The sequence below is a fragment of the Zingiber officinale genome, chromosome 3B (assembly GCF_018446385.1).
Source record: "Zingiber officinale cultivar Zhangliang chromosome 3B, Zo_v1.1, whole genome shotgun sequence".
Classification (NCBI taxonomy): domain Eukaryota; kingdom Viridiplantae; phylum Streptophyta; class Magnoliopsida; order Zingiberales; family Zingiberaceae; genus Zingiber; species Zingiber officinale.
The window spans coordinates 95,664,352-95,808,530 of record NC_055991.1 but is presented as its reverse complement, the minus strand read 5'-3'; the positions used below and the strand labels follow the sequence as shown (position 1 = coordinate 95,808,530).

General features: G+C 38.6%; 1 protein-coding gene, 1 long non-coding RNA gene and 1 other non-coding gene across 6 annotated transcripts; 1 reads left to right on the top strand and 2 right to left on the bottom strand.

The window, feature by feature from the left end:
* Nucleotides 1-14,080: 14,080 nt before the first annotated feature.
* LOC121968899 lies at nucleotides 14,081-14,186 on the bottom strand. The gene has a single exon (XR_006108417.1). It is a non-coding gene; the product is annotated as a small nucleolar RNA R71 (small nucleolar RNA).
* Nucleotides 14,187-38,713: 24,527 nt separating this feature from the next.
* LOC121967135 lies at nucleotides 38,714-117,249 on the top strand. 4 transcript variants are annotated; one of them, XR_006107652.1, is made up of 8 exons: nucleotides 38,715-39,220; nucleotides 46,106-46,197; nucleotides 46,341-47,044; nucleotides 70,067-70,137; nucleotides 90,869-90,958; nucleotides 91,030-91,216; nucleotides 93,010-93,110; nucleotides 116,727-117,249. XR_006107652.1 is itself a non-coding variant. In XM_042517178.1 (7 exons), the coding sequence occupies exons 1-6, from the start codon at nucleotides 38,846-38,848 to the stop codon at nucleotides 91,183-91,185; spliced, it is 1,488 nt and encodes a 495-aa protein (XP_042373112.1). In that variant the 5' UTR covers nucleotides 38,715-38,845; the 3' UTR covers nucleotides 91,186-91,216; nucleotides 116,727-117,249. The 4 variants fall into 4 exon arrangements, 1 of the variants encoding a protein (XP_042373112.1); XR_006107651.1 differs by having other exon boundaries at nucleotides 92,955-93,110; XM_042517178.1 differs by lacking the exon at nucleotides 93,010-93,110.
* A 17,950-nt stretch (nucleotides 117,250-135,199) lies between these two features.
* Nucleotides 135,200-135,682, bottom strand: LOC121968457. Its single transcript, XR_006108152.1, has 3 exons — nucleotides 135,642-135,682; nucleotides 135,456-135,566; nucleotides 135,200-135,253 (listed from the first exon to the last, which is right to left on the bottom strand). It is a non-coding gene; the product is annotated as an uncharacterized LOC121968457 (long non-coding RNA).
* Between the last annotated feature and the right edge of the window lie 8,497 nt (nucleotides 135,683-144,179).

Below are 144,179 nucleotides of genomic sequence, written 5' to 3'. Positions count from 1 at the left end.
TCCACCGACGGATTGACTGGACTCGTCCACCTTACGGACACGCCGAGGAGTAGGAGCCCTAATCTCCGAACCTCGTTACATCAGTTTGTTTGAGGTTTGTCTTCTTTTTCTTCGTTTCTACGTGTTATTTTCCGTTGCGCTAACCTAGTTTGTAGAAACGCGACGATTTGGGGTCGGCTATTCACACCCCCCTCTCTAGCCTCCGTACGAAGGATCCTAACAAGTGGTATCAGAGCGAGGCGCGCTCTTCGTCGGATTAACACCCGTGGGAGCACAAGCTAGAGAATGGATTGACTCGGAGAAGACATCACGTTTCCACCCTTCTACGAGTGCTGCGACTTCGCGTATTGGAAGGTAAGAATGAGGTATTTTCTTATGACTAACCTTGAAAATTGGAGTTGTGTTCAATTAGGTTTCAAGCCTCCGATGGACAAGAAAGGAGAAACCCTAGAGAATAAGGAGTGGACCAAGGAGCAAATCCACCAATCAACCATCAATGATGAGGTAACAAAAATCATTGAATTTTATTTACCTAATGATATTTTGTGTAAGATAGGAGGATACAATAATGCCAAGGAGTTGTGGAACAACTTGGCCAAACTCCATGAGGAGAGCCCCACTTCAAGCCATGAAGAGGAGCCTAGTGAGCCAAGTAGCTCACATCGTGGATGTGAGGAATTAGAAGTTGAGGGCTACTCAACATCTAAAGAAGAAGAGGAGGTGAGTTCTTCTTCAAGATCGGAGCACGAAGAAGAAGCTTCTACCTCCGGGAGGGATGAAGAAGAGAGCATCCATCCATCCTCAACCCTAGGTAACTCAAACACTTTAAGTTCAAGTAAATTGCATATAATGTGTTTTGAGTGTAGGGAATTTGGACATTACAAGAGTAAATGTCCAAAGAAGACTAAGAAGACTCCACCGGCGCCAAAGATCAAGGAAGTCGGAGTCCCAAAACGCAAGGGCAAGGAGCACGTGGTGTGCTTCCAATGCAAGCAACGGGACACTATAGGAGTCAATGTCCAAGGGGAGGCAATCTCACAAGGACAAAAGACCAAGCACGTGTAAAGGGGGAGCGAAGGCAAACCCTAAGGTATCCTCTAAGGTTCATTCTTGCACTTCTAATAAGATACATGCTAGTAGTCTTATTGCAATTGTCAAGAATGATAAGCATGATAATCATAGAAATCAACATGTGTGCTTAGGTGCTAAACATCTTAGCCTAGATAAGAACAATACTAGGAAGGCCAACCCTAGGATTAACTCATCTAAGGCTAAGGAGAAACTAGGTAGAAACCCCAAGACAACTAGACATATGCCTAGGAACACCTCAAGAAAGAATGATAAATTAAAACTTGAGGTTTTAGAGAAAGAAAATCAAGTCTTGAGGTCAAGACTTGACACTCTAGAAAAGGCCCTAAAGAATTTGGAGAAGTCAACTCTAGGGTCTAAGGGTCAAATTTCAAAGTCCAAGGACAAGAAAGGTTTGGGTCACAAACCTAAGTCCCAAATGGTCAAGCCCACCTATCATAATGTTCCATTCGATTATGGAACAAAACCTAGGGCTAGGAAGACCAACACCAAGGTCACAAGGGGAGTCACCCCTAGAGTTGATCTTGATGAGTCCCAAATGGCCAAGGCTTTAAAGCCTAAGAGGGTCATTAGGAGGGTTGCTAGGGAAGTTATCCCTAGTGAATATTTAGTGAACCCAATGAGCTCTAATAGGTATTGGGTTCCTAGGAGCATCTTCTCTACCCCATAGATGGGTTAGAGAGTGTCAACTCCGATTAGAAGGGTAGTTAACCCAACTTTGAGGAAAGTGACACTCAAGGAATATTTTCAAGGTTTTGTGAATCTTTGAAAATGAAATGGAGTTATCATTTACTCCTTGAAGAGTAAATTATGCCATATTTAAAAAAAATTATATCGACTTTAATCTTTATTGGCACAAGTTAGGAAAACCTAGAGAAATACCAAGTTGGGGTCTTGGTACTCTCTTAGGAATTTAAGACAATCTAGGCCTTAATTAAAAAGGTGCTATTCTTGAGGAAATATGAAATATGCCAATATTTGAGGATATACTTAATGTTAAGTGGCATAAATTAATCAAGAAAAATAGGAATGCCAACTTAGGTTTGGGCATTTTCTTGAAGCACTTTGAGCAATCTAGGTTTAGATTTTAAGTTAGCTAAGGTGTTAAGGATACTTAGATAGGTAATCTAGGTATTTTATTTGTGCTAACTTACCATGGTTGTTTGCCATATGTCATGCCATGACATCATGTTTAACTTATTATCATTCGAAATGTCATGATCATGCTTAGGCTAATTATATGTCATGCTTATTTTAAGTTTTATACTTTATGCCATGACATCATGAAATTGGAACATGCTTCTATTTATGACATCATTTTATGCCATGTCATCATCTCTTGCATTAATAATCAATGAAATTGATTTAAGGATAAAAACATAATTTGATATTGAGATCAAATTAGTGTTTAGAAAATGCATGAGAACTTAGCCTAAGATTACCTAAACCCATATCTCACATCAAAATTGACTTGGATGTGTTTGATACACTTTAAATGTGTGTGAGATATTAGGATCATGAGTTAGGATCAAGGTACATAGTTCTTGTACCTAGATGAGCCTAATTCAAGAGATTTGAGGATCATAGGGAAAGCATTTGTACAAGTCATGTACATTTAGCCCTAAGATTATGGTCCTAAATTAAAAGGTTTAAAATCATTTTGAAATTGATTTGAAAAACCTTGATGAAGCCATTTTAGTGATAGCATTCATCATTGAACATTGTAATACAAAGTTGACTTAACTTTGAACAATTTCAAAGTTTTTGAACTTTGTATCAAGATTTGAAAATGGAAGTTATTTTCATCGAAAATTATTTTTCCATGATAGTGTATGTTATGAGGAATGTATCCTCAAAATTTTACGATTTTTTGAATTTTCTGTAATTTTCTGTGAATTTCTGAATTTCTCCCGGGGAGAAAAATCAGAAATCTCTTATTTCAGAGGCTGGATCGGTCACCGGACCGATCCAGAGAAGTCCTGATCGGTCTGGTGACCGATCAGTGACGATCCAGAAAGCGAGGATCGATTTGGGAATCGATCCAAGGGGTTCCTGATCGGTCTGGGGACCGATCAGTGTGTGCCGAATTTCTGATTTTCAGCAGGTGTCTGAAATTTCAGTTTTTGGGAGTTGAGTTTCGGGTTTCTAAAGGTTTGAAACTCTCCAAGACATTGTTGGTGCAATGGTCAAGGGGGAGTTGACCTTTAGGGGGAGTCTTACCTAATTGTCAAGGGGGAGTTGACTTTTAGGGGGAGTTTTTACTTCTTAAGACTTTTGAGGATTAGTGATAAGGAATTGTCACTAAGTTGAGTGTTGAGTTTAGTATCAAGGGGGAAATTAAGGGTTTCAATGAAAGGTATGGGACTTTCATTGGGAAGAAACTCTTGATCTTGGTTCCCTCTTTTTGATGTATGTCAAAAAGGGGGAGAGTAGAAAGGAGAATGGAGAATGTCTAGAGAATGTTCAGGGAAGAACATTGGAAAACCTAAGTTAGGTTATCGGGTTAACCTAACTTGATTATAGGTTTGATTATGGGTTTTGTCAAATATCAAAAAGGGGGAGATTGTTGGTGCAACCTTAGGTCAAGGTTGACCTGGTTGACCAGACTCGAGTTGACTTGACTCGAGTTGTGTTTTGATGTTTGACGAGTTGTGTTTGACAATGGTTGTATATTGACGTTTGACAAGGATACAAGCTTGGGAGATTGTGGGTGCAACCCGTGGTCAAGGTTGACCTGGTTGACCCGAGGTGAGTTGACCTGACTCGGAAAAGTCCAAGCAGGGAGCTTGGCACGGGAAAAGTCCAAGCAGGGAGCTTGGCATGGGAAAAGTCCAAGTATGGAGACTTGGCACGGAGAAGTCCAAGTATGGAAGCTTGGCACATGGGAAGTCGGAGAGGGCTCGGTAGCTCGTTCTCCGGACTGAGGTCAGAGAGGGCTCGGGAGCTCGTTCTCTGGACCGGATGTTGGAAATCCTGGTGAGTGAAGCCAGGTGAAAACCCTAGTGAGTGAAGCTAGGTGAAAGTCCTGGTGAGTTAAGCTGGGCAAGGGAAAATCCAGATGGATCAAGGGTGATCGGACGTCTGGTGTTGGGAAGTCCAAGTAGATCAAGGGAGTGATCGGATACTTGGCACGAAGAGGAAAGCCCAAGTGGGTCAAAGGGATTGACCGAACACTTGGTGGAGAATTCTAGCAGGTCAAGGGAGTGACCAGATGCTAGGAATGATGAACCAACAGGTCAAGGTTGACCAGATGTTGGTGTAGAAGCCTGAGGTTTAGGGATGGGGAGTTTGGATCGGTCTGGGGACCAATCCAGTGATACACTGGATAGCCTGATCGGTCACCAGACCGATCAGTAACCATCCAGTAGCCTACTGTAGGTTATCTGATCGGTCTGGAGACCGATCAGACAACGATCAGGAGGCGCAAAGAAGTTCGGGAGAGAAGCCTGATCGGTCTATGGACTGATCAGGAGGTTCCCTGATCGGTCTGTGGACCGATCAGAGATGGAACAGAAGCTGGGAATGGATCGGTCTGTGGACCGATCCACATGGAGCCTGATCGGTCCACAGACCGATCCAGGCACTAGCCGTTGCGACGCAACGGCTAGATTTCTTCTGTGTTTTTTCGTTTTCTTCGCAGGTTATAAAAGGAGGGTTGCTGCTGCGAGCCTCCTTCTTCTTCTTCTTCTTCTTCCTTGGATTGAAGCTTCTGCTTCTGTGCTCTGAGGTTCTGAGCTTTGTTGAGCTCGCTTCCGAAGCTTCGCGTGAGCTTCCAGTTGTCGATCAGCTGTTGCTTCTTCCAGTCGACGAGAAGGCAAGATTGTTTTTACACTTGTATTGTCTTCTGCTTTCTTGTATTTCTTGTACATTCATCTTGCTGTTGCAAGAGTATTGTGGCGAGGTTTCTCCACCCATAAGGAGTTATTTTTAGCCGGTTTTCCGGGGACTCATCCACCGACGGATTGACTGGACTCGTCCACCTTACGGACACGCCGAGGAGTAGGAGCCCTAATCTCCGAACCTCGTTACATCGGTTTGTTTGAGGTTTGTCTTCTTTTCCTTCGTTTCTATGTGTTATTTTCTGCTGCGCTAACCTAGTTTGTAGAAACGCGACGATTTGGGGTCGGCTATTCACACCCCCTCTCTAGCCTCCGTACGAAGGATCCTAACACTACTTGTATGGAGTCCAGTGCAGAATCTTCACAGACCATCAGAGTTTAAAGTATTTCTTCACCCAGAAAGACTTAAACATGAGACAGCGCAGGTGGCTAGAGTTGGTCAAGGATCATGACTATGAAATCCTCTACCACCCAGGTAAAGCTAACAAAGTGGCAGATGCACTAAGCAGAAAGTCTAATGCACTCCTGATGTCTTTGTCATCATTAGCCCCACCACTGCAGAAGGAGTTGCCAGATTTCGGACTTGAAGTTATTTATGGGCAACTCTCTGCATTGACCTTAGAGTCAACCCTGCTTGAGGATATACAGAGAAAGCAAAGCGAAGATACAGATATCCAAAAGACCAAGCAAGGGGTACAAAAAGGGGAAAATTCGGAGTTTCGAGTATCAGACAGTGGAATTCTTTATCAGGGGAGCCGCCTTTGTGTCCCCAATGATGAAGAACTGGGAAAGAAAATTTTTGAAGAAGCTCATAGTACACCATACTCCATGCATCCTGGTTCCACCAAGATGTATCAAGACGTGAAACAGAGGTTCTGGTGGTCTGGACTCAAAAGAGATGTTGCTAAATATGTCAGTACCTGCCTGACATGCCAGAGGGTCAAAGCAGAGCACCAGAGACCAGGAGGAGTCCTGGAACCCCTTCCAATACCAGAGTGGAAGTGGGAAGACATATCCATGGACTTTATAACAGGTCTTCCAAGAACCACGAACGGATATGATGTAATATGGGTAATAGTGGACAGATTGACCAAGTCTGCCCATTTTCTAGCCATCAAGGTGTCCCATTCTATAGAGCAGTTGGCACAACTGTATGTTAAGGAAGTGATCAGACTTCATGGAGTTCCAAAATCTATTATGGCTGATAGAGATGGGCGCTTCACCTCTCACTTTTGGGAGTGTGTTCAGAATGCACTAGGCACCAAACTCAAGTTCAGCACAGCCTTCCATCCTCAGACTGATGGACAGATAGAGCGAGTAAATCAAATTTTAGAAGATATGCTCAGAGCTTGTGCACTAGATTTCAAGGGAAGTTGATGCAAGCATCTATGCTTAGCTGAGTTTGCCTACAATAATAGCTATCAGGCCACCATCAAGATGACACCTTATGAGGCGTTGTATTGCAGGAAGTGCAGATCACCCATTTGCTGGCAAGAAGCAGGTGAAAGAAAAAAATGGAAGTAGAGCTGAGCATTCAGACTGAGATAATAGATGAGACCACTTAGGCTATCCAGAAGATCAGACAGAGGATTGAGACTGCCCAGAGTAGACAGAAAAGTTATGCTGACACACGTCGTAGGTCACTTAAGTTCCAAGTAGGGGATTCAATTTTTCTCAAGGTCGCTCCTATGAAGGGAGTGATGAGATTTGGTAAGAAGGGCAAGTTAAGTCCTCGCTATGTAGGACCCTACCTGATTACAGAAAGGATTGGGAAAGTAGCATACAAGCTGGACTTACCACAAGATATGTCAGCAATACATAATGTGTTTCATGTCTCCATGCTAAAGAAGTGCCTCCACGACCCTAGCCAAGTAATTCAGCCTCAGTCAGTGCAGATCCAGGAGGATCTTAGCTATGAGAGCAGACCTACGCAGATAGTGGGCAGAGAAGTTAAGAGACTAAGGAACAAAGAAGTACCACTAGTGAAGGTCATCTGGAAGAACCAGAAGCACGAGGAAGTCACTTGGGAGCGTGAGGACAACATGAGACAGAAATGTCCAGAATTATTCTAAGTTCGAGGACGAACTTTTTATAAGGTATGGGGAATTGTAACAACCAAAATTTCCTCATTTCGAGTCCTAATAGTAATTAAAAATATTTAGAAATGCCTTAGAAATATTCTAGAGATTTTTATAAATTTTTAGAGTATTTTTATATAATTTTTGGAGTTCGTTTGATATTTTTACCAAAAGGAGGAAGTTTCAAAAAATAAATAGGTACGGCCGAGGTTCGAACCCATGACCTCTGGCCGAACCAAGCCTTAAGCAAATCTGGATTACCAAGTGCCCAAGCGAGCTGTGCTAATTAAGAAAGGAGTGAAATATATTTATATGGTAATAGTTAATAGAATACCTAGTTATAAAAAGAGAACTTAGGTATTATCCCAACACCGAATCCCTCGCCTCTCCCCTCTCTTGCTTGACGACGGCTTCTCTCGGTCGGAAAGCAAAGGGAAGCTAGGGTTTTCACCTCTGGCGGCCGGCGAGGGGCTAACTCCGGGAGTTCTTCATCGATACGAGGTCCTCTTGTCGAAGGGAAGCCGTGAGCACGAAAAGGAGCCGGAAAACTTGAGCTGACCGAAACCCTAGAGCCCTTCTTCTCGGTTTAAATCCAAGAATCAATGTAAGTTGCTACTCACCTGCGGTAAGAGTAGTTCCGAATTTGATTTGGTGTTTCCTTGTTTTTTTTTAGTATGCTGTGAAGATTTTGGTTTAGGGCTTGTTGCCGTGGGTTTCAATGGAAGAACACGAGAGGGATTAGTATGTTGAGCATGTAGGTTTCGACAATTTGGTTTCATTTGTTCCTTTCCGTGGTACTAAACCTGAAGAGGGATTGTTATTCTTGTGGGGTTCCAATAGCAAATTCTATATTACTTGCAATTGTATGCACTGCTATGTGTTTATTGGTTTCTCCAGGCTTTCGGATTTTCCTTCTATACAGCATTAGGATGGCTTGAAATTTAAGAGTAGCAAGTGTTCCTTGTTTTCTTGCTTTCAGATTTTCTTTCTGTACAACATTAGGATGGCTTGGAATTTAAGAGTAGCAAGTGTTCCTTGTTTTACTTGCTTTAGATTTTCAGTACAACATTATTTTAGTAGATGGCATTTCTTTTGCTAGAGCTAATTGACTTGTCTTTACTAAGAGGATTTAACTGTTCCTTTTAATTCTGTTGTAGCAAAAAAAAAGGAATAATTATGTGTTAAGTTTACAGTAGCAATTGTTTACAGCAGTAATTTCTGTTTGGTTTGTTGCCGTGGCACATAACAAGAAGAACAAACAAATATAGTTCTAGATTTCCAGTAGCAATGTTTCCTTACTGGATGCACTTTGGTCTTCCTTGCCATGGTACAAAGCATGCATAATAGTGGCATTTTGAGGTCCTTTTGCTGCCATTAAACTCAATTCAAATTGTTTAGTTTTGAATAGTTGAGTAGTATATTGGTTCTTTAGTTTTCATTTGCTATTTTAACAAGTATGAGCAGCCATGTATTTTAGTGGAATAATTATGTGTTCTATTAAACCTTTTTGAGGATTATGAGTAGCTATAAGTAAGAAAAGACCAAGGTCTTGATAGGATTCCTAAATTTTAAGAATTTGGAATCAGCAGCACACTAAGTGCTCAAAGAAATGCCAAGGCATTTTATTATAAGAATATTAAAAGATAACAAGTATTTTATTTTAAAAAAATGCTAGTACCCGACTTTCAAGGTTGTCGTTAAATAAATCCAAGTGACTAATTCCAAGGTCTTGGCCCTGGTAATATCAAGGTCTTTACCCTCGTAGGACTGGTGACTAGCTACCACAGTCTCTATTAGGAAGCGTGCATTGGTACTAAGCTCGGCCCAAGAGAAAAATTTATTATTATTTTGAAGTATTAAACTATATGTATTTGAACTAGCAAAGCAAGTGTCATAGAAGTTTAATTCAGCAAGTTAGCTTCTTTATTTCCAAGATCAGCAAGTTAGAATTGATGGTTTCTTTTAGCACTGCAAACCTTAGTTTGATTGCTACTTTCATGAAGCATTGCAGATATTAATTTGTAATTAGCAGATTTCTAGTTTTTCCTTGCTATTAAATATACATGAGCAGATTTTCTAGATTTCCTTGCTACTAGATATACATGAGCAGATTTTCTAGATTCCCTTGCTACTAGATATACATGAGCAGATTTTTCTAGATTCCTTGCTATTAGAATTACATGAGTAGATTTTCTAGTTTTCCATTTGCTATTAGATTAACATGAGCAGCTATATATGTTTTCTTTTAAAGCATTCAGTTTTAGATTTCCTCCAGTCACATGCATACTCGAGTTTTTGTGAGTTAGACAGCGCTTACTAAGCAATTTTGCTTATAGATTGCATTTCCTCTTACTACAGATAAAGGAAAGGAAAAACCATAGCATTGGAAGGCGACAAGGGGGTGTTCGATGATGTGTGATGCCAAGACTATGGGAGAGACTTGGGGCATTATTAAGTTTTCGTGTTTTAGTGGTTAAGAAACATTTGAGATTGTACCTTATATTCATGTCATTTGAGATTATTCTTCTTTTAGATCGCATGCTAAGATGAGTTTTGTTTAGTAAGTAGATACGTTATGTTTGCATTGAGATATAGTTTCATATGCTTCTGTTATTATGAGTTATATGTGCATGTTCTGAATTTAGAGTATTGTATTGTATTTTAGTCCTGCCGAACAGCATATACTCTGTCGAAATTTTAAGTTTTCTGGAAAAATTTAAGTACAGTTTGTTACACTAGTTAAGTAAGAGTTTATAGTAGTTATGTAACGGACACCTTTAGAGAGTAGTGAGAAGGGTGGTCGTTACACTTTCAGCCTTCTCCTCAAGTAAGCTTCCACTTCGGCTTCTCGTCTACCCGCGTACTCTTCGACAGTACCTCGTCCTTCAAACGCACCGAGCCCGTCGACTTTCTCCCGTGTCATCCTTCTCGCTAGATGCATCTTTTGCTCGACATCCTGTGTTCCTAAGTTCCTACACACTTAGACATATGATTAAACACAATAGGACCTAACTTAGCTTATTTGATCACATCAAAACTACCTTAGGGTACCAACAATCTTCCCTTTTTGATGTGAGCAACCCAAGTTAAGTTAGGATAAATTAACATAAAGTAAAAGCAATAAATTTATAACTAAGTTTAAAAATTAAAAATTATTTAATCTACCTCCCCATAGATTTAATATTTCCTTCTCTCCCTTTGATCACATAAAAAAATGGAGTACCAAAAAAAAATCTAAGGGTAATATTTTAAAAAAATAGGAAAGTTTTTAGTTAAAAGGAAATGATTTTCAGCATTTTGAAAAACTTATCATGTTTTTGAAAATTTTGAAAAATAATTTTGATAGCACTTTAAAAAAATTACAATAATTTTAGAAACAAATTTCTAAGTAAAAAAATATTTTTGATATCACTAAAAAAATATTAATAATTTCATAAGTTTACAAAAGCTAGTTTTGTAGAAATAATTTTGGTAAAGTAAAGCTGATACTTCCAAAAAAATCTTTAAGTTTTTAAAAAAATTTCTAAGTTAAAAAATCGAAAAAAAATTGAGTAAGTATTTATAGCATTATTTAATTACAATTAAATACTTTTTCAGTTAGTCAATTAAACATTTTATTTTATTAATTAGCTTCCAAACTGTGGTGAGACACTAGGTCTTCTTAGTTATTGGAGTAACAATCACTTTCTAGATAAAGCCTCTTAAGAAAATTAAAATATTTAATTTTATTGCTGAAAATGCTAAGTCTAATTATAGTTCAATTTAGATAAGACTTTGGAACCTAATATATGTTCCAGCCAACTGAGTTAATTAAAAATTTTGGGGGCACGTAACTTTTGGAAAATTTTCTAATTTGACCCTGTGAAATCTAAGATACTTGTTTAGTCTTTTAAAATTTTGAGTTTGAGTAGTTAAACATGTATAGTTTTTCAAGTTTTCTACTTGTGTCTTCAATTTATCATTTTCTAATTTTAATTTTTCAAAATCTTCTAATAAGTAGGATTTGGCTAGAATTAATTTTAATTCTTTATTTTCTTTTTCTAATTTGCAACCATCTTTAGATAATAACTTAACAAATTTAAATAACTTATCGGGAGGAAGAGATCGTACCTGACTTACCTTATCGATCTATTATCCGTAGCTCCCCTAAACTACTATTTTCTTCTGATGTCATTCCCCCTTCATCGATGCTCTCGATGCTCATTTCGGACGAGCTTGTTTTGTTTCGTCATCTTGATGACTTGGCATCAATGCAAGTCTAGCAACAGTTTCAACTTCTGATTCAGATGATGATTCGTCCCACGTCACCTTTAGCGTCTTATACTTGTTGGATTGGACAGACTTCTTGTTCTTCCCTTTGTCCTTATCATTGATCTTTAACTTAGGGCAGTTATCTTTCACATGTCCTTCTTCATTGCAGTGCTAGTATTTGATTGTTCTTTTCTTTTTACCCTACAGATGGTTAGTTTTTCTAGATTTAAATAATTTTTTAAATTATCTTACCATCATTACCGTTTTGTCGTCGTCCAGAGAGGATTCTGAATCTTGTTCATCCATCCTTGCCTTAAAGGCAACGTTGTGCTTCAGCTCCTTCTTCGGATCTACACATCTCATTTCATGGACTTTAAATGTTGAAAACATTTCTTTTAAGGTAACATAATCTAAATTTTAGAAATATAGTAAGCATCTACTATTGATGCCCACTCAGTAGTGATGTGCGTAGATTATATACTCTTTTATGCATGTTTTTACGCACATTTACATACTTTGAGCATGCTTGATCTATGCATTTTTATACTTCCAGCTTTCCTTTTAGCATATTTACTCTTTTGGTTCGGAGATCTGCTTTTTGTGCATTTTCTGTACACAGGAGTCGATTTGGTGAAGAATCTACATCTTTGGGCATGCATTGGAGGAAACGAAGGGAGAAAGCACCGGGCCGTGTACCTCACACGGCCATGCACTGGGATGGAGCTCGGGCCGTGTGGAGTTTAGCACCAACAGAAGAGGAAGATGACATGGCCGTGTGAACCTCGCATGGCCGTGTCAAGATTTGAAGCCAACCAGAGCAGAAGCCTTACATGGCCGTGTGGATCTACACGGCCGTGTGAGACTTCCAGAGACCAAGCAGGCTGTGGCCGTGTGCACCACACGGCCGTGTAGCATTTCCAGAGAGCAGAAGGGTTCTGGCCGTGTGGAGTCACACGGCCGTGCAGGTTTAGCAGAGAGGGAACTGGACATGGCCGCACGGGGCCGTGTGGCGCCCGATTCCCTCCTCTATTTAAACCCTTCTTCATGAATTGAAAGGGGATCTCTCCCCCTTTGGGAGAAAGCAAGATTTGGTGGTTTCCTCCCGTTCTTGGGAGGATTTCTGGGCAATTCTAAGGGAGATCTCGACGATTTCGACTCCGGAGCGTGGATTGGATCCGAAGACGAAGCTTCTTTGTAGATAAGTTTTCTCTTTCTCCCTTTTCTTGGTTTCTTGGATTGGGGGATTCAAGGAATGCTTGTAATCTCTATTTCTTCGGGTTTTCTTCCTCGATTCATGGAGTAGATCTTGTATTCTAGGATTAAGGGAGTATTTGTATGATGGATTGATGTAATCTCTTATGGATTTACCATTTTCTTGTTTCAATGACATTATCTTGCTTGTATCAATTAGATCTTGAATGATTGATGGTGGTTTGTGCTTAATTCTCATTCTTGATTGATTGTTTGGATTTCTTATGGACTTGGTAAAGATAAACTCTCACTCGATCATCCGAGGGATCCACGTGACAGGTGCAAGCCCGTGTAAGGACGTTTGAGAGATAATCTTGAAGAGGAAATAGGAATATTCAAGAGAGTAGGATGGATTCTATGATTAGCTTCTTGTATCTTTATAGATTAATAAGTTGTGGGCTTCTATGTTGATATCCGAGGAAGGCATAGTAATAGGTGCGCTTCTGTGTAAGGACAACGTAGGTTCATGTCTAATTAATCCTATTTAGATACATTTCTCAGTCCTTAGCCGGTTGTCTATTGCAAGAGGGAACCGGCAACTTTCTACATGTTTGGAAATTGAGGAATAAGAATTGGTGAACCATTTACATTCAAGAAATCTTACAAAGAAACCAAAACTCCTAGAATCTCCCTTTATCATAACCCAAAACACTAAACTCTTGTTTGTTGATCTCTAATATTAGATTTGTTTACCTTTACTTTGCTTTTGAAATGATTGGATAGTTGTTTAGCTAATTCGCATTGAGACATTTCTAGTGCTTATTCCAGTCCCTGTGGATACGATAATCTTTTATATTACTTGCGACATTTCCGTACACTTGCGGAGCGTAACAAGTTTTTGGCGCCGTTGCCAGGGACTGCGCTATAACATTAGGAATTATCAATTGAGTTAGACTAAACATAACATTTGTTTTCCTTTCATATTGCATAGTTGTAACTAATCATTAGATTTCTGTTTTTTTTTTACTTTCTTGTATAACTTTCTCTTCTTGTTAATTCTTTTTGTACAAACTCAATTCTGCATTTTTTTTTTCTTCTATTTTCCTTTTTGTGTCGAATTGCTATCTGCTATCTTGTTCTTGTGTATGCGAAGATCTAACTTTGCAGGGGAATTCTTTCCTTTTGACCCTGAGATTGATAGAACTTTCCATAAAAGAAGAATTCTGCAAAGGCAAATTGAAGAACAGGAACATTTGAATATGACAAATAGACCACTTAAGGATTATGCAGCACCCTATGCGAGAGGTTTTCGATCTAGTATTTCAAGACCTTCAGTGGAAGCTAATAACTTTGAGATCAAACCCGCAATCATATCTATGGTGCAGCAGAACCAATTTGGTGGAGGACCTCATGAGGACCCTAATCAACACTTAGAGGTCTTTTATGAAATATGTGGTACCATGAAAATGAATGGAGTTCCTTCAGATGCAGTTAGATTATTATTATTTGGGTTTTCTCTAAGAGATAGGGCAAAGCAATGACTGAATTCTTTGGCCCCTAATAGCATCACCACTTGGGAGCAGTGTGAGCAACAGTTTCTTGATAAGTTCTATCCACCAAGCAAAACAGCTCATATGAGGAATTTAATTGCAAGCTTCAAGCAAACTGACTCAGAATCTCTTTTTGAAGCATGGGATAGATATAATAGTATGCTCAGACAATGCCCACATCATGGGTTGGAAAGATGGTTAGTGTTGCACACTTTTTACAATGGTATCAATTATCATACCAAAGTGTCCCTTGATTCAATTGGAGGGGCACTTATGAACAAAAGCTTAGATGAAGCTGAAGAAATCATTGAAAGTGTAGCACAAAATCATCATCAATGGGCAAATGAAAGAAGTGGTGGCTATTCCTCTGTAAACCAAACAATTAAAGCATCAGGGAAGTTTGATGTAGATGCAGTCACTCTTTTGTCTGCAAAATTGGACGCTCTTACAAAGAAATTTGAGAATATGGGGACTAGTGCTAATATGGTCAATGCTATTAGTACATCTTGTGAAGTATGTGGGAGTTCAGAGCATTCAAATGACTCATGTCCATTGGGAGCTATCACTGCACAAATCCATCAACTTGAACAATGTGATGCAATCATGAGTTACAATCAAAGGCAGAGCAACCCATACTCAAATACTTATAACCCTGGATGGAAGAGTCATCCAAATTTTTCTTACAGAAATAATCAAGATCAAGGACCATCTATGGGGGCAAGACCAAATTTTCAAGCTGGGCAACAAAATTTTCAACATCTATCTTCTCAAGGCTTACCAAAGTCAAATGTTGAAAAGATGCTTGAAGAAATTATCTCAACTCAGAATGAAATGAAGCAAGATATAGCAAAGCTCATTCAGAGAATGGATAATTCTGAAAAGCATCAAAAGATTCAGGATAGTCAAATTGCCCAACTAGCTTCCTCATCATCCAGAGCACCAGGACAACTTCCAGGAAAACCTGATGTGAATCCTATGGAGCATTGCAATAGGATTGAGCTTAGGAGCGGACGGACCTTGGGAGACTCTCAAGTGACTGCTTCAAAAGGGATACAAAAAGAAGAAGAGCTCCCTCCTCCTATACCGAATCAGATTCAAGCTAATGAGGAGAGTACCATTGAGGTTGAAGAGACTCTTCCACTGAACCATCAGAGCAAAGCTGTCCCTTTTCCTCAGAGACTTACAATGCTCAAGAAGGATGAAGAATTTGGCAAGTTTCTAGAAAAGGTTAAGGAAATTTGTGTAGAGGTACCTCTTATTGATGCTATTCTACAAATGCCTAGATTTGCCAAATTTCTGAAGGATCTCATGTCAAATAAGAGAAGAAGAGGAGAGGTCGAGACCATTGCGCTTAGTGAGGAATGTAGTGCTATTTTTGAGAAGAACACTTCTCCAAAATTGAAGGACCCAGGGAGCTTTTATATTCCTTGCAACATAGGAAAAGAATTTTTTGAAAAAGCTTTTTGTGATTTGGGGGCGAGTGTTAGCCTCATTCCCTATTCAATTTGTAATAAATTAGGTCTCAAAAACATTAAACTTACTACTATGGCACTTCAACTTGCCGATCATTCCTGCAGGTACCCTTTGGGTATTATAGAAGATGTGCCAGTAGAGGTGGATGGGAATGTTATTCCCACAGATTTTGTCGTGTTGGACATGGAAGAGGACCCTAGGATTCCTATCATATTAGGAAGACCTTTCCTTGCTACAGCTGGAGCTATAATTGATGTCAAAAATCATAAGCTTTCTTTGGTAATTGGTAAGGAAAAGTTGGAATATGATTTATCTAATATCTCTAACCATGTCTCGTCTCTTTTAAATGCTTGTAGCAGGACAAGCATTTATAAACTTGAGGAATGGAATTTCCATCCTCATGGAAGGCCACCAAATGAAGGAGACAATGTGGTGGAAGATGTTGGGAGAAGATCTCCCAACAGAAACGAAAAATATATCTGTCCTCCAAGGGCGAGGAAAAGGAGCGAATGATTAAGTTTGGTCGAGCTAAAGACCTTAAACAAGCGCTTCTTGGGAGGCAACCCAAGGGTTTTTTTAGTTAGTTTTGATTTGTATTGTAATTTCTTTTAGTTTGATGCATTCTTTTGATTCTGTTTTCAGGTTAGGTGCAAAACAGAGTCAGGCCGTGTGCTATACACGGCCAGGCAAATGTTGCAGAGAAGGGAAGTGTTTGGGCCGTGTCATCCAGACACGGCCGTGCAAAGAATCCCGAGAGGAAAGATGGAGAGGCCGTGTCCCAGACACGGCCGTGCGAAGAATCCAGAGAAGGAAGAGGGGGAGGCCGTGTGGATCTACACGGCCCGTGCAAAGAATCCCGAGAGGAAAGATGGGGAGGCCGTGTAGATCTACACGGCCCGTGTAGGAGAACTACTAAAGTCTACCTCCTACCTCACACGGCCAGATCTTGGCCGTGTTCCGCACACCCCCAACTCTCCAAAACATATCTTTCTCTCCCAATTTCTTAAAAACTCCTCTCTAATCTCTCAAGATCTTTTAGATCTGATTCTCCTCCTCTCTAAGACTTGGACTTTTGTTCTCTTAACCTAAGATCTTTTGTTCTTTGAAGTTTCGTTCTTTGAGTTCCACAACTCTAGATAATTCTTCCCCTATCTAAACTCATCAAGATGTCCAATATTTTGAAGAGATTTCGCAAAGGAGGTGGTGGATCTAGTGGAGACAAAGAGAAGGAGTCATCAAGAGACAAAGGAAAACAACCAGTGAAGGGCAAAGGCAAAAGGACTTCACGCGACGAAGGTAATGACAATGAATTCAATATTGTGTTCAGAAATGATGATCAAGTAACTAGATTTGCAATTCTTGTCAATAGAAAGATAGTGTGTACTAGATATATGGACCCAACTGTTCTTGATATGCTTGGAATTAGGGAAGATGTAGATTTGATGATTGGGTTTTTGGATTGGAGTGATATTATGTACACACATTTGCCTACATATCCTCGTCTTGTTTTGGAATTTTTAAGTTCATTGGATGTCCATTTTACTAATGAAGATGATTATTATGGAAAAATCTCTTTTAGATTAATGAATCAAGAATTTCTATGGGCATTTAGTGACTTTAATTCTTGTTTTGGAATAACCACCGGTAGCCCTTGTAGGTTTGACCCAAGGTTTAATTGGAATCATTTTTGGAATGCAATAACTGGGTTAGATCAACCTTATGAGCCTTCAAGAGCTACGGCCTCCCATATGCAAAACCCCATCTTTAGGTATCTACATAGAGTCATGAGCAAAACTATTTTTGGTAGGGGAGAGAGTGATGGGGTGGTTAAGAAGATAGAGCTTTATGCTTTATGGGCTATGCTTTATAAGGTTGAATTTGACTCTGGTTTTCATTTTGTTCAAACTTTATTGAGATCAGCTAGGGCATCATCGGGATCAATTGTTTTTGGTGGTTTGATTACCCGAATAGCTTGTAATTTAAATCTTGATGTTGATGGGTTGGAAATAATTCATGGTAATGACATGATTGACATTGATACATGTCTTGCTATGAAAATGATTGTTCGGGATGAGAATGGTTTCGCGTTTCCTAGGAGGAGTGGTTCTCCTTTACCACTTCCTTTTCCTGAACGAACTACTATTCGTAACCAATTGGGTAATTTCTGAGTTAGATTTTGAGGATAACCCTTCTATACCTGGAGACACTGAGCCACATAATGAACCCTCGTCATCTGGACATACGCAGCCTTCTAGTTTTATGGAGCCTGCTAGGCATTCTTTTGCATATGGCACGGGATCTTCTAGGTTTGATTTTTCAGACTTTCGTACGTCTCTAGAATCACTTCAAGAGAAGCAAGATTCCCAACGAAAAATGTTGGAGGGGCGCTTCTCTTTATCTGATGATCAGTTTAGGGAGGTACAAAATCATTTTCAGTTTACGAGGAATTTTCAGGGTCAAGTGGCTGAGTTTGTGCAGGATTATGATACTGATCAGGCTAGGATGAGAGATTTTATGCAGAATATGACGCTTACTAGCCAACAAGTTGATGCTTTATATGAGTATCATAGATCTTTGGGTGAGATTCCAGGTTTTCCTAGTTTTCCTATTGGCCAACCACGTCGTAGACCTCCTTTCCCTCGTCCACCTCCACCTCCTCCACCATATTGATTTCATCGGGACGATGAAAAGTTTAAGTCTGGGGGGGTGTCATGTATTGTTTAGTTTGGTCTTCAGTTTTTAGTTTTTGATTAGTTTTTCATGCTGGTTCTTATTTTCATTGCTTGTTGCTTTATTTTGCTTGTTTTTGAAATAATCATGGCAAAAAAAATTTTGAGAACATCAAATCTTCACTTATATGCTTTCTTGGATTCAAGCGAAATGTTAGCACGATTATTGTCTCGATTCATGATGTTCGCATGATGCTACTAGTAAACTTTGTGTAGTTCTTTTTTCTATCTTGGGAAGCATTAATAAGCTAAGAATCTTATGGTGATGAGTTTTAGTTTTGGTACAACCTTAAGGATTTTATCTTCACTACACTTGTGCTTGATGCTTGAATAGTTGATGTCATTGAAATAATCATGATTCATCTTGTTTGCTTAGTACTTGGTTTCCATGGTGATTTCTCAACTTTCATTTTGGTTACTGGATGAGGCTCAAATCATTAAAGCTCATTTGGAAAAATCAAAATATCCCAACATGTGTGCTAAAAGTACATTTGTGAATAAGTTTTGCACAATGCAAACACTTATAAAAAAAAAAACATACAATAAGGGATATAAAAAACAGTTGTCATGAGTGGAATCTAGCAAGTCACCCCTTTGAGACCGAGTTAGGTTACTGGGGAAATGACTGTTTAGCTTCTCTTGAAATTGAGCACACCTTTGAGACCTTGGGTTAGTTGAGAAATATGAACCAAGTGAATGGTAAGTAAGTGTCTATCACTGGTTACTTGTCTTTCACTAGAAACATTAGGAATTCAAATTTGATGACGACTTGACTAGGACATGGATTGAAACTTGAAGGGTGTTGAGTTACTTTTACACTGCGCACAAGATTCTTATGCTTGAACCATACTTTACTTGTTTCCATGATCATGCTTGTTAATGAAACTTTTTGATAGAATTAGGAAAGTGCACTGGGTTTTATGAATGTGTTGTAGAACATATGAATTTAGACTGCCGCATTTTGCTTGAGGGCAAGCAAAGGTTTAAGTCTGGGGGTGTGATGTGCGTAGATTATATACTCTTTTATGCATGTTTTTACGCACATTTACATACTTTGAGCATGCTTGATCTATGCATTTTTATACTTCCAGTTTTCCTTTTAGCATATTTACTCTTTTGGTTCGGAGATCTGCTTTTTGTGCATTTTCTGTACACAGGAGTCGATTTGGTGAAGAATCTACATCTTTGGGCATGCATTGGAGAAAACGAAGGGAGAAAGCACCGGGCCGTGTACCTCACACGGCCATGCACTGGGATGGAGCTCGGGCCGTGTGGAGTTTGACACCAATAGAAGAGGAAGATGACATGGCCGTGTGAACCTCGCATGGCCGTGTCAAGATTTGAAGCCAACCAGAGCAGAAGCCTTACATGGCCGTGTGAGACTTCCAGAGACCAAGCAGGCTGTGGCCGTGTAGCATTTCCAGAGAGCAGAAGGGTTCTGGCCGTGTGGAGTCACACGGCCGTGCAGGTTTGGCAGAGAGGGAACAGGACATGGCCGTGTGAATCTCACACGGCCGTGTCACGGGGCCGTGTGGCGCCCGATTCCCTCCTCTATTTAAACCATTCTTCATGAATTGAAAGGGGATCTCTCCCCCTTTTGGAGAAAGCAAGATTTGGTGGTTTCCTCCCGTTCTTGGGAGGATTTCTGGGCAATTCTAAGGGAGATCTCGACGATTTCGACTCCGGAGCGTGGATTGGATCCGAAGACGAAGCTTCTTTGTAGATAAGTTTTCTCTTTCTCCCTTTTTGTTGGTTTCTTGGATTGGGGGATTCAAGGAATGCTTGTAATCTCTATTTCTTCGGGTTTTCTTCCTCGATTCATGGAGTAGATCTTGTATTCTAGGATTAAGGGAGTATTTGTATGATGGATTGATGTAATCTCTTATGGATTTACCATTTTCTTGTTTCAATGACATTATCTTGCTTGTATCAATTAGATCTTGAATGATTGATGGTGGTTTGCGCTTAATTCTCATTCTTGATTGATTGTTTGGATTTCTTATGGACTTGGTAAAGATAAACTCTCACTCGATCATCCGAGGGATCCACGTGACAGGTGCAAGCCCGTGTAAGGACGTTTGAGAGATAATCTTGAAGAGGAAATAGGAATATTCAAGAGAGTAGGATGGATTCTATGATTAGCTTCTTGTATCTTTATAGATTAATAAGTTGTGGGCTTCTATATTGATATCCGAGGAAGGCATAGTAATAGGTGCGCTTCTGTGTAAGGACAACGTAGGTTCATGTCTAATTAATCCTATTTAGATACATTTCTCAGTCCTTAGCCGGTTGTCTATTGCAAGAGGGAACCGGCAACTTTCTACATGTTTGGAAATTGAGGAATAAGAATTGGTGAACCATTTACATTCAAGAAATCTTACAAAGAAACCGAAACTCCTAGAATCTCCCTTTATCATAACCCAAAACACTAAACTCTTGTTTGTTGATCTCTAATATTAGATTTGTTTACCTTTACTTTGCTTTTGAAACGATTGGATAGTTGTTTAGCTAATTCGCATTGAGACATTTCTAGTGCTTATTCCAGTCCCTGTGGATACGATAATCTTTTATATTACTTGCGACATTTCCGTACACTTACGGAGCGTAACAAGTAGATCTAGGAAATGCATTGAGAGCGTACCTTAGCGAATCTCGGTTGCTTACCTTTTCTCTAAGATTCGTGAGTCCGGTGATTAGTTTCTTCATTCTCGAGTGAAGATGTGCAACGATTTCTTCTACTTCCAGTTTTATATTGCTTAATTTGTTCCTTAGCAGATCCCATCTTGCGAGCTTGGATTCAGATGTCCCTTTGTGTAGCTCAAGGAACTTCTCCCAAAGCTCCTTTGCTGAGTCGTAAGCGTCGATCTAGTTGACTTCTTGTGGCGGTAGGGCGCTCAGCAGATGGAACTTTGCTTTGTCGTTTGCAATGAAGTCGACCCGCTCCTTCTTTATCCACTGGTATTCTTCTTTTCATTCGGGTGCAACAAAATTGAATTTCATTATTAAAAGTAATTCAAAGTCGATTTTAAAGAATACCTCTATTTTCTTTTTCCAGCTCTCAAACTCCCCCTCGAACTTTGGTGGGTAGATGCTTGGTCCGGCCATCTCATGTGGTTCGTTCGACGGTTAGTCCTCCTGAAGCGTCCTTTCTCTGATACCACTTGTTATAACCCTTGGCGGTCGGCTAGAGGGGGGGTGAATAACCCCTGCACAAAACAAGCAAAAATACCTTCCTCAAACTTATAACTTAATAAAACACTTGCATAAACAAAATAAGAAATAAAATGAAAAGAAAGAGGCACAACGAATTACTTAGTTATAGCCAGGGAGGTTGTTAATCTAAGGCTAAAATGCATACTAACGAAATCTCCTCTGGGCGGAGAAACCTCTTATAACATTCAAAGCTCACAAAACAAAGCTAAACTCTATCAAACTTAAGCACAAGTGTTGTTTCAAATTATTCTACATTGTTCTGAGCTTTTGGGAGCAGGACTGTTTATATAACCCTGCTCGGGGTGCTTGGAAGCATTCCAGACGCTTGAAATGGGATAAGGTTGACTTATCCCCGACACAACGGTCAAAGGACACGTCGAAAGTGATAAAACTTGGGTTTTGGGCGCCCGGACTGCTCCGGGCACCCGGAATGGTTCCGGGTGCCCTGAAGGGGAAAGTCAACATTTTGTTGACTTTCTCTCCGGGCCTCTAGCTTCGGCTTCGCATGCTTCGGTTCGGGTCTTCTGCTCCGTCTCCGCTCGCTTGGGTGATTTCGACCATCCAGAATGGGGCTCACTCGAAGCCAACTTCCGGCCTTCTCCTCGAGCAAGCTTCCGCTCCGGCTTCTCGTCCCTCAGAAACGTCGCGCGCCTCCTTCTCGTCTACCCGCGTACTCTTCCGCAGCACCTCGTCCCTCAGACGCACCGAGCCCGTCGACTCTCTCTTGTGTCATCCTTCTTGTTAACTGTGTCTTTTGCTCGACATCCTATGCTCCTAAGTTCCTGCACACTTAGACACAGGATTAAACATAACATGACCTAACTTACCTTGTTTGATCACATCAAAGCTACCTTGGGGTACCAACACCATCCACAACCTCCATCTCATTCACCTCCCTTAACACACTGATAGAAGTTTTTCTCCCATGCCATCTTCACCCGACGCCATAGCCACCACCTTCCTCAAGCTCCGGAGTCCCTTTCCCTCTCATCACCATCTTTCCTCTTCAAGATTAAGAAGAGGAGAGCTCCATTCTTACCACCAAGTTCTCTTCATTCTCCTCTTTATCTTAGAAGAGGAGGAATCAAAGGTCATTCTCTCTCCACTTTGAGTTAGAATTGGAGAATCAATTTTCCTCCACCTTTGGTGGCCTTCATAGCACTCTTCCCTCTCCTTTTCGGGTCAGAAGAGGAGAGGGCAACACCTTCATCATTTTTGACCACCTCACATCCACAAACAACTCTCCTTTTAGGGTTAGAAGAGGAGGGTCCGATCTCCATCCGTTTGGCCATCCATCCGATGATCGAGGGAGAAGCTCCATTCATCCGTGAGCTATTGGGTTGATTTTTTTACTTTTGAATTGTTATGTGTTGATTGTGAATTGTGGAATGTTTGTATTGATTTGAACTCCCATGTTAAGATTGTACGCACGTAGTTCATTTTGATCTATGCTTGTTAGTTGTTTGATAAAATTTCCCAATCAATTACCTTACTTTAATTTTGTAATTTCTTTAGCTTAGATTCTTGCATTGCTTTGTTAATTGAATTCTTCATGTTTTTCTTATGTTCATGTTGTCATTTAAATGTAATTAGGTAGATTAGATTAAATTCCTTTAATGCTCTAGGTTTTGTTAATTATTTTACTTTACTTACACTGTAATGGTAGTTTAGGTTAGATTTAGTTGTTCGAGAAATTCCTTTAATATTCCTTGTAATCATAGTCCAAGTTAGATTATGTTTTCTTTAGTTACATTGTCTTTCATTTATTAGGATTAGATTTCATTACACGTATAACTCTTCATTCTTAATTTTATAACTCAAATCTAACCCCCCCCCTCCCCCTCCCCCATGTTACATCTAAAATCCAAAAGTAATAAATCAATCCTAAGAACTGTCATCCATCATTACATTCGTTGGAAGATGACTCGAGTCATCCCTATGCTACATTAGTATAAAGCGAGTTCGGTAACTTAATTATAATTTGATACACCCGTAGTATGACATACGAATGCTCCTATCATCCACCTAGCTTTGATACCAATTATATGATCAAAAAGTGTGCTAGAGTGGGTGAATAACGCTCGCACTTTTTCTTCTTTCATGTTCATTCTTGTCTACTAGATTAGAATGCAGTGGAAATATTAACTAAATATAAAATAACAAGATAAGGAGCACTACTAATTTTTACTTGGTTCACACCCCCTAGAGTGTCCAAGGTTTACATATGAAATGTTGTCTACTATTTTTTATCCTTTTCGGAAACCTTTCGACAGTGAAGATATCTCTTACACTTTTAATCAAGGACAAACACAATGTTGGTGCAAAGAGCACCAGATCATCGAAACTATGTTTTGAAAATGGAAAAAGAGTTCAAAGTTAAGCTGTCTTATTGTCTAACAAGTTGACTAAGTGTGCAGAAAAGTCCTAAATGATCTTAGACAAAGGAAAGTATTAGTTGCTATTAGGCAGGTGGAAAGTAGTAGCTGTGATTAGGAAATAAAGTCCTGGTCTAGGGGATTGGGAGAAGTCTTGGTGGGTCAATGACTTTGGGTGAAATCCTATAGTTGAGGACTCTAGGTGAAAATTCTTAGGGTCATGGACACCAGGTGGAGGATTGGACATGTCGTGGATCAGACGTTCAGCATAAAGTCCTGAAGTCTCGACGTTTAGCAAAAGTCCAGACGGTCTAGAGGACTATTCTGGCAAAATGTAATTTCTTCTGAAAGGAGTAGGTGAGGATGCGCCCCCCGAAGAGGGAGCAGTAGGTATCGGTTCGACCTAGAGTTTTAGTGAAACTCAAAGTCAGGACCGGACTGTTTGAAGGCTGTCAAATCTTATCGTTCTTTACATATTATTGGCCTAAACTAATTCTTTTTTTTTTACAAGAAAGAGAAGTGTGAAAAAGGGGCGTCTGGGTGCTTGGACCAGTGTCGCCCGAGCGGGTGCCACAGGCACCAGGGTGGTCCGAGCGCCCGGACCAGAAAAGTTATCTCGAAGCTGAGTTGGAGCACGACGATTGGCCGAGCCCACGTTAACAATCCAAGCGCCCGGAGGGGTTCTAGGTGCTCAGAATGAGCTATAAAAAGAGGCTTCGACCAGTGGCTCAAGCACATCATTGCAAAAAAGTTCTTCTCTTATGCGCTAGTTAGAAAAAGCTTCCACGACGCTCAAATGATGCTCCGACGACGACTACGTTGAAAATTTCATTCTCCAAAGTTGTCAGTATTTTTATTATTCAAATTACTTGTAATCATTCGAAACTATATTTGTATTCTTCCATTGATTAGTGATTGCCCGATGAAAGCACTCTCACATGTGGACCTTAGAGTAGGAGTCATCATAGGCTTCGAATCAAGTAAATCTTTGATTGGTTAGCATTGACTTTTTGTCTCTTTATTTATTCCATTGTGTTCTCTCCGAAGTTTTAATGACATGAAAATCACGAGCGCTATTTATCCCCCCTCTAGCAGGTATCGATCCTATAATTGGTATCAGAGTGAGACCGTTCTGAATTGGTGAAACCACCAATCGAGCAGGGGTTCCTTTTTAAAAAAGAAAATTGTATATCATTTTTACTTAAATAATATTCTTATATCATTCATTTTTTCTCTATTTTTTTTAAATTCACTTTTATTTTTTCACCATTTGTTAGAGTTGGTGAAATATTACATTTAATAAAATTTATCATAATATTATTTTATTATTTTTCCTATAAATTAGTGAAACATCCTTATTTTATTTTTTTAGCACTACTAATCCAAGACCAAATCTTGGGATATTTGCCATTTTATTTTATGCAAGATTTTTCTAAATAGCCCACCAAGAAGGCTATGACACTGCTCATCCACCTCATTTCTCTAGTGAAGACTTTGGATACTGAAAAAGTCGAATAGAGTACTATTTCAAGACCCAAGTAAAAATGTGGATCATAATATAAACTGAATTAACATTTCCCATAGAAGACAGAGTACACATCCCCTGCAACAAGTGGGACACACAAACAAAGAGGAAGATCGAGGCCGATGCAAAAGCGATATGTACCCTCTAATGTGGCATATCCAAAGAAGAGTTAAACCATGTTAGCCCCTTCAGCAACGCCAAGGAGTTATGGGAGAAATTGATCTAACAACACGAGGGCACCTCTGATACAAAAGTAAGTAAACATGACTTAATATTAAATAAGTTATATAACATTAAAATACAGGAAGGTGAGTAGCGAACTAGTTATATGTTGGTACAGGAAGTATCAATGATCGAACCTATGTTTTGATTATGTCAAAGGGATTCAAAGTTAAGTTTAATTGTTATCTAATGTTTTGAATGAGCTTGCAGGAAAGTCTTAAGTGTACTTAGACAAAAGTCTTAACTACGGTTAGGCAGGTGGAAAATCCTAGGGGGTGGTAACCCTAGGTCATAGGGGGTGGTAACCCTATGCGGAAAGTCTTGGTAGGTCGAGAGCTTCAGGCAAAAGTCCTAGGGGGTGGTAACCCTAGGTGGAAAGTCCTGAAGTCGCGAACCAGGTGGAAGACTGGACGGGCCGGGAAGCGGGAGTCCAGCAAAAAGTCCGGAAGCTTTGAACGCTGAGCAAAAGTCTAGTCGATCTAGAGAATCGCACTGGCAACAGGTAAATCTCCTGAGTGGAGTAGGTGAGGACGCATTCCCCGTAGAGGGAATAGTAGGCGTCGGGTCGACCTAGGGTTTCCGGTTGGAAATATGAAGTTAGACCCGGATAGTCCGATGACTGTCGACTATCATTTGTTATATCATTTCTATGCTAACTTTGTTTTGCAGGGTATGTGTTTGAGACTAACACATTTTGTAGGAACAAAGAAGCAACTTTGGCCTCGGATGAACAGTGTTCGAGGCGCCTCCATGGGGCTTGGAGGCGCCTCGGGTGCAAGCTGAAGCCAGCTGTCTAGAGGAGCTGGAGGCGCCTTGGACCCGGGCTTGAAGGCGCCTTGAGGAGGCTTGAAGGTGTCATAAACCTGATAAGGTGCGACCAGGTTTGCGTTGATCCACCTGTGCGACTCGGTGGCCTGGAGGCGCCTTGGACAGGCTTGGAGGCGCCTCCAGCACAATATAAAAAGGGGGTCGAGGCAGCAGCTCAAAACAACAACTTTCGAGTAATCCTAACGCTACACGCTACTAACGAGACAATCTCGAAGTGCTGCAACATCATCCTTACGACCCGAAGCTTCAGCTTTTATTTCTTTGTTGTCGATATTAAGTTAATTACTATTTTTCTCTATACTTAGCTTGTAATATGTTTTCGAGATTATAAGTGTTGCCCAACGTAAACGCTCAACGAGAGTGGGCCTTGGAGTAGGAGTCGCTCAAGGCTCCAAACCAAGTAAACTCCTCGTGTCTCTGTGTGTGATATTCTCTTTACTATTTTCCGTTGCGTTTATTATCTCGATTAGCTTTTACGATTCCAAAATGAACGAAATAGCCACGAGCGCTATTCACCCCCCTCTAGCGCTTCTCGATCCAACATTATATGCTCGGATCCAAGATCTTCTGAACGACCTCCACGTGATCAGACAAAAAGTGGAGAATCGCGATTTCATCAGGTACACGCTAAATGCTTTTATGAGGAATACCTTGTGGACATCAATGGTAGATACCTACAAGGTATCTAAGGACCTTTCTTTAATTAGACTAGATGAGCTATTTTTAGAATTTGAATTTGTAACAACCCGCCTTCTACTGACTAGGCTGTAAGGCCGGGGGTTACATTATGCTAAACTATTCTTGGGCTATCACTAAATATCAAGGTGCGAAAAATCAGAACTAATTAAAACGCTCTGCTATTTACTATAAAATCTGGAAATTATACTCAGAATATACTTCTGAAGTTGTACATATGCTAAGGAAGGAAACTTAACTTTCTATTTGATCGAAAGCTGAAATTAGATACTTCTAGCTGAAATCAGACATTCCAATCGATCGACTGATCGATTGGAGTTGTCTGATCGATCCACTGATCGATTCAACGTGCTATTGTGCACGGGGTCAATTCTGGATCGATAGGCTGATCGATCCAGTCTGGCCAATCGATCCGATAATCGATTCAGAGGCTCTCTGTTTGCGGAAATTAAATTCCCGATTGATCGGCTGATCGATCCATGGCCGATCGATCAGTTGATCGATTCATCAGCTTTCTGTACGCGACAGATCACTTCCCAATCGATCGGCTGATCGATTGGGAACTCTCCAATCGATCGGCTGATCGATTGGAGCTATAATTTTTGCTACAGTTCAGAAATTTCGTGTACAACATGGATGTATCAACTAATAAACACTAAACTCTTACTAAACAAATCATGATTCATAACTTACCGACCAACATCGAAGAAACTAGAAGTCTAGGCATAACCTAATGCATACCTTCACAATTCATAACATTTAGACACTCAAAAGGTGCAGAAAATAAACTATAAGGAGTTCTAATCCTTTAACTTGCTGGTCTCCAAGGTCTTTATTCCAAGTTCCTTCTCACACACATCTTTATCGCATTGCCCTCCAGCCTCTGCTAAGTCATCTTCCCTTTACCTTTATCTGCAGCATAAGGAAAATGAAACTATAAGCTTGGAAGCTTAGTAAGAAATCATCTATCTCACAAAACATGCATTCGAATAAATCATGCTTTCAAAGATGCTTTTTGAAATACATGCTAATGATCATGCTAGACATGCTAAAACATGGCATATGGGCATACAAGTCATGGAAATCAAAGACTGAACATAAAGCTATTTGCTATATCAATAAGAAAACTAAACTGAAACTAAGCTGTATTCACATATCTGATTTGTGAAGTTTGAAAACTATTTTCATAAATAGGTAAACATAATAATCATGCTGCTGATGGGCCCGGCAACTGTACTTGCTATGCGCGCATCTCTAACTAGGCCCGAGGTAGCAAGTCCCAAATCTAGTAGGGTTACTAGGTTATCTAAACCTAGGGACGACTATGGGAGCCCAACCCAAGGACATCTGAGAGTCCAGTACAGTGTCACTGATAAAAGTAAAATACTGTTTATAAACTGATTTATCTTATCTTGCTTTTTACTAGGTTATCTGAACCTAGAACTAGGTTATCTGAACCTAGAGACGACTATGGGAACCCACCCATTGGACCATAGTCCCATATAAACTGAGGCAAGATTTAGCATGCTATTTAAATGCATCTATGACATTTAACTAAGCTATTAGAATGCCTACTGTGGCATTTAACTGTACTAGTAATTCTATCAAATACTTGGTGTGCTCTAAATCTCCTTAACTGAATGATCATGCATAAAACTGAACTAAAAGCATAAAAATACACGATTAACTACTTATACTACAGGTGAGGGGTTACTTACATCCTGTGCTAAGTTTTCTTACAATCTGATCGCTAGGTTTCCGGAGAAGAAGATCTCCTCGACGATCTTCTTACGTCTACGCGTTCTTCTCCGGAGAGGAACGTCCTCGTGCTGGAGTTGTCACCGGAAAGTGTTCCTACGACCCTAGGGATGGAACCCTAGGTCTACGACCCTAGGGATGGAACCCTAGGTCTCTTGGGCTTGGCGCCGAGAGGTGAGGGAGAGAGAGGCGGCGGCGTCGGGTGAGGGTGAGGGGAAAGAGAGTTGCCGATCAAAATAATAACTCCCTACTTAAATTCCCTCTTTATATTAAGTGGTTAATGCGGCCCAACTCGCCCATAAATATAATTGTTCTCCTCTTCTTTCAGCACACCCCTGCTGGGCCCCCTGGTTACTAAGTCACCCTATATGTCATAGAGTCCATAGGTCGCGGGTTCAATTCCTGCTTAGACTGTTTTATGTTTTTATTTAAGTTTGCTACTTCCGCTACTCCAAAAATTCTATAAAAATATTTTAAAATTCCACAAAAATAATAGAATATTTCTAAAATTTATTTTGAGAATTTTCGTGCGTTAAAGAATTGCACGAACAGACTAATGCACTTTCGACCGAGAAAGGTATTGCATTAGTTGCAAGTACAAGTAAGACAAAGGAGTTTAGGAACAAGCGCCAAATTGAACCCGAGTCCGAAGATAAATCGGACTCAGAAGATGATAATGAAATCATAACGGAGCTCGTGAAACTAGTACAAAAACTATACAAGAAGAAGAAGGACTTCACCAAACGAGAGATCAAGAAGGTGACTCAATCGAACACAAAGGCTAAGTCCAAAGTTACCTGATACAACTGCAATAAGAAGGGACACTACAAGAATGAATGTCTAAACCAAAAGTAAGGAAAAAAGAAGGCATTGAAACCAACATGGTCCGAGTCATCGGAAGAGTTAGACGAAGAAGAACAAAAGCAAGCCTCCTTGCTCTACCCGTACAAGTCCATGTTGCCGAGATTGAATTTGAGTCTCAGATAGAATCAAAAGCTGAGTCCGAGTAAAGCCACAGATCCGTATCCAGTTCAAAATGGTCTAAATCCTCTGTAAATATCCCTTTGATTAGATCACATAATTTAATTTCATACTTATATAGAAAACTAGATAAATCTAATCTTCGGATCAAGTCACTCTAAGAGGAGATCAAAGCCCTTAAGGAAGTGACTAACCCAAGCTCCTTGATTGAATCTATTGAATCTAGAACTTCAACTCAAGTCAAACAACTTGAGGAAGAAAATTCTAACTTGAAAAGTCAAGTTAAGGAACTTAAGGGCATGTTGGAATGATTCACCTTAGGTTCTAAGAATCTTGATATGATTCTTGGAAAACAAAGAGTCGTATATAATCGAATCGGACTTGGGTACAAGGCCAGCAATCAATTCAAATCCTACTTGTCTTTAGTGAATCAATTAACTAAGAACCTAGTCTAAGCATGGGCCCCTGAGTCTAACCTGACTAATTAAGTTGGATTTGATCAATATTGGATCCCCAATGATCAAATCTACTACCTTGATAGACCTTATCAAGGTTATGATATAGGGGGAGCCAATAGAAAGACCATCTTTATAAATAAACCTGATTGATATTTGATTTATTACTTTTTCCTTATACATGCTTAGATTAGGAGAGATAAGGACTTATGCTTGATCAACACTTATTTTGTAAGATATTGAAAATTTTAACTAATAAGGTTATTTGAGAAATAGCCTTATGGGATTTTTTAGGGATTTTTAAAAATTTTCTGAGAATTTTTTGAAGCTCGTACGATAGGGTTGAGGGGATAAATCAGGGGTACGAGGAAAAGCCTGTTTAGGCTACCCTATTTAAATGAGGAAATGTTTATGTTCTTTATATTTCCTTTTTCCTTTTCTTCCCCCAACCCATTGCCGATCCCGAACCCTTCTTCCCTCTCTGCACCGAACTCTCCTCTTCCCCAACTCTCTCTCGGTTTTCTCTCGTGCTGTCGCCGATCACCACCACCTACACTGTGAGTCCGACCGTCGACCGAGACCCCTTCTCGATCCTTCGTCGATCTCATGCATCTCTGCTCCTAATCGATCATGTCGACGCCCCTCTTCTCATCACATTCTAGCCGTGCCCTACTTTCTATTCTGACACGGCTAGATCGAGCTAGTGCCACCCGATCGCCGGAGTAGGTGGGCATTTAGGACTCCGAGGTTAAGTTAACTTTGACTGATCTTTCCTCTGTTGGATTCTCTCCGACTCACGCTATCATCGATTCTTCTCTTCCTCTTATGACGTTGTGCCCTAGTAGGATCTTGAAGGTAAGTGTTCTACCTAGTTTGTGATTTGGGCTTAGATCTTCCTCTATGCTCACTGTCCCTCCTTTGTTCTGCACCCATGCCCTAGGTCTCTTCCTTTGGCTCTGATTAATCGTCGCCGCACAAAGCTGTGCCCTAGCGGTGATCTTTGAGGTAGGCGATTTTTTTAGCTGTGGATTTAAATACTTGATCTCTATTATTGTTCTGATTAGTGATCTTTCTTCTTGGTCCAAACAGTGAGGTGAAGTAGTGCTCTGTGGTGTTCTTTGTCCAACAGCTAACAACTTTAATCAACAGAAGGGAGGGCTGTGAATTAAGGTAAGGTGTAGGGCTTTTGATCTTGCTATAGATCATGGTTTGATTTAATTATTCTAGATGGTTGATCATGTGTAGATTTATTTAGGTTTAGAATTAATCTAATGGAATGATTAGGGGTAAAGCAACTAATCCTAGTTAACCATTGGATTGGATCTAGGTAGTGTTAATGTTATGTCGATTAAGGGTTTCCCTAAATTAGCTTGGAGATTTTATTTAGCTATTTAATTTCTATGAATTTAGCTATATAATATATATATATATATATATATATATATATATATATATATATATATATATATTGATGCAGGATTCTGATTCGAGACCAGCGTCTCAACGTTGGATTTAGCTTGATTAGATCTTCTATTTGAGGTGGGTACTTCTGACTTATCTCTTGATATAGTCATGTTAGATATGCATAATAGTTTATTTCTAGTGGTAATGATTATGTTTGCATCTGCTTTAATATGCCACTATCACATTCCTGTTGTCTGCCTATATTCCTATCTGTTATGCATTTCTACTTATATTTTCTTTGATTACCGCCATGTGTGTCCCTATTTATAGAAATAGTGACTTACATTGCCTACTGTGTAGTAGTCTTGTTGTTGTCATATCTGATTTGTGTACTTAGATTTTGATACCTAGACCATCGTATGATTTATTTCTTTCTGGTGCATTTTATATTGAGTGTATACTGTTAGTATCTACATGTTAGTGTCATGCACCATCTTGCATGATTGCATGTTGGCGATGGTCGACCCCATTATTGTTGAGCGCATTGCCAGTTACATGATCTACGCACACAACAACTCATGGGTTAGTGGTACATCAAGCAGGGTGTGTGCAGTTTGCTCTGTCAAGGCTCCGTTGGTCCGCTCCTAGGTAACGATGACTGCAACGTGTAGCGAGCAGGGATCCCTCCCCTTGACTATGGTACAGGGAGATGAGAGCATTGAGCTCCCTCACTCTGTTTGGGGGTAGGAGGATAGGTGTACTCCAATGGTATCCTGCCCACTCAGTCACTCAGGAGCAGTGATGGCAGAGTGCACAGTTGTCATAACCCTACCCACTCAGTCTCACCATCGCGTGTGAGATGGCTGACTGGCGTCAGGGGTGACACATGTCATTTTTGCACCATATGCATAAATTGCATTTATTGTTTGTGATTGCTACATTTTGGATGCTGCATTTGCTTGGGTTGCATATGTTTGACATGCATACAGGTGACATTTTGTATCTGGTTTGATGACCCTCATATTCAAATAGGAGGTCCTGGTGAGTACAGTTTTCTTCAGCCTTTCAGTTTGCATTTTCTACTTTTGTTCAGAAAACTATACCATATAATGATTATCGTTAGTTATATCTTATTATATGTCTATCTGGTATCTGCTGAGTTGTTGAACTCACACCGTTGAACTTTTTATATTTCATGTAGCAGGTAGATTTTGAAGTCGCTTGGAGTATCCTGTCTGTCGGTTCCCACGTCACATCCGAAGACCTATTTTTGGTTTTCATTTGTACTTTATTTGGTTTATGTTTTGGTTTACTTAGCAAATATGGAGTGTTGTGATGTGGTGTTTTGTATTGTTTATTGTGTTGTGTAAGTCTAGCCGGCTAGCAGTCATTCTTTTGGTTTGTAATGGTTTTCTGTTGTATTTCCGTCGTGTTCTTCTTTTTAGTATAACCGAGTGGGCTGTTAGATATATATATAACTGCATGGTTGTATTTTTGTTATTATAGCCAAGTGGGTTGAATATAAACTGTATGGTCGTGTATATATTTCAGCCGTATGTAGCTGATGTATATCTATGGATGTAGAAATGATTCAGATTGCCACGTGTACAGGGGAGATGCTGCCGGATTTTTCCTCTGGTTGGGGCTCCTCTGGGGTGTGACATATTTAGTTAGACTAAGGATTCTCAGAAAAAAAATTAAACATTTAATTTCTTTAAAAAACTTTATCTAGAAGTGGTTATTATTCCAATATTCAAGAAAGTCTAGTACCTCGCCACTGCCTAGAAGTCAATTATTAAAATGAATGTTTAATTTACTAACTGTTAAATCTTAGTTTAAAAGTTTATAAAAATATTTTTAAAACTAAGTACTTAACTAAGTCTCTTTTTAAAGCTAAAGTACTTAGCTTAATCTTTATCAAAATCTTTCTTTAGCTGTTTTTCAAAAAAATTATTTTCAAAAGCTAAGTATTTAGTTAAATTTTTTCTAAGCTAAACAAATTTTTTTAAAAAGAAAAGTTAAGTACTATTTTTAGGGGAGCTTAAAAGGAAAAAAAGATCAACTTTTTAAATTTAAAGTTTTTTCTCTCTACTTAGTAGCCGTTTTTGATATATGTTAAAGGGGAAGTAAGATGTTAAAAGTAAAGTAAAATGCTTTATTTAGGGGGAGTGAGTAACACTTTATTTTTACCTTGAAAAATGTTACTTGAAATTTTACTTGTTAATTATTCTTCATGTCTTACTATTTTGTGTATTTTTACTTAACTTTTGAACCAGGTTACCATAATTAAAAAGGGAGAGATTGTTGGTGCAGAGAGAATGAGACGATCGAACCTATGTTTTAATAATAGTAAAATAGTTAAAAATTAAGTTTTCTTGTTGTTTAACAAGTTGACTAAGTATGCAGGAAAGTCCTAGGTGATCTTAGGCAAAGAAAAGCCCTAGCTACGGTTAAGTAGGTGGAAAGTACTAGTTGCTGTTAGGCAACGAAGTCCTAGTCCGGGGACTAGGCAAAGTCTTGGTGGGTCGAGGATTTTGGGTGAAATCCTAGAGTTGAGGACTCTAGGTAAAAATCCTAGGGATCGTGGACACCAGGTGGAAGACTGGACAGGTTGTGGATTCGATGTTTAGCATAAAGTCCTGAAGTGTCGGACACTAAGTAAAAGTCCAAACGGTCTGGAGGATTGTTCTAGCAAAAGGTAATTTCTCCTAAGAGGAGTAGGTAAAGCTGTCAGACGGATCAACCCGTGACTGGGCGAGTCAGCCTATGGCGGGCTAACCATTTGGCGGGGCGGGGCAAGCCGACCCCTCAACTTGGCAGGTTGGGAAATTTCCAACCCAATCCAATCCAAGGTGAGTTGCGGGTTTGGCGGGTCAACCCGCGGGCCCATCAATTTTTTTTTTAAAAAAATAAAAAAATATTTTATATCTTCAACGTTTTACTTCGAAAAGATTTCATCAATCAAATATATCCATAAACATGTATTTTAAATATAAGTTGACACAAACGAGTACTTATGTGGTATGAAAAGTACTATTTTTAATTCAAAATTATAACAAAGAAAGATAATAAATTGACATAAAACTTAGCTTATATGTGTTTCTCAACCCGCGGGCCAACCCGGTCGGGTCGCGGGCCTAGGCGGGTCAGCCTGCGGTGGGCTTGGGTTGATAAAATTCCAACCCAACCTGCTTAAATTATTTGACGGGGTGGGCCAACCCGACGAGCTCAACCTAAATTAATAGCTTGAGGAGTTGGTGAGGACGCGTTCCCCGAAGAGGGAACAGTAGGAGTCGGTCCGACCTAGAGTTTCAGCGAAACTCAAGGTAAGGACCGGATAGTTTGAAGACTGTCAAATCTTGTCATTCTTTACATATTATTTGCCTGAACTAGTTTTTTTTTACAGAAAAGAGAAGTGCAAAAAAGGGGAGTCCGGGTGCCCAGAAGGGATCCAGGCACCCAGAGCTGGTCTGGACACCCGGACTAGTGTCACCCAGGCGGGTGCCTCAGGAACTTGGGTGGTCTGGGTGCCCGATGCTGGTCCAGGCGCTCGGACTAGAAAAGTTATCCCAAAACTGAGTTAGAGTACGACGATTGGCCGAACTCACATCAAAGATCTAGGTGCCCGGAGGGGTTCTAGGTCCCAGGAATGGGCTATAAAAAGAGTCTTTGACTGATGTCTCAAACACATCATTCCAAAGAAGTTCTTCTCTTGTGCGCTGCTGAGAAAAAGCTTCTACAACGCCCAAAAGCTGCTTCGACAATGACTATGCTGGAGATTTCATTCTCCATAGTCGTCGGTATTTTTATTGTTCAAATTACTTGTAATCATTCAAAGCTGTATTTGTATTTTTGGATTGATTTCTGATTGTCCAACATAAGCAATCTCACGTGTGAGCCTTGGAGTAGGAGTTGTCATAGGCTTTGGATCAAATAAATCTTGGAGTTGTTAGCATTGACTTTTCGTCTCTTTATTTATTTCGCTATGTTAAACGAACGTGAAAATCACAAGCGCTATTCACCCCCTCCCCCTCCTCTAGCGCGTCTCGATCCGACACACAAGATAGATAATTATATTAAAATCATAAATAAACAATGCAAACAAACATGTTGATTCAGTCTAGAAGCCCTGAATGTCGTGCACTCTTTCTAGAGCTTCTCTGATCACATGAGCAAAACTTTTCGAGTATAGAATAGAGAGGATTGATAATATATGAGTTGTGAAACCTTGAGCCTTCACCGCTATTTTATAAAGTTCAATTTGGTGTTGACGTGGAACTTCCAGTTGACATAAAATCCCTTTTTGATTAACCAAAACATAGTCAAACTCATCCAAAGATCAAGCCTCGTGATCTTGATGTTACCAAAATTTTACAGTCGACCAAAAAACTTTTTTTTCATCTACATAATAGCATTCGGTCAATCAGATCGGTTACTTGATTGATCTGGTTGTGTCTATATGATCTTTTGAATCATCGTCCTATTTCAATTTCCTAGGAGATAAACATGTAAACATATATAAATATGCCTACTTCTTAGTCTACTTTGTTGGTGTATGAAGTACTAGATAATTGAATTTGATTTTGATATTGACAAAGGGTTTAAAGTTGAGCTGTATTTGGGATTTTATTTAGTGTTCAGGTAGCTTAATCAGAAAGTTCTTATTAAGACTAGATAAGGAAGTCCTGGTCAATGAGACTGGGCAAGAAGTCTTGACAGATCAAGTACACCAGGTGGGAAGTCTAGAAGGGTTTGAAGGACCGGACGTTTACCAGGTTGATGAGTCTGGAGGATCGAAGATCGAAAGGAAGTCCTTGGGGTCGGAAGATTGAATGCCGAGCAGGAAGTCCAAACAGGTTTGAAGGCCAGATGTTTGGCAAGTCAAGTAAACTCTCTTGAGAGAAGTAGGTGAAGACGCGTTCCTTTGAAGGGAATAGTAAAAGTCAATTTGACCTACAGTTTCATTGAAAATCTAAAAGTGATGACCAGATAATCTTGAGACTATTAAAATTATTTTATGTCTACTTTTATATTATGATTGTGTGCTAACTTTGTGATTTAGGTAGCCAAGCAAATAACTTGGAAGAAATTCCATATGCTTGGAAAAACACCATGGGTAGGTTTTAAGCACCTCAGATTCAAGGCGCCCTGAGTAGGTTCAAGCGCCTTAGGCTATTCCTGCCTTCTCAACAAGGAAACTTATCTCAAGAGAATAACGCGCATTTGCATCGGATCGGATGAGACTTACTTGAGGTGCCCTGGGCCATTCCAGGTGCCTCGAATGCATTATAAAATCAGCGTTCGACCAGCAACTCTAAACAACACTTTTCTATACTCAAATGATTTTCACGTTGCTCCAAAATTCTATACTATGATGATGAAGTACTGCTTTGACAACAACAATCAAGTCTCTACTCTATTTTGTTGTCGATATTTATGTTATTTGTATTTCTTTTTATTATACTCAGATTTTTTTTTTTTTTGTAAAAATGAGTCTCCTTCTTGATTAAGAAAGAGATTATTAGTAGATTACTCATCGGAAGCGATCAACATCACGGGCCTTGGATTAGCAATTGGTGTGCAGACCAAGTAAACTATGTTTCTGGTTCTACTTTTCTTATTTTCGCTGTGTACTTTTTGAAAAACTATGAAAAATGATACGCGTTATTCACCTCCTCTAGCGTTCTATTCGATCTTACATACTTGACCTACTGGGCTAACTTACCTCTTGCTTGAAGTTTACTCCTCCAATACCTCCTATACTACTAAGGGTTCACTCTCCTAGAATTCCTTTTTTGCTCAGAGTTCACTTTCTAAGTTTTCTCTCTATCTAAAGTTCATTCACCTAGAGTTTTTCTTTTTGCCAAACACTTGGTCTCCCTTGATCTATTTAATCTTTTCCCTAACTAGGCATTCGGTCATCTTTGACTTGTTCAGTTTTCGCCTGACTCTAACACTTTCCACTTGCTAGATATCTATCATCCTTGACATACTTAATTTTTTTTATTAGTCATCCAATCAACCTTTTCACTTGTCTGCCTGGGATTTAGTCAACATTAATTTGGACTTCTCACTAACTCACTTCCTAGTATATAGTTGCTTGGATTCTTTCATTGACTTGTCAATCTTGACTAACTTCCATTACAAATATTATTTAAATAAATATCAAAATTTTAGGGGCTGATTACACTAATAAAATCTATGTTTCAAAGCCTCCTCAAGCACAGAAAAGCGATCTTCATTCCTATATCACATTTGTGCGTTACATCTATTTTATTTCTGGTATATTTTTGTATTGCTGGTAAGAACAACTTTGTGAAAGATTTCTTCATTTCTAGAAGATATCGAAAAAGAAAAAAAAAGATAATGACATTGTAAAAGTAATCCACCTTATGAATTATATAGGCCGGCGTAGAAATCGATGGGGATTCTGAACCATGTGAAAAGCTTGTGTCCTTATGTTTGTTTTGAGTTGTTTATTTGTCTTTATGTTTTACTGTGGTAACTCAAATCAGAATGACTAAAACGAAATTGAAGCGCTTATTTATCCTCTCTAACCACAGCCACAGCCACAGCCACAGCCACAACCACGATCTTATAATAACCATCAGTACGACCCAAAAGGATTGATCATATAAAAGAGGTAAAATGGGCAATGGTAGAGGAATCCGCAATCCACATCTCATTTGTTCTAGCTCCTTCCCTCTTTATTTTCTACATTCTCGTTTTTTCCATCGGATATTAAGTATTAGTGCTCTTTGACGCGTGTTGATCCATGTAGGTCGTTCATGACATCGGAGGAAGCTTCACGACATTTGTCTAAGTAGGAGGTGAATTTTGTACGCACCACAATCATTTAATTAGTAATACAAAAAAAAATATAATGGCTTAATAATTTTGAGGAATAATTTAACAATAAATATATTACTGAGTTAATATATTACTTGTAGATTTTAAAAAGTTAAAACGTTCTAATCCATTTAAATTAAAATTCACCAAAAAGTTTGAAATATGATTTTTGAATATTATTCCAACCCGACTCGAAGAGTCCTCTTTACTTGCTTTACGCTAAGGATGCCGACTCCCAGAGCCTACCACCAGCGAAGCATGCCTACGATTTAATCCACCTAATTCCCTTTCAGTACTCGATTGAAGGGGGGCAGGAGAAGAGGCGGATAGAGGAGATCGATGGAGCACAACGGGAGTGGCGACGCCTGCCCGGCCCAGGCGTTCCGCTACAATGAGACGCTATGCGCGTGCAACCCTGGGCGGTACCTGGTCAACGGCAGCTGTGTTATGTTCGACACGGGCGGGGAGTGGGTTGTGAGCTCTGGAGTTTCGCCGTCCACCAGCTTCCTCACGACGGTGCTACCCGTCGATTCCATTACACGCTTCACCCAATCACAGGCTGTTCTGTTGGAGGCCACCCTCGTCCTCCTTCTCATATGGCTCGTCTTCTGCTTCGCCCTGCGCTTCGCCAGGTTCGATGGCCGGTCCTTCTGGTCCCTTCTCCGCTGGTGGATCAGCCGCTTTGACATGTTCTACGCCACCAACCACTGGCTGGTCAGTAAATTGTCTTGTTTTTTCTCCGCTCTACAAATATCTTAATTTAACGTTTTATTTTGTGGTATCGTGAAGAAGTTAGTTTAATTACTTGACAAGATCTGGGATAGAGTATGAAAAATAATTGGTATGATAATGTTTTGACTTGATTATCATTACAAAGATGGCTTTTACATTCTCTATCTTCACGAACTTAGGAGCAGATCGCTATCATGTGAAACTCCAACTTGCATTTTACTTTGATAGTAAATCATGCCAAACAAATAACTAGTAAATCATGCCAAACAAATAACTAAAATATGAAAAAAAAATCTAATAACATCTACTTTTGTTCGCGTTCTTACCATAGAGTATTTACTCTTTGTTTACCTGAAGAAAGTTCAGATAATACTACTGTAACTAGGGAAGATGCCAAACTTTTCTCAAGCTTTCAATATGTAACCTACAGGTCCAGAGCTGATTCATGAGTGCATATTGAAAATGATTTTCAAGTGGTTACGTGTCCAATTTGCTTTCAATTGTTATGAGTTTCAGCTGTTCTGGGACAAATCTGTTTCCTCTTCTTAGTCTTCTTAAAATCCATCCCAACTTGGTGGAGTAAGCTTTGTTATTCAAAAAATCATGGCTCCTTGAAACCTTGTCTTATTTGAGAACCATCAATGTCTTAACGAATTGTTTTGCTAATATAATCCAAATTTTTAAAGATCATATACAGTAAACCCATGTAGATGCAGTATTCCATCATAGATTTGGCTAGATATACAATCAATATTAAAGAATGAAAAAATATTTAAGTAAAAAAAATGCTTAACTCTTGATAAAATATTTATCAAGAGAAACAATTTATAATATAAAAATTGATATTAATCAACCTAAACACTTCATGTCTTTCCACTAAGGACATACTGTGGCAAGTATATGCGATATAGCATCGTACTAGTGTCCTTTTAGAAATGCTTATGCAGCCACCTAAACTACTTTTAAACATGGGATTTAACCTAATTAGGTTATAGGAATTGAAATGACATCTTGGGGGTTTATATAGGCAGTATCTGTTGTTCCCTTTAAATTTGTGTAGTCTTGTTTAATATTTTTTGTTTTTGGGTTAAACATTTGTGATGTTGCAATTTAGCATATGTTGGCTGGAAAATTCAATCTGGTTCTCACTATTCAGGTTTTGGTTTACACAATGTGTCCCTCTGAGTATTATTGATATCGTAGAACTTTAGAATGCTATAAAGTCACTATTCATCAAAACAAAAGGTCAATATTTATTTTGAGGACTTGGGTAGGAAGTCTACATTTGTATCTTTGATTCAAATATTTGCATAGTAGACATGATTAAACTTCATAGATTTTCATCATGATCATTTATCAATGCGGTCTTAGTTTTTTTTTTTAAATGCAAACAAGACATAATTTTTTTGTTTCTTCTAATTTTCATTTCTACCACTTTCAAATTTTTTTACCTTTCTAATAGGTACGCCTCTGAAAATTGATTCTTGTCAATAAGCTTTAGATCAAAGTACATAGCCAGTAATTTCAATGAGTTGTGATTGTGGAAACAAATTCAATTAAATTCATTTCATGGACCCAAGTACAAGATTTTAATCGAAACTTGGAACTTAGAAACTTACAAAGGAAATTTTTAGGGCACTTCTTAGCACACTTCCTAGCACACTTAGGGGGCGTTTGGTTTGTGTTTTCCACGCTGTTTTATGTTTTTATTTTATGAGAAAATGGAAAACGCGTTTGGTTTGTGTTTTCCACATTCATTTTTAAGAAAATGAGAGAGCGTTTTCTAAGAAAACGAAAAACGCGGAAAAGTCATTTTCTGAAAAACGAAAAACGCGCGTTTTTCAGAAAATGAAAATGAAAATGGGGCAAACCAAACGCACCCTTATTTTCCTCAAGTAAACTCTCAAATGTTTTCTGAATGAATTTGCAAGAGGTAGTAGAGGGGTTTATATAGGAATAGAGGCAAGGACCGGGTGCCTTCTCTAAGCCCCATCACATTCTTCTCTCTTTCCTTTACAGCTACCCCTGGATCTTTGGATGGCTCCCCGGGGCTCAATCCAAAGAGGTAGTGCTTAACAGCTCAAAAGCTATAATAATTTACAAAAGCAGATTCCGTTAGTACAATAATGCACCAACGTGTCATAAAAAGCAGATGTAGATTAGACAGGTAGTGCCAATCTACATCTTCTTATGTCTAATCTATATCTTCTTTATTAAAGCTTTGGATTCTTTGGGTCCACCACGTCCGCTTTAGATGCTAAAGGACGGAGTCCTTAGTGCTGTGTCTTTGACAAGGCATAGTGCTTGCTCCAGCTGGTCGTCCTGTTGCTGGACAGCTGGCAACCATTCTCCATACCAATTTCTTTTTGTGCTTCGTCGTTTGTACTCTTTGAGCTTGATGGCATGTATGTCCTTGTAGTGTTGTAACGCATTGATTGCTTGTTGGGCTGCGATCTTTTGGATTCGGCCCAGCTTTTCTTCTGTGCCATGGAGGTTGTCCAGGTTGAGTCCTGACTTTGTGGCTTTGTTGAGGGCGTCCACTGTTGACTGGTATAGTGGGACGTAGCTTTCAGTATCATTTGGCCAAGGTAGGCTTCTATCTTTGGGTTGGGCTTGCTTTCCAACTCCTGGAGGGCTCATGCTATCATTTGTAGTTGATCCTCCTGGTTTTCCTTCCACCCTGTCCAGTTAATAACAGATATTAGTCTGGATAAAGAGTCAGCTAACTGATTGTTTCTTCCTTCAATATGTTCGAAAGTCACATCCAGTCCGCTTCCAGTAATATAATCCACAAAGGCTATCCATCGAACCCTGGAAGGTTTATTCTCGGTTGATTTATTGAAAAAGCTTATGATAGCTTGGCAGTCGGTGCGAATTATCAGTTCCCTTTTATCCAAGTAATAAATTTTTAAGCCTTCCATTGCCTTTATAACTGCGTGGATTTCTGCATCGATGGTTGACTTTATTGGATTAAACTGCCCACTGGCATAGGCGCACACCTTTTTTGTGGAACTTGGATCATTTCTTCGGTTTTTCCACTTGCATACTCCACCCCATTCGCTCATGCATCCGTCAACCTCTAATATAATAAAACAATTTTCGGGGGGTACCTCAAGGTCGGGAAGTTGTTGTATTTTGTCTTTGATCAGTTTTATTAGCTCCCAGTCTTGCTGATTCATACGCTTCTCACCAATGCTACTAGTTTTAGCGTATAGAGGGCTCAGTAATTTTCTCAGATTCGGGATATAATTTCTGGCATAGTTCAGAATGCCGATCCATGATCTGAGGCTTTTCGTGGTGGTGAGATCTTCTTCATTAAACTGGATACACCAAGAAACTCGATCTCCTTTACTACAATTTTCATTTTTGAGGGACTGAGAACTAGCCCATTCTTTTTGCAGATGTTAAGCATCACCCGAAGATGCTTTTCATGCTCTTCTTCTGTTTCTGAAAAGACCAGAATATCATCGATATATACTGCAATAAATTGTTCTGTACCTTTGAAACAGTTGTCCATTTTTCTTTGGAATACGGCTGAAGCATTCTTTAAACCAAATGTCATAACAAGCCATTCATATAGGCCATCGGGAACCCAAAAAGCAGTCCACTCAATTGAGTGCATAGCCACTTGATGAAATCCTGACTATAAGTCAAATTTTGAATATATATTACCGCTGCTTACCTTTTTCAGGATATTAATTATACCTGGCAAGCTGTACTGGTCTTTGTTTGTAATGTCATTGAGTCTCCGATAATTAAATATCAACCGCTCTTTACCCTTGATCTCCTGACCAGTCTTGGGGTCTATAGTGGTTCAGAGTTTACAATTATTACAGTCGTTCGGTGTCTGCTTTTACTTGGTCTAATGACGCCAATATAAAGTAGTGATTTCACATGTTTTGAAAATGATTCTTTGTTCCGAGGAGTAAGATGCTTCAGTGGTCTATCTTCAATCGTGAAGTCTGGGTTTTTAATGTCTAGCTGACATACCACCTGGATCTGGCTCCAGTGCTTTAAAGGATCTTCACCAATATAGCCTTGAGCTTTTAATTCTGCTAGGATACCACTGAATTTTTCTTGAAAAAGTTGCTGCGTATTCCCAATGGAATAATATACTAGTTCTTGGATTTGAATATAATCATCTTCCTCTAGGTCTAGTTCTTCTATTGCTGTTGTTGCAGATACAAAGGGAAGAGTGTTTATTGTGGTTAGATTTTTGTAAAAAGTTACCGTATTGCCTTCAATTCTGACTCCTCCTTGCATTGCTCTTATAAAGTTGCAGCCAATAATCATCTGAATGTTTTCCCCCAGTTTCATTGGGAATGAATATGTGTAGTGTAGGGAATTCTGAAAGTATTCTCCCCAATTATCATTTTGCCTCCTCTTAATTTCTTCTCTGCTGTGGTCTTTGAAGTAATGCCACTAAAATGAACCAGGAAGGGGTTTTCTTCTAAGGCTGCCTCCGGCATCGTATTTTGATCTAGACAACAAGTGGTGGCACCTGTGTCTAGGATAATATTTACTTGAAATAAAGGGATACCAGGGACTTCAATTCCTACTTTTAGATTAAAAAGCATGTTTTTAGCTCTTCTGAGGGGGGATTGTGTTACCTCTTGGGTCTCTAGTGATAGGATTTTCTGAGTTTCTTCTACCAGGAGTATGTTCAGGTCTTATTCTTCAAATTCTTCCCTTATTAGGTCTTCTTTTTCAAATCTTAGGCGGTCATGCTCTAGGGCTTCTTCTTCCAGCTTTCTTATATTTAGCTTCCCATTCCTTGACTTCTTCTTCATTAATTTCCCATAGGTGTTTGCATTCATACTGTTTTTGGGATACTTGTACTTGGGCTCGGTATCCTGAGCTTGGTCCTATCCACCAAGACCTACCTTCTTCACGGAGCATATAAATTCTTTCCATTGTTAGGGCATTTAGCCCTCGCTGAAGATCTTCAGTATTATCTTCTCCTTCAAAAATGCTATAGATAGCGTCGCTTTGATCTTCTCCTTCTTCGACAGATACTATCTCACAGTCTTCTAGGAGATTAAGTTGCTCAAACATTGCAACTCTTTTAACATTCTTTTTCTCATTGGGGCAATCCCTGGCGAAGTGCCCTTCTTCTCCGTAGAGAAAGCACTTGCATTTCTTATTTCTGACTAAGTGCTTCTTTTCTATTCTTGCATGTGATGAGTGGGGTTTCCCCTTATAGGTTTTGGACCTTCCTATGCCATACTTTTTTTTTGGGTTCTTGTTATACCCGGGAATAGGAATGTTGCTGCAGAATGATAAGTCCTTCAGTGCCCTTTTGAATGCAGCATCTTTGCACTCATTTTCTAAATACCGGTACGAGAATAAAATCCTTGGGATGACACTAATAGTGTTTCCTTGATATTTTTCCTCAAAGGCTCTTTTAATTCTGGTCCCCAAGTCTCCTGGCATTTTTGCCCATATTTTTTCTGATAGTTCTGGGCTAGTAAATAGTCTCCCTGTTTTGGAGGCCAACCTCCAATAGTCATTTAGGAAGGAAATAATGTCTTTTTGGTTATTGCAGGATAGATGCTCCAGATCCTTGTATGCTTGTTCTTGAATGACAGTGGAGCCTTGATATGGATCTTCTAGCATGAAGACTGTTCGAATTTGGGAAAGTATATTATGGGTTCCTGCAGATCCATCTGCATTATTTAATAACTCTTGATATTCGTTTGGGAAGGACATCCTCCATTGAACCCAGGCTAGCTTCTTAGCTTCCCCGAGTAGATTTTCAATAAACTCTGCTTTACTTGTTGCGTCTATGAAGCCTTGGAGGGATACTAAATTTTTGGTGATGAATTCCCACCTCATAAAGACTTCATCAAATTCGCCTAATTCTGTGGGGATTATAAACATAGCCCCAGTCTGTTGAAAAGCAGATGGTAAATTCCACATCTCGGAATAATCTGTGGACTTAAATTTCTCACTTCCTCGATATCCTTCAAAGCTTGGTTTTTATCCAAACACTTTCCCTATTTCTTCCTCAGCTATCTCCACATACAGACCCCAGTTGATACAACTATGGGACCGCCCAATTACCCCCAGCGGTAGAAATAGGGGAAGTGTTTGGATGCCGAAAATGATGTAGCGGAAATTACTGAATCCTTTGATTCAAATATGAATGCCGAAAATAATCTTTTGAAGACATGATGATTCAGCTGAATCATCCAAAACTCGTCGTCTTGGGAAAAGGAACGCCAAAAATGTTTATTGATGAAAAAACAACTGTCCTAAAATTTTCCTTAATGGGTGGTTGACCTAACAACGCTGGGCTGATGGGTCGCCAGCTACGAGCGCTTTCTGATTTACCTAGGTGGCTTATGGAAAATTTCCGTGGGACTGGGCTGATCATCCAAGATTAGTTAGCGTAAACTGGATATCTGGTGTCAATTAAAAAAAACTTAAAATAGTTTAAATAATCTCAAAACCCTAACTCTACAAAAGACGAAAATAATCTCCAAATGATAAATAAAGGACTAAACTCTTTCAAAACCTCCAAAAAGTCTTTAAATGACAATTTTTTTGGGCTTAAACCAGCCGTTATGGGTTACACTAGGTAACAAATGCATAACTTTGAATAAACTTTGATTTGATATATCATGAGTCTTGTGACTCAATATGAGTCAAAAGTTATGGTCTTTCAAAGCTTTGCTCTTCCACATCATTGACTAAGATATATTTGCACACCATTTGAATTCATGCTTTTGATATACTGTATGCAACCAATCATCAATACTTATGTATATCTTATCGCAATTTAACACAAGAAAGTGAAGTGAGAAGTTGTTCAAAGGATGTTTTCTGAGCTGGCTCCTAATAACAACTTGTTTCTTCTACTACTAGGATGACAACAAGGTGGTTATTAAGAGGAAAACAGAGCTGGGTGGGACATTTTCTATAGCAAGCTGGATATTGTTCCTTGGTCTTTTATCTGCGTAAGTGATGGATTTCATTCTCCAACATGTGTATGTTGAGTGTTTTAAAGGATTGCTATTTTAACTTCCATGGTTGAGTTGTGCATACAAAATATACAATTGTTAGTGATCATATTAGCGGCTCAACTGTATCACTTTGACAGGTTGCTGTATCAGATAATTACAAAAAGGAACATTGAAGTGCATAAAATCAGACCTGCAAATGCTCCGGATTTGCTTTCTTTTGTTAATGACTTGGAATTTAACATAACAACAATTTCTAGCATGAGCTGTTCCAATTTCCGTGGCCCTGATTCCCTGTTGGTTGGAACTCCTGGCTTCATTGACTACAGAGTTTTACCTTTGTCTGTCCATCATATTCAATATAATTGCCAAAATACTAGTAGTGGTCCTTCTCTGTCTATTAAGTGTAACAACTGCCCGATTCCTCGAAGAGATTACTATATTTCATGGCAGTTCATTGACCTCCCAAATCATCCTGCCACTGCTGTTGGTTTCCAGTTCAACCTATCAGCAAAAGATCATGCTGATAATAGGCATGTTAGCTTTGTCAGTGGAGCAATGACGTCGGACAATTTTACAATTGATGAACCCAAAACATTCAGAGGATCAGAAGTGAACATATTGAAGATTCATTTGTTTCCTATGGCATATAACAAATTGAACAATTTAAAACTCATTCAGCCTGTATTTCATGACTTCATCTCTGGATCATCTTTTTCTGTGGCCTCGGATCTCCAAGCATCTCTTGGAACTTCCAAGGATGGTTTAGTCAATACCACACTTTATATCAGTTCTCTCTCTGATTACATTGTGGAGATTAACAATGAAAATATGATAGGCATTGGTAAGATTAACATTTTCTTTCATACTTATTAAACTTCCATTATTTCCTGATTTTATTGTTGACTCAATTTTCTAATTGTCATATATATTATTCATTTGTTTACTTTGAAGTAAGAAAAGCATATTTCATGTATGCTAATAATAAGTAGGTCAGTCAGCCTAAATCCTATTGGAAAGAAATCAGTTACTACTTCAGTGTACAAAGAATAACATTGATGCTTCAAAGCTTAATATAGTTCATTGTTATATTCAGTGTAGGGTTTTTATTGTTAGTTATAGCAGTGGATTGACGATCAAGACTCCTTGCAGATTTAGGTTTCTTTGGAAAAATTCTAAAATTCAAACCTGTAAGGCTTAATACATGGAAGCTTGTCTCAAAAGTTAAAATGTTAAATGATCCAGAATTTTTCATTCAAATATCTGTTTCAACCTTCAGCATTAGGATTCCTGGTTTCCTGCTTATATGAATTTTGAACTCCTAATCTTGTGAAATAAGCTATGTATGATTCTTAAAATTAACATCTAAAGAAAGTGAGAAGGAAACTTTTGGAAAAATGAAATTGGGACAGTGAAATTTATAACCTTCTTATGCTACCTTGGTTTGTAATAATAGGCATGATGTTAGAGTTAGGTCAGGATTTATTGGTTTGGTTTGTATTAAGTTAGGAAGATAAAACATAAAGCAATTATAAACATTAAAAAAATGCACAAAATATCGTCTGTGTGGAAAAGTTAATATTTTATAGTAGAACTTTTTTTTTGAAATATTCAAAGACCACATTTCATTTGAACTTAACAATAGATTTAGAACAACATGATTTTCTATTAAATTATATAAGTCATCAAGTCAAATAAGGTATATGCACTAGCAGCTTTGGTCTATCCATGCTGTATATTACCTTCTATTGTCTTTCTACCCAATAGTTTTTCTTGACTAAGTGACGAAATCTTCAAAATTCTGTTTTTTTATTGATATCATCCTCTAGGGTTTGGTTTGAGACTGATCCATATTGACTTGGTATAAGTTATGGTTAGCACCCAATGGGTTTAGGCTTTATTACTTGAAGGTTGTAAATTAGTGTAATTTCACTTACAGAAGTAGCCCTTAATGACAGGATATAACTAAGAACTATACCAACAATAAATAACTTAAAATATTAAATGATTCAGAATTTTTCTTTCAAAAATCTGTTCCAACCCTTGCAACCTGATTGAAACCTCAATCATTGGCTTTATTTCTAACTACTTCACCCATTTCAATTAACTTGTTCCTAAAGACCCATTTAGCGTCAACAATGGTTTTATTGATAGGTTTAGGTACTAAGTCTTCATACTTAGTTTTGATCAAACTATGCTAGTTTTTCTTGCAATCAGGGGAGGGGTGGAGTAGGATATTGGTTCAGTGGACAACAATATAATGTAATTAATAAAGCAAAAAAATATAAAATCTTATAATCATAAAGTACTATAAAATAATTACCTTACAATTGTTCTTTTTGAGTTTTCATATTTTGAAACTTTGTACAATAGTTTCATTATCAACTGTTAGGTTGATAAAGCTCAACTCTAATTCTTGAATCCGTCCTTAATTTTATTATACTATATTGTAACCAATCACCAAATTTCTTAAATCATGAAGGATTGAACCGTCTAAATTGGCTTACTCCAAATTTTTGTTTTGGCAATTCATAGCATGAAGGTTGGCATGAACCTTTTTGCAAATGTGTAATGTAAAATAATTCCTTTTTACAAATATGTCCTTCAAACAATAAATATATATATATATATATATATATATATATATATAATAAATTTGTTTGAAAAAAAATGTCCAAACTTGTCCATGCAAGCAAAAAACAAAACCTCCAGTTTAAGCTTTCTAATTAGTAATTACTATCAAATTGGTAAAATAATAATAATATAGAATTACTAAATCGAGTCATAATCTAATCCAAAACAGCTAATAAAAAATAAATAAATAACTTCTAAGTTTTAAAACTAACGATCCAAACTTAAAAATCCTAAAGCCATGAATCTATGGCATATGAAATAAATCATCTTTTCATCCCAAATTTCATTCCTCAAGTAAATAAAAACCAAAATTCTAAAGCATCATATACTATTGGCTCAAAATCTAAATAACGACACTACCAAAAAAAAAGGAAAACGAAAATTAACCTTAGTAAGGTTTCAGTTGCACAAAGGATGCCGGAACGGTTTTTAATTGTTTCTTTATGCCGGCTGCCGGCAACTCTCAAAGATGGATTTGAATTAATATAAAAAAGTTCTCCTGGGGCAAAGGGTGGGAACTAATAAAAAAATTTATTTTCTCACTAGGCCAATGTAAGCTCCGCCCATGCTTGCAATGCTATCACCCAGTCAGTTCAACAATGCTTTGTCTAAAAACTTAGGTTCAAGTTTAGAGATTAGTGCTATTTGGCATAATTACGGTAGGATAACCTAGTTCTTACTCTTGACTTGAGTCTTCTATAATTTGTTCAAGTGGTTGATTAGATGGTAACTCTGTGTCCTAGTATTTTGTAGTTCACTTGAGCTTAAAGTTTGATTTTGCTAAGTCGATCTTTATTGAAGTTGTTTCTAGCTCTCCCTAAATTGTTGCTTTCTAAAGTTGTTTTTTTTTTCAAAATTTATGTTGATGTCTTGACTTAATTGAGTTTTTCTTGGATTATGTTCATTAAAGATTACATTTGATGTTTCTTCTATTTTTAGGGTCCTTTTATTATATATTCTATAATCTCTACTATTTGTTGAGTATCCTAAAAATATTCCATCGTCTGTCTTGTTTGAGAATTTAGTTAAATGACCCTAAGTATTTAAGATATAAATTTTAGATCCAAAGACAAGTATTTAATTGAAGGAGTTGTAAATTGGTATTTATTTAAAAGTGTTCCATTTGTATGTACTTGAGCCTAAAAGTGGTCGGGTAAGTTGTATTTGTTTAACATAATTCCAGTCGCTTCTTGGGTAAGAAAACTCGTGTTTGTATCCATTTTCTAAGCAGACTTTATTAAACCTATGGTTGTCAAATTCATCTCCGTGGTCGCTTTTAATTCTTTTAATTTTAGTATTCTTTTTCATTTTCAATTAATTTAGAAAATTGGATTAACTTATCTAATGTTACATCCTTGTGCTTTAAGAGAAACACCAAAGTGTACCTAGAGTAATCATCCACTATTACTAAGCACTATTTATTTCTATTTATAGATTTAATTCTATTACTTTCAAAAAAGTGTATGTGAAGAATTTCTAAAACAAATGAAGTCGACTTGAGTTGATTGGTTTGTGAGTTGATCTTGTTAATTTGTTTTCTTGACATGCATCACAAATATTATATTTAGGTTTAACTAGCCTAGGTAGTCCCTTAACTAAATCTTTCTTACCTATTGTCAAATATATATCTTAAGTGAGTGTGACCTAGTCTCTTGTGCCACAACTATTTTCTCTTGTTGTGTCAAAAGACACTAGAATGAGAAGGTGGGTAAATTATTAGTGTAAACGCTTTCCTTCCTAATTCCTACTAATGTCAAATCATTTTGTTTGGTTGATCTGTTGACATTATTAAGGAATATTCTGATTTGATTTGACAACATTAAAGAATATTCCAATCTGATTTAATTTGATAATTAAGAGAGATTGACATAGAAGGAAAGGAATTAAATCTGTGATTAATAGAGATTGACACAGAAGGAAAGGAATTAAATTTGTAATTAAGAGAGATTTTTATTTTCCTTTTGTTTGTAATCTTTCTTTCTAATGTCTCTTGCATCCTCCTATTTAAGTTGGACTTCTTGTAAATTATAAAATAATGAAAAAGATTTAAGTTCTTTTTCTCTTCATCCAATTCCACATGGTATCAGAGCAATAGGATGTAAGGATGAATTTCAAGGCAGCCATGGTTGGCTCTGGTCCAACATCTTCGGATGTTGGGAGATGATGCCTTTGGGGGCAAAAGCCCAAGCAAATGCTCAACCGATGGCGGGTTTTCTTCCTGACAACTCTACTGGATCTCTCCAGATTACTCTTCATAAACTGAATGGAAAAAATTATCTTGAGTGGTCTCAGACAGTACGATTGGCAATAGACGGCAAAGGAAAACTTGGTATCTCAATGGTGAAATCAAACCTCCAACCACAAAGGATCCAAGATTCGAGCAGTGACGGTCTCAAAATTCTATGGTCACTGCTTGGTTAATAAACTCTATGGATCCTGTGATTGGAAAGCCATTTATATTTCTACCCACAGCTCGAGATGTGTGGGAAGCTGTTAGAGAAACATATTCAGATTTGGACAATCATTCTCAATTGTTCGAATTAAACACTCGACGGTGGAAAATGGAGCAAGGAGATCGTGAGGTAACAACTTATTATAATGAAATGATGATTGTTTGGCAGGAGTTGGATTTGTTTCAAGAAGAAGATTGGGAAAATCCAAATGATAGTGCTCGCTATAAAAAATAAAACAGAAAGAGGCTGGGTATTTGTGTTCCTGGCTGGTTTGAACAAGGAACTCGATGAGGTTCGAGGGCGTATTCTGGGACGAAAGCCTTTACCTCCTCTAAAAGAAGTTTTCTCAGAAGTACGTAGGGAAGAAGCAAGACGATATGTGATGCTAAAAAATATTCCTGAATCAAAACCAGAAATGGAGGGGTCCACTCTTGTAGTTCGTGGTGCAGAAAAGCAAAGGCCTTGGTGTGACTATTGCAGAAAACCGTGGCACACACGTGAAAACTGCTGGAAGTTGCATGGAAAACCAGCATATGGAAAGAAGAAACAGGGCAGTGATAACAAGTTAGGGGGAGCACATGAAAGTCGTGCCCTTCATGTGAACCATTCTGATCCAAAGCAGCAATCTTCCTCAGAATCTTTTCCCTTCACTAAGGAACAAATGAAGCACTTACAAAAACTATTTCAGTCCCAATCCTTAGGAAATTCTAATCCTTCATGTGCCCTTGTTGATTCAGGTATTGTTCCCATCGGTACCCTTGCATGTACCAAATCTAATGGCTTCTGGATCTTAGATTCAGGTGCTACTGATCATATGACTAGTATTTCGCAATATTTCTCTTCTTATACACCAAGTGCAGGGAATCAAAAAATCAAAATTGCAGATGGTTCTTTTGCTACTGTTGCAGGAAAAGGACTAGTACCTATTTCTCAATCTATAACATTGAAAGATGTTCTACATGTTCCCACCCTTTCCTACAATCTTCTATCCATCAGTAAATTCACCTATGATCATAATTGTAGAGCTAATTTTTGTTTCTCGCATTGTGAATTTCAGGATTTAACCTTGGGGAAGATGATTGGGGATGCTAAACAGGATGGTGGACTTTACCTCTTTAATGAAGGGTCAGACCGTAAAACTTGTTTCAACTCTATTTCTATTCCAAATAATAGTGAAATTTTGTTATGGCATTATAGATTGGGTCATCCTAGTTTTCAATATTTAAAGTTGTTGGTTCCCAAGCTGTTTATTAATAAAGAGTTCAGTTTTTCCATGTGAATTTTGTGAATTAGCAAAACATCATTGATCTATTTTTCAACCTCAACCATACAAAAAATCAGCACCTTGTACTATGATTCATAGTGATATTTGGGGTCCTTATAGGGTTACCACTCTTTCTGGGAAACGATGGTACATTACTTTCATTGACGATCATACTAGGGTCACATGAGTTTTTTTGCTAAAAGAAAAATCTGAGGCTGCAATGATGTTCAAAATTTTTTATAACATGGTTCAAACTCATTTTCAGACTCAGATTAAAATTTTTCGAAGTGATAATGGAATGAAATTCTTTAACAATATGTTGGGAAATTTTTTTGATGAGAAAGGAATTGTGCACCAAAGTTCATGTAATTATACACCCCAACAAAATGAGATTGCTGAAAGGAAAAACAAACATCTCCTTGAAGTTGCTAGAGCCTTAAAGTTTTACAACTAAGGTTCCTAAGTATATTTGGGGAGAAGCAGTTCTGACAGTAACCTATTTGATTAATCGAATGTCAACTCGAAATTTGTCGTTTAGAAGTCCAATCCAGGTTTTCACAGAATGCTTGCCTAATTCTCGGTTAGTGACAAACATCCCTTTAAAAATTTTTGGAAGTGTTGCATTTGTTCATAATTTTGATCCTAGAAAATCAAAACTTGATCCAAAAGCATATAAATGCATATTTGTAGGATACCCCAACAATCAAAAGGGTTACAAATGCTTTGATCCAATTACGAAAAAAATATTTGTTCTATGGATGTCACTTTTCTTGAGGGAACTTCATACCAAAACACTAATCTTCAGCGGGAGAACAAAGCTAATGAAGATGAATGTGTTGATAAATCTGACTTAACCTTTGCACTTGTTCCTAATGATACTCTATCACTAAAAGAGGTAGAAAATGGGGAAAATATTGAGTCTATCGACAAACAAGAACACTCTGTGATAATGCCATCTCAAAATAAACAATATGAAATAGCAGAAATGGATGGGAAACGATATAAAGGTCTGGTCTATTCAAAGAAGAAGGAAGGCCCTAGTTCCCAGCATCCTCAAGAATCCAATCAGAGGTTCAATCATGAAATTCATGATTCACAAGGACCCAATCTTCCAGGTAATCTTGAGTTTTCTAGTCAACTGGATCTTCCCATTGCTCTTAGGAAAGGTGTTAGATCTTGTACAAAATATCCCCTGTCAAACTTTGTGTCGTATGAAAATATTTCACCTTCCTGTTGTATATTTATTTCACAATTGTCTAGTGTATCCATTCCTAACAGCATCCAGGAAGCCCTGAATGTTCCTGAGTGGAGAGAAACTATTCTTGAAGAGATGAAGGCTTTGGTGAAGAACTCTACTTGGGAGAAAGTGGATTTTCCTAATGGGAAGACAGTTGTTGGTTGTAAGTGGGTATTTACTGTGAAATACAATTCAGATGGATCCTTGGAGAGGTACAAAGCCCGCCTTGTAGCTAAAGGGTTCACTCAGACTTATGGAGTAGACTACTCTGAGACTTTTTCTCTGGTTGCTAAATTAAACACAGTACGAATACTTTTATCTATAGCTGCTAACCTTGATTGGCCATTGAATTAGCTAGATGTGAAGAATGCATTCTTAAATGGGAACCTAGAAGAGGAGGTTTATATGGAACCTCCACCTGGATTCACTGAGAAATTTGGGGGTAAAGTGTGCAAGCTGAGAAAGTCTATATATGGACTCAAACAGTCCCCCAGAGCTCAGTTTGACAGGTTTACAAGGTTTGTTAAAGGTCAAGGATATATTCAGGGTCAATTTGATCATACTCTATTTACTAAAAGATCCACTAAAAACAAGATTTTAGTGGTGATTGTTTACGTGGACGATATAATATTGACTGGTGATGATGCTCAAGAAATGAGCAGATTAAAGCAAAGCTTAGCAAAAGAATTTGAGATTAAAGACTTGGGCCAACTAAAATATTTTCTGGGAATGAAAGTTGCAAGATCCGAGAAGGGCATTGTGGTTACCCAACGGAAATATATTCTGGATCTTTTAAAAGAAACTGGATTGAATGACTGCAGACCATCAGAAACGCCAATAGATGTTAGTGTTAAGCTTGGAAAAGTCAAACAGGGAACTCCTGCAGATGTAGGAAGGTACCAAAGATTGGTTGGAAGGTTGATTTACTTGTCACACACACGCCTTGATATTGCTTTTGCTGTGAGTATGGTAAGTCAATTTATGCATTCTCCATTTAAAGAGCACCTTGAAGCTGCATATCGAATTCTTCGATATTTGAAAGGGACTCCAGGGAAAGGACTCTTCTTTAGGAAAATTGATAAGAGAGGGATTGAGGTGTATACTGATGCTGATTGGGCAGGATCAATCACTGATAGGAGGTCAACTTCAGGGTACTGTACATTTCTTTGGGGTAACTTAGTTTCTTGGAGAAGCAAGAAACAAAGTGTAGTTGCAAGAAGCAATGCCGAGGCAGAATTTAGATCTGTGACTCAAGTTATCTATGAGGTTCTTTGGATTAAGGTCCTAGAAGATCTTACTAAGGAAATTAATCTCCCTATGAAGTTGTACTGTGATAACAAGGCAGCGATCAACATTGCTCAAAATCCAGTTCAACATGACAGAACAAAGCATGTTGAGATTGACCGACACTTTATAAAGGAGAAACTCGATGAAGGGATAATTTGCATGCCATTTGTGCCAACTTTATAGCAAGTGGCAGATGTGTTGACTAAGGGCTTGTTGAAACAAGCATTTGAATTTCAAGTCAACAAGTTGGGCATGATAGATATCTTTGCACCAACTTGAGGGGGAGTGTTGACATTATTAAGGAATATTCTGATTTGATTTGACAACATTAAAGAATATTCCGATCTGATTTGATTTGATAATTAAGAGAGATTGACATAGAAGGAAAGGAATTAAATTTGTGATTAATAAAGATTGACACAGAAGGAAAGGAATTAAATCTATAATTAAGAGAGATTTTTATTTTCCTTTTGTTTGGAATCTTTCTTTCTAATGTCTCTTGCATCCTCCTATTTAGGTTGGACTTCTTGTAAATTATAAAATAATGAAAAAGATTTAAGTTCTTTTTCTCTTCATCCAATTCCACATGATCTTACTAGACACTTAGTGGAGTGGAACTCCACTTTGTATCCACTAGCACACAATTGACTTATACTAAGTAAATTATATCTAAAATTTTTAACATACAAAACTTTCTTAATAATAAAATGGAAATCTAACTCAATGCTATCTGACCTGAGCACTTGTAGCTTATTATTGTTTTTGAAGCCGACCATATTTAACTTTTTGAGGTTGAGGCTGGTGAACTTTATTATATGTCTGTAGCACCTGTTATTTAACATCCATTTGTTTTGACTCTATTGTTCCTGCATTCAAATAATGAATTTGCTATTTTGCTACCCAATATGATTTATGTCCAACCTTGTTAACTAAGCTAAACTTAGGAACCCAAGTGTTCTCACATCTAATATTATCATTTGGTTTTCTACTTAACAAACACATGCATGAACAATGTTTGACATTTGAGTTAAACCCAAGTCTAGGTTTGTTGTACATGGCCCGACCCAAGTATTATGTCTAAATACTTAGTCTAACGTGAACCTTTCCAATAGTGACTTTAACTTGAGCTTTCAACAAGGAATTCTCTTCCTCAAATTGTGAAACTTGTGTTGAGGTTCTCCCTTGAACCTGCTTAGTTGATAAACTAAGGTTAGTTCCCCCCTTCTCAAGGAGTGATTTAACTCTAGATTTGGATTTAGCTAAAGTTTTAGTCAAATATGCTATAATAGAGTGAAGTCTGTCAGTTTTAGGGTTTACCTAATCAGTTGACTCATTTGAGTTGCTAATCTCATCTTGATCTTGATCTAATTTTGAGCTTGAACATGAATCTGACTCAGTTTCTACTATCTTGATCACCATTTGCTTGGAGGGTTTGTTTAGTTCTTCCTCTAAATTTGAAGAAGATTCGTCCCTTGTTGCTTTTAATGCTTTCTTCTTCTTTGATTTCTTGGGTCTTTCCTCCTTATCCTTAAGTTGGGGCTTGTAGTCTGTTTTTATTGCATTTAAACCATCTTATGTTCCTTTTAATTGATTGGTCCTTCTTTTCTATCTCCTTTTTGGCTCCTTTTCAAGTGAGATCCTTCCTTCTCATTATTCCGTTCACCATATTTGCTATCTCTAAAGCTATATCTTCTTCATTGCTATTTGGTTCGGATTCACATTCGGACTCAATTTCAAGCTTGGATTTAGTCTTTGGCTTGGCTTTGGGCTTCATTACTTTACTTTTTTCCGTAACCAAAGTTATACCCTTCTCTCGCATAACAAAGTTAGTTGCTTATGCAATTTAAATTCACAAAATAATTTATCTGATTTAATATAAACAAATCTTGAGATACCTTATATGCATCCACTATGAACTCTCGTAAAGTAGTTTGAGGAATGCCTTAAATAGGTACCTGACCAAGTCAGTATTTTGAATTTGTTCCTCGATTACATGAAATCTGTTTAGTATTTCCATGAGCTGGCTTACTAATTCTCCATCTTTTATCTCATAGTTTTGCGTTTGACTCAATAGGAGATCTCATTTTGTTGTTCAAGAGTCAATAGTTCCCTTATAGAATTTGATTGGTTTCTCCTACAACCAAGGTTTAAAATCTCAACTCCTGTTGAGGTTCGTCCCAGATTGGAACAATACGGTTTCAGTATTGTATCATGCCGTGCAGATATGATTTTGATATTTTTTTATTTAAAATTAAATAATCTTCTAATAATAATAATTCAGCTATCTTAATTTAGAATGATCACAGGTGTACAAGATTATAAGTGTTTTATTAGGAATAATAAACTTGACAGATCTTTATCAAAAATTTTTAAATAAAAGACATATAATATTTCCTAAGTTGATTAGTAGAGACATTCTAAGATAAAATTATATGTTTCATATGTTCAGAAATAAGAATTCTAAAAGTAAAAAAAACTTAATATTCATGAATCTAAATTTAAAATTGATTCTATATTTTTTCTATAATAAGTATATAAATTAATTAAAAAATGTTACCTTATGTATAATAATTATATAAATTAACTATTTATTTATTTAAATTAATTATAATTTTAAATAATATATATTTAAAATGATAAAAAAATATCTACCAAATGTAATGAATTAGTTGACGTTTATATAAATATAAAATCAACAAGTGGTTCAATCTATTCCATTTAAATAAAACATATGTTATATATTAATATATATGTACTAACAATTAATATATGTCCTGAAGTATTGTTTTTTTGTTTCACATGTTCAAATATATTAAACATAAATACAAAGCTAATTATGGATGATGTTCCACATAATCATTCCACATATTGCTTGCAATTTCATCATGTACATTTCCCATCTAAGCTGGCTTGAATCAATTGGAATCGACTCTTGATCACTAAAATCACCTTCGACTCCAGACATAAGCATATCATCAGAAGAGTTTTCCATAAACAAATTATCCATTGCATGATGCCGACGTATGAAATTATGCACCGCACAACATGCAACTGGAATTAATCTTTGTCTAGTAATTAGATAGTTTGGCATATCTTTTAAAATTCGGAACCTTGCTTTGAGCACCACAATGCATCGCTCTATAATATTATGACATGTTGTGCTTATAATTGAATAACACTTCCTTCCCCCTTGGTCTGCCTTGCTCCCGATAATCTCGTAAGTGATAGCGTCGACCTCGATACGGAGCGAGAAACCCCAGCATGTTTGGGTAACCATAATCAACAAGATAAAATTGATCTGTGATAGTGTTTCCATATTAATGATGTAAAACATCAACATAAATAAATATATAGAGAGAGTTTTATATGTTATTTACCACCGCAAGGTTTAGGAAAATTATTTTCATGCCTTGTCAATGCGTCTATGAATACCCTGGAATCATCTGCTGTCCCCTCCCAACCAATATACACAAATGTGAAAAGCATATCGAAGTTGCTTGCAAGCATCACATTTTGTGTAACAATAACCTTTCTACCACGAAAAGATGTCTGAATTAACGATGGTGCCCATGCCGACATGTGAGTCCCATCGATAGCTCCAATACAATTCTAAAAATGCACAATGTGTAACTAAGGATAAATTGTTAATGTAAGTAGACACATTAGTGTATGCGAGGATGGATGCCATTGTGTTCATATGGTCGAATAATATATGTGCCCAAGGTACAAATAGCTCATAGAACTCGTTTGAACCACTTGCTACTAGTGTAGAATGAATGTTGAAATTGATTTGCACATATTCGATGTCGTGTGTTGTGCCCGACAATTAGTAAGAACAGAGCGACACCTTCTTCAACTGTAACTTTCTTTCCATCTTGCAATATATTAATCTCTTTTAATGTTCTACAAAAACTCACAAATACATGTTTTGACATACGGAAATTGTCAAAGCAAACTTGGGGGTGTCTATCAAGTATTTCTTGTATATACATCCTTCCAATAAGAGATGAAGTTCGACACGACATTCGATCAATATATTCAAGATATTCAGTCATCATGTCATGAGAAAAATCATTTGCGATACCCAAAACTATTAACAAATTGATATCTGGGCCCAATTCATTAGATTCATCATCAGAGCTTGACATGCTATGCAACAAACCAATATTAAAATCAACACACACATGTATAAAATTACCAAGAGATTTATCTCATAAACAACCAATAAATAATTCATATTGAAAAGCTCAACATAGGCTTCAACATTAAATTCCAAATTATAAAACAAGCCTTCAATATTCAAGCCAAGAAATCAAACAAACTCCATTAACATTAAGTAGTTTTCGGCTAGGTAATAAAAGCACTCCCCATCAACTTGGCAACATATAATCCTACACATGCTCAAGATTGAGGCAATCCAACCAGTCAGCTCTCCTATTTGATGGAATTTTCATGAAAATTTCACGTAGACAGGTTTAAGGAAAGCTTCGGTAGCTTTTGTGTACGCTTGGGTAGATAATGATTCCATCCCATTTAAAATTTGCATGCACATCTCTATAGAGTAAGGATCATTGAACACGCTAGTTCCAGAAGAGCAGGATATATCTTGTTCACGTTCTAACTTGGCAGCCCTCAACTCTAGGTTATTTTTGCCTAGAAATGAATTCTCCACTCAGCTGTTCCATGGTATTACTCCACTTGTCCATACAAGCCTCATATTTTTCAATTCTTGAAAGTTTAGGATCTGTACGTTGCCGACTATATGGATGATTCTGCAACACGCCGCCACCAATTATTAGGTTCCCCTCCGACATCCTCATTCTCGTCATCAACGACTTCAACATATGAGTTAACACCTCTATTAATGAATGCTTCTTCGAGCTCTCTCTCTTCATCAGATGTGGGAGGTAATTGAGTAGAAGCCCTGTGCATATCACCTGTTGTAGTTGTCCCACCGAAAACTTCACTAAGAATGTTAAAATGATCACAACCTTCCTTTTGTATTGCCTTTTACTCCCTTTTATTTTTCTGTACCATTGATTAGGAAAGCATTTTATTATACACTAGCATACAATAAAAATATATATTTGAATGGATAAAAATATTTACCATATAAAATTCTGCCCACACTTCCTCTGGAGCATTCACTTTACCGGTGTTTGGATCCATTGTAACTCCAATATGAGCAAGCAATGCAGCAAAAAGTCGTTGCCGGGTGCGTAGATGATTCCATTTACCTTTGAGCCTATTGACACCATAATTCATCTTCGTAGTTAGATATAATTCTTTGTTGATCTCCTCCCAAACTGTTTTACTAAAGGTAGATGTTTGTAGCTTATTTTGCTTCGTTTTATCGTAAATGATTTCGACAAACACGACAACATTAGCCTTTGACCACTCATATTTCTCCACATCGATATGACACAATAGAATGAAGAACAGTAAGAACAATAGAATTAAGGAAAATGGAAAAGAATGTCAGATCTCTTTATATCTTTCTAAACAATGCATGCAAATAGTATATTCAAATTTTAATACAAGATTAACTCCACAAGTCATGGCGATATTTTACAGAATTCCTTGTGAGCTATAAAGAATTCAACTAAGAAAGCAAAAAAATTGTCATTCAACTCTGATCCACTCATCTTCATGTGGAAACTCAAAACATAATCAGTTTGTATCAGGGAAATAATTGTTTGAGCTAAAGGAACAAGATACATGATGTTAAAAATTAATATCATACGAGATTAAGTCAAAGGTTGAAAATCTGCCATGGAACAAATTGAAAATATGACTTTGATGCTTACACGATCTGGAATAAGTAGAGGTGGGTGTAGATAAATGCACCGAAATTTTGGCACAGCAAGATCACGACGAAAGGGAAGAGGAAGCCCAGTAGACGGAAGGGATTGCACGCCCAATTTATGGAGGAGGTGACGGAAGGGATCACGTGCATAATTTGTCGAGGAGGCGACAAACGGAAGGGATTGCGCAAAAATATAGAGGAGGCGAGCCTGACAGACGGGGATGCAGGACCAGCAAAGGGCTGGCGGTGCATGAGCAACAGGTGGCGAAGGAGGAGCGGTGGCGCTACGGAAGCTCCACAAAAGGGAAGTTAGGGCATGGGAAGAGGGGTGGTGGAAGTGGCGTTTTAGGGCACGGGGAGAGGAGGAGCGGAAGTGGCGTTTTAGGGCACGGGGAGAGGCACGGGAGTCGGGAGGAAGGGAGATGAGGAAAAAAGAAATTGGCGATAAGAAAACGCCAATTTTTTGACCGCATTTTCCTATTTTTCGACCGCATTTTCATATTTTCGACCGCGTTTTCATTTTTTTTTTTGAAAACGACGTTTAGACGTTTTCTAGTTTTCTGAAAAATGATATCTCATTTTTTGAAAAACAGAGATACAAATTATCAACCAAACATGTTTTCTATTTTTACAAAAAATGAAAATAGAAAATAATCAAACCAAACCCCCCTTAGTTTTTCATCTTTGTTTTTTCTAAATAAGAATAATTTTGCTTACCATTTTCCATATTAGCCTACCAAATACATTTTCCAGTTTTCTTTTCTATAAAATAGAAATTCAGTCTATCATACCAAACACATTTTTTATTTTCTAAAAACTATAGTCGAAAATGCAAAAATAGAAATAGAAAATGAAAAGTAGAAAATGAATAAATTTTACAAACCAAATGCACCCTAAATATCTTAATATTCATGAATCTAAATTTTAAATTAATTCTATATTTTTTCTATAATAAGTATATAAATTAATTAAAAAATGTTACGTTATGTATAATAATTATATAAATTAACTATTTATTTATTTAAATTAATTATTATTTTAAATAATATATATTTAAAATGATAAAAAATCAGAATATTAATTAAATAGTAAAACAGAAAAAAATATAAAATAATTAAAAAATATTAAAATATTAAAATATGAATATGATTTATTAAAATTTTTTAAATTTTTTTTAGAATTTTTAAATAAAATTTAAATTAGTAAAATTAATTTTCAGAATATTAACTAATAAAATTTATTATTATTATTTTTAAAAATTTTAAATATATTTATATTTTGTTGGGATAATTTAATTAGGCTATATAAAAGTCTCTTCAAAATATCACACTTAAGTTAGAAAATATTTGAATTAATTAAATAAAAATATTTAATTTTTAACAGTAAAACCCTAAATTCAAGATCTTCTGGGCACGCTCCTCCGGCGGTGCCAGAGAGTCGCAGGGGACGTCTTTGGCGCTACTGGAGAAGTCGCAGGACTTAGGCGCCACTGGAGGAGTCCTGCGACTCCTCCGGCGCTGTCAGAACTCCTCCGGAGGCGCCGGAGGCGTCCTGCGACTCCTCCGGCGGTGCTGGTCGCGATGGAATAGTGACATGCCTTGTGTCCCGCGACGTCAAATGCGCGCGATTGTCGAGCGCGCACGATTGTTGAGCATGCGCGAATGTCGCCCGATGACGAGCGCGCACTATTGTAGTGCGTGCGATTCCTCTGTCGCGTGCACGCGATGACATCATGACAAAATTGTGCGACAATCAATTGTCGCACGCGATGACGGTCCTTTAAAAAAACATCCTAGGTTGGTCTAAGCAAAAAATCAATTTTTTTCTTCTATAAGGTCATATATTAAAAAATAATATTAATTCTTTACATTGGCTCACCCAACAACCCACTTGAGCATATCTATATACTTTACCACTGTAATTGTGATAAAATATTACTAACGGTTGAATTGATTTTTGTATTTGCAAGAAAAAAATACACCATTGTTACTCACCCGTTTTAGTCAGTGTCATTCAGTTCTAAAATGTTCCTTATGTGCAATAGACAAGAACAAGGAGTGGCAACTCCGTAGTCTTGTTTCTATTATGTGGTGAAATTACTGCCTGTGTGTTAATTACTACAGCTTTACAAATACATTCTTATGTATTTATAATATGTTATATAGGTGGTCCTCAATAGATATAGGTCCATGGCAATACTTTTGTCGACTTCATCATCAGATGCGCTAGAATTCTTCTTAATAACAACAAAGCTTATCAGCAAAGGCCATAACTCAAGAGAACCAAGTAGTTTTCATTTACACTCCATAAAAACACTTATCCACTTTCATACAGCATTCTATCATCAAATATCACTGTCACCTCTATTATGAAACATTAAAGACATTCATTGTGTTAGATGCCTCTAGGTAACTAACAAACAGAATAATTGTCTCAAGTCCATCTACACTAAGTAAGCATTTTTCTATTTACACTTCCAACAAAGACTAAATCAATTTTCTTGCACCCATCTTTCATATACTAGATGGAATGGTGTATCTTCTATTTTGAAAAGTTGAAAGCATGCCATTGTTGTCAGGGATCCCTAGGTAGCGACCTTAAATGAATAATTGGTTTGAGTGCAGTCTTAGGAAATATGACATTTACCAAAGGCGACACCTACACCTATTTCTCTAAATACTCCACCCAATCGGTTTTGCCCAAACAATTTTTTCCCAACCAACAATCAATTGGCAGTTGATTTTTGATCATCGAACACCTTTGACCAATAAGTGTTTGACGGCTAGTAGTCAACTAGAACTTTTGCTCAAAAATACTTGACAGCCTCATAGGGCTCAAATTATGAAAAAAAGCATATATAGAGGGAAGCATCAGAGATGCAATGATGCCTAGTTGACACAAATCTAAGATTTCTAGGGTCGTCAAACACTTTTGATCACGAGTGTTAGATGACGGTATAGGCCTCAAAATCAAGAATAGAGAGTAGTATAGATAGACTCATTGAACCACTAGGGGGTGCTATGGTGCCCATCTGACATAAATTTGTAGCTTTTAGAGTTGGGTTGTTAAGAATTTTTAGCCAAATGTGTTTGATGATCCCTATAGGCCTCAAGATCAAGAAAAAAGTAGCATAGGCCAATTTGATGCCCATTTGACCTGAATTTTAGTCTCTTATATCACCAAATACTTTTTCCCAAAAGTACTTGATGGGTCCTCAAATTCAAGAGAAAATGCCTTCAACAAATATAGGATACAATGATGCTTATTTGACATAGATCTGAGGCCTCTAAGATTGTCACACACTTTTTGTCAAAATCCTTGGGGAAAAAATGACATATACTAAATAAATAATCATTAGAAGTGCAATGATATCTATTTGGTATGAATTTGAGGCCTCTATGGGCATCTAACACTTTTGGCCAAAAGTTCTTGATGATCTTATATTCGTCAAAGTTAAGATAAAAGAGCATAGATAGACAAAAATAATTAGGACTGTAATGGTCTTCATTCAACACAAATTCAAGCTCTCTAGGTCCATCAAACATTTCATTTGCTGTCTTGGATTTATTTATTTTTCTCTTTCTTCCAATTTCAGGTAGTATTGAACCTGTACAAAGTAAAACCTAAAATCTCGTATCTAGGAACCACGAGTTAGGCCTTTATATAGAAAAGAAGAAAGAAGCCAAAAGACCAAACTACCCCTATACTTATTCTAACACTCCCCCTCAAGCTTGAGAATATAGATCATATACACCAAGCTTGTTACATATGTAGTCAATCCGAGGATCTCTAAGTGATTTAGTGAATATATCTGCTAGCTGATCATTTGAGTTGACAAAACTAGTAGATATTTCTCCAGATATGACTTTCTCTCTGACAAAGTGACAGTCAACTTCAATATACTTTGTTCTCTCATGGAAGACTGGATTGAGGCAATATGCATAGCGGCTTGATTGTCACATATGAGTGACATTTGTGTAACCTCTCCAAACCTTAGTTCCTGAAGCAACTGTTTTAACCATATAAGTTCTTGACTAGCAATAGCCATAGCTCGATATTCTGCCTCTGCACTGGATCTCGCCACAACATTCTGTTTTTTGCTTTTCCAAGAAACAAGGTTACCTCCGACAAATATACAAAATCCAGAAGTGGATCTTCTATCAGAGGGAGATCCTGCCCAATCTGCATCAGAATATCCCACGACTTAAGTATGTCCTTTGTCTTCATATAGAAGACCCTTTCCTGGTGCACCCTTGATATATCGAACAATGCGAGTCACTACATCCCGATGTTCTTTGCATGGAGAGCTAAGAAACTGACTTACTACACTTACTGCAAATGAGATATCCGGACGAGTGACAGTAAGGTAGCTTAGTTTCCCTACCAATCGCCTATACCGTTCAGGATCTGAAAAAGGCTCCCCCTGATTTGGTAGGAGCTTGACATTAGGATCCATGGGATTGTCGACTACCTTTGAGTTTAACATTCCTGTTTCTTCCAAAATATCCATTGCATACTTCCTTTGGGATATAATGATCCCATCTTTAGACTGTGCCACTTCTATCCCAAGAAAATATTTGAGTTTGCCAAGATCCTTTGTCTGGAAATGTTTGAAAAGATGTTGTTTTACTTGTGAAATCCCAAGATGATCATTACCTGTGATGACAATATCATCAACATAAACCACTAGATGACCAACCAGTAGATGAGTGGCGATAAAAAGCAGAATGATCAGCCTCTCGAGTCATGCTAAACTGCTGAATTACGGTACTAAATCTATTGAACCATGCTGGGTGATTGCTGAGACCGTATAAAGATTTCCATAGGCGACAAGACCAGAAGACTCTCCATGAGCAATAAAACATGGAGGTTGCTCCATGTAGACTTCCTCGAGCAGGTCACCATGTAAGAATGTATTTTTGATGTCCAACTGATAAAGGGGCTAATGGCGAATTGCAGCAATGGACAGGAATAGACACACAGAAGATATCTTGGCAACAGGAGAAAAAGTGTCCCCATAATCCAATCCAAATACCTGAGTATAGCCTTTAGCGACAAGACGAGCCTTAAGCCGATCAACCATGCCGTCTATACCAACTTTCACCGTAAACACCCATCGACAACCAACCACTGACTTCCCAGGTGGTAGAGGAACGAGGTTCCAAGTTCCATTACTCTGTAAGGCACTCATTTCATCAAGCATAGTCTGTTTCCATCCTGGATGGGCAAAGGCATCATCTACAATCTTTGGAAGAGAAACAAATGGCAAGGAAGAAAGGCAAGAATAATAGAAAGGAGAAAGACGATGATAGCTCAAAGAAACATAATGAGGAGAAGGATTACGAGTGGAACACATACCTTTTCGAAGTGCAATGGGAATATCAGACTCAGGAAATGAGACCGGAGGAAGCGACGAAGGACTTGGCTCCAAAGATGTGCCACAGCAGCGTCGATGTTGGCCGGCGGCAAAGCAGAACGAGTACGACGTTGATAAACCTGCAAAGGAGGAGGCGAGGCTGGAGAAGATAGAGGCGCCTCTGGAGGACAAAAGATAGTCACTGGCGCAGGTGGAGAGGGAGAAACCTCGACCTGTGAAGCGGAAGGAGCAAAAAAAGAAACCGACTCAAAGAATGTGACATCAGCAGAGATGAAGTACCGACGAAGGGTAGGAGAATAACACTTGTACCCTTTCTGAGACCGTGGGTACCCAAGGAAAACACACTTATGAGACCGGGGAGAGAGCTTGTCAACGCCGGGATCAAGAGCATGAGCAAAACATATAGAACCAAAGACCCGAGGTGGTAGAGGATGAAGAGACTGATGTGGATAAAGTACCTAATGAGGTATTTTGCCCTGGAGAGTGGATGAAGGCATGCGATTGATGAGATAACACGCAGTAAGTACGACATCACCCCAAAACTGATGAGGGACATGAGAATGGAGAAGGAGAGTCCGAGTCGTTTCAAGGAGATGACGATTTTTGCGTTCTGCAACCCCATTCTGTTGAGGGGTATGAGGGCAAGACGTGCGATGCAACACGCCATGAGATGTCAAGAAGGTACGAAACTGAGTAGACAAATACTCGCGTGCATTATCACTTTGTAAAATTCGAAGGGAAGTACCAAATTGAGTTTTTATTTTAAGGAAAAAGGATTCAAAAATAGAAAATAATTCTGAACGATCCTTCATTAAATATAGCCATGTACAACGGGAAAAATCGTCTATAAGAGTAACAAAATATCTTGACCCCATTGTGGAAGAAATACGACTCGGACCCCAAACATCAGAATGAACCAAAGCAAAAGGAGACATAGCCCGACTCTCAATGCGAGGAGAAAAAGAACTACGAACATGCTTACCTAATTGACACGACTCACAAGATAAAGACTCTAAGTGAGAAAGACTAGGATGTAACTGTTTCAACTTATTAAGACCTGGATGTCCTAACTGAGCATGAATAAGTAGTGGAGATGTTGTCGCCGAACCAACAAAAGAGGGTTGTTGAAGCCGATATAGGCCATGGGATTCACATCCGAAGCCAATCATCCTCCCCGTACTCCGGTCCTGTAAGTAAACAGATGTGTTAGTAAAAGAAATGACACAGTCAAGAGATCGAGTAAGTTGACTTATCGACAATAAATTAAAAGGGGCGCCGGGAACATAAAGAACATTATGAATTGAAAGAGATGAAGAAGGATGAACAATACCAATACCCTGGGATTGAGTTTGGGAACCATTGGCCTTGGTGACCGTTGGTAAATTACCAGAAGTAGTGAGAGAGGAGAAAAGGGATTTATTACCAGTGATATGATCGGTGACCCCTGAATCAAGAACCCAAGGACCCGAAGAACGAGACATGCTAGCAAAGGAAGTACCAGCGTCTGCAATGGTAGCAGTGGAACCCGAAGCCTGTCGATCCTCAAACCATTTCATAAAGTCAGTATAGGAAGGTGTTGAAGTCGAATCAGGTGTTAACTGTGAAGTGGAAGCTGAAGGAGCAACAGAACTCTGAACAATCTGAGCAGCACGAGGAGGACGACCATGTAGACGCCAGCATTTATCAATCGTGTGTCCCGGTCGGTGACAATGGTCACACCAAGGGCGTCCTTTGCCACCCTTGCGAGGTGGAGGTCCTTTGTGTCGAGAGACCAAAGCTGACGAGTCAACAGGAACAGAAGAAGGCATCTTCAAGACTTTGGCCGGGATACGGAGAAGAGTCGCCCAGGTATTTTCCATGGTAGCTTTTGTGGGGCTGTCTAGGATCTGGTCACGGACATGAGAGTAATCTGTAGGCAGACCATATAAAGCCAAAGACATAAAAAATTTCTTCCGATTTTTAAGCTCTTCAACAGGATCAGCCGCAGGTGGGAGCAGTTCATTGAAGTCACAAAGAATGCTAGAAACTGAACCCAGATAAGTTGACATTGAATCCTTAATCTGATTGACGTTGAGGATAGTCATGAGATCTTCACAAACTTGATAGAGTCGCCGAGAGGTGTTTGTAAAGAGTTGTTGAGCTTGTGTCCAAACAGCTTGGCAGGTTTTGTGAGTACGGAAAACATTCCTAAGAGATGAATGGATGGTGGCTCGGATAATACAACACAACTGAGCGTCAACCTTCTTCCACAGAGGACGATCGACGTCTTGAACATCTTCTTCAGTTTGAGTGAGATGTGTCTCATACCCCTATCCAACAAGCCAAAGTTCAATGTGAGATGCCCAGGAGATATAATTTTTACCATCCAACTGCTCAGAAGAGAGGGGTGCAGTAATTGGTTGGTAAAGATTGAGGTATCTGGCTTTAGAGCGCCAGATGTAGTCATGAATAGAACTATGAACCGGATTGCGCTTGCTTCTGTCAGAAGTGCTTCTTCTGGCGTCAGGCTTGTTGGCTGCTTGAACTCTCAAATCGGAAACAACAACTGGAAGGAGCTCCACCTCAACCGGAAAGGGCAAGGGCTGCCTCAACTTAATCTTAATCTAAGGGGTCCCTGGTTCCTTCCCCAATCCATTTCCATTCAATGAAAGAGGTACGGAAGCAAGACAGTAGGTTATGATAGCAGCTTTGCGTCACAGGTTCTTGGCTGCCGCAGAGAAGCTTGTTGGCTGCTGGAGACGGCAGAAAGAGAGTTCAGACCAGACGGTGGGAGATCAGACCAATTCCTTAAAAGAGAGACGGTGGGAGATCAGACCAGCGGCCGCCCGCCACGGGAGAAGAACCTCCGAGAGATCTTGGTCTAGGGTTGCCGCAAGTGGACAGGTGGCGGACGACAGCCGACCACGAAACACAGATGGCGGCCGAGCGGAGAAATTGAGGAAGGGAGTCGCCGCTGGAGAACTCACACGGCGCTCGCTGCTGGAGAGAGGCCCATTGCTGGAGGGTTGTCGCTGCTGGAGAACTCGCGCGGCAGAAAGGAAGGAGGCGGCGCGAGGAAGGAGGCGGCGTGAGGAACAGTAACTCGGGCGCAGCGCAAGTAGCTGCTCGCAGCGAGGGAGATGGCGTGACGAGGGAGATGCTCGCGGCGAGAGAGAGGCGCGGCGAGAGAGAGAGGCGCGGCGCTGACGAGGAGATGCTCGTGGCGAGAGAGATAAGGAAATTAGGTTTAGGGTTTTAACCTCGCTCTGATACCATGTACAAAGTAAAACCTAAAATCTCGTATCTAGGAACCACGAGTTAGGCCTTTATATAGAAAAGAAGAAAGAAGCCAAAAGACCAAACTACCCCTATACTTATTCTAACAGAACCTATTTCCCAATTTCATGACTGTGGTTGTAAGGTTGGTTTTTGTTTCAGTATGAAGTGTAAATTCTGCTCTGCGTCTTTAGTTGATCATATTTCAATAACCGCAATCATTATTTGCAGATTAATTTATGTTTTAAATTCATATGACAATTTTTACAATGAATCATGAATGTTCAATCTCAGTCTACCATTTGTTGAATTTTTAAGTTGTAGATTCTCATTAAAGTGAGAAAATAACACAATTTTAGTTTGAAATTATGCTATTTGCTTTATAGAATAACAAATGCATGATTTCCTTTACATAGCCTATGCTGTGATTTTAATAATTTTGTAGAAGTTTTTATTTTTTTGTACTGAGTTAATCTATATTTTTTGCATGGAGTATTTTCCTAAGTTATAGTCTCCAGAACCATAAATTTTCTTATCTATTTACTAATTGCAGTGGGATTCTTTGCGGATGTTGGAGGCCTTTATGTTTTTAGTCTCATAGTTTTCCTTTGTTTGTTAATACAGGTATTTTTATTTTATGCATCATTTACAGTGGTTCTTTCGTTTTGGTTGCAAATATTTGCCATGTATTTTCTTTTTCCTCTAAGCTAAATGTTTTTTTAATTAATTCTTCTTATTATTAGAATGTTTATTTTGAGATCATAAACAATGTAGAACCTTGAAGACATTTGAGTATTCTGATTTGAATGTAAACTAATAGTGGAATATTATTTTTGTCAAGTTAAAAATTATTATTTGAGATAAAAGAATAGACACCCTTTAATTTATCTTAGCAAACTATAATTATGCTAATTGAGAATTAGCTAATTGACATATATATTAACTAAAATATATACAGATAGTATAGCAACAAATATACACACTCCCCTTCACATTAAGCATAAATATTAATCATACGCAACTTGTTACAAAGATAATTAACCCGAACCTCATTTAAAGCTTTTGTAAAAATATCCTCTAGTTATTCTTCAGTCTTCACATATCTCGTAGAAATCAAGCCTTGTTGAATTTTCTCATGAACAGAAGAACAATTAATTTCAAGGTGCTTACTTCGCTTGATGCAATATGAAGAGCTCTTGATTATTACACCATAGTTTTGCTCGTATTGAAATTTTAAGTCCTACTTCAGTCAAAAGTTGATATGTCCACGTTATTTTACATAGACTTTGCCATAACCCTATATTCTAACTTTGCACTAGATTATGACACAACGTTTTATTTCTTACTCTTTTATGAGACTAAATTTTCTATAACAAAGATAACTAACCTGAAGTAGATTTTCTGTCCATTTTAGAACCTGTCTAATCTGCATCTGAAAAACATTCGAGTGTGCCCATGATTTACATATACGATACTCCGTCCGGGTGCTCCCTTCAAATAACACAAAATTTGATGTAACCCTACCGAATGATGAATGGTTGGAGATGACATAAGCTGACTAACAATACTAACCGAATATATAATATCTGGATGAATCACAGTAAGGTAATTCAACTTTCCAACCAACTTTTGATATCTCTCAGGATGTTCAAATAGTTTCCCATCTTGTGAGGTGTATGTTTTGAGTCATTGGAGCACTAATTTGCCCCAATTTTGCTGTCTCACTTAATAGGTCGAGGACATATTTTATTTGAGATAGAAATAAACCTTTTTTACTCGTAACTTCAACACCAAAGAAATACTTTAGCATCGTCTTTCGTGTTAAACTGAATATGAATGAAAGATTTAATAGATGAGATTCCTGTAGTATCACTTTCAGTGATAACAATATCATTCACATACACAGCTGACAGAATGACTGCTTGTAGAACACAATGGTTATACTTGCTTTTTAACATACCAAAATTTTCAACAATCTAACTAAAGTTTCCAAACCAAGCATGAGGATTCTGTTTCAAACCATACAAAGATTTTCGAAGATGACAAACTCGCCCTTGACTCCCCCTGAGCAACAAAACTAGGATGTTGCTCCATATACACCTCCTCTTGAAGATCATCATGAAGAAAAGCATTTTTTATATCAAGTTGATGTAAAAGTTAATGATGAGTAGCGACCATTGAATTAAATAATCGAATAGATGTCAACTTTGCAATCGGAGAAAAGAGTGTCCGAATAATCCGCACCATAGGTCTAAGCATAACCTTTAGCGACAAGTCGAGTTTTTAATTTGGTAATTGACCCATCCGAATTGATTTTAACTGCAAATACTCATTTGCATCCGCTTCCCTAAAGGTAGAACGACCAAGTCCCAAGCGCCATTGTCATCTAAAGCATTCATCTCCTTTATCATTTCATCTTTTCAACGAGGATGAGATATGACCTCATAGATAGTTTTACGAATAGAGATAGAGTTAAGTGAAGCAATAAAAGGACAAGAGGAAGATAAACCGTTATACAAAAGAAAAGAAATAGAATAAGTGCACTGGCGTTTACCTTTGCGTAACACAATAGGAAGATCATCGCTCGGTACTGGATCTGATGATTAAGTAGTAGGTTAGTACATGAATCAAGAGGTTGACACCTGTAGTAGACTTGAATAATAGGAGTCTTGATTGGATTTGATTTGGGGACTATTGCAAAGGATGCGATAGAATACACCAACAAATCATCATCCTCCCTTTGACGAGTCGGAATAGGTGAGGACCGGAAATGAGGTGTGTCTTCCATGAAGATAACATCAATTGAGGTAAAATATTTGTTAATACTGGGAACTTTTCTGAAGATGAGAATAACCAAGGTAGATACACTTCAAAAATTTGAGATCTAATTTAATGACATGTGGATGAACATCTCGAACAAAACAAATGCTACCAAATATCCTAGAGTTAACAAGAAATGACTTATTGGGAAAAAGGATTTTGCAAGGGATCTCAGAGGATGACATGCGATTAATAAGAAAACATGTTAGAGAAACTACATTGGCCCAAAAATCTTTGGGAACTATTATTTGAGATAAAAAGAATTCATACTTTTATTGACAATTAGCCTAATCGATAGATATATTAACTAATAATACAAATAATATGGTAACTAATATATTTAATAATATCATAACTAATATATATGATAATATGGTAACTAATATATACAAATAATACTCTTCAAGTTGAAGTATAAATATTAATCATACCCAACTTGTTTCAAACATAATCAACTTGAACCCCATTTAAAACTTTTATGAAGATATCCTTAGTTATCTTGTAGAAATCAAGCTTTGTTGAATTTTCTTACGAAGAAAATGATAATCAATTTCAATATGCTTAGTTCGCTCATGAAACACAGAATTCGATGTATTATGAAGAACAACTTAGTTATCACATCACAGTTTTGCTGGTATTGAAGTTTTAAGTCTTACTTCAATAAAAGTTGATATATCCATGTTATCTCACACACAAATATATTCTGACTTTGCACTGAATTGTGACACAATATTTTGCTTCTTACTCTTTTATGAAAATAAATTCTCTCCAATAAATATATAATAACCTAAAGTAGATTTTCTATCCATTTTGGAACTTGCCCAATCTGCATTTTAAAAACATTTAGTATGAGTGTGCCCATGATACCCTGTCCATAAACTGAGTGAACAACACTAACCGAATATGCAATATTTAGATGAGTCATGGTAAGGTAATTCAACTTCCCAACTAATCTTCGATATCTCTCAGTGATCCTGTCCGAAAGTCGAGTCGACAGATACTGGGGATGTGACGCTCCTGTTGACTGTGCGAAGACTCCGAGCGAAGCGGACCTGCAACCACAACCACGTCAGTGCCGAGCCAGGGAAGGGTTCCCGGCGTTGGCCCTCCGACGTTCAAGTCAGTCACCGGCGATGTGGAAGTAGTAGAGCGAAGAAGTAGAAGAACAGTAGCAACAGTAATGTGCGCATACCTTCGACGAAGCTTGGACCTCTTTATATAGGGCTCCTGTAGCACGCGTGCACACTTCCCAAGGCGTGCACGCTTCTCGAGGCTTTTCTTGAAAAGATCTCAGTAAAGTGTCCCTGACACAATACCTCAACGAGTTGAACACATCTCTGACGTGACAGTGGAAGCTCCCGTCGTACGATCCTCTGCCTGATCATGCCGCCAAGCATGTCGGTTGTTGGTGGCTTGGTTCCCAAAAAGGATATCGTCGGATCCTCCTTTTGTCTGTTATTGGCCCGAGCGGGAGAGCCACTCGGCCAACCTTCCACTGTCCGAGCTACGTTGCCATGCTGAGCGGGAAGCCTGGTCTGAGTATAATCTGCTCGGTCGTAACTCCGCTTCGCCGGCTCCAAATTTGATGTAAGTCCGAGCGGGCTGGCCACTCGGGGTGTGCCCCGCCGATATTTAGCTCTTATGAGCGTCAGAAGCTCGACGCATGGCCGAGCTGTGATGATATCGGACCGGACATTTTCTATCTTGATCGGGCAAGTGGGTTGCCCGACCGACCGGTGATATAGGGGAGTGGACCTTGACTTTGACCCCCACCGTGGCGCTGACCCTCCGCGGAGTGGGCCCTTCCGTATCACCGCATCACTCAGAATGTTTAATTAGTTCCCCATCTCCTGTGTAGTGCATGTTCTGAGTCATTGAAGTACTACAAGGCTTTGCCCTCAATTTTCTTATCTCAGTTAATAGGTCGAAGACATATTTTCTCTAAGATAGAAATATATCTTTTTTTACTCATAACTTTAACACCCAAGAAATTCTTTAACAACCCAAAGTTTTTCATGTGAAATTGAGTATGAATGAAAGATTTAAAAGATGAGATTATAACAATATCATCCACATACACAACTAATAGTATGATACCAACTTTTGACTACTTGTAGAACAGAATGGTTAAACTTGCTTTTCATCATACCAAAATTTTAACTTGTCTAAATTTTCCAAACCAAGCATGAGAACTCTGTTTTAAACCATACAAAAATTTTGAAGATGACAAACTCAACTCCCCCTCAGGTTGCTCTATATTCACTTCCTCTTGAAAATCACCATGAAGAAAAACTTTCTTGATATCAAGTTGATTTAAAGGCCAATGATGAGTAATGACTATTGAAATTAACAATCGAACAGATGTTAACTTTGTAACAAGAGAAAAAGTGTTAGAATAATCCACATCATAGGTCTGAACATAACCTTTACGACAAGACGAACTTTTAATCCGGCAACCGACTCATCTAGATTGACTTTAACTGTGAATACTCATTTGCATCCAATATCTTCTTTCCCTGAGGTAGATTGACAAGTCCCAAGCGTCATTGTCATCTAAAGCATTCATCTCCTTTATCATTGTATATTTCTAACGAGGATGAGATACGGTCTCATATACAGTTTTAAGAATAGAGATAAGTGATGCAATAAAAGAATAAGAAGAGATGATAAGCCGTTATATGAAACAAAAGAAGTGGGATAAGTACATTGGTGTCTACCTTTGCGTAACGTAATAGGAAGATTATTGCTTGGGACTGGATCTGATGATGAATTAGTAGGTGCAGGATATAAATCAAGAGGTTGATGCCTGGAGTATATTTGAATAATTGGAGGCTTGACATAATCCTATTCCAGGACAAGTGCGGAGGATGTAATAGAATAGCTATTACATTAACAAATCCTCCTTTTGACGAGTTGGAATAGATGAGGACGGGAAATAAGGTGTCTTCCATGAAGGTAACATCAATTAAGACAAAATATTTGTTAATACTGGAATAATAATACTTATACCTTTCTAAAGACGAGAATAATCAAGAAAGATACACTTCAAAGACTTGGGTTCTAATTTAGTGACACGCGGAGGAACATCCCGAAGAAAACAAGTGCTACCAAATGTCCTACAATTAATAGGAAATGATGATTTATTGGGAAAATGGATTTTGTAAGGGATCTTACCAAGAATAGAGGATTAGGGTTTAGGATGACATGCGGTTAATAAGAAAACATGCTAGATAAATTATATCAGCCCTAAAAGCTTTGGGAATTGTTATTTGAGATAAAAAGAATTCATATTTTTTATTGAAGAGTGAGACATATTGATATACTAACTAGGAATCTATATTAGGAAATTATAATTAGGCTAATTGACAGATATATTAACTAATATATATAGATAATATGGTAACTAAAATATACGATCATATGATAAATAATGTATACTGATAATAGGCACATTCATTTGAAAGAAAAGGGTATGTGCAGTTTCAATAAGATGTATGTTTTTACGTTCAACTATATGGAGTATCAAAATAAGAGGTTTCATAAAGCATGTCATTCTGACCCATATAAGATTGGAATAAATCGAACGTATATTTCTTGGCATTATCACTTCTCAGAGTACGCATGGTCGTATTGGACTGAGTTTTAATCTTTAGCACAAAAGGTATAAAGCAGAGAAAATAACTCAGAATGATTTTTCATTAAATATAACCAAGTTACATATGAATAATCATTCACAAAAGTAATAAAATATTTAAAATTAGGCTTAGACAAAATAGGACAAGAACCTTAAATATCATAATGAACTAATTCAAAAGGGAATAGTTGCACATTTATTTCCTCTAGGACTCGAAATAAGATGGTGATGTTTTGCAATCTGACATGACTCACAATCTAATGAAGACACCTTACCATATTGTGGACAAAGCTTTTTGAGTAAAGAGAGAAATGGATGTCCCAACCTACAACGAGTCTTGAAAGGAGAAGTGACACTTAGCAAGCAAATGAATTTAGGAGTGGTATATTAGAGGCTTTTAGACTTATGTCCTTTACTAATAATCTTCTTTGTTAAAAGATCCTAAAATAAGCAATGATCAAGAAAAAATGAGATACAACAGTTAAGATTATGAATTAGTTGACTGACAAAGAGCAAATTAAAAGATAAATTGGATAAATATAAGATAGAGGATAGAGAAAGTAAAGGGGTATGATTGATAGTGCCAGACCCATGAACATAAGATGGTGACCAGATAAAGTAACAGTAGGAGTGTTGGCTTTCGATTGAAAAGTAAAAAAGAGACTAGAATTACTTATCATATGATCCGTGACACCAGAATCAATGATCCATTTGGAGGATGATAAAAGACATGTGTTTTGTTTAGTTGAATCAACAATAGCAGTGAAAGAGGGAGATGAAGACTTAAGTGATTCCTAATATTTTGAGAATTTGGCAAATTCATGTACAAAGATAAGGACCGATTTATTAGAGGCATTGGATGCAATATGGGCCAAGTGTTTTTATTGATTTTTATATTGAAACTTTCTACACAAACTTTGTATGACCTAGTTTACGACAATAGTTGCACATAATACCACCTGAATTCGGCGTTCGAGTTTCAAAGTCTTGTGAGTCACCTCCTTTGTTTCCACTATGACTAGTTGATCTTCAAGACACATAATTAGTGTTGTGACTCACCAAAGCACTACTAAATGGAACGGTGCAATTCTTTATGTACAGAGAACACGACTAAATGCATCTGGTAAAAAGGAGACCTAAGAACTAGAGAGAACTAGTGACTTAGTAGATTTAAAGTGAGGAGTTCAAATTAGGATAGCGATGACGATGATGAGGAAGACCCATATGAAGCACTGATTGAAGATCAGAAGCCCACTTTGTCCGACAATAATTAGCAGTCTAGTGTTTCTATCAACGAAGCCCCATTTCCCATCAGAAGCCCACTTTGTCCGACAATAATTAGCAGCCTAGTGTTTCTATCGCTCCAATTTATTTAACCTTCAGATAAGACTATTACTCAATCTCCAGCCTCTTTAATTAACAATGAAGATTTACATGTCTTGGTGGAAGTGGAGACACAAGACTCACTAAAAGTTATTGTTGCCATGATCGAGAAACTTCTGCATCTGGTTAATGAGGTGCTAAAGCCACTGATTTGATCAAGGACATTGTCGCTTTTTCGATGGCGAGATGAAGCTAGTGGGGCTGAAGTTGGTGGAGATAACCCATATGAGTCCATATGGGCGGTGGCATGGATCTCGACGATAAACAAGAGGTCGACGCTCTTATTGACTAGATCACTCGATGAGATGTTGCACTTGTAGCACCCGGATGAGCTTGTCCGTGTCGGGGCCATTGAAGGGAGATTCACTTGGGGTGGTGGCTGTCGCGGCGCACCCTTCTGTCGTTGTCGCGGCCTCTTTCGCCATGGTGTCAGTTGCTTGGTATTTTAGGTATTTTTGATATTTTTTTTTTGTATTTTTGGATTTTGAGTTTGTTTAGAGATTTTAGGATTATGAGTTTTTTTCCTTTTGTTAGGATTTCTTTTCTTTCCTTACAAGTTAAGAATTGTGATCTATATAGTAGAATTTCTTTTCTTTCTTTGGATCTTAGGGTTTAGAAAAAGGTAGATTCGTTACCTTAGCGGATCTTAGGGTTTAGAGTATATATAAACATTTGTTTAGTTATTTGTGGAATTATCCTCTATTGAATAAAGATTCCTTTTTTTTTGGTAAAAGCTAGAGAACGACATAGTTCTTTTTTTTTCCTTTTTTTGTTTTCTCTTCAAATCCCTATCTCGTCAGCCCACAAGATAATCACTATCTTGTCCGGCGTCAGTTGGTATTAGAGCTAGCAAGTTCCGATTGAGGAAGCCGAACATTAGATTCAATGGAAGGTCGTCGTAGTTGCGGTCGCAACAACAGGTAGGTTCCGATTAAGGAAGCCAAACACCGTGATCGTTGCGTTCAGAACATGATGACGATTGAAGATTTATAGAGACAAGTCGCAGATTTAACTAAGCATGTAGCAGCGGCTACACAAAATCTTGAAAATTGTGAGATCTCAGAATGGTCATCTGTGTCTACCTTCCAGAACCTATATAACCATCGGGTTACATATCAAGAACACCATGGTCGGGAGGAGTTATATAGAGACCTCGTTTTTCGTGTTGATCTGTCCAAATTTTCTATTACATTACAAGCAGAGAGTTTCTTTGATTGACTTAACAAAGTAGAGCGGATATTTTATTATGAGAAAGTACCTGATCAGGTGAAAGTAAAAATGATTGTCATCAAATTCAAAGGCCTAGCATCGGAATGGTGGGAGCACATGTGACACTCACGAGACAGAAAGGGTAAAATCAAGATCTATTGGATGAAAATGAAGCATATGAAATGTCATTTTATTTCCTTTGGTTATATAAAACCTTTGTTTAAGGGACGATTAGGTTTCGCCATGGAGGACGATAACTTTGACGCCCGAGATCACTTGGACAGATTTGAAGATGATTTGGAGAAAAAATTTAACCTAGAAAGAGTTGATGAACTTAACACGTTGCAAGTTATGGAAGATGTTATAATTGAAGAGGAGTCTCTATCTCAAATTAGAGACAAAACCGAGATGACTAATAATCTAATATATGATGAGGTCGTATGCGCTATTCTGATCATCGATTCCACCACTAAGAAGAAGAAGAAGAAGAAGAAGAAGAAGAATACGGCCATACCCTTGGCCGAGTTTGTCGCCACTAGTGGCTCCTTGGCTGCCTTTGAATCGTCTAAGGGACTGACCCTAAGGAGATGCTCCGCTCCCCCATTGGCCCAAGTGAGCTATCCCACGATGAGCTTGAGCATGGCCGCCTTGGTGACGGGCTCCGGTAGTTCGATCGTTTGGGGCTGCGAGAGAGACGATGCGTGGGGTGGAAGGAGAAGGGGTTACAGTCGTTTTGACGAGGGTGAAGGGGCTCGCCTCCTAGGGATACAAATTTAGATGGCAATCGAGAGTTGACGAGGTGGATAGTTGGGGAGTCGGAGAGAAGGTGTTTGTTCTTATGCGGAGTGATGGTGGTCGCCGAGATACATATGGTTTTGGCGATGGAAGTTATCGAAGGATGACGAGGTAGATAATTGGGCATCTATGAAGAAACCTCTCCCTTCCAAATCTTCAAGCTTGGGATCAGAATTTAGGGATCCTTACACATCATTTGATTCCGATCGATGGGGGAGGGACAGAGAAGGATCGATTCCCATCGAAATAGGGAGGCGAAGGCTCTTTTTGAATCATCTAAAGAAGAGGGATGTTGATGCGCCACCACTAACATGCGAGCTTCCTAAGACTCGCCTGAGCGCCGCACGTCCAAGAGAAGAGGTTTTGGATGAGAAAAGGGTGGATTTGAAGCAAGTGAACTCCGAGTATAAGATGAAGAACACCAGCATACCAACTAGCTCTCATTCAAGTAGACCTTCAAGTTCATAGTCAAGTAGGGGAGTCTAACCTTGGAAGAGGTTATTGGCGCAAGTAGACCGGCACAATTATAAAAGGAAAGTTGAATAACTAAAAATAAAAGAGGCGGAAGAATTATTTGCTTACAACCTAGGTGGTTGTTAATCTAAGACAAAAGAAAGCACTAAAAAAGTCTCCTTCGTTGAAGGCGGAGAAATCTCTTACACTCGTTGAACGCTCAGAATTATACTATGAAATGAATACAAGAGTTGTTGAATATTTTCTAGATCCAGGGGTCTTTTTATAGCCCTTGGAAAATGTTATCCGTAGTTTTTGAAGGCGCCTTCCATCGAATAGATTCTATCTCCCGAGGATAAAACTTTATCCTTGGGTAACTGCTAGGGAAGGTGCCTTCCATCAGCTAAAAGACGTCTCCCATGAAGCATTGAAGGCGCCTTCTATCGCCTAGAAGACGCCTTTCATGAAGCATTGAAGGCACCTTCCAGGCCATGGAAGACGCCTTCCACAAGGCAAATAAGCTCATTAGCTGATCTCTGTGTATGGGTGATTCTCCGGCTAACCGAAGTTGAGCTCACCTGAACCTGACACTGACCTTCTCCTCATGTAGGCTTCCTCCCTAGCTTCTTGTCCCTCGAACGCCATGCACATCCTTCCCATCCACTTGTGTGCTCTTCCATAGTATCTCGTCTCTCGAATGCACCGAGCCCATTAGCTCCTTTTTGTTAGCTACGTCTTTCGCTCGATATCTTGTGTTTCTAAGCTCCTACACACTTAGACACAAAGATTAAATACCATATGAAAACTATCATGGGGTACTTATGATCTTCCCTTTTTGATGTGTATTAACCCAAGTTAAAGTTAGGGTTAGACAAAAAGTAATAACATGATTATGTAAAGAAGTTGCAAATAGAATAATTAATTGCAATGCTATGAATTAAGCAAGTTAATATAATATTGGAAAATTCGTACAAAGATAAAAATGCCCTTATCCCTTAACATGTATTTATTTTTCCCGCTTTGATCACATAAAAAAAATTTAAAAAAAAAAAAATACTGTTAGAAAAATTTAAAATATTTTTCTAGGGTTATATAACAAGAAATATTAGTAAGCAAATATTTTTTTAAAAAAATTTAAAAAATATTCTACTTTTACTAAATAATCTTCTATTTGACAAAAATAATTTAAAAATTAGTTTTCAGTTTTGAAAAATCCTGAAATTTTTGTCGAACTTAAATAGAATAATCAATATTAGTATAAAATTTTCTCTAGTTAAAACATTATTTTAATCGAACAGAATTGATTATCTCATCATAACAATCTAATTTTCAAAAATAAATTTAAAAAATATATTTTTAGCCCTAAAAATTCTACTACTTTTCCAAGATATGTAAAAGAGATTTTGTAATACCAGAAAAATCAAATTTCTCAAATTTCTATTTTTTTGAATTTTTAATATTAGAATTTAACTTTTTGAAAAATAATTCGTAATAATTCAGATAAAATTAAAAAAATGTCGAAAATTTTTATTATGATAGAAAACATCACATTTTATCATAGAAAAATAAAAGTTTACAAAGTATTTTTAATTTACGAAATTCCATTTTCGTTAAAAAATTCATAGCAAATAATTTAAAAGTAAAAATGTTTTTAAAAATTTTCTATTTGTAGATTAAATCATCAGATAGCATAGGAAATATTTCCAACTCGAAATACGAACAATAGACATTTAACTAATTTGTTTAAACAATGTATAAGATAAAACACATTAAAAATTCAAAGCATGCCTCATATTAACATTAAATTATATTAGACATAATTTGAAAATCCAATATAAATTATTTCCTACGGAATTAATCAAGAATTTTGGTGGAATATAATTTCTAGGAATTTTTCTAATTTGACCCCTTATGGTTTCTGATATACCAATTGAGCTGTCTGTAATTTCTAAAATTTAAATTTAATAAATTTGGAGTTAAACATGCATACTTATTTTTCAAATATTCTATTGTTCTTTTAATTTATCATTTTCATTTGAGTTTATCAAACAATTTTAGTGGGCATTCATTAGTTAATTTTCTTTTCAAATCCACATTTTCCTTTTGTAAATTATTATTCTTAAGTTTTAGTTTACATAAAGATTTAGTGTTATTCTAGAATAAATTTGATCAGGGATAGAAGGTATACCTCACTTACTATATCATGTTCGAAGTTGGATGCTCCTCCTTCGTTGTTGCTTTTCTCAGATGTAGCTTCCCCTTCATCGATACTTTTCTCGTGATTCGCCATGAGTGCTAGCCTGACATACTCATCTAGTTCGGACTTCGATGATGACTCGTCCCACGTTCCTTCAAATTTTTTGTGCTTTGATTTGCTTGACCCTTTGTTTTTCTCCTTTTCAGTTTCGAGTAGAAAAATGATTTTCAAGTGTACTTACCTTGATATTTTTGGAGATATAGTAGGAATCTATCGTAGATGTTCATTTCGGTGTTCTCGGGAATACATTTAAAGCATACCTTTGCAAGTCCCGATTAGTTACCGTTTCTCCGAGATTCGTTAATTCGGTGATTAACTCCTTGATTCTTCCAATTAGATGAGCAATCAATTCACCTTCTTCCATCTTCCATCCAGAGGTTGTTGATTTGGTTTCGGAGCAGGTTTCGTCTCGTGAGCTTTGCTTCGGACGTTCATTTGTATAGCTCTAGGAACTTCTCCCAAAGATCTTTTGCTGATTCGTAAGTTTTGATTCGACTGACTTCCTGGGGTGGAAGTACGCTCGATGGAACTTGACTCGTCCGTTCACTATAAAGTCGGCTTGTTCTTCTTTGCTCCACTAGTATTCCTCTTTTTCAGCTCCTTATTGGTTTTTGGGAACTACAAATCATATTTGATTATTAAAAGTAATTCAAAATCAGTTTTAAAAAAAATACCTCCATGCGTTTCTTCCATATTGCGAACTCTCCCTCAAACTTAGGCGGGTAGATGCTAGGTCGGGATATCGTCTTTGTACTTCAGTCAGCGGTTAATCCTTCCGAAGTGGTTGGACTCTGATACCACTTGTTGGCGCAGGTAGACCGACAAGAGGGGATGGGTGAATTGCCCTGAAAAGATAAAACTAAACCTTTCCCGATCTTTCAATTCAGATTAGTAGCACAAGTATAAAAAGAAAGTTGAACAATTAAACATAAAAGAGGCGGAAGAATTACTTGGTTACAACCTTGGTAGTTGTTAATTCAAGACAAAAGAAAGCACTAAAAAAAGTCTCCTTCTTTGAAGGCGGAGAAACCTCTTATACTCGTTGAATGCTCAGAATTATACTAGGAAGAATACAAGAGTTGTTGATTATTTTCTACGTCCAGGGGTCTTTTTATAGCTCTTGGAAAATTTTATCCACAGCTTGAATGCGTCTTTAAAGTGGTTCAAGATGCCTTCCATCGGATAGATTTTATCTCTCGAGGATAAAACTTTATCCCCGAGTAACTACTAGGGAAGGCGTCTTCCATCGATTAGAAGGCGCCTTCTATGAAGCATCAGCTCAATAGATGATCTCTTCGTGTAGGTGATTCTTCGGCTAACTGGAGTTGAGCTCACTCAAACCCAACTCCGACCTTCTCGAGCAGGTTTCCTCCCCGATTTCTCATCCCTCGAACACTGCGCACGCCCTTCTCATCTTCCGCTGCATCTCGTCCCTCAAATGCACTGAGTCTGTCGGTTCCTTTTCCATGCCATCCTTCTCGCTAGCTACGTCTTCCGTTTGATTTCTTGTGTTCCTAAGCTCCTGTACACTTAGACACAAGGATCAAATACACAGGACCTAAATTAAATTGATTGACCGCATTAAACTATCACGGGGTACTTATAATCTCTCTCTTTTCGATGTGCATCAACCCAAATTAAAGTTAGGGTTAGACAAAAAGTAATAACATGATTATGTAAAGAAGTTGCAATTAGAATAATTTATTGCAATGCAATGAATTAAGCAAGTTAATAAAATATTGCAAAATTTGTACAAAGATAAAAATGTCCTTACTCCCCTTAACTTGTACCTGTTTCTCCTTCTTTAATTATATAAAAAAATTAGAAAATATAAATAAATTGTTACAAAAATTTAAAACATTTTTCTAAGGGTACATAACAAGAACGATCAGTAAGCAAATATTTTTTTTAGGAATTTTCAAAAATATTCTATTTTTACTAAATAATCTTCTATTTGACAAAAATAATTTAAAAATTAGGTTTTGGTTTAAAAAAATTCTGAAATTTTTATCGAACTTAAATAGAATAATCTAAATCAGTAAAAAAAAATTTCATAGTTAAAACATTATTTTAATCGAACAGAATTGATTTATCTCATCATAACAACCTAATTTTTGAAAATAAATTAAAAAAAATATATTTTCAACTTTAAAAATTCTGCTACTTTTCCTGGATATGTAAAAGAGATTTGTAATCCCAAAAAAAACAAAGTTCTCGAATTTCTATTTTTCTAGATTATATTAGAATTTAACTTTTTGGAAAATAATTCGTAACAATTCAGATAAAATTTGAAAAATATCGAAAATTTTTATTACGATAGAAAACGTCACGTTTTATCATAGAAAAATAAAAGTTTACAATGTATTTTTAATTTGCAAAATACTATTTTCTTTTAAAAATTCATAGAAAATAATTTAAAAGAAAAAAATTCAAAAATTTTCTGTTTATAGATTAAATCATCAGATAGCATAACAAAAATTTTCAACTCGAAATACGATAAGTAGACATTTAAATAATTTGTTTAAACAATTTGAAAGATAAAGCATTTTAAAAATTTAAAGCATGCATAAGATTAACTATAAATTATGCTGGTCATGATTTGGAAATCCAATATAAATTAGGAATTTTGGTGGAACATAATTTCTAGGGATTTTCTAATTTGACCACTATGGTTCCTGATATACTAATTGAGTCATCTGTAATTTTTAAAATTTATATTTTGTAAATTTTTTGGAGTTAAACATGCATAGTTATTTTTCAATGATTCTATTATTCTTTTAATTTATCATTTTCATTTTTAAGTTTATCAAACAATTCTAGTGGACATGCATTAGCTAATTTTCTTTTCAAATCCACATTTTTCTTCTTTAAATTATTATTCTTAAATTTTTAGTTTACATAAAGATTTAGTTATTAATGTTATTCTAGAATAAAGTTGATTAGGAGTAGAAGATATACCTCGCTTACTATATCATGTTCCAAGTTGGATGCTCCCCCCTTCATTGTTGCTTTTCTCAGATGTAGCTTCCCCTGCATCGATACTCTCCTCTTGGTGAATTGCCATGAGTGCTAGTCCGACTTACGCTTCCAATTCGAACTCCAGATTTTTCTGCTTTGGTTTTCTTGGCCCTTTATTTTTCTCCTTTTTCAGTTTCGAGTAGTCATCCTTGATGTACCTTTCTTCTTGACAATTATAGCACCTTACATTCCGTTTTCTTAGAATAAACTTCTTGGCCTGCGACTTTTTAAATTTGTTAGATTTAAAAAACTTAGAGAATTTTCTTACCATGAAGGCTGCTTCGTCTTCGTCAATCAATGAGTCTAATTTGGTCTGCTCTTCTCAGTTTGCAGTGCTAGGTTCTGATTGGGTCCCTTTCTTTATCCTCTACACCGAGGCTCGTGTAATTCGAAAATAGAAAAAAAAATTTCGAGTGTACTTACCTCGAGGTTTTTTGAGATATAGTAGGAATCTACTATAGATGTTTATTCTGGTATTCTCGGGAATGCATGTAAAGCATACCTTTGTGTATCCCGATTGGTTACCGTTTCTCCGAGGTTCGTCAATCCAGTGATTAGCTCTTTGATTCTTTCATGTAGATGAGCAACCGATTCGCCTTCTTCCATCCGGAGGTTGCTGATTTGGTTCCGGAGTAGGTCCCGTCTCATGAGCTTTGCTTCGGACGTTTATTTGTGTAGCTCCAAGAACTTTTTGCAAAGATCTTTTGCTTATTCTTAAGCTCCGATTCGACTGACATACTGGGGTGGAAGTACGCTCAGCAGGTGGAACACAGCTCGCCCGTTCGCTATGAAGTCGACTTGTTCTTTTTTGGTCAACTGGTATTCCTTTTTTCAGCTTCTTGTTGGTCTTTGGAGGTTACAAAATCATATTTGATTATTAAAAGTAATTCAAAATCAGTTTTAAAAAAGACCCCCATGTGTTTCTTCCATATCGCGAACTCTCCCTTAAACTTAGGCGAGTAGATACTGGGTCGGGACATCGTCTTTGTACTTCAGTCGGCGATTAGTCCTTCTGAAGCAGTTGGAGTTTGATACCACCTATTGGTGTAGGTAGACCGACAAGAGGGGGGTGGTGAATTACCCTGAAAAGATGAAACTAAATCTTTCCCAATCTTTCAACTCAGATTAGTAGCACAATTATAAAAAGAAAGTTGAACAATCAAAAATAAAAGAGACGGAAGAATTGCTTTGCTACAACCTTGGTGGGTATTAATCCAAGATAAAAGAAAGCACTACAAAAGTCTTCTTCGTTGAAGGCGGAGTAGTCTCTTACACGTTGAATGCTCAGAATTATACTAGAAAATTAATACAAGAATTGTTGAATATTTTCTAGGTACAGGGGTCTTTTTATAGCTCTAGAAAATGTGTAGCTTGAAGACGCCTTCAAAGTGGTCCAAGGCACCTTCCATCGGATATATTCTATCTCCTGAGGAAAAAACTTATCCTTGGGTAACGGGGAAGGCGCCTTCCATCGGCTGGAAAGCCTTGCACAAGGCAAATCAGCTCAATAGTTGATCTCTTCGTGTGGGTGATTCTCCGGCTAACCAGAGTTGAGCTCAACTGAACCCAAATTTGACCTTCTCCTCGAGTAGGCTTCCTCCCCGGCTTCTCATCCCTCGAACGTTGTGCACGTCCTTCCCGTCCACCGGTGTACTCTTCCATAGCATCTCGTCCCTCGGATGCACTGAGCTTCGCTCCTTTTCCGTGTCATCCTTCTCACTAGCTATGTTTTCTGCTCGATTTCTTGTGTTCCTAAGTTCTTGCACACTTAGATACAAGGATCAAATACACAAGATATAACTTGGTTGACCATATCAAAATTACCACGGAGTATTTACAGAGGTGGTCATTAAATCTAAGCCAAAAGTGAACCCTTTTGGTAATGCAAAGCCATGCGAGGTTATCTTGGAAGAAAAAGGAATCGATTGGAAGAAAGTTGACCTTGACTTCGAACACAATAAGGTTGAATGATTTGAAACCAATGAAGAAAGGCTCACTGGTTATCGAAACTGATGGGGTTCAAAACTACCTGAACAACTTTCTATGCTTTACAATGAGATTGCAAGTAAAGAAAAAGATCTGGAACTTCTGGCTTGGTAGTTGGACAAATACTGATCAATTTAGTTAAAGATACATAACCATCCACTAGGATTTGTAGCTGTTAGAAGTGATACCTCATCTACTTGGTCGCCATCTCAATCTGGAATGTTTGAGAGATCTAGGAGTACTGAATTTGTTGACAGACCACAACTAAAGGATGTTGGCATCATTTCTGGTCTCAATGTGATGAGGATTATCAATGAGCCTACTGTTGCGGTCAAATTGAAGGATCCACATGTTGTATACCTTGTTGAAGAGGAGTCAACTCATTCTGCTATTTTGCATGGTATGGTGTTAGATTTGGTTCTAGATCATTCTTTCTCCAAGCTAATGGAGAAGTGCTTGAAGGATGCGAAGATGAATAATAGCAGCATTCATGATGTTGTGCTCGCCGACGAATCAATGAAGATTCTCAAAGTCCAACAGCTACTAGTAGATTTTGCAGATTTGGTGCCAAATGATTTTCCTCGGGCTATCACCTGAAACTAACCTAAACTCGAGAACAAGTTCTTTCAACCTGAGGTGATTGATGTAGGAGGATCTGAAGATTTTTATTATTATTTTTGATAATTTTCATCTTTTTATATTTTTAGATTTTGAGTCTATTTAGAGATTTTAGGATCATGAGTTTTTTTCTTTTTTGTTAGGATTTCTTTTCTTTCTTCACAAGTTAGGAATTGTGGTCTATATGGTAGAATTTGTTTCATTTCTTTGGGTCTTATGGTTTAAAATCTATATAAACATCTATTTAGTTGTTTGGGGTATTATCCTTTATACTGAATAAAGATTTATTTTTTTTTTGTAAAAGCTTGAGAATGATGGGGGTTCTCTTTGTTTTACGGTTTCTTTTCTTGCCTTTATCTCAAATCCTCCTTATCAGCCTACAGGATAATCGGTATCCTACCCGACGTCAGTAAAAAGACTTATAATAGACTCAAAGTCAGGAGATATGCTAACAAGAAAGCTCATGATAGTCATCTGCTCTCGTTGGCGTTGTTGAACCTTCACATCAAGGCTAGAAGGCAGCAACATATTAAGCCCCTCATATGTCTTCTAGGGATGACAATGGGTCGGGTTCGGGTCGGATTCCATATCCTCTGTCCCTACTCCCTATACCCATTGGGTATTGGATATCCATCCCCATACTCATACCCATTAAAAGATCGGATATCTTTTATACTAATAATTTTTTTCCATCTAATTATCATCATTCAATTAAAATATATTAGAATTAACATCATATTAAAATATATATATAATTAAAAAAATAGATTAAACATCTATATCAGCTACTTCTAACATCAACAAAAATAGTTAGTGAGTTTTGAGAAAAGAAGTTTTTCTTTAATATATATATTATTTCATCGAATATTCGGGTCGGATATTGATAGTCCCTCCATACCCCCCTCTATTTGGATCGGATATCGGATCCTTCATCGGATTCGGAGGAAATTGTCATCCCTAATGTCTTCTTAAATGGTTAATCTTGTTTTTCCACACGGTAAAATGCTTTGCAAACCTCATACATACGGAGAGATTTCCTTTTTCAAAGTACAGCAATTCCAAGTAATCCATTAGTTTTTAACAAATTCACATTGATCAAACCCATTACCTTAGTATCAATACAATTACGAATTTGAAGGGACAAGCGAGCATCCTCTCTAAGCCATGTCTGTTTCGAATCATCTTGAGGAGGGTCATCTGTCAAACAACCATCTTTGTTTCGTAGATAAAGCCAAATAATCTTACTCTAATCAAATAGTTTGAACCATTTAACTTATAGTCCATGAAATTAGATATCACATTCGTCGCAATAGAAGATTTATTTTCAGCCACAAGACTTTATCCTAAATAGAGTCAAATAAGAGAAGAATCCAAAGAAAGATCCAAATCAACAAGTAGAGACAAACCCACGTACGCTTAGGTGCTGCTCGCGTTGAGGAAAGCAGGGCGACAGGTTCAGGCCGGCGATAAGGATCGTTGGTGCCCAAGATTGGGCGACTCCAGAGATGCTTCTGATGACGCATATCATGAGAGCGTCGGTGTCGGTCGCCGGGGATAGGGCCGATGTGGTAGCTGCTTAGCGGTCAAATCCGAGAGGACGACGTCGTGAAAGGAGAGCCAACACCCAGTGCGGCAGTGAGTCAGCACAGGAGCAACGCAACCCGTGTGTTATTTGCCAGGGAAGGGGAGGTGCAATAGCGACTAGTGCGGCGACGAATAGCAGCCGACTTCGTGAAAGGACAGAGGAGGGATGGAAGGACTGCCGGCGAGGTCATGGTTGGCTGGTGGAAGCTTGTGTGCATGGGCGATGGTGAGGCAATGACGTGCCGTGGAGATGAAAGTATCTGAGAGGTAGAAGAAGTGGAGATGGAATCCTAATTTCAAATCCCTAATTTTGAACCTGGCTCTAATACCATGTTATTAGAGATAAAAAGAATAGATACTCTTTATTGAAGAGTGAGACGTATTTATATACAAACTAGGAATCTATCTTAGGAAATTATAATTAGGCTAATTGAGAATTAGTTAATTGACAGATATATTAACTAATATATTTACAAATAATATGATAACTAATATATACCGATAATAAGAATAATAACTTAATTTGAAATCTTGCATCGCGCCGAGTGAAATAATCAAAATGTACCAAAACTCGGAATCACTCGGCACATATAATGTCTCCTTCTTGTTTTTCATCTCATTTCTCCTTCAACCTCCAATCTGTCACCAACACTATACATCGGAATGTCAACACAACACCAAAATGATATCGTTTTAATTAAAGATAAAAAATCTGTTAATACACGACTTGAGGTTTTGAACCTTGCTATCATGTCCCACTAATATTACAACCTCTACAATCCAAGTGTAGCTTTCCCATGCACCAAGTAACATGCACCAAGTAACGACTTTATACACCCCTTCAACAATGTGCAACCACAAATTTTGTCAATCTTCACTATCGTAGTTAGTTGCCACCAAAGTGACCTCATCTACCTTCTATTCCAAACAATTTTGATTGGCTAACTACAACAAAGATCTCATTTTCTTGTGTAGAACAACTACAATTTGGCCATTGATCCCCTTAATCTTGTTGGATTGTGACCCCTTGACCCCTCGCGTCGGCAATTCTATCTATAACAATGGCACTCCTTATAAATACGACAAAATCAAAAGAGTCCGAGTCATAAACTTAGAAAGGAGTTATCTGAAAAGACAAATAAAAAAGATGGAAAAAGTAAAAGAAATGGATACCACACCTTTCTGATACCCTTATTTTGGATATTTATATTGAATGTGAAAAAAATTGATACGACACCATTGTGAATGCAAAGGGCAAAATCGACGCCAAGTGTGTAAATCAACTTTCTACTCGCAAAATGTATTCTGTTCTCCTGGTTAAACAAGAGGCACAATCTTGATCTTTATGATATATATGTTAACTGAATGAGGGATTGCATTGATCATGATTAGTTATTTAGCATTTGTCATCAGCAGTGGTATTGTTATAATTTTGCATAGTTTTTTGAAATTGCAAAGTTTCATGGACTATTGAATGCATCAAACTTGTAGGGCAATTTATTCTAAGACTTCTTGGTTAGTTTGAATTCCTTTACATAAATTTCTGACAGTTCGCTGTACTATCTGATAACATATGAATTAATCATTCTGTATCACAGTGTGAGGCTCGAATAAAAAAACTTCACTACGAGGATGTGGCCATGAGAGATATTCTTAGACAAAGACGTGCACAGAAGAACTGGGACAAGGTATGTGCATGTGTTTAAGTTGCAGGTTTTAGTTCTTATGCATACTTAACATTTGTTTTATATGTAATCAGCTGAGGAAGTTTGTTATGTACACATGGAGTTCTAACAACGTTGTCATGGATAGCAACAAGTCTGAGAGACACGACAGTTTGACGTCTAATTCTTCCCGTGGGATACAAACATTACATAAGCAACCAAGTAGAAATTTCACATGCTCTGAGACCTAATCAAACTGTTCCTCCTTGAGAACATAAACATGTAAGTGTATTTTCATGATTCTCCAACAAAGTTTCAAAAAGCTATGCAGATAATATACAATTAGTCCATTGCATTGTGATGTATGGTAGATAGGGGTCTATGCAACAATATTAATTTTTTTAAAAAATATTTATATAAATGTGATTAGCACAGTGTACAATAAAACATTCAATTCATGCTTCCATATAAAGAATCATATATGTCATTTACACAATCAAAAGTATGATTAAAAAACATGATAATGAATATTAATCAACAATGTAAAGTAGATTATGTATATATAAGTAGTTAAATCTAGGATCTTTAGCAAGCGGATGTTTATCGCTTGCTAAACAAGTGTTTCCATGAAGCGATCATAGGTTTCCATATTTAAAGTGCCAACAGTAGAAGTCGGCACAACTCAGATTAAATTTTGTGTTTGTTGTTAACCCCTTAATAATATGTTGATGCAAGTATATGTTAATGTGCTATCTCTACTAATTTCCTTTTTTGTTAACATAAAACCCAATCAAACTCAACTAGCTAAGCCAATCCAATTAGCTAAGCCAATCCCTACATGCTACCCTTCTGCCCCTATGCAGTCCTTACCATGGGAATTGTGAATGCCACAAGTTATTCTTCTCCACTTGTGTGAATCTATTTAATTTGAATCTAGTTTCCGCTCTCCTCATGCCATCTCTCTGATTGCTCTCAAGATTTAAACAATGTGAAATCTTCCTCCTACTGCTTCAGTGAGGAGTAGCTTGCTGTGCAAGCAACAGGCACAAAAATCAAAGAGGATTTTAATTGTTGGGATTCCAATAAGACCTTGAAGCTTCTTTATTTATCATTCTAAATTTTGCCCTAATGTCTTGATTTTTTCATTTCAAACTACAAATATAAGTTAATAGGTGTTTCAGCAGTGAAGCAAGAGAATAAAAAGGTTTTCCTTGATATTTGAGTCATTCTTCATCAAATGGATTTGCATTCTTAATGATTTTAGGTAACTCTTTATACAAGTGCACTCGACTCTCAATTTCGCTAGATGTTACATGCCAAGAGGTATGTCTTCCGAACTTCACAGGTCAAGAAGCCTTGCTTCTTGATTTCAATGCCAAGAGGTACCTTCAACACTTCCTCATTTGCTAAGCATCCAATCGACCTTGACTTGCGAAGCTTCCATCTAATGAGGTCCTGGGAGGGGTGTAAACAAGTTGAGTTGAGCTTAATTGTGTTCAAGCTAGTTTATCTATTTATCAAGCTTCAAGGTTGTTTATTAAAAATATTTTGTTTATATAATAAAAAAAATTATTATTGTTTTTTAAACATTTTATGAATTATTTAAGATTATATAAAATAAAAATTACTATTTTTTTATGTATTTGAATAAAAAATTAAGAAATAAATTCACAATTAAATTTTACACAAATGAATAAATAAGTTTGTTTTTATTGTTTATGAACTTTGTTTATAAATGTTAATGAGCCAAGCTCACTGGTGTTAAGCTTGTCTATTTTATAGATTCTTTAATTATTGAATGAACATGATGAGCTTTATTGAATCGAACACCAAACTTGTTCATAAACATTCAATTTACTTATATCCCTAGGGCTTGATTATGTAACTCCTATAGCATGAAGACCATTGAGAATCTCTGTGAACCTCTTGTGTGTACTTAGCTTATCATTTTTTCGTCTCTCATTATAAAATTCTACATTTAACTCATTAACAAGTTGCTCTTTGCAATATGAGGATCTAGCGTACATTCATGAAACTCTGAGCTTATCACTAAAGCTTCATGGTACTCTTGAAAGGACTTATTTTGTTGCGAGGTTGCGACTTCATGCACGACATCATGCCAATGTTGATCCACGGGCAGAAGAAAAATTCCACTTATATCGACCGACACAACATAGTATGTGCATCCATGCTCACCTCCGTTGTAAAAACTAACTATTAGTTTCAAGTTTTTAAATATTTTGCCATGCCGATCAACACATGCGAAATAGCCTTAGCAAGGTCACGTCGTGATTTTTCTTTTAATTTTTAATTTTATGTTGGAATTTTTTATTTTTTAAACATTAATTCCTTTTCCCTATTAATTTTTACCTTCTTAATTTTTTTTCCTCTTTCATATATTAATTTTTTTCTCCATTCGTACAAGAAAGTAAACAAAGATAAAAATACCTCTTAGGATGATTAATTTTTTGCTCTCCTATATTTCTTCACAAGGTAAATAGAGAAAAAAGTAACTTCCTAACTTCTTTATGAATGATTATTCTTTTTTGTTTTTTATTTGTCCATCAGATAAACATAGATAAAAAAAGTTTAAGGAGGTAGGAAACAACTTATTAAGAAAAGATAAAAAATTAAATAAAAGAGCAGTCTGGTCCACAAAGCTTTTGCCAATGAGGGGTATCGGAGAAGGGTCTATCATTTAATATTACTCTGTAGTGCAAGAGGTTATTTCCATGACTCAAATTCATGACCGCTAGGTTATATGACAACAATATTATGTTGACCATGGTTCCCCTTCAGATAAAAAAAAAATAAATATAATATAAACTTTATAAAATATACTATTATTAATGAATTAGATTATTTTATATAAATTTAATTTAATTTTAAATTGATTAAAATAAATCTAAATTAAATCTAGTTTAAATCTACTTGATCTTGTCATATGTACTTAGTGGATTTTAGTTAACTCTAAATCAACTTTTACTCAATAAGCATCAAATATTTATTGAGATAATATCAAAACTTAAATTAAACATTCAACATCTCAAATATAACTCAATAATAAACATCTAGATCAAATATTAATAATCATATTTTTTTAATTAATATATTATTTATTTAAAAAAGTACTAAAACTGTATCACTACTGTTCAAAGCAAAACCTAAAATCGTGTCTTGGGAACCACGAGTTAGTCTTTCATATAAGAAAGAAGATATACAACAAAAGACAAAAATATCCCTATAATTATTCTAACACTCCCCCTCAAGCTTGAGAATATAGATCATATGCACCAAGCTTGTTACATATGTAGTCAATTCGGGGACCTCTAAGCGACTTAGTGAATATATCTGCTAGCTGATCATATGAGTTGACAAAACTAGTAGATATTTCTCCAGATATGACTTTCTCTCTGACAAAGTGATAGTCAACTTCAATATGCTTTGTTCTCTCATGGAAGACTGGATTTGAGACAATATGCATAGCGGCCTGGTTGTCACATATGAGTGACATTTGTGTAACCTCTCCAAACCTTAGTTCCTGAAGCAACTGTTTTAACCATATACGTTCCTGACTGACAATAGTCATAGCTCGATATTTTGCCTCTGCACTGGATCTTGCCACAACATTCTGTTTTTTACTTTTCCGAAACAAGGTTACCTCCGACAAATATACAAAATCCAGAAGTAGATCTTCTATCAGAGGGAGATCCTGCCCAATCTGCATCAGAATATCCCACGACTTGAGTATGTCCTTTGTCTTCGTATAGAAGACCCTTTCCAGGTGCACCCTGATATATCGAATAATGCGAGTCACGGCATTCCAATGTTCTTTGCACGGAGAGCTAAGAAACTGATTTACTACACTTACTGCAAATGAGATATCCGGACGAGTGACGGTAAGGTAGCTTAGTTTCCCTACCAATCGCCTGTACCGTTCAAGATCTGAAAGAGGCTCCCCCTGATTTGGCAAGAGTTTGACATTAGGATCCATGGGATTATCGATTGTCTTTGAGTTTAACATTCCTGTTTCTTCCAGAATATCCATTGCATACTTCCTTTGGGATATAATGATCCCATCTTTAGACTGTGTCACTTCTATCCCTAGGAAATATTTGAGTTTACCGAGATCCTTTGTCTGGAAATGTTTGAAAAGATGTTGTTTTACTTGTGAAATCCCAAGATAATCATTACCTGTGATGACAATATCATCAACATAAACCACTACATAGATGCAACCAGTAGATGAGTGGCGATAAAAGACAAAATGATCAGCCTCGCTTCGAGTCATGCCAAACTATTGAATTACGGTATTAAATCTACTGAACCATGCTCTGGGTGACTGCTTGAGACCATATAAAGATTTCCGCAAGCGACATACAAGACCAGAGTGTTGGAGGATCTTGCGGCCGGCTTGAAGGGGGGTTGGATAGACGGCGCCCCCAAATCACTCGCTTTCTACGTATTTGTTAGTTGCGCAGCGGAATACAAATAATACAAACGCAAATACGAAAGCTAAATACAAATACAAAGAACAAGAAAGAGCAAGCAAACCAACACGCGCCGATTTACGTGGTTTGGAGATAAAGCTCCTACTCCACGGCGTGTCCGTAAGGTGGACGATCCCTATCCGTCGGTGGATTACTCCCCGGAAGACCTCCGGCTAGCTCAAACCTCCTTGTGGGTGGAGAAACCTCACCACAAACTCACCAAGACCTCTTGGACACAAGGGAAACTCTTGAGCACTTGTAGACTATTAATTAGACCTTAACCAAGTCTAATTTCGTCACCTTGGCCGGCCATACCAATCTCCTTCTTATAGAGCTTGGAACAAATCAGAACCTGATTTGCCCGTTACCAGTCGACTGGTGCCAGCCCAACGGCTCTCTCAACGGCTCTGCAACAGTGCATCAGTCGACTGATCCATCACCAGTCGACTGCTACAGTGCGCTACAGTAACCGCTACAGTAACTGCTACAGTACTCTACAGTGACTACTACAGTGCCGCTACAGTAGAACCCTAAAACTAAGATTTTACTCCGAGTACAATCTTTCATGCACTCGTACCCTCACCCTTATGACTCATTTGACGATTTCTTTGCAGTTTTGACCTCTTGCCTTCAAGCCTACTTCCTTTGGCTTTCGTCCCTCGGATGCATCCAAGCCCGCGGCTCGTCCCCAATACCATCCTTCGCGTATACCTCGAAGTCGCTTCCCTCGGCCCTTGTCCTCGTTGCCTTGTCCACGGTCCCTCGGATGCTTCATCCTTCACCGGACCCGAAGCCGTCAACCTGAGTCACATGTGTCACCTGCAGTCCTGCACAACTCAAGTACACATATCAAATAACGAGGGTAATCCTAACTTAAACCCTTTGCCCAAACACCAAAACACATGGTCCCGCGGACCATTGGGATTGCTCCAACACAGAGGACTCCCCCTGAGCAACAAAACACGGAGGTTGCTCCATGTAGACTTCCTCGAGCAGGTCACCATGTAAGAATGCATTTTTGATGTCCAATTGATGAAGGGGCCAATGGCGAATTGCAGCAATAGACAGGAAAAGACGCACAGAAGATATCTTGGCAACAGGAGAAAAAGTGTCTCCATAATCCAATCCAAATACTTGAATATAGCCTTTAGCGACAAGAGGAGCCTTAAGCCGATCAACCGTGCCGTCTACACCAACTTTCACCGTAAACACCCATCGACAACCAACCACTGACTTCTCAAGAGGTAGAGGAACGAGATCCCAAGTCCCACTGCTCTGTAAGATACTCATTTCATCAAGCATAGCCTGTTTCCATTCTGGATGGGCAAAGGCATCACCTGCAGTCTTTGGAAGAGAAACAGACGACAAGGAAGATAGACAATAATAATAGAATGGAGAAAGACGATGATAGCTCAAAGAAACATAGTGAGGAGAAGGATTACGAGTGGAACGCATACCTTTTCGAAGTGCAATATGAACATCAGAGTCAGGAGATGGGACCGGAGGAAACAGTGAAGGACTTGGCTCCAAAGATGTGCCCACGGTAGTGTCAGTGTTGGTCGGCGGCAAAGCAGAACGAGGACGACGCTGATAAACCTGCAAAGGAGGGGACGAGACTGGTGCAGGTGGAGAGGGAGAAACCTCGGCCAAGCGGAAGGACCAAAAAAAGAAACCGACTCAAAGAATGTGACATCAGCAGAGATGAAGTACCGACGAAGAGTAGGGGAATAACACTTGTACCCTTTCTGAGACCGTGGGTACCCAAGAAAAACACACTTATGAGACAGGGGGGAGAGTTTGTCAATGCCGAGATCAAGAGCATGAGCAAAACATATAGAACCAAAGACCCGAGGTGGTAGAGGATGAAGAGGCTGATGCGGATAAAGTACCTGATGAGGTATTTTGCCCTGGAGAGTGGATGAAGGCATGCGATTGATGAGATAACATGCAGCAAGTACGACATCACCCCAAAACTGATGAGGGACATGAGAATGGAGAAGAAGAGTCCGAGTGGTTTCAAGGAGATGATGATTCTTGCGTTCTGCAACCCCATTCTGTTGAGAGGAATAAGGGCAAGACATGTGAATGCGATGCAACACACCATGAGATGTCAAGAAGGTACGAAATTGAGTAGATAAATACTCGCGTGCATTATCACTTTGCAAAGTTCGAAAGGAAGTACCAAATTGAGTTTTTATTTCAAGAAAAAAGGATTCAAAAATAGAATACAATTCTGAACGATCCTTCATCAGATATAACCATGTACAACGGGAAAAATCGTCTATAAAAGTAACAAAATACCTTGACCCCATCGTAGAAGAAACACGACTCGGACCCCAAACATCAAAATTAACCAAAGCAAAAGGAGACATAGCCCGACTCTCAATACGAGGAGAAAAAGAACTACGAACATGCTTACCTAATTGACACGACTCACAAGATAAAGACTCTAAGTGAGAGACTAGGATGTAACTGTTTTAACTTATTAAGACCTGAATATTCCAACTGAGCATGAATAAGTAGTGGAGATGCCGCCGCCGAACGAACAAAAGAGGGTTGTTGACGATATATGCCATGAGATTCACATCCGAAGCCAATCATCCTCCCCGTACTCCGGTCCTGTAAAGAAACAGACGTATTAGTAAAAGAAATGATACAATCAAGAGATCGAGTAAGTTGACTTATCGATAATAAATTAAAGGGAGCGCCGGGAACATAAAAAACATTATGAATGGAAAGAGATGAAGAAGGATGAACAATTCCAATACCCTGAGATCGAGTTTGGGAACCATTGGCCATGGTGACCATTAGCAAATTACTAAAAGTAGTGAGGGAGGAAAATAGGGATTTATTACCAGTGATATGATCGGTGGCCCCAGAATCAAGAACCCAAGGACCCGAAGAACGAGATATGCCAGCAAAGGAAGTACCAGCGTGTGCAATGGTAGCAGTGGAACCCGAAGCCTGACGATCCTCAAACTATTTCAGAAAGTCAGTATAGGAAGGTGTTAGAGTCGAATCTGGTGTTAACTGTGAAGTGGAAGCTAAAGAAGCAACAGAACTCTGAACAATCTGAGCAGCACAAGGAGGACGACCATGTAGACTCCAGCACTTATCAATCGTGTGTCCCAGTCGGTGGCAGTGATCACACCAAGGACGTCCTTTGCCACCCTTGCGAGGTGGAGGTCCTTTGTGTCGAGAGATCAAAGCTGACGAGTCGATAGGAATAGAAGAAGGCATCGTCAAGACTTTGGTCGGGACACGGAGAAGAGTCGCCCATGTATTGTCCATGGTAGCTTCTATGGGGCTGCCCAGGATCTGGTCACGGACATGAGAATAATCTGTGGGCAGACCATATAAAGCCAGAGACATAAAAAATTTCTTCCGATTTTCAAGCTCTTCAACAGGATTGGCCGCAGGTGGGACCGTGGGAACAGTTCATTGAAGTCACAAAGAAGGCTAGAGATTGAACCCAAATAAGTTGACATTGAATCCTTAATTTGGTGGGCGCTGAGGATGGTCATGAGATCTTCACAAACTTGATAGAGTCGCCGAGAGGTGTTTGTATTATTGAGTTTGTGTCCAAACAGCTTTGCAGGTTTTGTGAGTACGAAAGACATTCCTAAGAGATGGATGGATGGTGGCTCGGATAATACAATACAACTGAGCGTCAACCTTCTTCCACAGAGGACGATCGACGACTTGAACATCTTCTTCAGTTTGAGTGAGATGTGTCTCATAACCCTGTCCAACAAGCCAAAGCTCAATGTGAGATGCCCAAGAGATATAATTTTTACCATTCAACTGCTCGGAAGAAAGAGGTGCAGTGATATGGTTGGTAAAGATTGAGGTATCTGGCTTTGGCCATGAATAGAACTGTGAACCGGGCTGCTAGAATAGATGAAGTGAGCTTGCTTATGCTGGAAGAGATTTCCTTGCAACCAACCACAGAAGAAGAAAAGGGAGGGGCTGCAGTTGCCGGCTAATGTCGCTTGCCCCCCTGGAAATTCTACTTCTGGTTGGCATCGGGCTTGTTGGCTACTGGTGACAGGGCAGAGGAAAAAGGTTGGCCTCGACGGGCGGGAGGAAAAGAGACCGAGGGTAGTAGAGGCGGAGGATGGAGCAGATGGCGAGCAAACAGTGTCTGAGCCTGCGCCAGAGGGGAAGCGGAAGGTGCGGCGGAGTCCAGGAGTAGGCGGAGGACGACTAGGGTGAGAAGCCTGGCCTAGGAATCCCCGGCGACGAAAGCAATGCCACGGCGGCCCGCTTGAGCGAGGCGAGACTCGCCGTAGAGGGACGAGACACAGAGGTAGGACTGAGGCGGCGGAGGACGCGGAAAAGATCCGTGAGGTTGGATTCGAAGGGGTCCAGACGAAGTCGATGGTGAAGCCTCGATTGGAGAGAGAGGCGTGGTAATCAGAGCGGCGGCGCAGGGGAACGGATGGGGAAGAGGCAGACGGCTCGGGAGGAAAGAAATTAGGGTTTTAACTTTGGCTCTGATACCATGTTCAAAGCAAAACCTAAAATCGTGTCTTGGGAACCACGAGTTAGGCCTTTATATAGGAAAAAAGATATACAACAAAAGACAAAAATACCCCTATAATTATTCTAACAACTACGATACAATATAGTATCAAAACCGTATTGTTTTAGTTATTGTTCAAAGCAAAACCTAAAATCTCGTGTATTTAGAACCACGAGTTAGACCTTTATATAGAAAAGAAGATATACACCAAAAGACAAAAATACCCCTTTACTTATTCTAACACTCCCCCTCAAGCTTGAGAATATAGATCATACACACCAAGCTTGTTACATATGTAGTCAATCCGGGGACCTCTAAGTGATTTAGTGAATATATCTGCTAGTTGATCATTTGAGTTGACAAAACTAGTAGATATTTCTCCAGATATGACTTTCTCTCTGACAAAGTGACAGTCAACTTCAATATGCTTTGTTCTTTTATGGAAGACTGTATTTGAGGCAATATGCATAGCGGCCTGGTTGTCACATATGAGTGACATTTGTGTAACCTCTCCAAACCTTAGTTCCTGAAGCAACTGCTTTAACCATATAAGTTCTTGACTAGCAATAGCCATAGTTCGATATTCTGCCTCTGCACTGGATCTTGCCACAACATTCTATTTTTTGCTTTTCCAAGAAATAAGGTTACCTCCGACAAATATACAAAATCCAGAAATGGACCTTCTATCAGAGGGAGATCCTGCCCAATCTGCATCAGAATACCCTACGACTTGAGTATGCCCTTTGTCTTCATATAAAAGACCCTTTCTTGGTGCACCCCCGATATATCGAACAAAGCGAGTCACTGCATCCCAATGTTCTTTGCATGGAGAGCTAAGAAACTGTCTTACTACACTCACTGCAAATGAGATATCCGGGCGAGTGACAGTAAGGTAGCTTAGTTTCCTACCAATCGCCTGTACCGTTCAGGATCTGAAAGAGGCTCTCCCTGATTTGATAGGAGCTTGACATTAGGATCCATGGGATTGTCGACTGTCTTTGAGTTTAACATTCCTGTTTCTTCCAGAATATCCATTGCATACTTCCTTTGGGATATAATGATCCCATCTTTATATTGTGCCACTTCTATCCGTAGGAAATATTTGAGTTTGCCGAGATCCTTTGTCTGGAAATGTTTGAAAAGATGTTTTACTTGTGAAATCTCAAGATGATCATTATGTTATGACAATATCATCAACATAAACCACTAAATAGATGCAACCAGTAGATGAGTGGCGATAAAAGACAGAATGATCAACCTCGCTTCGAGTCATGCCAAACTGTTGAATTACGGTACTAAATTTATTGAACCAAGCTCTGGGTGACTGCTTGAGACCATATACAGATTTCCGCAAGCGACATACAAGACCAGAAGACTCCCCCTGAGCAACAAAACACGGAGGTTGCTCCATGTAGACTTCCTCGAGTAGGTCACCATGTAAGAATGCATTTTTGATGTCCAACTGATGAAGGGGCCAATGGCGAATTGTAGCAATAGACAGAAAAAGACGCACAGAAGACATCTTGGCAACAGGAGAAAAGGTGTCGCCGTAATCCAATCCAAATACCTGAGTATAGCCTTTAGCGACAAGACGAGCCTTAAGCCGATCAACCGTGCCGTCCACACCAACTTTCACCGTAAACACCCATCGACAACCAACCACTGACTTCCCAGGAGGTAGAGGAACGAGGTCCCAAGTCCCACTGCTTTGTAGGGCACTCATTTCATCAAGCATAGCCTGTTTCCATCCTGGATGGGCAAAGGCATCACCTGCAGTCTTTGGAACAGAAACAGGCGACAAGGAAGACAGACAATAATAATAGGATGAGGAAAGACGATGATAGCTTAAAGAAACATAGTGAGGAGAAGGATTACGAGTGGAACGCATACCCTTTCGAAGTACAATAGGAACATCAGAGTCAGGAGATGGGACCAGAGGAAACGACGAAGGACTTGGCTCCAAAGATGTGCTCACAGCAGTGTCAGTGTTGGTCGGCGGCAAAGCAGAACGAGGACGACGCTGATAAACCTGCAAAGGAGGAGACGAGGCTGGAGGTGATAGAGGCGCCTCCGGAGGATAAAAGATAGTCACTGGTGCAGGTGGAGAGGGAGAAACCTCGGCCTGTGAAGCGGAAGGACCAAAAAAAATGAACCGACTCAAAGAATGTGACATCAGCAGAGATGAAGTACCGACGAAGAGTAGGGGAATAACACTTGTACCCTTTCTGAGACCGCGGGTACCCAAGTAAGACACACTTATGAGACCGAGGAGATAGTTTGTCAATGCCGGGATCATGAGCATGAACAAAACAAATAGAACCAAAGACCCGAGGTGGTAGAGGATGAAGGGACTGATGTGGATAAAGTATTTGATGAGGTATTTTACCCTGGAGAGTGGATGAAGGCATGCGATTGATGAGACCATATAAAGCCAAAGACATAAAAAATTTCTTCCGATTTTCAAGCTCTTCAACAGGATCAGCCGCAGGTGGGAGCAGTTCATTGAAAGTCACAAAGAATGCTAGAAACTGAACCCAGATAAGTTGACATTGAATCCTTAATCTGATTAGCATTGAGGATAGTCATGAGATCTTCACAAACTTGATAGAGTCGCCGAGAGGTGTTTGTAAAGAGTTGTTGAGCTTGTGTCCAAACAGCTTTGCAGGTTTTGTGAGTACGGAAGACATTCCTAAGAGATGAATGGATGGTGGCTCGGATAATACAACACAACTGAGCGTCAACCTTCTTCCATAGAGGACGATCGGCATCTTGAATATTTTCTTCAGTTTGAGTGAGATGTGTCTCATAACCCTGTCCAACAAGCCAAAGTTCAATGTGAGATGCCCAGGAAATATAATTTTTACCGTCCAACTGCTCGGAAGAAAGAGGTGCGGTAATATGATTGATAAAGATTGAGATATCTGATTTTGATGCGCTGGACGTAGCCATGAATAGAGCTTGTGGGCTGCTGGTGACAGGGCAGAAGAAAAACAGCGACTGCTTGGAGAAAGGAAGCTCGGCGTCGCAAGAAGGAAGCGAGGCTGATTCTGCCGAGCTGAGTTGCGTCAGCTTATCACTCGAGCGGAGGCGGTGGAATATCGGCGCGAGAGGAGAAGCCTTAGCTCATGGGAGAGGTGGCAAGTTTCTGTTGTCGAAGAGGGTGGACTGCCGGAGCTCCTTCAGGAACTTCCTGCCTTTGCAACCACTTCGGCAGGGGCACTTCAAGCTCGAGGATTCACCGTCAATGGATGGACTGACGCCGGAGAAATGGCAATGGAACTCACTGCCGCCGCCGCTTCTTCCCCTTACCTTTCCAAACCACGGGAAGCAGGAATGGATTGACGGACGCCGGCAGGTGGAGGACAGCACCGGAGAACCACTGCGGTGAGATGGAGATGATCGGATCTCACTGGAGAGAGAGGGAGCGCGACGTGCTTCACAGGCGAGAGAGGAGAAGCGCGACGTGCTTCACAGGCGATGCAGGAGGAGCGCGACGTGCTTCACAGGCGAGAGAGGGAGCGCGACCTCTGCTATGGCTCGGGGCGCCTTCTGCTAGGGCTCGCGGCAGGAGATGGCGAGGAGAGATTTCCGAGCCGGCACACACCGACACCAGGAGATTGCAGCAGGAGATCGCGATGAGAGGGATGGCGTCGCGGCGGTCCTTTGGGGAGAAAAGGGAAAAGCTAGGAAAAGAAATTAGGGTTTTGGCTCTGATACCATGTTCAAAGCAAAACCTAAAATCTCGTGTATTGAGAACCACGAGTTAGGACTTTATATAGAAAAGAAGATATACACCAAAAGACAAAAATACCCCTTTACTTATTCTAACAGTTATAAATCAAAATTCTGGCACAGTTTGAAATTTTAAACCTTCATTATTTCTTCAGTTTCATCCTTATGTTTTATAAAATTTTACCAATACAAACTTAGAGTAATCATCTATAATAACTATTTTCTTTTGCTACAATAACATTTAATCAGGCTATTCAATGTCTATCAACTAAATTGAAATGCAATAATTCAAGTGGCATGCAAGTATTAACTAAGTTTAAAATATTGTGGTAGCCTTAGCTTGCTTGCTTGAAAAATAAAAAATGTTGTGGTAGCCTTATCTTGAAAAAAATATGTTGTGGTAGCCTTAGCTGGCTTGAATCACATAACTTGTCCTTTTGAATAGAAACTTTGGTAGTATGGGCTAACCGCCTATACCATAACCAAGACTTCCTCCTTGCTTATTAAACACTCATTGGAAAATTAATAACACAAGGAAGATTTATACTATAAATGTTCTCTCTCTTATCACCTATAACATGGTCGTGTTGAGCTCATAGTGCTTCATGAAGCACCTAGTTGAGTGAAACTCAACCATGTACCCACATCACACAATTAGTTGACACTTAACAAGTTAAACTTAATTCCTTTAACTAATAAAACTCTTTGAATAATGAAATTGGAAGTTAACTCCATATTACTTGTACCGGTTATCTTGAGTTCTCTCTATTTCCAAATAACACGTTTCCCTTATCTTTGTGTTCAAATGCAATGAACTTTGTTGTGTCCCCAGTCGTGTGCTAGAAAACCTACTATCCAAAAACCATTTATCAGTGTGCTCCTCCAAGGTATGTGCCTATTCAAACATAGAAAATGCAATCTTTTGATACCCAAATATTGGGTCCAGAAGTGTTATCTAAAAATTTCTTAAGTACCCAAGCTTTGACAACCTTGGCCTTGCCATTTCCCTTAATTACATTCTTAGATATAATAGAAGAGTCCCTGTCAACTAAAGAGATATATTACGCAGTTGACTGTCCAATAGTCTAGTCAATTGATTATAACTATCAATAGATTGGCACACTATCTTGAGCCACTTCAAGCCCATGTTTGTGCTTGTTTTTGTTCCTTCATTCCCTAAAGTACTAAACTTTATTGCTGAGTAACTTTGATGTCAAGATGCTTTCCTGACCTTTAGCACTTGTCGTGCCTAACGTTTGCTCACTGAGACTTCTTGTATTTTCCTTGTGTTCGGTCCTTGCCAACTTGCTGGGACTTACTCTGTTGTCTAGCATCGGATTCACCTCAACCTATTGGGACTTTCTTTATACCAACTGTCCACTTGGATTTTTTTTTTACTCCAAGAATCTTCTTGGACTTCCATTATTGCACCTACAACTTATGTCTAGCTTACCTACATCACCTGTATATAGTGTTCTAAAAATTAGTCTAGACGAACGCCTAGGCGCTAGGTGCCAGCCAACCGCACCAAAAACATGCTAGTCGGCCAACCTAGGCGACCTTGACGCCTAGGCGGGATTAGGCAACCCTAGACGCTGACTAATCGATCGAATTGGCTAGGCGCCACGGAAATAGTGTAGGGTTTAATGATTTTTTTTAGTTTGGACTTTTAAATTTAAAGTCTAATTAAAAAATTGAAATGTAACCTTTTTTTTGTGTTGGGCTCAAGTTTTATAAGCCCTAAAATTTGATCCAACAAGAAAATCGAATTGTTGGCTTGCCTTAGTGGCTAGCATCAAACTTATAAGTGAGAGAACTATTGTGAGAGAACTTTACGAGAGTGATTTTGCATTCGAAAAAGAAGAGGAGAATCACAATGATGATGTTAAGTTTATGTCCATAAAGAACAAGTTGTTGAAAATTATAGAGAAGTAGAATAAATTTGAGATATTTTATTATTTGTGTAATTTTGAACTCATTTTAAATTTGATGTTATTGTGTTAGTTATAGAATATGATTTATTATGTAATTTATATTGATATCGTGGAATCCGCCTAATGACGCCTAGTCCCCGCCTAGGCGGTCTAAGTGCTAGGTGTTGGTCTGGCGCCCGACTAGCACCTAGTGAATTTTAGAACCTTGCCTATATACTTGACATACATATGAGATAAACCATATTGTCTCACTTAATTATCAGCCAAACATCATAATCACATGCAAATACATGAGAAGGCATGATTGCACCAACACTATAAGCTCTACTTGATGATGAGTACCTAACTAGGATATCCTCATCCACCTTAACGGAAAATTTTCCCAAATAATCTTTGGATTAAGGATATTGTTCAAGCAAAACCTAAAATCTCGTGTTATGGGAACCCCACGAGTTAGGCCCTTTATATAGAAAAGAAGATGTACACCAAAAGACTCAAATACCCTTTTACTTATTCTAACACTCCCCCTCAAGCTTGAGAATATAGATTATATACACCAAGCTTGTTACATATGTAGTCAATACTGGGACCTCTAAGTGAATTAGTGAATATATCTGCTAGCTGATCATTTGAGTTGACAAAGCTAGTAGATATTTCTCCAGATATGACTTTCTCTCTGACAAAGTGACAGTCAACTTCAATATGCTTTGTTCTCTCATGGAAGACTGGATTTGAGGCAATATGCATAGCGGCTTGGTTGTCACATATGAGTGTCATTTGTGTAACCTCTCCAAACCTTAGTTCCTGGAGCAACTGTTTTAACTATATAAGTTCTTGACTAGCAATAGTCATAGCTCGATATTCTGCCTCTGCACTGGATCTTGCCACAACATTCTGTTTTTTGCTTTTCCAAGAAATAAGGTTACCTCCGACAAATATACAAAATCCAGAAGTGGACCTTCTATCAGAGGAAGATCCTGCCCAATCTGCATCAGAATACCCTACGACTTGAGTATGTCCTTTGTCTTCATATAAAAGACCCTTTCCTGGTGCACCTCTAATATATCGAACAATGCGAGTTACTGCATCCCAATGTTCTTTGCATGGAGAGCTAAGAAACTGACTTACTACACTTACTGCAAATGAGATATCCGAAGGTAGCTTAGTTTCCCTACCAATCGCCTATACCGTTCAGGATCTGAAAAAGGCTCCCCTTGATTTGGTAGGAGCTTGACATTAGGATCCATGGGATTGTCAACTGTCTTTGAGTTTAACATTCCTGTTTCTTCCAGAATATCCATTGCATACTTCCTTTGGGATATAATGATCCCATCTTTAGACTGTGCCACTTCTATCCCAAGAAAATATTTGAGTTTGCCGAGATCTTTTGTCTGGAAATGTTTGAAAAGATGTTGTTTTACTTGTGAAATCCCAAGATGATCATTACCTGTGATGACAATATCATCAACATAAACCACTACATAGATGCAACCAGTAGATGAGTGGCGATAAAAAACAGAATGATCAGCCTCGCTTCGAGTCATGCCAAACTGTTGAATTATGGTACTAAATCTACTGAACCATGCTCTGGGTGACTGCTTGAGACCATATAAAGATTTCCGTAAGACTCCCCCTGAGCAACAAAACACGGAGGTTGCTCCATGTAGACTTCCTCGAGCAGGTCACCATGTAAGAATGCATTTTTGATGTCCAATTGATGAAGGGGGCAATGGAGAATTGCAGCAATAGACAGGAAAATACGCACAGAAGATATCTTGGCAACAAGAAAAAATGTGTCTCCATAATCCAATCCAAATACCTGAGTATAGCCTTTAGCAACAAGACGAGCCTTAAGCCGATCAACCATGTTATCTACACCAACCTTCACCGTAAACACCCCAACCAACCACCGACTTCCCAGGAGGTAGAGGAACGAGGTCCCAAGTCCCACTGCTCTGCAAGGCACTCATTTCATCAAGCATAGCCTGTTTCCAACCTGGATGGGCAAAGGCATCACCTGTAGTCTTTGGAAGAGAAACAGACGACAAGGAAGACAGACAATAATAATAGGATGGAGAAAGACGATGATAGCTTAAAGAAACATAGTGAGGAGAAGGATTACGAGTGGAACGCATACCCTTTCGAAGTGCAATAGGAACATTAGAGTCAGGAGATGGGACCGGAGGAAACGACGAAGGACTTGGCTCCAAAGATGTGCCCACAGCAGTGTCAGTGTTGGTCGGCGGCAAAGCAGAACGAGGACGACGCTGATAAACCTGCAAAGGAGGAGACGAGGCTGGAGGAGATAGAGGCACCTCCGGAGGATAAAAGATAGCCACTGCTGCAGGTGGAGAGGGAGAAACCTCGGCCTGTAAAGCGGAAGGACCAAAAAAAGAAACCGACTCAAAGAATGTGACATCAGCAGAGATGAAGTACTGACGAAGAGTAGGGGAATAACACTTGTACCCTTTCTGAGACCGCGGGTACCCAAGGAAGACACACTTATGAGACCGAGGAGATAGTTTGTCAATGCCGGGATCAAGAGCATGAACAAAACAAATAGAACCAAAGACCCGAGGTGGTAGAGGATGAAGGGACCGATGTGGATAAAGTACCTGATGAGGTATTTTACCCTGGAGAGTGGATGAAGGCATGCGATTGATGAGATAACACGCAGTAAGTACGGCATCACCCCAAAACTGATGAGGGACATGAGAATGGAGAAGAAGGGTCCGAGTGGTTTCAAGAAGATGACGATTCTTGCGTTCTGCAACCCCATTCTGTTGAGGGGTATGAGGGCAAGACGTGCGATGCAGCACACCATGAGAAGTCAAGAAGGTACGAAACTGAGTAGACAAATACTCGCGTGCATTATCACTTTATAAAGTTCGAAGGGAAGTACCAAATTGAGTTTTTATTTCAAGGAAAAAGGATTCAAAAATAGAAAACAATTCTGAACGATCCTTCATTAGATATAGCCATGTACAACGGGAAAAATCATCTATAAAAGTAACAAAATACCTTGACCCCATTGTAGAAGAAACACGACTCGGACCCCAAACATCAGAATGAACCAAAGCAAAAGGAGACATAGCCCGACTCTCAATACGAGGAGAAAAAGAACTACGAACATGCTTACCTAATTGACACGACGCACAAGATAAAGACTCTAAGTGAGAAAGACTAGAATGTAACTGTTTCAACTTATTAAGACCTGGATGTCCCAACTGAGCATGAATAAGAAGTGGAGATGTCGCCGCCGAACCAACAAAAGAGGGTTGTTGAAGCCGATATAGGCCATGAGATTCACATCCGAAGCCAATCATCCTCCCCGTACTCCAGTCCTGTAAGGAAACAGACGTCTTAGTAAAAGAAATGACACAATCAAGAGATCGAGTAAGTTGACTTATCGACAATAAATTAAAAGGAGCGCCGGGAACATAAAGAACATTATGAATTGAAAGAGATGAAGAAGGATGAACAATACCAATACCCTGGGATTGAGTTTGGGAACCATTGGCCTTGGTGACCGTTGGTAAATTACCAGAAGTAGTGAGAGAGGAGAAAAGGGATTTATTACCAGTGATATGATCGGTGGCCCCAGAATCAAGAACCCAAGGACCCGAAGAACGAGATATGCCAGCAAAGGAAGTACAGCGTGTGCAATGGTAGCAGTGGAACCAGAAGTCTGACGATCCTCAAACCATTTCAGAAAGTCAGTATAGAAAGGTGTTGGAGTCGAATCCGGTGTTAATTGTGAAGTGGAAGCTGAAGAAGCAACAGAACTCTGAACGATCTGAGTAGCACGAGGAGGACGACCATGTAGACTCCAGCACTTATCAATTGTGTATCCCTGTCGGTGGCAGTGATCACACCAAGGACGTCCTTTGCCACCCTTGCGAGGTGGAGGTCTTTTGTGTTGAGAGACCAAAGCTGACGAGTCGACAGGAATAGAAGAAGGCATCGTCAAGACTTTGGTCGGGACACGGAGAAGAGTTGCCCAGGTGTTGTCCATGGTAGCTTCTGTGGGGTTGCCCAGGATCTGGTCACGGACATGAGAATAATCTGTGGGCAGACCATATAAAGCCAGAGACAAAAAGTTTCTTCCGATTTTCAAGATCTTCAACAGGATTGGCCGCAGGTGAGAGCAGTTCATTGAAATCACAAAGAAGGCTAGAGACTGAACCAGATAAGTTGACATTGAATCCTTAATCTGATTGGCGTTGAGGATAGTCATGAGATCTTCACAAACTTGATAGAGTCGCCGAGAGGTGTTTGTAAAGAGTTGTTGGGCTTGTGTCCAAACAGCTTTGCAGGTTTTGTGAGTACGGAAGACATTCCTAAGAGATGAATGGATGGTGGCTCGGATAATACAACACAATTGAGCGTCAACCTTCTTCCACAGAGGACGATCGGCGTCTTGAACATCTTCTTCAGTTTGAGTGAGATGTGTCTCATATCCCTGTCCAACAAGCCAAAGCTCAATGTAAGATGCCCAAGAAACATAATTCGTACCATCCAACTGTTCGGAAGAGAGAGGTGCAGTGATGTGGTTGGTAAAGATTGAGGTATCCGGCTTTGGAATGCCGGATGTAGCCATTAAGCAGATTGGAAAGAACTGCAATCGGTCGAGGACAAGAGATGTGATAAACGGAGCTCGCTGCTAGGCCCGTTCCTTGAAACCCTATCTTTTGCAATTCCCTCTGGCGAGAGCAACAAGGAATCAAGGGAAGAAGGAAACTCACAACCGCCGGAAGTAATGCTGCTGGTTTCTCCTTGCAGCCTCTGCCTCCAAATCGGGAAAGGGCAAACACACACCAGCAGAGGCGCTGCCTCCAAATCGGGGAAGGGCCGGAAGTTGCTGCTTGTCAGCGACACCTAACTAGAGGCGCAGGCTGCTGAGACGACCGGAAAGAGCTCACGGGATCAGAGTTTGGGAAGAGAGGCTGCGTGCGGCGCTGGAACAGGTGAGGGGGCAACGGGAAGAATCGCCAGTGCTAGCCACACGCCTGGACGGACGGAGTTGGGCGGAAGCGGCTCACCTCGAAGCTCTGAGAAAGCGTGTGCCGACACTGATCGAGGCAGCGAAGAAAGCTGCTGGCCAGTGGTGAGAACTCGCGCGGAAGGAGGCGACGCGAGGAAGGAAGCGGCGCTCGCTGCTGGAGAGAACTCGCCGTGCTGGAGAGAGGCCCGTCGCGCGGCAGAAAAGGAATTCGGCGCGGGGAAGAGAAAAAGAAATTAGGGTTTTGGCTCTGATACCATGTTCAAGCAAAACCTAAAATCTCGTGTTATGGGAACCCCACGAGTTAGGCCCTTTATATAGAAAAGAAGATGTACACCAAAAGACTCAAATACCCTTTTACTTATTCTAACAGATATAAATCTTACAACTAAATACCTTAAGATGCTTGATTATAAGAATTTTTTCTAAACCAAAGTTCATAAGTTGTTTTTCCGAAAAATCTATATAAATAAATCTAGTTTGAACATTCATACAACATTGATTGCTTTGGCCCAAAAGTAGATAAGTAATTAATACATTCAATGAAGACCTAACTGCCTTTTATATGACACAAATTTCCTTTCCACCTTCCCATTTTGTTGAGGTGTTCTAGACAAGAAAACTCATGCGCATGCATACTTCTTTTACAAAATTACTCAAATTCACCTTTATTATCACTACGAATTCGATTGACTTTGAAATTCTTCTCATTTTTTACTATTTTGCAAAAACCAACTAAAATGTCTAAGGTCTATATGTAATACTTCTAAAAGTTTCATGATATTAACAATAGATGTACCTCTATGAGATGACTTGCTTGCTTTGTTGACACATTGTATAATGTCCTTGTTGTAGTGTATCTTCAACAAGCCCTCACCATGTCCCTCTTGACAACCTTTGATATTTGTCTCATGTTGGGGGTATACCAATCTTTTATGTTACAATCATAGTTCCGTCTCTTTGGTGATGAGATACTTAGTATAGAGTTTTGTAACACAAGGAAGATTAATTGTATAAATAGTATTCTTTCTATGTCTTACTACTATGATTGTATCTAACTCATTGTGCTTTACCAAACATTTGGTTGAAACTCACCTTATATCCCGTATCACACAATTGACTAATACAAAATAGATTAAATTTTATATTTTCTATTAAATGAACCTTCTTAAAAGAGCCTTCTTAGTGATAAAATTAAAAATGGATTCAATATACCCACCACCACCTTAATTCTCCACTATCGCTAAAGGACACCATTCTTGAATGTGGTGAACTTCTTTATGTCCTTGATCATGTGCCTAGAGTACCTCTATCCAACATTCATTCAATAGAGCGCTCTTCCTTGTCTTATAACTATTAAATACGAATGATTAAATCTTTTGGTAGACAAAGTACATTGGGTCCAAAAGAGTTAACTAAATATTGCTTGGGTACCCAAGCCTTTATTACCCTAAATCTAAAAATTGCCCTAGTAACGTTCTTAGGCAAAAAAAAGGTGTAACTACAAATTAGAGACACATAAGACACCTTTTGCCTTAGCTTATAGTTAATGTCAACCTTGTTATAAACTTTGATAGTCCCCAAGTGTCATATTTAAATACTTAGAAACAAATGTGCAAATGTGCACTGCTCCAAGCATTTCTTTAATTCTTCTATTTGTAATTTAAAAGAGGCATTCTTTTTCTCAAGTTTTTCAAATTGGTAAGCAATAAACTCTTGACCATTGCAAGTAGAGAGAAGAAATTTCCTCTTGAGGGGTTCTAAGCTCCTTTGGAGTGACGTACCTTCTCCTTAGACTTAGATAATGAAATGGTTAAACAAGTCATTGTTTCATATAATTTCTCTAATTTGTGAGAGATTACCATGATCCATCCTCATAACTTGAAGTTTCCTCATGGCTTGAGCTTTCCAGCCATCACCCCATCATCTATGGTCATCAACAAGATACTCCTCCGAAGACTTTGATGATGAGATATTGTCCCAAGTGCATTCTTCTTCTTAAGCTTTTCTTCTTGCATGGGAAGACACTTCAACTTATAGTGGCCCTTTTTATTGCACTTAAAACATGTTACACTAGCACTAGCTTTAGATTTAGTATACCTTTGGATTTAGTAAGCTTTTTTGGATCCTAGAACATCTTCTTCATGCCTTTCTTATTGAACTTCATGATCTTACTCATCATTTCCTTCACAAAATAGGACATCTCACTTGTTGAGATTTCCCTTACACTCTCAATTTCGTGCTTCAATTTAGAGGAGGTATTTTTCTTGCAACTAAAGCTAGACCTTTCTTTTTTAAAATAAGGTTAGATTACTTATGAAGTTTGAATTCACAAAATATTTTATCTAACTTAACCAAACTCAACTTCTTAGACACTTTGTTGACATTATTGACCATAAAGAGGTTTGAGGGCCTTTGAGGTTTGAGGACTTGTTGCATAGAGCTCGTAGAGGATCTCAATTCTTCACATGTTCTCCAAATGCATAGAGCCCGTTGAGGATTTTTGAACCTCCCATGAAGTTAGCTCACCGTTTCTCCATCCTTTATGTAATTTACATTTGGTTTATTAATAGATCTCTTTTAACAATTCGTGAATCTTGCATCCTTTATGTAATTTACATTTGGTTTATTAATAAATCTCTTTTAACAATTCGTGAATCTTGCATATCTTTGTGAAGGTCGATGAGCTTTTCCAAAAGATCCTTGGCACTCCTAAATAGTTGGACCTTGTTAAGTTGTTCTGATGTGAATCCACATTGAAGAATGAGTGTAACTGCCTTCGCGTTGGCTTAATCTATCTTCATCTCAGTCGACCATTTGGCATAGTCAAGAATCTCACCAAACTAGTCGATTGACACCTTGAACCCTTTTCTAATAATGAATCAATTTTCTATCTTGATCATTAGATAATATTTTATTTTACCTTTTCAATACTCAAAGTTGGTGTTATTAAAAAATGGTCGTTGTGCCATACTATATCCCTCTTGTATTGCTCTCTTTAGAATGTACTTCTTTCGATGATTCGTCGTCTGGGAGTGATTGGGCTCTAATACTAATTGGATCAAGACCTTTCGCTTTGCTTCTTACTCATTTCTATAATTGAGATTAGTGCAGTAAAAAATACTAAATAATAAAATCAATACAAGAAATACAAACTAACACAAGATTTAATGTGGTTTAGTAGCCTCTAGGCTCCTACTCTATGACCTATGATTCGTCAGTGGATCATCCTTCTCAATTCCACTCTTTGACAAGCAACTGCATGTAGAGAAACCTCTTTTATGTCTTCTTACAAAAATTTTGGGATTAAGTATAAGAAGAAAGAGTTAAAGTACATGAGCATTGTCTTAAGGATCAGAAATTAAAACACTTTCATTAACCATTCTAAGACTCCAAGTCCCTATATTTATACCCTCAAGTTCTAGCTCCTTTTCAGCCTTGTTTTTTCTTTTCTAGGTCGTAATTAGTTAATTGGATAATGTTTCATCAGCCTGTTACACCATGGTTTTCTTTTCTAGGTCGTAATTAGTTAATTGGATAATGTTTCATCAGCCTATTACACCATGGTTTTCTTTTCTAGGTCGTAATCAGTTAATTGGATAATGTTTCATCAATCTATTACACCATGGTTTAAAATCTTGTCCCGTATTAGGCGGCACGGGCAAAAGTTATCGTTTTGCCTGCCGATCGGCACAACCCTGTGTGCTCTTGCGGGTGGATGACTCGCGCAAGGTCTCGACCTTGTGGACATTATTTATTTATTTTTTTTAATGGTTAATTCTTTCTCCTCTCTCTTCATTTTTATTCTTGTCACCCTTAAACGTATGAAAAAAAAATTCTGTTAAAGTTTTTTTTAATGGTTAATTCTTTCCTACCTTAGTCACTGCACTAACGGCTAGTCGCCACTCGTGATTTATCTCCTCCGTGTTGGCTTAGGGACGTGTTGGCGGGGGCGAGCGAATCACCTTTTGCCACATTATATAAGAGATCTCTTTCAATTCCTCCATCATTTTGTAAAAATGATCATAAATACTTAAAGCTCTCCGGTCACTCGTGATCTCTTATCTTAACAATTGTCTCATTATGTCTAATATTACTAAATTTAAATTATATATATTCTGTCTTTACTCTACTAAGTATAAAACATTTCACTTCTAATATTTCCTGCCATATCTCTTATATGCTCAAAATTTTAAACCATGTCTACACCATAATGGATACTTCAATCCACTAGCTGTAGCATTTAGGCATCCATCTATTGCACCCCCTTGTTAGAATGACTCTCTTTAGGTTTTTGATTGCTCATTAGTTAAGTCATTTTTTAAAAAAATGATTCTATTTGTTTTTATTTGATCCTGAGTTGACTGCTTGGTCAACTCATGTACAAACAATTCAATGACACTTTCAATCTTCAAGCACTAATAAGATCAAATCCACCGCTAAGTCTAGTGTTGTTCGTCGCCAAAGTGCTCTGATTCTCCTCACTAAAGCTTATCTTTGTGTCAAGAGGCTCTCTGTGTCTTTGAGACTTCATCGTGCTAAGAAGCCTTCTTACATCTAGGTCTTCTATGCCGAGAGACTCCTTGCCTCTGGGACGTCACCACTTTGTGTAGCATCTTGTCTCCGTTACATGTTTGACTTCATACCACTAAAAATTTGAACCCCGACCTTTTTGGGCTTCAGTATCAATCAATTAACTAAATGGAAATATTTTGTTTGTTTGTTAGTTGACTGCCTAGTCAACTTATGTACTAGTCAATTGAAAGACTTAGTTGTTTGATCTTCTGACTTCGACCACTTATATGGTTGAATTCGCTGCTAAGTCTAGTCCACCCATAGCCCAAGTGCAAGTGCACTTGATGCTCCTCATAGGAGCTTACCTTTGACATTTCATCGTGTCAATAATCCTCTTTACTTCTAGGTCTTTTGTACTTAGAGACTCCTCGCCTTTGCGACTTCATCACTTGGTCTAGCATTTGGTCTTCTTGACCTATTAGAACTTTATACTTCTATAAATTAGGTCTCCTACCTTCTTAGGCTTCCATGTACCTAGTATATGGTCATCAATCTACTAGGATTTCCTTGTGGATACTTGTCGATCTACTTGGTATTCCATTTATCAAGTATTGAGTCTTTGTCGACCTACTTAGACTTTCATTTTCATACTTGTAATTTGTGTTAAGTTCTTGTACTCATGCATACTTGAGACATACAAGATTAACAATATCTCCCTAACTTAACTTTGCCCAAACATCAAAATCATATGCAAACCACATGCTTAAGGATATGATTGCCCCAACATGCATGGTATGGAGACTTTCTTACTTTATAAGCTTCACGAACAATTGGTTGTGCCAGCTATGTGTTCTTGATGAGTTAAGTTTGTATGCTTCAAAAAGCTAAAAGAATAGACTCGAAGTAGTGAAAAAATTAGGAAAAGTATTACAGCACTTTGATTAGATCGAGCTGGTGAATTCTGATCCTATAGAGTTTTTGGACCACCAGAAAAAACTAGGATTTGGACTCCATAGGGAACATTGATTTTCTATTAGATGTTAATAGTATATGCTTTTGTTTTAGAGTGAAAGTGTTTTCCTAATAAAAATTGCTATGTGGTTGAGGGGGCATTTCTTTTGATGAATAGAACTTCCCTCTGGTGGACAAAAATGGTAGAGTAGAGGTGGATTTTCTACAGAAATTTTCAGGATTTCACCCCCAAACTGCATGTAAAACAACGCCTTGTAGGGCCTAGCATCAACTATATGCCTTATGTGAGTTTTCTGTTAATATGTTATTGGCATGCTAGATGTGAGCTAATCCTACTGGTACAACTTGGTCCTAGGTGCCATTTAACATAAAAAGTTGCATTGGCTTCCTTGATAATCCATAACCAAATATTTATCATCTAGACGGATAATCAGATATTGCATTAAGCAATAGGCTTTCAAGCAAATTTAGTAAAGTTCTGTTGCCTATTGAATTCTGGCTTTTGTATTTACTAAGAAACACCTGAATTTTCTGGATACTTTATTGACCACATTTTTATTAATTGCTTATTCATATTTAATAAATATGATATGCAACTTCTAAATTAATATTTGTTTTGCAGACGTGACAAGTTTTCAAAACATATTAAATATATGTAAGTCTGAACATGGTCTTCATTCACAGCTGAACCCAATGTTTAAGAACGGATTTGCCTTAGAAAAGCCCTCGTGCAATTTGATTGTAAATGACCTACTAATCTTTGGTTGTGCTTGCTGCATTGTTGGAGATACGGTTTTGGGAAATTGAAATGCTGTGTAGTATGTTTCATGACTGGGAGACGCTTGATCTTGTATAATTTCATCAGGATGGTGAATGGTCTGTAACAATTAGTTGTAGTATAGCAATGTTGTTTATTATATAATGCTCTTTCATTGGACCAAATGTGGGTATCCTACGGCAGCCAGAAGTTGCTATGGGTGTTGGTATCACCTGTTTGCAGCAGAGCATAGGAGGCAAGTTAGAGATGAGATGGGCTTGTATCATTCAATTGATTCCTTTTTTATGTAATATAATGTGTAATGTAATACTGATTACTCCTGTATGTGAACTAATAATGTGCAGTTTTAAATAGCTCCTATTATGCTCGGGTGTGGTGTTGTAGTAAAGTATGTTGCAGTAAACTATTTACAGAAGCAATAAGAGTAACTCTTCAGATTCCAAATAAAACAAATATTCTGGAAGTCGACTTTTGAGACTTTTGAGTATGCATAAGCTGCATTTTGAATTTATCAAATATGCGAATCAGGGGAGGCCATTGGTTATAGCAGAAGTTGCCTAAATTATTATTATTATTATTATTATTATTATTAGCAGCAATAGAAGTAGTTGAAGAGGAGTCAACGGTAAAATTGCTACAGTATGACTTGTAAGTCATGGGTTTACATCTTGAAAATCACTTCTTGTAAAGTATGATAAGAATGTATACAATAGAAACTTCATCTTGTATTGATAATGGTGAAGTAAATCTTAGGTCATCAGTTCCTGAGAATTAACTTCTGATTATTACATTAAAGATGTTATGTGTTTATCGTCTGTGTTACATATTGGGGGTTTTTATTAGCAATAATAGTTACTATAAATTATCGTTGATGGTGTCTCTTGGAGATCTATAGAAGTCTACATCATAGTACTTTGTTACCCATGCCTTTGCTTTTAGTATTATTGAAAATATTAAATTGTTGTAAGAAAAAGGGTTGGGTTAGTAGAAATAGTTCAAGATCTATAAATATATCAAATCAGCATAACTTAAATATCAAAACTGCTATTATGTTAATTTTTTAAAAATAGTAAAAAAGAACATGTTTGAACTCTAGAGTAGGGTAGAAATTTACGAGAGTCGGAATGAGTCCAATCTGAATTTTTTAGATTTATCAATGAGTTTTGATCAAAATTTAGATAGTCCAATCAGAGTTTTAAAAAAAAATTGACATGTAATAGAAGAGAGTAGTGTAGTGAACATATTTATGATGTCTATGTTTGGTTCTGACATCTCTACAATAAGTTATTTGTATGTGTCAAGTCGTAAACTTTAAAAAAATATGATCATTGTCATTAATGACTTCAATTTTTGGTACATATAGACTTCATGATATTTTAAAAATCTATAACACTTGAAATGTGTCTGATCAGAACTCTTTATGTCTATAAATGAGTTTTAATTGAAAACTTATTGATGGACCTGAAAAAATTTTAAATGATATATTTTTTTTTTGTTTGAAAATGAGCTATTATAGGTTTTACACGTATCAAATATAGATATCTTAATAAATTTTGATTTAACATATAAAATGTCCTGTTTTGACATCCAAATAAAAAATTATTGCATTCGAAAGCATACAATTGATATATACATATAATTTATCGTGAAGTTGTCAGAATTAAGCATGAATATCATAAATACATTCACTCCATTACCCTTTTCCATTCTATGTCAATTTTTTAAAAATTTAAATCTTTTAGGTTCATCAATAGATTTCGATTAAAACTCATTAATAGACATAAAGAGCTATGTTGGATTTATTCCAAGTACTACATATTTCTGAAGTGCCCTGGAATATATTTATGCCAGAGATATCAGTTTGAAATCATTAACAATAATGATCATATCAGAAGGTCTTCAAAGTTTATAATTTTAAAGCAATTGACACATACTCATAACTTATCGTAAGAATATTAGAACTAGACATTGACACTATAAATACCTTCATGGATACTCTCTTCTATTATATGTCAACTTTTCAAAAAAAAAAAATCCTCTAAGTCCATCAATAGATTTTAGTCAAAACTCATTAATGAATTTAGAGAGTACTGATTGGATTCATTCTAACTCTTGTAGATTTTCTACAGTGCTCCAGAGTCCAAATATATCATAACAGCAATGTTAATATTATTTAAAAAAAATAATAGATAACATAATAGCGATGTTAATATTTAAGTTATGGTGCTAATTTTTAAACACCAACATCACTATAGTGTTGCCTTTTGAACACCAACATCATTGTGGTGCTTGTTTTTTAGCACCAACACCAAATTAATTATTTTATTTTAAATTTTTATTAATAAAATATGTTTTTGTTATTAATTTAATTTTATTTTTATATAATTAAATATTAAAAAATAGTTTTTATATTTTTTATTAATCTTCTTTTATATTTTTATATATTTTTATTAAAGTTTTAAAATTAAAAATAAATAAATTCAGAATATTTTCTTATTAAAGTTTAAATTAAAATTTAATTTAATTTAAGAGAAAAGAAAAGAGAGAGGGAAAAAAACAGATGTTTAGAAAAAGATAAGAGAAAAAGGCAATTTTAATAGGGAGGTAAAATGAAAAAGAAATGTATTTTTTTTTTTGTTGCGGGGGGGGGGGGGGGGGGGGCTCAAACTTTGAGTGCACCTTTAGAAAATTGTTAAACTTCTTACGACAACTGTGAAACCATCCCGTACATGTCTTGGCACGCATAGCATGTTGAGATCATCACAGCAAAGCAGCACACTAGTTATACGGAAAAAAGTTTCATGTAGGGCTGTAAATAAGCTGAGTCGAGTCGAGTCGAGTTTTGGGGTGCTCAAATTTGTTTGATAAGTTAATTAAGTCGAACTGAGTTTAAAATGAACCAAACTTTTGAAATGAGTGTTCAAGCTTAGTTTGGTTTATTTTTTATAAGCGTGAGATTGTTTGAAACTTGGCTTGAGCTTGGTTCATGTAGATGTTATCAAGCTCTCAATTCAAGCTTAGCTTGAGCTTGGTTCGAGCTTGGCTTGAGCTTAGTTAATTTAGACGTTATCAAACTCTCAATTCAAACTTGTTTGATTGTTTGAAACTTTTAGTTGTTTGATTAGTTATTGAGTTTGATAATTTAAATTTATTTATTTATTTTATTATTTATTTAACATATTAAAAAGAGTTTTATTAATGAATATGATTCGTGAACATTGTTCATGAACGTTGTTTACGAACATTGTTTACTAATATTGTTCACGAATGTTAACAAGATGAACACATATGTGTTCAAGCTTGTTTGTTTAGTTTAACGAGCTGTTCAAACTTGTTTGTTTAATTAATCTTATGTATATTGAACGAACATAAGTAAACTCTTATCAAGTTGAACACTAAACTTATTCATGAATGCTTAATTCATTTACAACCCTAATTTTATGTAAAATAAAACTTAACAAGCACGAAGTTCTAAGTGATGTTTGGATGGCTTGAATAGTTCGTGATTTGGATGCTTTGGAATTGGATTGGAGTTATAACCATTGGAGGGAGGGTTTTTTTTTTGAAAATTAAATATGTTGTTTGGTAAAAATCAAAGTGCATGCCCTTTTTAGAAAATTTTAAAAATTGAATGAATCCTTTAAATAAATTTCAACAACTATTTATATCAGCACATTTTGGAAAAAAAATAGTTTTCATCCAGTTCGTGAAATACGGTAATTTACCAAAAGGCGTACCTTGGATATTGTATTTACCAAAAGACATATAGTAGTTCTGTATTTACCAAAGGTCACAGTTAAGTCATGTGAAATTCCCATTTTAACCCTCCCGCCAACATCCTCTCCTTCATTGTGATTTTCTAGGCATCCGAACCACATTTTGAATTATTTTGATTTAAAAATAATAGTGTGATCATTTTTCTCCCTCCGTCTGTCAACTCGTGCATGCCTGGGTGTTCTTCGTAAGTCTTCGATTGCAGCTCCAATATTGTGGCAAAATCGCCCCCCTAGTGAAACCCTACGTAATGTCTTCGTACCTTGATCAAGCGGCATCTAGCATTTAGACCTAAAAATCCAGTGTTTGCGAGGCTCAGGGGTAAAGTTTTAGGGTTTCCGTCAATAATATTCTTTCATAATGGCGCAAAGAAGGGGATCGGGTGTATCATCCTCTCCACTTCAATTATCTGTAAAGGTATCACCTTTCTAAACTCTGTGATTTTGAAAAGCTCAACGAGAATGATTTTAAAATTTTTAAATTTTCAAAATTTAGGGTTCAGTGGAAGTTGGACAGAAACTGCATTGGAACAGTGTCTTAGGTCACTTTAAAAGTTTTTTTTAAGCATCCACAAAGAAAGGAAGGCATCATGGATCTGTGATTTTACATGACCGACACATAGCAGTGATCAAACAGTCACCCTTTAGAATTTTTCTAGACATACAAGATATGCAGCATATCCGTGGTATTTTGGCCAATATATTTCAAAATTGGGATTCAAGTACTCAAACCTTCAGATTCTCAGGTACAATGTAATTTTATTACGAAGTAGTTGTATAGTAAAATCCAATATTTTGTAAAGATGAATATTTTTGTCAGCAAATGACACTGATAGTGGGTTCTTATTGCAAATGAGGGGCTTTAGGCATGATACGATATTATATCAGGCCTAACGTGGGCCTAATACGATATCATATCAGGCCTAACATGGGCATGATACGATATCGTATCAGGCCTAATGTGGGTCTGATACGATTTCGTATCAGGCCCATCGTGTGGCGAATACTTATGTATATGTTGATAGATGTCAACTAATCTTTTAACTTGGTCAGGCGTTCCGGTTGCCTTCACAAGAAGAGGTGTTTCATTGCTGCTCAGTATTGCAGACCGAGGAGCTTCGATTCCGATCAATTCAAATAAAGCATGTGGTGACCTCTTTCTAACATACTTCTCAAACAAAAAAGAAGCTACTAGATCAAGAATTGAGGAGTTGCTTAAATTTTATGGCAATCGCGTTGAAGGAGAAGATGATGTTTTATTATTTTGTAAATTCTATATTTTGTATATATTTGTTTGTGTCTTATTTTCTTCTAGTACATATAAGGTCCCGTTATGTCTTATAGATATAGTAGATGATTTTGAGAATCTTGCTAGATTCAACTGGGTTGAAGCTATCCATGAATTTATTGCTCCACAATTATCTAAGATTAGGGACATATTTTCTTCAACTTGGACAGCACATTCTAACACCAACCTCCCTTACCTAAAGGGCTTTATTGGTCTTTTGGCAATAAGTTTAAAAATGATGGTAAATTTAACAATAATTTGTGAGCATGTATGAATAGTTAACACTTGTGATGGTGAATCAAGCATGGTTTTTGGAGCATGTTCCAATCCAAAAACCATACAAAATAGAAAGAGCAAGAATAAATAAGTGGAGGAATATTCCTTCACATATTAGTAAGGTGAGGGATTTGTTCGATCGAGTCTCATCTGAAGAGGTAAATTTTAATTGTTGTGACCTTAGTTTGGTTAAAAGGAATCTTTTAAACATGTGCTTTAATATTTTGACAGGTTCTGATTGACCTAATCCCTACCCAATATGAGAAATCATTGGTTGAGAACCTTGTTGGCGTTGATGACATTACACGTGGAATGGTCACATCACAGTTTGAAGTAAAGGAAGAAGGAAGGCAAAGTAATAAGGAATGTTGTAATTGCATTATTCAATCAAACAGAATTAAGGAGCTAACAATGGAGAACATGCATTTGAATGATAGGGTGAGAGACTTATTTAAAATATTAGAAAATAAAGGCATGCAATCTCAATATAGTGAGTCTATAGACAATCCTTAATGCAAACCAGTAGCTTTTGCAACTAGAAGTAGGAGAGGACGTGAAAGAAGTCGCTATGATTACAGGAATACTCCAATTGATAGTCCATTGTAGCTCCAAATTTTATCTAAGAGACAGCGGAGAAATATACAAATATGTGAGCCTACAGAGAACGTTTCAAGACAAGGAGAGGGGAAAAAAGTTTAAAGGAACATGATGTGCTGGAGAAGGGGAAAGGAAAAATTAATGTGGATAATATGGAAGAAGAAAGAGAGATTGTAGAATTGAAGGAAGATGAATCTGAAGAAGAGGCAGAGAATGATGCAGATAGGATTGCTTCATATAACCAAATGAGGAAACAAGCCATTGATATAAGTAGATATTTGCAAAATTTATAGTAATTTGTTTGATTTAATTCACTATTTAAAATTCTTTTATGTTGATGGGCATAGTTTGTGAAGAAGCAATTTAAGACTTCGAAGAAAAAAAACAAGATCAAGATGTGGCGTAGTTGTTAAAAGTGTTGGAGAAACTAAAGTATGTGAATTACATAGTTGATGTAATTAATTTATAAGTCAAGACAATTATATGCTTTTCTAATTTAGATAATTATATGGTTCTCTAATTAAATTCTATGAATTATAATCATTGCTTTATTTTGTAGGTTTACAAATGAATTCGTTTGGGAGGAGCCACCCTTTGCTTTAAATGTGTATTCCCTCTTATCTGGTGTGAATGGAGAGATGTTGACAAATGGGGAGGTAATTGACACGTATTGTAAGATTTTATTTAGGGGGCATCCTTGTCTGTTAGGACATACAACAAGTCTATTTATTGTTCAACCTTCTTCACAGTAAGGAATTTATTTGAGAATAATTAAAATTTGAATACAATATATTATGGTTAAGTATGTATGAATTTGCATTTTTGTAGTCATTAATAAAATTCTCAAGCAAGGTTGCCTTCCAACAACTGATAAAGATAGATACAGAAGATGAAGAGGCTAAGTATATTTTTATACCATTGTGCAGTGATAATGCACACTTCCACTTGTTGTTGGTCGACACCTATTCATTGACGTTTAATCATTACAATTCTCTAGCAAGTGGAAGAAAATACAACTATGAATTTGATGTAGCGGTGAGCATCCAATATTCATGTGTATGTTTGTATTGTAGTATAAATGCTAGTTAATGTCAAATTTAAATTTCCTCCTCAATCTTACAGGTATCAGATTTAAAACTCTATAGTCGTGAGCATTTTGCTGCTATTGATCCAAAATTTGAAAGGCATCATCCCTTCAATCAATGGATGTCTCGTACAATAGAATGTTCACAACAAGAAGCCAGGTAAGTCAAGCAAATAGTGTGAATAGAAAATATTGATTAAAAATATTGAATATTAAATTGGTGATGTTATATTATAACCTTGACTGTGGCTTCTTTGTGATCCAATATATTCAATGTCTTCTGTACGAAATGAAGATGGACTTCAAGCAATGAGACATGAAAAAAATTAGAATTGATGTAATTGTAACAATTTTGAGGGATAAGTTTTGTAAAACATTGGATTAAATAGTCATAGTGTTGTAAGCCAAAAAAGTTGGTGGACAATGTAAAGGTACAATTATTTAGTGTTTGTGGTTTTATATCTGTGTAGGTAGTCTATGTGGTTTAATACAATGGTAAGTATGATATGAGAAGGGTATACTAAACTATCACAAGAATAATAATACTATTGCATAATGATTAGTGAACTAAAAATCACAATATCCAAATTGTCATGCCGGTGCTTATCAGTTAAAAGAGACATAATTTATATAAATTATATTTCACACCATATCTATCTTCTGAAAACTAAAAAATTGGTAACGGTTGTGATTTTTTAGAAATCCCAGTAGGATATGTACAACACTCGGTTTCAAGTGTACAATGTTTGCATCGAAATTTAAATTAGGCATGTAAATATGCAAATCCAAAGTAAATATGGTTTGAGTAAAAAAAAAATTCTTATCCTAGTAACTCCAAGCTTCACATGTTCTGTGCCAACTGGCACAGAGCAAGAACTTCTAATCCAGGGTGTATAAATAAGTTTTGAGACCATATATAGCTCCTCCCCTCTCAAACCTTCACAGGGAACGTGAGTTCAAGTAAATCCAAGTAGGGTAGGGCCATCAGTGGATTTTGGTCAAAACTCACTGATAGACCTAGACACCTCTGATTAGACTCATTTCAGTTCGAGTAGGATTCTGGAGTTTCAAGGACTCCAACGGTGCTAGCAAAACCTGATTTACAGCTCTCTAGGGGTGGTAGCAAGTTTGGGAAAAAAAATCAGCCTTTGTTGGGCCTGATATGATACCATATCAGGCCCAATGTGGGCATGATATAATACCATATCAAGCCCAATGTGGGCTTGATATAAGACCATATTAGGCCAAACATGGGCCTGATAGGTTTCATTTCAAAAAACTTGATTCTATCTCCCCCTTCTATAAAATCAAAACGTGCTACCATGGGGTTTAAGTCTACAACATGGGGAGTGAAATACAGCTAATAGTATCGTAAAATACCTTTACTCTCTGCCTTATATTTGACTTAAAAATAAAATGGTGGTTGTTGGTTCTCCTAACTTAAAAGGTGTTGTTTAAAATTTATAGCTCCTCCCCTCTCAAACCTTCTTATTGAACGAGAATTTGAGAAAATCAAATACCCTAAAAAAATGAGTAATATATAGAATAAAATAAATCGATACACTATGAGCGAAAAAATTTTAATTTTTGAATAACCATAATAATTTCAGATAAGATATGAGTACTACTAATATATATATATATATAAAGTTATATATTAAAGTTGATTCTATCTCCCCTTTCTATAAACTCAAAACGTGCTACAATGGGGAATAAGTCAAAAGCATGGGGAGTGAAATACAGCTAATAGTATCGTAATATAGCATGACTCCCTCCTTACTATTTGACTTAATAATTGTATTAAGGTTTTTGAATCACTAGAATAAATTAAGATAAAATATGAGTACTAAACAGATTCACCGTTCCGTGCCAAATGGCACGGAGCAAGAACTTCTAATACAGGGTGTATAAATAAGTTTTGACACCATATATATCTCCTCCCATCTCAAACCTTCACAGGGAACGTGATTTCAAGTAAATCTAAGTAGGGTAGGGCTATCAGTGGATTTTGGTCAAAACCCACTGATGGACCTAGATACCTTTGATTGGACCAATTTCAGTTCGAGTGGGATTATGGAGTTTCAAGGACTCCAACGGTGCTAGCAAAACCAGATTTACAGCTCTCTAGGGGTGGTAGCAAGTTTTGAAAAAAAAAATCAACCTTTGTTAGGCCTGATATGATACCATATTAGGCCCAACGTGGGCCTGATATAAGACCATATCAGGCCCAACGTGGCCCTTAATCTCTACTTAGTATCTGTCTTAAAAATAAAATGATGGTTGTTGGTTCTCTTAACTTAAAAGGTGCTGTTTAAAATTTATAGCTCCTCCCCTCTCAAACCTTCTTATTGAACGAGAATTTGAGGAAATCAAATACCCTAAAAAAAAGAGTAATATATAGAATAAAATAAATCGATACACTATGAGCGAAAAAATTTTAAATTTTGAATAACTAGAATAATTTTAGATAAGATATGAGTACTAATATATATATATATATATATATATATATAGGGGTGGTAGGAAGTTTTGTAAAAAAAATCAGCCTCTGTTGGACCTGATATTAGGGGTGTAAATGAACTAAGCCACTCGCGAGCTATTCGAAGCTCGATTCGATAAAAGCTCGTTTGAGCTCATTTAATGAGGCTCGTTAAGATAAACAAACCAAGCTCAAGTTTCGCATTATTCGGCTCGTTAGCTCGTGAACATGTTCGTTAAGCTCATTAATCAACTTTTATCTAAAAAAATAATAGTTTTGATATTAAATTTATAGATTTTACACTCTACTTATGAAAAATATAGACAAATATATTAAACTTATTTATTAGAATAAAATTATAAATTTTAATAATATTATTATAATTTTCTCTAAATATATAATTTAGTTTTTAATGAATATTTAAATTTATGATTTATATTTATTAAGTTAGCTCGTTTAGGCTCAATAAAAGTTCGAATAAGCTCGTGAGCCATGAATATATTCGTTAAATAAAGCTAGAGCTCGGCTCGATTATAAACGAATCAAGCTCAAACATTCAAGAGTTCGGCTCGGCTCGGCTCGATTACACCCCTACCTAATGTGATACTATACCAGGCCCAACATGGGCATGATATTAAACACTATTATTAAAAAATAATAATAATAAACTGAAAATAAATAGAGATGATTAAATATAAAAATATGGGATATCAGGCCCATGTTTCAATCACAGCAAAAGCGCACACTCTCTTGCTTCGGCCGTCATCTTCTTCTCGAAGGCATCCTACGTAGCTCCGTTCGAGGCGTGACTCTACCATCACCGACGTGCTAGAATCAGTTTCGTACGTAGCTCCATTGCTAATTTTGTGGTTCTTTCTATAACAGTTTCACCTATGGTTTGTGTTAATGTTATGGGCATGATAGAATAAGAGCATAGTCGTTATTATGGAATCTAAGAGTTGTTTTTCTGTGTGTGGTTATACGGTAGCTAGGTTCGCAATAGCTACAAAAGGGGCATTGACAAGTGTGAGTGTTGATCGACCAAGTTATCCAAGTTATGTCAACAGAGGAAGAACTAAAAGAATGACTATAGAACAAGAACAGAAGATTTGAGACACACCTTTTTCATGGATCCTCGACCTCCCTAATAGTTTTTTGTAAGAGCTCAGGTCCAAAATATGTTTGATAATTGGGATCATAAGGAACAAAACTATATCTTCTATGGGAAGAAATTGAAATTTACAAAGGTAGATGTGACACTGATTCTTGGCCTACCCGACAATGGAGAGATAGTTCGTCTCGATTTAAATGACGCCTCCAGCGCACTGTACATGGAGTTTTTTCAAGATTCGGATTATTCTGCCAAACATTTGGAGAAACTGATTATGAAGTCAAGATCAAATGACAAGTTGTACTGTCAGCTGTATATCCTGTATTTTTTTGCAACTGTTCTATTTTGTGGTAGTAGCAGTGTTCTTAGAATACCTGTACTCTCCCTAATTAATGTGTAGATGATTTTGATAACTTAGCTAGGTTTAACTAGTACAATGTAGTATACAGTTTCATGGCTCCTCAATTAGACTCCATTGGCTTGGAGCTTACATTGAGACCAAAATCACAGGTTGCTGATTCAACGCCTAAGACCCCTTTGCTCAAGGAATTTCTAAATATTTTGGTTGTAAGTCTAATTACATATATATCACGATATTGGTAATGAATATGATTTATTTTTATAATCATATTATAGGTATGGGTGTGTGAGCACATCAGCATTATTGATCCAGACCATCCTGAAAAATGTTGGGACCGAAAAGTAGCTAGAGGGGGGGGGGGGGGGGTGAATAGCTCGTCGCGTGCTTCGTGGTTGGCGTTGCTTGTTTCTTCAAAGATGTGCAGCGGAAATGTACAAGAAACAAAATACAACGCTAACAAATAGATTTTACTTGGTATCCACCTCACAAGAGGTGACTAATCCAATGATCCACACACTCACGCACCCTCCACTATGAAACACACTCCTCTACAGAAACTACCGAAGGCGGAGAAGCCTTTACAAACTCTCAATGCAAGAAGAAAGGAAAGGATATGAAATACAAGCAAAAGCTTACAATAAACCCTAACCCTAACTTCTCTTCTTACTTTTGATCCGCCTCTTGACTTGGAAGAACCTCCAAGAATCTTCAAGAACTGGCGATCTGAACTTGAGAGAGAGCTGTGGAGTCGCTGGTGAAGATCGGAGATGAATCGTGTAAGCACTGCTGAAGGAAACGCTCGCCTGCAGCTAAATACGACGCCAACGGTCGGATCCCGATCGATTGGATTGCTCCCAATCGATCGGGGAGGCTTTGGATCGATCAACCGATCGATCCAGAGTGCCTCTGTGCTCTCTGGAATAGCCTGGATCGATCGGCTGATCGATCCAGGGCTTATCGCGCACAAACAGCAGCTCCCAATCGATCCACTGATCGATTGGGACCTCTGGATCGATCCACGGATCGATCCAAAGGGGTTCTGTTCGTGGGGACTCACCCGATCGATCAGCTGATCGATTGGGCATGATCCAATCGATCGGCTGATCGATCCAGATCTGCTGGATCAATCAGCTGATCAATCCAGATCTTGGTTTTTGCCCAAAAGTAAGTCCAAAGCCCCGTAAACCAACATCCAGTCAACCATGACTTGTTGGTACATAAAACCTAGCATCCGGTCACCCTTGACCAGCTAGGACTCTCTCACCAAGTGTCTGGTCAATCCCTTTGACCCACTTGGACTTTTCTCCTCTTCCCAAGTATCCGGTCAATCCCTTTGACCTACTTGGACTTTCACCAGATGTCTGGTCAACCTTGACCCATCTGGATTTCCCCGTGCCTGGCTTCACTCACTAGGACTTCCCTTCTGCCTAGCTTCACTCACTAGGACTTTCACCTAGCTTCACTCACCAGGATTTCCCTTCTGCCTAGCTTTACTCACTAGGTCTTCTCATCTGCCTGGCTTCACTCACCAGGACTTTCATCTAGCCTCACTCACTAGGGTTTCCTTCTGCCTGGCTTCACTCACCAGGACTCTCATCTAGCCTCGCTCACTAGGGTTTCCTTCTGCCTGGCTTCACTCACCAAGACTTTCACCTAGCTTCACTCACTAGGGTTTCCTTCTGCCTGGCTTCACTCACTAGGACTTTCACCTAGCTTCACTCACTAGGATTTTCAGTCAAGTATCTAGTCAACCTTGACCTACTTGACTCTCCTTCACAATCTCTCCACATGAACAATTGCTCTTGCAATGTTCATGTGTTGTCTACAAGTATTGTCAAACATCGAAACCAAATCATCAAGACTCGAGCTTGACTCACTTCAAGCCCAGTCAAACAGGTCAACCTTGACCTAGGGAATATTGCACCAACAATCTCCCCCTTTTTGATGTTTGACAATACCACATGTTAAGTTAGGAAATTAGGCTAATCCCATAGCCTCAACTCCCTTCATACCAATATATGAATGATGGTTCCCTCCATTCTTCTCCTTTTCTAGAGGGCAAACTCCCCCTTTAGGTACTGGAGACCTAACTTAACCATGCATTCTCCCCCTATTGGCACACATCATAAACATGCCCCCATCTTTGGGCACACATCAACCACAACCTCTCCCCCTGAAGAGTTGCTTATCGTTGTTCACAACTTCACTCGTTGTGATCAACACGATAATAAAGATCTCATACCCTTCATTATCATCAATGCTCACCCTTGAGCATTAACCACTTGAATAACCCAAATGAAGGTCTCATACCCTTCATTTTTTATCAAATGCTCATCCATGAGCAAACTCTACTTAAACAATGAGGATATCCACTCCCCATTAATTTCAATGCCCAACCTTGAGCATTTTCTCTAAAAGAAGGTTAACCACCTCCCAAGGTGTATGAAAAATAATTTTCATGTCCTTAAAGAGTAACTCCCCCTAAAGACATGGTCGTACATTCTGTCATTGCACCAACAATGACTTGGAATCCCTAAACCTTTAGGAAACCCAAATTTAGAAGTTTGGAGGTTCAAACATTCAATATTGAAACCAAACCTCAACCTAAACTTCAATTTAGTCTTCCCCAACCAATCCATCTTTGTTTTCAACATGAAAATACCCTTTTTATGTATACAAATATATTTTGATGGGTTTGGAATGGTTACCTAGACTAAACCTGGTTTGGAATGCTGAAATCAGGCTTTCCCTGCCAAAATCAGCTTCCTCAATCGATTGGAGTTGGGTCCCAATCAATTGAACTGCTTTGAATCGATCCATTGATCGATTTAGCCAGTCTGGATCGATCGACTGATCGATCCAGCGAGCTTCTGCTCGCGAGAATAGCCTTCTCAATCGATCGGTCGATCGATTGAGACACTCCAATCGATCGGGTGATCGATTGGAGTTCTGATAGTTGCTGAAATTCCATTTCAGTCAACTTCAGAAACCCCTAGAAAAATCTACAAAAATCCAAAAATTGTGAAAATTTGTGTAGACATTATTTAGGGCATATATTATCATGGTAAAATAATTTTATAAGAAAATACTTCATATTTTCCAAGATTAATACAAACTAGAGAACTTGCAAAAACTTTAGTGTTTTCTTCTAGTTTGTGCTCAACTATTCAATGATGATTACTATCAAAAGATAATCTTCATCAAGGTTTGACAAAAGCATTTTAAAATGATTTTCAAAACCAATATCCCACCATGTTCCTTGGGCTTAATGCACATGACTTGTACATTAGCTTTCCCAATGATGGGAATACACATACCTATGTGTTTTGATGAACTTAGAACTCAAAAGAATGCACTAAATCAACATCTTGAGTTTTGTTCATCATCCTAACATCTCACTTGTATCTAATGTACACTAAACCACATACAAGTCACCTTATGGGTCTTTGTGAGATGTAAAGTTTGGTTTTGCCCTAATTTAGGGATCATGCATATCTATCTAGGCATTTTTGAATACTAAACATCCATCAAGGATGTTACTTGTTAATTAATACCATTAGTCCTTAATAAACAAGGAATTCAAATGATGCATGATGATGTTATGACATACATCAAAAAGAAATAATTTTCAAAAGAAAATTTCTTATAACTATATGAAGTATGGATAACATGACATTGTATTTTTGTGTTTTTCATAATAAGGCATGAGTGCAAACACAAATAAATAAATATGATGTCATGGCATTTGATGGGCAAACAAAGCATGGCAAGTTAGCATAGATAAAATACCTAGATTACCTACCTAAGTATTCTTAACCCCATAGCTAATTTTAAAGCTAACCTAGATTGTCCAAAGTGCTTCAAGACAATGCCAAAGTCTAAATTGGCATTTCTAATTCTCTTGATCAATTTATGCCAATTAAAATTAATCATATTCCTCGAGTGTTGGCATATTTCATTTTCCCACAAAAGTAGCACTTTAAATTAAGGCCCGGATTGCCATTAATCTCTTAAGAACATACCAAACTCCCAACTTGGTAGTTCTTATGATTTTCCTAAATTGTGCCAATTAAGATTAAAATAACTATTTCCAAAATTTGGCACATTTTACTCTTCTAAGGAGTAAATGATATATCTATTTCATTTTCAAAGGTTAATAATAACCTTGAAAATGCTCCTTGAGTGTCAACTTCAACATGATTAGGTTAACTACCCTTTCACTTAGAGTTGACACTCTCTAACCCATCTATGGGGCAGAGAAGATGCTCCTAGGTGTTGGATCAAGACGCGCTAGAGGGGGGGGGGGGGTGAATAGCGCTCGTGGCTATTTCATTTTTCAAATCGGAAAACTATCGGAGTTTAAAACAAGCAGCGGAATAAAGAACAAACACAGAGAGAGAGACACGAGAGATTTTACTTCGTTCGGAGCCTAAGGCGACTCCTACTCGAAGGCCCGCGATCCTTGATCGCTTTCCGTGGGAAACAACTATAAGCTCGTTAAAAGATTACAATTATGAGTACAAAAAACTGTAAGTATTATACCGACAACAAGAAATGCTAAATCTGAAGCTTCGGGTCGTCGGACACTTGTAGCAGCACTTCGGAACGTCTTTTGGAGCAGCACATTGATGAGAGATCACTTGGTATTCGTTATACTGAAGTGCTGGTCGAAACCCCCTTATAAAGGGTGTTCAAGGCGCCTTGAAGGCGCCTCCATGCTGCCGAATCCTCCGCGTGGATCAAGCTTGAACTGGTCGAAGTTCATCTGCTTAAGGCGCCTTAAACCTCACTCAAGGCGCCTTCTGCCTTCTTCAAGGCGCCTCCAATGGTGCTTCGCAGCCAGCTCAGCTTGTGCACCCGAGGCGCCTCCAAGCTCCATGGAGGCGCCTCGGACACTGTTCATCCGAGGCTTTAGGTTGCTCCTTTGACCTGCAAGATACGTTAGTCCCAAACACTATCCTGCAACACAAAGTTAGCACAATAAATATGATAAATAAAGTATAGACAGTCTTCGGATTGTCCGAGTCTGACTTCGGGTTTCCAACCGGAAACCCTAGGTCGACCCGACGCCTACTGTTCCCTCTACGGGGAGCGCGTCCTCACCTACTCCACTCAGGAGATTTACCTGTTGCAGTGTGATCCTCCAGATCGGCTGGACTTTTGCTCAGCACTCGATACTTCCGGACTTTCTGCTGGACATCCGCTTCCCAGCTAGTCCAGACTTTCACCTGGTTCGCGACACCAGGACTTTCCACCTAGGGTTATCACCCCCTAGGACTTTTGCCTGAAGACATCGACCTGCCAAGACTTTCCGCATAGGGTTACCACCCCCTATGACCTAGAGTTACCACCCCCTAGGGTTTTTCCCTTTGCCTAACCGCAGCTAGGACTTACCTGAAAAACTCAAGTAGACTTGTTAGAAAACAAAACACCTTAACTTTGAATTCTTTGCCATTATCAAAACACGAGTTCGATCGTCGGATGCTTCCCGCACCAACAATCTCCCCCTTTTTGATTATGACAACTCAAATTCAAAGTTAAGTAAACAAACGAATAAAAAACATTTTTAACACAGGCAAATATGCTAAGTGTAGATGAAAAAAAAATGACCAAAGCAAATTCGCTAAAGTGACCTATATGCTCCCCCTTAACCTTTGCTCCCCCTTAGCTATTAATTTGAATTTTACAATTTGCTTCCTACAAAATGACCAAATTTGATAAAGTAACCTATATGCTCCCCCTTAACTTTTGCTCCCCTTTAACTATTAATTTGAATTTTACAGTTTGCTACTCTCCCTGTCACGCCCCAGAGGAGTCCCTGTCCGAGAAAATTTCGGCAGCATCTCCCTTGTACGGTGGACAATCTGAAACTTTTCTACATCTCACAAATACCTCAGCCACAGGCGGCTGGAATAATAACAACAAAATAAAACATCACCACGCAGTTATATATAATCTATTCAGCCTCTGGCTGTCACAACCACGCAGTTAAGATAATTAAACAGTAAAAAAATACTCTGACTCGAAATCCACCCTACTCCACTACACTCGTAAAGCTCAAATCCGACGAACTCACCTCTTCTGCCCTCCAAGCAGGCATGTAGTAGAATAAAATCCAAATCCAAATCCATCGCAATAATAAAATCCATACAATATCCATAAGCAGAATAATCCAAAACATAACTAAAACAAAGTCTGATAGCGAAAAGCTAAAATAAAACAACAACTCAAAAACCAGCAGAGGAGTAGCACTACGTGCTGTGGGGACCAGCGACTGGAACTCCCTCCTGACAGCATCAACCTGAAAATAACAACAATGGAGGCGGGGTGAGTCCAACACTCAGCAGGTACAGTTGATATGCAAAGTAAAGAAATAACACCTAGCACTAATCATGCGTACAGTCTCTTGATAAAAATAAAGGTAAATGCAACCGAAGAAGACAGGAGAGAATCTGTACTAACCAGGACCTGAGTATAAGGACAAACAGTCCGAGTGGTATAGGAATCCTGTATGCATGTCAAACATAGGTATCCAAACAATATGCAGCATATAAATGCAGCAATCACAATCACAAACAATAAATGCATCATGCATATGATGCCAATGTCATGGTCACCCCTGACGCCAGTCAGCCAACTCACAACAAAAGTGGGACCAAGTGGGTAGGGCTGTGACAACCGTGCACTCTGCAACACTACTCCTGATGAGTGATCGAGTGGACGGGATGCTGTCGGAGTACATACATACTCCTACCCCAAATCATAAATGGGGAAGCGTAATGCTCTCATCTCCCGGTACACTATGACGGAGAGGAATCTCTAACGTGCTACACGCTGCGTCACACTACCCATGAGCGGATCAACGGAGCACCGGAAGAGTCAAACTGACGTGCTACCACGCTGTGTCACGCTACTCATGAGCGTCACAATGGAGCACCGAATAGTGATGAAAACTGGCAAAGTGCTCGACAATAATGGAGCAATCTATCGCACAACATGCGATCATGCAAATGGTGCATGTCACTAATCATGGTAATATACTAAACCAACCTCTGGACATATAACAATGGGCACCATAGTGAATAGATCAAATCAAGATATACTGATCAATAAGGTATCAAACCTAGGTCCTGAACATGTAAAACATAGTTATATCACTACCCATGAGCATGATAAATCAGGTACAAGATCAATAAGAGATGCAATCAAACAACCAATCAAGCAGGTAACATGTATTGGGCAGTGATTAACCGAAACAAATATGAAACACAATTAATGCAACATATTATTTTCATTACTAAGCATATCAAAGACAATAAGTCAAAAGTACCCGCCTCCAAAATAAAGGTCCAATCCTATCAGGTCCAAATCTGACGTCGAGATACTCGTCTCGCGTCAAGTCCTGTATCACCAACATAAATATATTTTATTTAGCTAAAATTCTCACAAATAGCTAAACAAAACCTCTAACTCTAAATGAGTATAAAACCTTAATCATACTATTAGATTAAAATAAAATCCTAATTCCTTTGACACAAACACTATCTGAAATAATTGAATCAAAACCATGATTCATAACATATATCAAATGTCCTACACCTTACCTTATTTCTCAGCCTTATTGATTTCTGGAACAAGGGGTGCTGCTGGTCGGAATTTTCTGCTAGAACCAAGTAAGCCCACAGAACACAAACTCCCTGCTGAAATCCTTCCCACTGATCAGATCAAGTTGAGATCAATAATAAGGAATCACAAATTAAACAACAACCCATCTTACAACCTAATCTTACCTCAGATGTGCCAATCTGTTGACAGGGGTGTGATGGCCGGAATCAAGCAGGGACAGCAACAACTATTAATGTTGTGATAGTCGGAACCAACTAGGTGCCTTCCAACAATCTAATCCAACAATCACACTACGAATGCATCAACTACCCAATCAAATACAAGTGCACAACTAAAATTGCAACCTGATCCTTACCTTCTTCCAGTAACTCACTGGAATAGAGAACGGAGGATTTACGGCTCCGGTGTTGTTTCCAGCAAGGGGCTGCTGAGGCAGTAAACTAGAGCAGAGGGCAACGACGGCATACGGATCCCAAATGGTGGCCACGGCAGAACCCTTACCGACGTCGGAAGCAGAGGTTAGGGCAGAAAAGAGGCCGAGAGCGAGGGTGTCCGGCGATGGCTCGTCGGACCAGAGGAGGAATCGGTCACTCGGCGCAAGAGAGGAACGAGAGGAGTGTCGGCTGCCGGTGCTCGGAAGAGGAGAAGGGCCGGCGCTAGGGCACAAGTGACGGCGGCCGGCGCTGAAGTTTGTCTAGGGCAGAGGCTGTCGACGATGGAGGAGGTGAAATGCTCGGTGACCAGAAGGAAAGGCTCGGCTTCACCGAGAAGAAGAGAAGATAAAGGGAGAAACCGCCACAGCCGGCGGTTAGGGCTCGGAGAAGGCGCGGGTGGCGTCGGGGAGAAAAGGGCTCGGGCTCGCAGGTTTTCGGCGAGGAAGAGAAGAAATAAAGAAATAAAAAGAAAAAGAAACGGAAAAAGGAATTATAAATATAAACAATTCCTCACTTAAATGGGTAGCCCAAAACAGGCTTTCCGGGGCCCACTTTTATCCCCGTAAACTCGTCCGTACGAACTCTGAAAAATTCCCGAAAAATTTCCAAAAATTCCAGAAAATTTCCTTATTAATATTCGCCTATTTCCCGGTATTTTACATTCTCCCCCACTAATAAAAATTTGGTCCCCAAATTTCGTTATCTACCATCAGCAGGTACTAACAACAGATATAGAGTATAAATACTGAATGGTAAACTAAATCACATACCTCAAGTGAAAAGATGGGGATATCGAGCTCGGTTAGTGTCCTCGAGCTCCCAAGTAGCCTCCTCGTCTGAATGATGCTGTCATCCGACTTTAACCAGCCGGATAGTCTTGTTCCGTAACTGACGCTCTTTTCGGTCGAGTATTCGTACCGGAACCTCCTCATATGTAATGTCAGGCTGAACTGGAACTGGAATATCTGCCAGCACATGTGTCGGATCAGGCACGTATCTCCTCAGCATCGATACGTGAAATACATCGTGAACACCTGACAGGGACGGTGGTAGTGCCAATCGGTAAGCTACCGCTCCGATCCTCTCCAAGATCTCGAAAGGACCAATGTACCGCGGAGCTAACTTACCTCTGAGGCCAAATCTCTTCACCCCTTTCGTGGGTGAAACTCGCAGAAATACATGGTCGCCCACAGAGAACTCTAGTGGTCTACGTCTCCGATCAGCGTAACTCTTCTGGCAGTCCTGCGCCTCTGACATCCTCCGTCTGATAGTACGGACCAACTCTGCATCCTGCTGAACTCTATGAGGTCCCAATAGCTGGGCCTCTCCAACCTCATCCCAGAGGACGGGTGTCCGACAAGGTCTACTATACAACGCCTCAAACGGTGCCATCTGGATAGCCGAATGAAAGCTATTGTTGTAGGCAAACTCTACCAACGGCAGATGGTCCTCCCAACTGCCTCCGAAATCCATAACACATGACCTCAGCAGGTCCTCTAAAGTCTGAATGGTCCGCTCGACTGTCCATCTGTCTGCGGATGGAAAGCTGTACTGAAACGGAGCTGTGTGCCCAAGGCCTGCTGCAGACTCTGCCAGAAACAAGACGTGAACCGTGGATCTCTATCCGAAATGATACTCAACGGAACACCATGTAGTCTGATGATCTCTCGACAATACAGATCTGCCAATCGATCCAGGGGATCAGTCCTCCGAATCGCTAAGAAATGCGCAGATTTGGTTAATCGATCAACGTCGCGTCATGGCCTCGTCGTGTCCTCGGCAACCCTACCACAAAGTCCATGGTAATGTGATCCCACTTCCACTCGTGAATAGGAATCCGCTGAAGTAACCCTGCAGGTCTCTGGTGCTCAGCCTTCACCTACTGACAAACAAGACATCTAGCTACGAAATCTGTGATGTCTTTCTTCATGCCGTTCCACCAATAGGAACGCCTCAAGTCTCGATACATACGGGTCCCGCCTGGATGGATCATAAATCGAGAATGGTGTGCCTCCAGTAGCTCCTGTAAGACCGGATGAGACTGAGGTACGGATAAGCTGCCTCGGAAGAATATAATACCCTCCTCGTCTCGTGTAAACTCGGTCTGCTGCCCGGAAGCTATCTGACTGCTAATAAACTGCAAATGCTGATCACTTGCCTGTGCCTCTCGGATCCTCGTCCTGATCGACGACTGAGCAACCATGGTAACCAGAATACCCTGCTCTGTCGGTCCCTGCTCCTCAAGATCTAACTCCGAGAAACTCTGAATCAAGTCCGTGACTGAAGCCCGGTGGCAAGCCAAAGTCCCTCTGGACTTCCTGCTGAGTGCATCTGCAACCACATTAGCTTTCCCCGGGTGGTAGCTAATGGTACAATCGTAGTCCTTCAGGAACTCCATCCATCTCCTCTGTCGAAGATTAAGCTCCTTCTGAGTGAAAATATATTTGAGACTCTTATGATCAGTGAGAATCTCAAATGTGATACCATATAAATGATGTCGCCATAGCTTCAGAGCAAAGATGATGGCAGCTAACTCCAGGTTATGAACTGGGGAGTTCTTCTCATGCTCCTTCAGCTGACAAGAAGCATAAGAGACAGCGCCCAAACCCTGTAGAGACGCATCGGTATAAAGTACAAATCCATCCTCTCCAGAAGGTAAAACCAAAACTGGAGCCGACACTAATCTCCGCTTCAGCTCCTGAAAGCTGGTCTCGCAATCCTCTGTCCACATGAACTTCACGCCTTTCCTAGTAAGACGTGTCAGCGGCATAGCAATACGCGAGAAACCCTCGACAAAACGTCGGTAATATCCGGCCAATCCCAGAAAACTGCGGATCTCCTGAACTGACTTCGGCTGCTCCCAACCGGTGACAGCCTCGATCTTCTGAGGATCAACTGAAATACCTCTGCTAGAAACCACGTGTCCCAGAAAACCAACTGAGGATAACCAGAATGCACACTTGCTGAACTTCGCGTACAGCTGATGTCGTCGAAGAATCTCCAAGACTGTGCGAAGATGCTGTGCATGCTCCTCCTCGGAACGAGAGTAGACCAATATGTCATCAATGAAAACGATAACAAACTGATCCAGATACTCCAGAAAGATGCGGTTCATCAAGTCCATAAACACCGCTGGAGCATTGGTAAGCCCAAATGGCATTACCAAAAACTCATAATGACCGTATCTGGTACGGAACGCTGTCTTCTGAATATCTGAGTCTCTGACTCTCAGCTGATGATATCCGGATCGCAGATCAATCTTAGAATACACTGATGTACCTCTGAGCTGATCAAACAAATCCTCGATCCGTGGTAATGGATATTTATTTCTGATGGTCACTGCATTCAGCTGCCTGTAGTCAATACACAACCTCATAGTACCATCCTTTTTCTTGACAAACAGAACTGGAGAACCCCATGGTGAAACACTAGGGCGAATAAATCCCCTATCTAAAAGCTCCTGGAGTTGAACCTTCAGCTCGTTCAACTCTTTTGGTGTCATACGATACGGAGCTTTCGATGTTGGCGTGGTTCCCGGAATCAGCTCAATAGCGAACTCCACTGGCCTTCTGGGAGGCAAACCAGGTAGCTCCTCTGGAAATACATCTGGGTACTCCCGGACTACAGGAACGTCGGAAAGCTGCGAACTACTACTATCCTCAGTACTGATCAACGACAACAGAAAACCATGACAGCCGTGAGACAACAGCTTCTGCGCCTGAATCGCTGAAATAATCGAGATACCGTCGGCTCTGATACCAATTGTAGGATCGAAAAGAATTTAGATATCTCCACAATAGCATGATATTGTCCACTTTGGGCCTAGACCCTCATGGCTTTGCTCTTGGGCTCTCCCCAAAAGGCCTGTGCTACAGAAGCACTAGAGTACTCCTGTCCAAGCATGCCAAATGCTGCTGCGGAGGGAGCTGCTCCCTGCTGACGCTGTGAGGGTGTGAATCTCCGCCCTCCTCGTCGAGACACTGACTGACTAGACTGCCCCCTCTGCTCTGACCCTCCGGAAGTCGTGTGCTGAGCCTTCAGCTGACAATCTCGGCTCTGGTGCCCAGGCAGTTTGCAATAAAAGTAAACTGACTGTTCCAGAGTGCAGGCTGAAGTGATGTGGTCTCTGGAACCACATCGGAAACATCAGATATCGGTGGACTGTTTCCGATCCTGCCGAGGAGACCGGAAACGCCCCGAGGAAGATCGCCCGACTTCGAGGCCTACGAAACCCTAAGAACTCGACTGATCGTCGCGACTACTCGATGCTGTCCTCAGGTTCGCTGGACCTACCCGATGTCTCGACCAGATGCTTTCTTTTCCGTCCGGATATGCTCGCCGAGCTAACTCTATCATCAAAGCTCGATTCAATGCATCGAGTAAGATGTAATCCCTAATCCGGCAAGCCGTATATGCAGATAACCATCCAATCCCTGATAAACTGCATCATGCGAGTTCTGTCCTCCGCAACTAACTCTGGACAAAACTGAGCCAACCGGAGGAATTCAGTATTATACTCGGTCACTGAGCGATTATTCTGCCTCAGACTCATAAAATCCTGTCGGCGAGCCATCTGATAGGACAGTGGAAAGAAACGGCTCTCAAAAGCCTCTCTGAACCTGGTCCATGTGACGTTGCGCTCACCAATAATAGAACGCTGTGTAACCCACCAGGTATTAGCTTCATCCCGTAAATGATAGGCAGACAGCTCTGCTTTCTCCCACTCGGAGCAAGCCATATAGAAAAAAGTCTGCTCCATAGTCTCTATCCATGACAGAGCCATACTCGGATCGAGATCTCCGCAGAAAAGAGTGAAACGAGTCTTCATCGACTCGGCCAGTGCTGGAATCCTAGCTCGTGCAGCGACGATATTAGTGATCCGTGTCGGGACGGCTGTAGGAGCTGGCGGAAACACTGGAGCTGATACTACGGGTGGTACCGCGGAATAAACCGGAGGAGGAACTCCCGGTGCTGCTGTATATACCGGAGCATAGGCCGTCGGTGGTACTGCCTGGGGGACAAAAGTGGTGGCAGCTGGAGGTACGGTAGAAAAAGGTACCGGATATGGTGCAGCTGCTGCTACTGTAGGCACTGGGGGTACAGGTGTCACTGGTGTCGGGTACACTGTAGGTCCATGTGGCGGTGGTACTGAATACGCTGTAGGCTGCGCTGGAGCAGATGTCGGGTACACCAATGGTACCCCTGATGGTACGGTAAACAGGGTAGGCGTGGATACCGTCGGTGTGGCCAAAGTAGGTATCTCTACAGGAGCTATCGGAATTTGAGAGCCCGATGCTCCCGCTGCATCCTGAGTCTGTCCCTGACTGACAGGCTCACTAACAGTGGGCATCTCTGGCATATCCAGAGATCCCATGGTCCTCCCACGTGGTCGTCCAGCACCACGTCTCGCAGCAATACGTGTGGATCGTCTCATATCTGTTAAATTAAATTACAGATATTACTACAAGTATAAAAATCATAGAATAACAACATACCTATTTGCTGTCTGGAGATGTTCCGTCGCTGTCCAGTCCCCAATTTGACCTCAAAATTCCGAACGAGAATATCGCCAGAAATCCAATAAATCCGAAACGGAAGTCCGAAACATAACCATAACGAAAATCCGTACAAACCGAAATAGACATCCAAAAATCCAGAACACCAAAAGCAGGTATCCATAACCTGCTCTGATACCAATTAATTGGTATCAGATAAATCTCAAAAATCCAAAACACGGAAATCCAACAAGCGTCGCCGAACTCTGGCGCTCTGATACCAAGTAAATAAATTGGTATCAGGTTATCCCAAACATCAAAAATACGAAAACAAAAGATCGTATACCTGTGCTCTGATACCACTAAATTGTCACGCCCCAGAGGAGTCCCTGTCCGAGAAAATTTCGGCAGCATCTCCCCTGTACGGTGGACAATCTGAAACTTTTCTACATCTCACAAATACCTCAGCCACAGGCGGCTGGAATAATAACAACAAAATAAAACATCACCACGCAGATATATATAATCTATTCAGCCTCTGGCTGTCACAACCACGCAGTTAAGATAATTAAACAGTAAAAATAATATTCTGACTCGAAATCCACCCTACTCCACTACACTCGTAAAGCTCAAATCCGACGAACTCACCTCTTCTGCCCTCCAAGCAGGCATGTAGTAGAATAAAATCCAAATCCAAATCCATCGCAATAATAAAATCCATACAATATCCATAAGCAGAATAATCCAAAACATAACTAAAACAAAGTCTGATAGCGAAAAGCTAAAATAAAACAACAACTCAAAAACCAGCAGAGGAGTAGCACTACGTGCTGTGGGGACCAGCGACTGGAACTCCCTCCTGACAGCATCAACCTGAAAATAACAACAATGGAGGCGGGGTGAGTCCAACACTCAGCAGGTACAGTTGATATGCAAAGTAAAGAAATAACACCTAGCACTAATCATGCGTACAGTCTCTTGATAAAAATAAAGGTAAATGCAACCGAAGAAGACAGGAGAGAATCTGTACTAACCAGGACCTGAGTATAAGGACAAACAGTCCGAGTGGTATAGGAATCCTGTATGCATGTCAAACATAGGTATCCAAACAATATGCAGCATATAAATGCAGCAATCACAATCACAAACAATAAATGCATCATGCATATGATGCCAATGTCATGGTCACCCCTGACGCCAGTCAGCCAACTCACAACAAAAGTGGGACCAAGTGGGTAGGTGATGTGCGTACACTCTAACACTACTCCTGATGAGTGATCGAGTGGACGGGATGTCTGTCGGAGTACATACATACTCCTACCCCAAATCATAAATGGGGAAGCGTAATGCTCTCATCTCCCGGTACACGAGAGGAATCTCTAACGTGCTACAGCCGCGTCACACTACCCATGAGCGGATCAACGAGCACCTAAGAGTCAAACCGACATGCTACCACCGTGTCACGCTACTCATGAGCCACAACGAGCACCGAATGATGAAAACTGGCAAAGTGCTCGACAATAATGGAGCAATCTATCGCACAGCATGCGATCATGCAAATGGTGCATGTCACTAATCATGGTAATATACTAAACCAACCTCTGGACATATAACAATGGGCACCATAGTGAATAGATCAAATCAAGATATACTGATCAATAAGGTATCAAACATAGGTCCTGAACATGTGAAACATAGTTATATCACTACCCATGAGCATGATAAATCAGGTACAAGATCAATAAGAGATGCAATCAAACAACCAATCAAGCAGGTAACATGTATTGGGCAGTGATTAACCGAAACAAATATGAAACACAATTAATGCAACATATTATTTTCATTACTAAGCATATCAAAGACAATAAGTCAAAAGTACCCGCCTCCAAAATAAAGGTCCAATCCTATCAGGTCCAAATCTGACGTCGAGATACTCGTCTCGCGTCAAGTCCTGTATCACCAACATAAATATATTTTATTTAGCTACAATTCTCACAAATAGCTAAACAAAACCTCTAACTCTAAATGAGTATAAAACCTTAATCATACTATTAGATTAAAAAAAATCCTAATTCCTTTGACACAAACACTATCTGAAATAATTGAATCAAAACCATGATTCATAACATATATCAAATGTCCTACACCTTACCTTATTTCTCAGCCTTATTGATTTCTGGAACAAGGGGTGCTGCTGGTCGGAATTTTCTGCTAGAACCAAGTAAGCCCACAGAACACAAACTCCCTGCTGAAATCCTTCCCACTGATCAGATCAAGTTGAGATCAATAATAAGGAATCACAAGATTAACAGGTTAGCTAAGTTCAACAGGGTTTGAAAGTTAATGTCAAGTGTTAGGACAAGGTTATTCATTCAAGTTCAGTTGATCCTTAAGTCCAAGCATGAGTCATGTTCACTAGATTGATTTACTAGGTATCAGAGCCCTAAAGAACAAAATATTCTTAACTAGAAAACTGAGTAGCCTTTGCCAACTGTCTAACCTTTAGTTACTTGCTGATTGTCTACAGGACAATAGCTTTCACTTGGTTAGTCAAGTTAAGTTACTTTGGTCCAGATAGATTTGACTAGAGCTGGAGGACTTAACTTGATTAATGTATATTGCGTATTTAACGCCCAGACTCATATTGATGCACAGATATAAGCATTCTTGAGTCCAGGCTATACCCTATGCATCTCACGCCGTTCTATGTTTTTCAGTCACAATCAAGGTATACCTAGGTGCTTGTGAGATGCTCTGGCTTAATTCTAGGGGA

What these genes read in the sequence shown, in the direction of transcription:
- LOC121967135 (XM_042517178.1), top strand. Translation starts at nt 38,846, where the DNA reads ATGGAGCACAACGGGAGTGGCGACGCCTGCCCGGCCCAGGCGTTCCGC. An exon ending in ACGCCACCAACCACTGGCTG is followed by an intron (nt 39,221 to 46,105) that starts GTCAGTAAATTG and finishes TTCTACTACTAG; the next exon opens with GATGACAACAAGGTGGTTAT. An exon ending in TGAAAATATGATAGGCATTG is followed by an intron (nt 47,045 to 70,066) that starts GTAAGATTAACA and finishes TACTAATTGCAG; the next exon opens with TGGGATTCTTTGCGGATGTT.